The 142,579-nt window shown below is 39.5% G+C and overlaps 3 protein-coding genes and 1 long non-coding RNA gene across 14 annotated transcripts; 2 read left to right on the top strand and 2 right to left on the bottom strand.

Moving 5' to 3' along the window:
- Positions 1–53,859: 53,859 nt before the first annotated feature.
- On the bottom strand, positions 53,860–56,715 carry LOC135412799 (uncharacterized). Of its 2 annotated transcripts, none has more exons than XR_010429955.1 (2): positions 56,310–56,715; positions 53,860–54,048 (listed from the first exon to the last, which is right to left on the bottom strand). It is a non-coding gene; the product is annotated as an uncharacterized LOC135412799 (long non-coding RNA). The 2 variants fall into 2 exon arrangements; XR_010429954.1 differs by having other exon boundaries at positions 56,421–56,715.
- Positions 56,716–56,874: 159 nt separating this feature from the next.
- On the top strand, positions 56,875–88,373 carry OTUD4 (OTU deubiquitinase 4). 5 transcript variants are annotated; one of them, XM_064651688.1, is made up of 23 exons: positions 56,876–57,010; positions 60,139–60,664; positions 62,231–62,314; positions 65,088–65,138; positions 66,066–66,112; positions 67,867–67,939; positions 68,420–68,501; positions 69,077–69,221; positions 71,147–71,204; positions 71,590–71,707; positions 71,941–72,005; positions 73,748–73,848; positions 75,203–75,327; positions 75,443–75,623; positions 76,752–76,917; positions 78,161–78,281; positions 80,302–80,357; positions 80,907–81,065; positions 81,596–81,734; positions 82,739–82,818; positions 82,894–83,008; positions 83,715–83,755; positions 85,717–88,373. In XM_064651688.1, exons 2-23 carry the CDS (start codon positions 60,512–60,514, stop codon positions 86,965–86,967), a joined length of 3,411 nt encoding a protein of 1,136 aa, XP_064507758.1. In that variant the 5' UTR covers positions 56,876–57,010; positions 60,139–60,511; the 3' UTR covers positions 86,968–88,373. The 5 variants fall into 5 exon arrangements, with proteins under 5 accessions (XP_064507757.1, XP_064507759.1, XP_064507755.1 ...); XM_064651687.1 differs by having other exon boundaries at positions 56,875–57,010; positions 80,910–81,065; positions 82,739–83,008; XM_064651689.1 differs by having other exon boundaries at positions 56,875–57,010; positions 80,907–80,990; positions 82,739–83,008.
- Positions 88,374–89,602: 1,229 nt separating this feature from the next.
- Positions 89,603–105,996, bottom strand: ABCE1 (ATP binding cassette subfamily E member 1). 2 transcript variants are annotated; one of them, XM_064651691.1, is made up of 18 exons: positions 105,871–105,996; positions 98,995–99,163; positions 98,595–98,680; positions 97,981–98,078; positions 97,468–97,585; positions 96,701–96,838; positions 96,493–96,562; positions 95,302–95,398; positions 94,247–94,336; positions 93,865–93,986; positions 92,982–93,203; positions 92,440–92,499; positions 92,295–92,353; positions 92,023–92,133; positions 91,789–91,931; positions 91,565–91,687; positions 90,372–90,483; positions 89,603–90,129 (listed from the first exon to the last, which is right to left on the bottom strand). In XM_064651691.1, exons 2-18 carry the CDS (start codon positions 99,095–99,097, stop codon positions 90,082–90,084), a joined length of 1,800 nt encoding a protein of 599 aa, XP_064507761.1. In that variant the 5' UTR covers positions 99,098–99,163; positions 105,871–105,996; the 3' UTR covers positions 89,603–90,081. The 2 variants fall into 2 exon arrangements, with proteins under 2 accessions (XP_064507761.1, XP_064507760.1); XM_064651690.1 differs by lacking the exon at positions 105,871–105,996 and adding an exon at positions 105,282–105,445.
- Positions 105,997–106,005: 9 nt separating this feature from the next.
- ANAPC10 (anaphase promoting complex subunit 10) lies at positions 106,006–141,913 on the top strand. Of its 5 annotated transcripts, none has more exons than XM_064651692.1 (5): positions 106,006–106,187; positions 112,124–112,240; positions 113,401–113,491; positions 114,277–114,397; positions 141,553–141,913. In XM_064651692.1, exons 2-5 carry the CDS (start codon positions 112,126–112,128, stop codon positions 141,781–141,783), a joined length of 558 nt encoding a protein of 185 aa, XP_064507762.1. In that variant the 5' UTR covers positions 106,006–106,187; positions 112,124–112,125; the 3' UTR covers positions 141,784–141,913. The 5 variants fall into 5 exon arrangements, with proteins under 5 accessions (XP_064507762.1, XP_064507763.1, XP_064507764.1 ...); XM_064651693.1 differs by having other exon boundaries at positions 106,006–106,196; XM_064651694.1 differs by lacking the exon at positions 106,006–106,187 and adding an exon at positions 106,247–106,403.
- Positions 141,914–142,579: the final 666 nt, after the last annotated feature.

Genomic DNA, 142,579 nt, shown 5'->3' with positions numbered 1-142,579 from the left:
GTTTTAGGAGAACTGCACTAACCACAGGAGCAGGGCTCACTGGTGAATAACAGGAGAGAAGGAGAAACTGTAAAAGGACTGGGAAATTCAGAGAGCTGATGTCTTCACTGCATATTAGAAAAGGCAGCTGTGGGACACTGCATTATGTGGTAGAAAGAAAAAAAACCCATTGCCCTTCTGCTGTTCATGAACCAACAGAGGCCAAAGAATTGCAAGGATCCCACCAAAAATTATTAATCGACTCTTCAAAAGGCAGAATTATGCTCAGCTGGCTTAAAAGAAGCCTATACCTGGGCACTGGGTATGCCTGCATTCCCTCTTTTTTTTCTTACCTGTATTCTCCAGAGCTTTCCTTTGCTCTTTGCTTAAGGTGTGGAAGCAACTGAACTTTGGAGAGTAAGTAAATCAGTATTTAATTAGTCATCACAAGGCAATGGGCTCTTGTGAGTTCTCGACAACAAACAGGCCTGACAATAAATGTACATGTGTTAGATTAGTTTTCATTTGCACTTTCAGGAGGAAATTACCTTGTAGCTTTCAGACAACCTGGCAGTCACTCGAAGTGTTGCAAAATCTTGCCCGCATGACAAAAGCATTTACACCAATTTTAAATGCCACTATTTTCTTGCTTGACCTAAAGTAGCCAAATTTTTGATGAACAGCTTCGAGCAGCTTTTAAAGACACCCCTTCTGCACTTCACACACTGTTACAAAAATCACATCTGTAAATTCTCTCTATAAGGAAAAATTGAAAAAAAAATTAAACTCTTTAAAGTTGCAACCAATCGAAATTAGTGTTGCTAGTATAATCTTAGTTAAGCACTCCTTTTAAGTGTTTCCTGGTACCTGTCTTAGTTGTGTGATCATATATGTTCCTTCCCAAAGACCCCTGTCTTATTCAGTGAACTGAACAAACAGTGGCCAAATAATGGAGAGTTATCGTGTTTTCTCCACAGGTTCATGCTGCAGCCATTATGAACGCTGGTTTTGCAATATTTAGTTACAAAACTAAGACTGACTTACAATTCATAGCTCATCTCTTGACACAAAATTCATCTTTCTTATCCCCGCCAACTTTAATCTCTCTTCCTGAGTGGACAGGAGCACTAGAGCTTCTCAAAAAAAAAAAGTTGTCTAGTATTTTCAGCCCTGACAAATAAATTCATTGGGTTTTATCCTGTTTTCAAAAATACTTAAATTGTTTTGCTGACATTTTCTACATATACTCTGCCTGAAGCACACACCAAGGACAACTAACACTTGATGGTGTTCTGAACACATAAAATCAATATAGTCTCAATGTGGGAAGTATTGGGCAACCTGAATTAAAAGGGATGATCTCAGTCCACTAATAACATACTTTAAAGGACCAAAGCATGCTACACACATCCAGAGATTCTGCTGCTGTTGGAGCTGCCAGAGAGAAGGGAAAGGAACCCTACATCTTGGGGAACCCTACAGCTACCCACCCTGCTACTGTGCCTAATGCCTTCAGCACCCAGAAGACAGCCCTGATAGACCATATACACTGGCCAGAGAGCGGCCAGATGGAGGATTACAATTTATGGCCTGCAGTTAGAAAGGCTTGCACTGTGATCTAATCAAATCTTGAATAAAATAGGTCAAGGTTGGTCAGTGTTCAGATGAGAAATGCTCTAGGGAAAACACGGATACTGTAAGAAACAGTTTAGGATTCAGATTTAGGACTCATCTGACAAAAATCCTAAGGCATGGTCCCGGTTTTCGGCTAGATTCCCAGACGTCTGAGGTACCCAAACAGGTCCCTGGTCTGTTATGTAGAAGGGGCACTGTACTGCTGGAACCACATTTCTCATTTTTCAGACGAGAAATAAAATTACAGTCATGCCTCGTGATTAATTAAATAAATCATTCTTGTCTTTGCTTGTGGACACGACATTTTCAGAGGCAACGTAAATGGAGAAAAGGAGCTTGTTTGGTTTCTGTGATCCTAGTACAACCTGCTAGCCTTCTCTCTGCAAAATCCCATTTTCAAGCTTTTCAATATTAGGGCACCGAAAGCAAGAAATTTAAATTCCTTTAAGACTGCAAACATCATGAGAACTTTCTAGCAAGACACATGCAAAATAAAGCAAATTATATAACCTGTCGCTTTACAGACACATTCCTTTTCCTTTACACTGATATTTCCCATCCATTCACACTCCCATCTAACAATCTTTACCTCAACTAATTTCCCCAGACGCTGTTCTAATGCAGTTTCATCTTTATGATAATTTTAAGCTCCTTGGTTCAAATTCTGAATCTTTTTCTTTGCCTGAAAAAAACCAGCACGATAGTAGAATTTTATGGGTAACTATTATGCTCAAAAAACATGCAAATTTTTGTCTCCAAATAATCAAAGATGATGACAACTATGCTGCTTGGGAAATTAATCAAACTGAAATTTAGCCAGGACACTGATATGACATGACTGGCTCAACAGAAACATGGTTGTGAGTATTCTGGTACTTTCAAGCAGTCAGGACTCACTTTGCTCTCCAGTCACCCTCTCAGCAGAACACCTCCTGCCTGCTGCTTGGTGCAGGATGCTGCAGAATGAATGCAAAGGCCAAAATGTATTTATAAACCTTGCATTCTCTCTATGAGTGTACTGCTGGGATGCATCAGTTTATCAGTCTACAAAAGAATTAATCTTTTTTTTAGGCTGAAAAGCATCCACGTATTATGTGCTTTTGTTTTGATTTTTGTTCTTCTCTGCTTTATGGTCAGTCATCTTTGATGAAAGTGAATCAGAGGAGCAATGCCTGCCTTATCGTTGATTTGTGGTGTATAATCATGTTAGAGACAGATCACTGGTCTTCTCCTTACTACAGTGCCATTTGTAACAGACAATTATCCCTGCGTGGTGCAGTTGTCAGGATCTAGGGATTGTAAATGCTCGTTATCAGCACGGAGACAGCTAAATGTGGTGTGTTTCTCTTTAAATCTGATTTGATTTTCCAGAGCTGTCTGTCATCCTGGAAGCTCTTCCTAGTGCAGCTCACTTTTCAATCTACTCCAAGGTCCTTTTGATGTGAAACACATGGGGCAGAGTCTGGGTACTGCTCCCACCTGCTCCAGGGAAAGACTATGGTCTGGGGAAAGGAACAGCAGCCTGCCTACACTGGGAAATCTCCAGCCATTGCACTGTGTTGAAAAAAGCCCCACCAGTGGCAGCAACCATGTACAAATGCCAAAATAAAGGGCAAGGGGGAGTTGAATACAGTGCCACTGCCTACAGAAAGGAAACGTACCAAAACACTCTAGTTGGTTTTAAAATCAGGTGGAGAAGATGCAAAGAGTTCTAAGTCTTGATGACCTCAGTTCTACAATTTGCCACTAATTAGTTCTACAATGAATAACTGAGAACAAAACGAGGAGTGACAGACTAGGTCAGCCAGTGGTTTTCCAATCCTTTCTCTTGTCTTTCCTACTGGGGCCTTTATGCGATAATTTTTGATCATGTATACGCTATCTTTTAATAGCAATCAGGAATGAAATTGCATGTGTTATACACCATAGTGTACAACATACAAACATACACTGAGACACTGCACTTGCTCTTTGATCCTGTAAACCATGGGAAGAGCAGCTGATATTTGTGCAGCTCCTTCTGGTGGGCATACACCTGGCTTAATCTTTTCTCTGCCAACCGTCTCCCTGACTCCTGCTGTCTTAACCCAGTAAGCCCCACATTTGTTTCTCCTTTGTCTTTTTCTGCAGCTTACCTTGTGTTTAAGCTCCATGACTCTTTTTCTCCTCTGTGTATTTACCTCCCTGGTCTCACCCCTAACATGTTGTTCGTTCTCTTCCTGCTTCCCACACAATGAAGATCTCATTAATTGCTTCAAAGGAGTATCTTATTTGCTCCATTTATATTTTAAGTGTGTAAAAACCTGAAAATGCAATGGCTTTGAGTTCCCCAGTCCTCCACTAAGCAAGGAAAATGTGACCTTAATCTACCAATACACTTCTGTGAGGAGAACCCAAAATACCTGTTGGGGAATACCTGCTTTACTCTGGTGGATCTTAACCAGGAGCAGATAACCATCAGAGTGCAGCAGTAATGCTCACTCACACCCCTCATACTAGGGCTCATGAGACACAGAAAGGGCTGGAAGTTGCCTTAAGCCTGTTAGCAAACCCACTGCTCCTGAAAGCAGCAGTCTGGGCCTTTGTAGAACTCCAACAGCATCTATGTCCAGAAGCAAAGAACAGTATCCTCTGAGGTTTTTTTTCTGAAGTTAACTATTTCTTTTCAGAGCGATGCACATATATACAGCTTGTTAAAGAAAGATTTCTGGAAGCCTTGAATATCCTATCACTCCCAAATGCCTCATTCCTCCTTAAAATCCATCAGGCTTCCTCAGAGCACATAGGATGGGTACTTTGTGGATTCCTGGATATGTTACACATTTCTGTATCCAGAGCAATTGCACATACCCTGATTCAGCTTAACATGTGTCATAAGCAGTCAGTCAACACTGAGACATTGCTCTGAAACACTATCAGTTTGCTGAGAAAACTGTGGTGTACAGCTCCCACATCAGCAAGCTGTCTGGAATTGGTTTGCATTCTGCTTGCTAGGATTTGCCATTTGAGTTTATCTTGGGGGGGTGTGTGTGTCTTTTTTCCTTTTGAAACTCATCAGCTCAGTGGCTACCAAGAGCTCATACACTGCAAAAAGGCCATTTAGAAGCACTGTATGTTATTACATCACTGGGGATCTGGAAAATGCTACATCAGTGTCCTCACATTAATAAACTGGATAGTGAAACATCACAAATCCAGACCACTCGCTCCACCAACATGCATTATTAAGGTATACAAGCTATCAAGAAGACAGTACCCTGCAGGTATGCAGGTGTTGCTTATGCAGGGGTGGGGCACAGCTCGGCAACAGGGTTGAGGAAAGGAGGCCAAGGCTTTTAAAGGGACCTCACTCCTCTTACTGGGAAAAGAGCAAAACCCATTAGTTAGTAAATCGGTTTTTTTGTCCATTAGAGGGATTTCCAAAGGTAGGAATGCTGAAGTTCTCCTCACGCCATTAGTCTTTATTTCACTTGTGATAAGTGCTTTAATCAGCAGGTACATATTTACCAAGCAGCGGGTAGCTGGGAGGACTTCAGCCCTTTCATCTGGCTGGGCCAGAGGAGTGTGCATTCCATAGCTTTCCTCCCATCCCTGCGTGGATCAGCACTGTGTTCAACCCCCAACACCCACTCCCCCCCAAATTGTATGAAGGTTAGAAAAAAAAATGCCAGCCTAATTCTCACTTATTGGCCATGCATACAGAGGCACACATGCAGCACACACCTTGCTGACAGAACTTTCTTCCACTTATTGTAAAGGAAAGTGATGTTAACCTTCTGGCACCAACCTGTAGGAAAGCAGACTCTGTTGCACACTCTTACCAGCAGATCTTGTGAGCCCAGAGCCTTGCTTTCAGCAAGACAGACGTGATAAAATCTTCCCTCTTTCTTCAATAACATGACTAATAAATGTAGAAATTCCTTTCTCCTCTCTCCCTTTGCCAGTATCTGTTCTTATCTCTGGTTCTTCCTTAGACATAATTTCAAACATGAAAGACATGTCTATACTATGAACAGGCAACCTTAATTCTGGCATGAGATCCATGGCACGTTGCATCTTAGTGCGAGAGAGTTGAAGCTTAATACCTGGCATCTCCAAAACACGGTAACTGGAATTTCTGCTGCTGCCTCTCTGCTTGCCTGGTGAGATCCTGTGCCTGGGGTTAGGTCAGAGATGCTCTGCCTTGTGAAGGCAGCATCAGGCTCCACTACAAATTTCTTTCCAAAGCAGGTGCACAGCTGAAAAAACACGGCAAGCATTTATGAAATGAGTTCGCCATTAGACACTATATCCAGCAAGTATCCATCATGAAGCCTTCCTGGAATTTTGGCAGCATTTCCAAGAGATCATCTGCAAATTGCTAGAGATGAGTATTACATGCGTGCTGCAGGCAATAAATAAGAATGATTTTAAGGGGCAGTGTATACTGACAAAGTAACACCTCTCAGAATAGAATCCAACCAGTGCCATAAGCAGTAGAGACACACTACTAAAACAGAGGAGGACCTAGGGAATGTCTTAAATGTATGTCTAGTAGCACAAATACTAGATAAACAACAAAAGTCAATGAATGCAAAAGGCTACAACCCTATCAAACCCACTCAGTTAACATGCAAGTTTATTGTTACTAAAGGTCATGGTAACCATACCTTAAGCACCCAGAATACTCCCAGACTCCTGGATGTGCAACCCAGCTACATTACAGCTTTGTATTTGAGTGAGACATACACATCCATCAGGCTCCCACTTTGTCTTTTACTACAGGGAGAGAAACACAGGCACACCAGCTGAGAGGGAACCATGGCATGCTCTGGCCAGGCCCCTGGTCTAGACTGCTGGGAAGCCAATAACACAATTGTAATTCAGGGCATTTTTACTTTAGCAACTTTTATTTACTATTTGCTCAACACCACATGGCAGCTTTCTATCAGGGGACGGTTTAAGAGTTAAGCTAACTAAAGTTTCTTAAGACCTGAATCTAAATCAGTGGAAATCGATGGGAATTGTTCCAGTGACTTTTGTAGAGATCAGATCCTTTAGGATTGATGGATATCTCAATTTTAGAATTATGCTCTCTTTTTTCAAGGTATCTTAGGGCTTTCTGGGGGGTTAAATTTTTCATTGCAAAAAAAGTAAATACTTTGGTATTGTGTAGTATGTACTGATGACCCAAACCAAGATGACCAGACTCGCTGAATTATAAAAAATAACAGTCTCCTCATATTTTTTCCTCAGATCTGAATTTTGCAAAAACAAGCTTTTTCTTTTTTTCCTGAGACCATATGACTTTTTCTTTTAATTTCCAATACAAGTGGCTACAAGGAAGAAAAAAATCCTCTTGCTCTCTCTTAAGTGCAAACACTAAGCCTTTGTGCATATGGAGGAAAACCTGCAGGCAAAATTGACAAGTAGCAGAAATAAAGTGGCTATTTCCAAAAACCAGGCGTGAACACCACAATACTGTGTGTTGTGGCACAAATAGAATCATAGAAAGGTTTGTGTTGAAAGGGATCTTTAAAGGTCATCTACTCCAATCCCTCCCCTCAGTGATCAGGGACATCTTCAGCTAGAATAAGTTGCTCAGAGCCTTCCCCAACCCGACTTTGAACGTTTCCAGGGATGGGACATTTTCCACCTCTCCAAAGGGCAATCCATTCCAGTGTTTTACCATTCTCATCATAAAAAAATGTCTTCCTCATATCTAATCTGGACCTACCCTCTTTTAGTTTAAAACCATTGTATGGTATTTCTGTGCCATGTGAGGGAAGCATTAGGACATATGTTACAGAGACATGTATTTTTCTCAAGGCATAATTCATTTCTATGTAATAATACCAAGGAGAACTGTAGTGCTGGTACCATTCTTAGCCTGCTTCAATATTTTATGACATTTCTTTTGCAACTCTTTTCCAAACCTAAATCAGTTCTTTTCCAAGTGAATTCCTTTTGCTCTGCTCCTAAATTCAATAAGATCATTTGGTGGGATACTGTCCTAATCTGACAGATTGATTTGACATTGGACAATTGTGTATGTGGGGCAATCTTTTGTAGGTACAACTAAACAACATATTTAGTGCAGGTGAAGGCAGGCTGCCTGTTCTTTTTCAACACCCAATGATGTTTGACAAAAGTGGAAAGGCTCCTGCTAAACTCAGAACTATGCCAGAGAGACTTTAAGACTTTTGAATGACCTTTACTAACCTAGAATCTTTTAAAATATACTTAAAAAGTTAAAACTAGCATTCTTTATGGGAAGGGCAATTGTCCAAGGTAAATGAGGTCAGTTTGTAGTTTTAAAATAGCTTTTAAAACTGCATGGTTATCCAGCCCACCTCGAATTTTAAAGCATTAGGCAACCATGTTACCCTATTGTGAATGACCACTAGCTAATGCCAACTGACTATGAAGCAGCTCTTTTATTTTGTACTATCTGTTTATATTATACAGAGTTCAGCTTGTGGTTCTGCCAAACCTGGGGTCATAGCAGAATGGGAATTTGGTAAGAGGTTTAGACAGATCAAAGGGAAGAGGAGACATGAACATTCAGAATTTGGCCATTGGCAAAAGAAAAACAGAACTTTTTTCTGTTGAGTGTTCTGCTCAGAAGAGCATGAACAGATGAAGGTAGAAAAGAAACAGTCTTTGCAGACTCTCATAGATATAAGATATCATAAAGCCTTGAAATTCTGCTGTCTTGAAACTTTTTTAACCTACTCTTTCTTTTGTCTGTGAATCAAGACTACTCGCCTTGCCCAGGAAAAGCAACTGTATGCTAGAAGAGGCCACAGATGGGGAAACAGTTTGATCAATGTGGGAGAGATCAGTGCAAAATAACAGTGAGATATATTATACCATCACAAAATGGTGTGTCTGGAAGGAAAGTTTTGAGCATAAATTAGTATTGACCTTAGCCAGAACAACTTGCTCTCTTCAACATCTGCAGCTGTGTGGTTACTAGGGATTTATCTGGCATCATATGCTTTTTCACATCTGTCTACTAAATCAGAGATAGAAATACAAAAATCTAGCACAAAGGGACATTATATGGATTTGTGACACTCCCAGAGGGACTTGGAGTCTTTAAACTAACAAAGATATTACAATGGGATGCAGGTATAACATTGGACTAACATTGTGTCTGCTCCATTGTGCAGTGGGAAAACTATATCTATTTTCCTCTGATGAGCTCTCTGAAACTTCCAAACATGGATAAAGAGAACTACAGTATATGAGACAATAAGTTTGGCATACATACATGAAACCTCATACTTCTGGGATGAGCAAAATGAATAATCTCAATTTATATTAATTGCCTTACAACGCCACGTGTGAGGGAAAGCAACAGTGGGAACAGATTGAGAGAGGACAGAGAGATTCACAGTTTAGCTCACACAGTATTTTCATCATTCTTCATTTTCAACATCACCAGAGACTTCCAAAGACTAAACTGTGTGAAGCCTTAGTAGAAGTAGGTATGACAGGGTTATTCACAAGGAGTAACAACATTTTTCAGCATGTTGCATGTGAGTTAGTGAAATGACTGGTATGTTGTATTTTCCCTGCCTGCATCATCTCAGGTTATGTTATGGGGCAGTCTAAATGACAAGGTGATGAAATTGCATAGGTGTAACATGCCTTTATTTCAGCAGCAGGCATGACACAAAGTACTAAAATCCCTAAAGTATAACAGTCTTGAATAATATGTTTCTAAATTTTCAGGTGTCAGTGAGGTATTTGTATGTTATTGCCCCATGCTTGTAAAATATGGGAGTCGTTATTAAATTATGTTCTGAGCTTTAATAAAAAAAGCTCAACCAAATAAAAATGCAATAACTTTTGCCCTCATTTTGAACAGTGGAACTTTTAATTCATTAAAAAATTGTGTTCTTTTTTAACTTTGTAGTAGTACCAAACTACATTTTAGGTTAAAAAGAAAAAAAAAAGTGCAATTTCAAATGGGCAGTGCAAATTGATGCAATTTGAATGTACTAAGAGATTTAAGAACACAAAGCCATAAATATGTAACCAATACCGAACAAACATGTATGCATGCACAGACATAAAAAAAATAGTCTAATTTATAGTCATTAGGCAAGATGAAGAAATTCTCTGTGATTTCCTTTGGAGAGCCACCAACATAACTTGTACCTCACAGTAATGGAATAATAGAATCACAAAAATCACAGAGTCATAGAAAGGCTTGGGTTGGAAGGGACCTTAAGGATGATCCAGTTCCAACTCTCCTGCCATGGGGAGGGATGCCACCCACTAGATCAGGTTACTTAAAGCCACATCCAACATGGGGACCTTGAACGCTTCCAGGGATGGGGCATCCACAGCTGCTCTGGGCAACCTGTGCAAGAGCCTCACTACTTTCTGAGTAAAGAAGTTCTTCCTAACATCTAATCTAAATATCTTTTCTTTTAGTTTAAAGCCGTTTCCCCTTGTCCAAATAATGTTTTCATACAGGAAAGAGAACAGAGAAGGGGATTGTAGACACAAGCTAAGCAAAAGTAGTGGTAACAGATGTTAAGAGTAATACAGATACTCCTTATGTGGCAGAAAATGATTGAATTTACTTTCTGCTGGAATAGCATAACAGAGCAGCTCAGACAAACATCAGCACTAGTGCAAAAGAAGGGCTGCAGCAGCAAGCCCTTAGATGACTGAAAAAAAGAGCTGCTGCTCTAAAGGATATACTTTTTAAATAGCTCTAATACCATGCAGGATATTATGTTCATCATTATCATTAGCAATGTGCTAATATGGGCTTATCTCTTGGTATTTCTTTCTTCAGTGAAAAAGTTCTTCTCTTCTTGCTTTTCCCAAAGATGGACTTGTCCCAAAGATGTTCTGTTCCTAAAAGCATTTTATAGTGTGCTAAAAGTCTGTGTACATGGCCAACCTGGCTCAAGCTGACACTAAATGAAATGCTCATGGAATGAATCTTTTGGATTTGGGCTTACTTGCCCCAAGTTTTAACTGACTTATAATAAGTTCTTCCATGTTATTTCATATATCTATATCTCTGACTGTCATAAAATACATCTTTAAATTACCCTGTGATTCCAAGGGTTAATTTGAAAAAAAGCACATTCAGTTCATGGAGCACATTACTCAGAGCAAGGGAACACAGAACTGTAATTACAGCACACATGAAAAAAAATTACAAGCTTAAAGTGAATTCAAATTTTAAAGTTCATTTTCTTCATCCTTTTTCTTGACCCTTCTTCTTTCCCCGTGAACACTGAAGCTGCTTTTGTATAAATGTATACAGAAAGCAAATTTCAGTGTCCTGGAGGGATTGCGGCAGAATCTCCATTTATTTTCACATGCAAAGATAGGTAGGATAGAAAAACATAACTGCACATCAAAATAGTATACCTAGCCAATAGCAGTCAGCTAAAGACTGGCATAAAATAAATAATAAAGGGCTTTATAAATGTACCTAAATGTGCATGAAATGCAGGAAAGGTGTTGTAATGTGGCAAAGTGATGGGTTTCTTCTGTAACAGAACAGAAGTTATCCTAAATATGTATCAACAAGGCCACGGCTGGTGTGGGGTTTCCCTGAACATGGTGTTTGGTGGCAGGCTTAGTGTAACTCTGCTTTTGCTCACACCCTCTGCATCACCACTTTTTCTTTCTCACTGCAGCCCACCAGGACATCCCTGCAGGTTACAGCCATACAGATATTTCTTTCAGGGGCCCAGCTGTCATCCCATTCCTCTTCCAAGCCCACCACCTCATTCTTACCCTCTGCTGCCTCTTCAGTCACGCAACTTTGGGGGGCAGTTTATTGGGGCTATTTTTAAGCCAAAGTGTGACTGTGTGTTCAGCTCTGCAGCTGATGTGTGGGCTACATTCACATCATCAGTCCAGCTTTTCCATTTTTGGCTCTATGCTCCTCAGTCTTGTGTAATCTAAAATTCAAGCTTTTAAACTTCATCCATTACAGCCAACGCTAAAACACATCCAGAAACCTCTTAATATCTACAGAGTCCTTTCAAGTAAATCCAGCATTTCTTGAGAAGTTAAATCTGGTTGTTTTGTGATGATTTGGAACTGAAAACAGACAGCCTGGGTAACTGGAACTTAAAAATGCAAAATCGGCAGTGAATCCAGTTTAGCTTTTGGCATTGTATTGTGTTTGTCTCAGCAGTAATAACAGTTATTATGTTCTAAAACAAATATCTAGCAAACAAACAGGTCAGATGTTTTTCAAAAAGCGAAAGCCAGTGTATTTTTTTCCACTTGTTTGACAAGGTGATTCATTTGCACAGTCCTAACTAAATCACAGGGTGATTTTAATAAAAGGAGAAATCTAGGATTGCCTGAGATGGGTAACTGGGTCAAGTTACCCTTTGGAAAAAGTTAGTGAACAAAATGTGAAACAGAGGAATCCACAGCCTTTACCCTCTGAGCTTCATGCAAATATGCTCTGGAAAGCTGGTATGTCTCATTTTCTAGGGCTTAACCACAGTAGCAGGCCTCCAGGGATGTACTTTCACTAACACCTTAAGCAGCCTCTGCTGCTGGAATAAAACCCCATGGTCTTTTCCCTCCGCTCCCATACCCTGCCCCTTTGCCACTCATCTGTAAAGCTGATCTTGGTTGAAGCTGAGCAATGGTTTTGTTGGTTTGGCTTTGACGCCTGGCACAGCTCATCAGCTGGCTGTGCAAATGCTGGTGCTGGCACAAGGAGGGAGGTGGTGGGGAAGCAAAAAACAAGAGCTACGTGGGACTGCAGCAGGGTTAGCTCTGCTTGCAGCTAGAAGGTGCAGCCAAACCAATTTAATAGCTTGCTGCTGCCAAAACCATCTGTCCCACACCCTCCTTCCCCTCTCCTCTACACCTGTCTGCAGCTGTGGAGCCAGGTCCTTCTTGCTTCTACATCCCTAAAGTCTCTCCTTGCAGAGAGCCAGCTCAGTTCATTAAACCATGGGACCACTGTTGTCATGTTTTAACTGCACGGAGCTGGAATGGCTCCCTGAAGGATGAGAGGAATACAGAGCCAGGGCAAGAGAAGTGTATGGAGTGCATGGCCAGCAGCAGGCAGGCAGGCTGAGGAGGAGGACAGAACAACCACCCCCTTTCAGCAGCAATGACCTGTTAGTTTGGCCCAACTGGATCTTCTAACTTCACTCTTGCACTGATTTGGGCAGCAGTGCTGGCTTAAGTCAGCTAAAAGTGTTGTGAAACAACATCCTATGTCCCATTTCAGCCATGCAGGTAAACAAGACTTCACATACCTACAGTTAAGAATATGCTGATATACATTTTGCATTAAAGCCTTATCTCAGGAGCCACATATAATTTCACAGGAAGCCCAACAAATGGCCTTCAGAGAAATTTACTGATCTGCATTTCAAAACTGTGGACCATTATGCCAGTAGTAGTTCTCTCCTGAATTATAGCTTTAAGCACTTGCTATTGATTTAAATTTTGAACTAGTTTGTTTTGATTCAAAACATCATTACACCTACAACTTCATTTGTGTTGAGTTACTGTCCAAGCCTTCACATAAATTACTTCATCAGCTTGCCAGAGGTCCCAAGGCTGTGGTTCCCCGTGCAGACACTGAGGCTGCAGGAACTCCCAGCATCCCTCTTCTGTTTGCCCTGACCTCAAGCTGCTGCATCCTGTTCCTTCAGCTTTGCCACTTTGTGAGGCTATGCTGCAAAGAGGATAACCAAACTCAGGCACAATAAAAATATTCCAGCTGCCCCCTTTTATTTTTGGGGGGAGGGAATGCCTCAGGCTGTAGTTTCAGCAGAAATACTGGCTTATTGTGCAGCTGAACACCATAATTTCCCCCTGCATACACATAGTTTATACCTGTCCACATTTTACTTACAGCACCCACTGTGCTGGGAATGGGAATAAAGGACCTAAGCAAGCTGTAATGTGGTCTGGGAAAGAAGCAGAACTAAAGGCACTTAATTCCCTTCCCTGGTTCACAGCAAAGGTACATAGGTAGTATGACATGCTGATATGATTAAGGCCATAGTTAAACACTTATTTGTAGACATTTTGCTTACAGAGATCCCCACTGTTCCTTTCTCTTCCTCCATGGCACATTCCCATCCTTGAGCTTCTTCCTGCATTGTGCCAGAAAACAGGCAATTTGATTTCTGTGTTAAAGTCTATAATGTCAGGTGGGTCTAAGAAACAGAAAATCTCTATCCACTTTGTTATTTATGCAAGCATTTTGTATTTTTAAACAAGTCAAGGTTGAAAACAGTCCCAAAGCTCACCCAAACAGTCACAAAACAATCAGTGGCATCCAAATCTGTAGTGACATTCTAAAAAAAAATCATCCAGCATAGAATAGAAAAGCTACTGAGCAAGAGTGAAGCACTCTCTTCGCTAACAACAGGCACAACAGGCTGTCCTGGGTGCCCCAGGCATTATTGGCTTTGGCAGAGCAGACCATGCCAGATCCAAACCAGTTAAACTGGCACCAGAGCACTAGAGGAGCCCAAAGGCAGGTAGTTGTTCACCTGAGTGGGATGGATACAGAAGCTGCAAATAGTGTCAGAGGTTTTTTTCCCAGTGCTGTTGTTATTTTTGATTACCAGGGTCGCTGAGCTGACAGGTATGACTGGGAAGTGTGTGAGCTGTGGAGAAGACGCTTCTGCCACATCCATATATTCCAGCCCTGGTGAAATGTGCACAGTGGTAGGTGGCACTGGTCTGTCCACAGCCACTGTGATAGCCACTGCACTATGCCAGTGAGTTGGTCAACAATGTTTTGACAGTGCATGTTAGGTGAAGGGATTGCAGTTATCTTAGGAACGCTGCTGGCTATGTCGTGTCTGTGATAGTTTTGCTGATGATGAAATAGGGTTCCTGGTCTGATAAGGAAGAGGTGGGGCATGTAATTAACCAACCAAGTAGCTGGGAGCAAGTCCTGGGGTATTTGTGTAATGGTTCCTTGGGTGGACGGTACTTGTTTGGGAGAGACAATTTCTGCTCTGTATTGAACAAACAGTAAAGATAATTTACATGTCAACACCGTTAACTATTTCAGCAGTAGGGAGGAGATAAAGTCACAGATCTGCTCAATTAACTGTGAGCAATGTCTCATTTTGGTGCCACAGTTAAATGATATTTGGAGTTACCTTGATTTCTGTGTTTCCCAAGAAAGAAGTTCAGGGCAACTCAAAACACATTCAAGCCAAATCTAGATGCCTGGGGAAGCAAAGCAGCAACACAACCTACTGCCTTTTCATGACCCATGTGAAGAGGGTTCATTTTGGGAGTGGGTCTTAAAATAGAACCATCAACTCGTCTGTCAACTCCACTGCCGTCTGAACAGCTTTGCTTTGTTAAACCTTCCTAAAACATTCAGCACCTATGAGGAAATGAAGTTCACAGCTCCCCGCTGCTGCTCACCTAGACTGCCCGCTCTTCTCCCAGCAGCATGACTACTCTGTTTACCTGCTGCTCTCCTCAGATCTTGTCAGACCCGTTTCCTGAGCCAGTTCAAATCACTAATCTAGTAGAAAAGGGCTCCGGGTAAAAAAAGGAGGTGTCTAGTCTTTTACTGGGAAAGTGGTCTCTACAAAGAATGTAACAGCATGCCACATATATCAGAAACAATTCAAAGGTGGGGGCAGAACACGCATTTGAGAGTGATGGAAGTGTGGAGTTAGTTTGTAATAATTATCTTTCTACTGTGCAGAGCCCATTAAGATTTAAGGTTCTCCCTTTTGTTTATATCACCTGCTCAAAACTAGTTCTGCCTTTAGTTCAATATTAGGGTGGTTATTTTATTATTTGTTGGCGAATGAACTCTAATATGGTTTAAATTTCTGATACAGACAAGGCAGAGTCCACACGAAAGATGCTATTAGAGAGTGATCGGTGATGGTGGGAAAAGCAATCTGAATGTTCAAAAGAAACTGATGTCAGTAAGAAGGAAAGATTCTGAGAAACTTGGAAATATTCTAATCTAGCCACTGTGGAAGAGTAATTTAGGATCATAAATTATACTGATTCACAGAACTATGTGGATTTTGTAGCAACATTGGCATAAAGTATTCTGCTCCTGCCACTGACTGTTATACCCACACCACAGTAGCCCACTGAGGCAGGTGGGACATATGGTGTGTTTTAAAGACCACAAATGCAGGTCTTGTCAGGTATTCCAAAAAGCTGCATTTGTTCACTGAGCTGCTTCACAGGAATGGGGGTGTATTTCCTAACCACTTTGTATCACAAAAAGACAACCTTGCAATCAAGACGAAGTCATCACTAGTGTTAGACAGCAGGTCACAGTGGTGCATTGCTTACATGAAAGGTTTTATGTCAAAGTACTTTAAGATGACCAAACATAATTTCTGGGGAAACAAACCCACAGAATATTGGCTCTTCTGTCCCTACCTAGCCAGAGAGATGTTCCACTTGTCAGTTAAGGTAGCTACAGACCAGTGGTTTCTTTACCTCCAGCCTTGCTTTCCAAAACAGTCTTTGCCTGCTGCTGATGCAAGAGGAAAAAAGAAGTTCAAGGCTGATACAAACTTTAAGTAACACCCAGTTCAGCTGTGGGAAACTTTCCAACTCCTATTTGCTTTTAAAAAGTATTGTTCACATTTTCAGTGCTTTTGTCATCCTTCTTTGTTCCAATCCTGTTTATTTGTACCTCCACTTTCTTGCCTGCCCCAACCCAGGTGTTCCAGTTCCTCAAGTGAAACAGTGCACGCTTTCTGTTCTCCCTGCACCAAGTCTTTGCACGAAAAAATATATAACAAAGTGTGTGCAGGCTTCATCCAGGCAAAGCTCTTCAAATCCTGTTGCCCATGTTACAGCAGGGGCCCCTAGCACCTCTAGCTGGTTCTCTGCACTCCTCAGAGCCTCATCAAAGCACTGCCTCCGGGGGTCTTCCCCTCATTTCCCTAATACCTGCATCTTCTGCTTGCTAAGGCACCTCCTGAGACAACTGGCTCTTGCCCTACAGCCTTGCCCTTCGTAGCTCCCATCCAGAGCTGCCGTGTCCAAACTGCTGAGCCTGCGCTCTGGCACAAAAGGAAGCACCACCAGGCCTCCAGCACCACGGCAGCAGCTTGGCTCACCCTGGGCCAGGAGAGGGAAGAGCACAGAGGAGGAGGTTGCAGGTTTTTGTGTGCACTAAAGGCAGCCCAGCTCCAGCTGCAACCCTTCTTCCCATTCATCTCTTTTCCAACCACCCTGAGGGTGGGGGTTAGAAATGCGAAACCCTTCGCAAAACTGCCAGAAAAAGAAATTTTTGAGTAGGAGGTAGGAAGTAGGGAGTTGGAGAACGAGAGAGTGAAAATGAGGAGGGAAAAGACCAAGGCTGGACAGAATATTCGCAGCCTTCCTGAATCCTTGTCTGGGGAGCCACTCTTTCCCACCCTGTCCAACGTGACCATCTGCCGGCATCACAGGCAGAGTAACAACAGAGCTTTGTGTGTACCATTTTAACATGATACTTAATGTTTCTCACCATTTTCTCTGACTGCAGCCACTTGAAAGCAAAGGCTTTTCCTGTAAGCCATGTTATATCCCAATTTCAACTTACTATGCTATCTACTGTGATATGCTCTCCAGTCAGCTGCCTTTCCCCCTTCTCATTTCCCACTTCTCTTTCCCCCGCACCCAGGACATGCATATTATTTTCTCTCCCTCTTTAAAGCTTCCTTAAATATTAGTTAGGCCTCCCTGGGGAGGTGATACCCTCACCCAACACAAGTGCAAGACTAAAATACACATAAGAGCAATGTCCTGCTGGGAATATGCATTGTTGCCCTTAGGGAGACAGTGGCCTGGCACTTAAAAGATGTCTATGAGATTTGTTATCACTTTGTCATAATCATTTCCCTTTTCTTCGTAGAAGAATGTCCTTTTAAAACAGCCCCAAGTCAGAATTAAAAAAATGAAATGGGAATATTACGGAGTTTTCACTAAGCTAGCAAAACAATAATTCTGTGCTGGGTAAGTCAAATGGAAATCACCCACCTGGAAAAGACAATTGTTTCTGAAAAGTCAAGAGAAATACTCCTTTTAAAAATAAATGCTATCTACTGAACACATCTTTGATACAAACTCAATAAATTTAAGGGAATCAGACCCCTGTATTTCTTCACAGTTTAGGGGAGAGATGCTACCACAAGATTTGAGACTATAAAGGTGAATGGCAGGAAAGGTATCAGTAATTAATCTTCCTTCCTTTTCTCCCACATTACAATATACCCTAGTTCTTCTGTGTCAGCTATCTTTGTGATGCTGACAACAAACTTCTCCCTTGGTTATATTTACCAGCTCCTGTAGAACATTAACAAAATGTCACGCTTTTTCTGAGAACACCGCTAACAGTTAATTACTCACGATAACTACTAAACGATTGAAGTGTTTGCTTTACTAGGCTCTACAAGATACATTTTAAATGCCTCAGGATAAGCTAGTTGCAATGAGAAGTTTGTTGTTTGTTTTGGGGTTTTTTTTTTCCAAACAATTCTACAGTTTGGATGCTGTGGTATGCAATTAGGCAGATAGGTTTAGCCTGGTGAACATGAAAAATCTGAACAGACTATTCCCATTTCCCCTACAAATCTACTTTTAAAACAAAGAACTATGGATATATTTCTTGTTAGAAATAGTGGATATTAACTTAAAAAACCCCTTTGTAAGTCAAAATGAATAGTATATGCCCCTATTTTTCCAGCCCCATGTGCAATATTTTTCACCCCATGACTGCCATTAGCATTGCTAGAGATCACAAAATTCTTCTGTGTCCTGCAGAAAGTTACCCTCGTGGGGCAACACTTCACAACCCTTATTCTGTGAGTCACTAGTCCCACCCTACAAGACATCTGTCCCACTGAGATCAGAGGTGTGAGTAAGACAAGCTTGGCTCTCCTTTATGTTAAAGACAAAACCTACATCAAAATTGCCAACTCCTTACTGTTTTAGTTCAAAATGTATTTCCAAGTCTGTCTATTGATGTTATAAAATGTTCACAGTATATAATAATATTTCCTGTAATATCTATCAGACAAACTTTAATCATTTCTTAACCTGAGGAGCCTTGTGCCTGCCTTCCTAAATTTATCAAAACTCACACACATCCTCATCAGACACTATTCCTGTTTTTAAATGCAGAAACTGAAGTAGAAAGACCAAATGATTTGCCCACAATTAGTCATTAAATCAATTGCAGAGCTGGTGTTGGAAAATCAGACCTTCCTGGGTCCCAAAAACATGTTCTAATTGCAAATCGTGATGACCTGCCCATGTATGAATGAGAAAAACATGCAGATGTAGGAAGTGACTTTAATCTGTGAAAGAAATCGAAGCCAGCCTTTCTCCTGGGAGTTTTTAAATCACAGAAGTTTCCTGGTAAAACCAATAATCCCTTATATTTCAAAGAAAATGCTGTGTGCTGCTGTACTAAATCAAGGTAAAATTAACACAAACAGAATTTTCAATGCAGTAGAAATACAGTTAACACAAACCTTAGTCTGGTCACCAGGCTATAAACTGGTGCAATGAAAACAGATCAGAGCAAAGAACTTGTCAGGTATCAGTACAGTTCCCAGTAGTTCACCCTGAAGTATTTATGTAGAATTATATTTGCAATGCCCTTGCTAGATGTATCTCCAGGGTAATTAGATGCAAAAGGCTTTTATTTTTTTGGCTACTTCAGAGTTTTCTGAAAGGGCAAAACCAATTGCTTCTTTCCTTCTTCTGCCACTCATTACCTGGTGTAAAACCCGTAAACTACACACAGAAATAACAGAGCACTATGCAAGAAGTACGTATATGACAGTATGAATAGGACTTCTAGCAGCCAAGGGGAGTGCAGGATGTCGTGTCTTGTCACACCGTGGTGTGCAGTCTGATATGCCACTCCCAGAGGGGCAGCTGCCCCTTAGAACCAAATATTTGTATTAAATCCCACTGCAAACCTCCTCTCAGGAGATGGGGTTGGTGGTGGCCTCTCAACCAGCTTCTGAAGTGATCACTGTTGAACAGTGTGAGCTGCTCCCTTTCGTAGGCCTTGTGCAAATGTTAGGGAGTAGCTGGAAGAAAATTCGAGTGCTTAGTTAGAAGGCTATATTGATTGGTAAAATTAAACCTGATGTCTCTGAAAATTCCTTGCAAAAAGATTAATATTAAAATTAATCTGATCTTTCAATAGACACCAGAAGCTAGTAGGCAATAAGGACAGAGGACATAGAAGTAAAGACATAGAACGGGGGAAATTAAAAATATTAAAATATTTTTCCCCAGTGAAAAGCAAACATTTATATTTTTGCTCTTCAGTTTAGGTGTAAAACCTTTGTTCTTATATTCTGAGAGTGTCAAGGAAGTAATCAGGTGAGTTTAATTTACATTCTTTCTACTTTTTCTTTCTTTTTTTTAAATGTTTTATATCTCCGTTAGGTATTTGGCTGCCTCTCTAAAAAAGTTCTGATCTTTTTGGTTTATCATTCAGAAATCCCTCCATAATAACCACTTGAACTTCATCTATTTCTACTACACTTTGCAATACAATAAAGTGAGGTTTGCAGGAGGAGGTAATGTCTCTTATTAGAACAAGCATCAGGGATGGGAAAAACACCCAAGCTTTCACATATAAAAGACAGGAATCCTTTTTGATGTAGACATTATTTAAACTGAGCAAAGGCTCCCAGGTGAGTATCAATCAGTTAAAGAAGGAATTAAAATATGTTTCTTTATTGAGAAGCCTCGAATTACATTTTATTTCAGAGAGTTTGTATTTAAGCAAGACTTCATAAAAGCATTAAGTAGTGTGAACTTTACCAACACTTTTTGTTAAACGCTTAATCCACGCCCACATCAAAACAAAGACAGACGGCTGAGCTCTTTACATATGAGAAGGTGACTTTTCACACATAGCCTTAACAGTAAACCTTTTGGTGTTGTTTTTTTTCACGGAAATACAAAGCTCCGAGATAATAAAGTTTCCTTAATTTACATTTCTCCCAAGAAGTGGAAATTACAAAACTACAGACAACAAACATTGGCTAATCAGTCTAGGGAAAAAGGTCCAAAGGGAAAACTCAGAAATGGGTTTGTTTAAAAGCTACAACAGGCAGAAAGGACCCTGAGCTATGAATGCTTTTGTATTGCTAATCTACCTAATGTTCTATTGAAAAAAAAAAAAAGAAATCCTTGAATGAACGATTCTGACTTTGTTCTAGTGTGAATTGAGTAGCTGTTTCTTGAAAAAAATCCAATACTCGGTCTGTATTTAAACAAGTCTTCCTGAAGACCTTTTCTCAAACAAGTCTTTATACGGGAAAAACAACTGTTGATTTTGTAGTCATCGTGTGAGTAACTTTTATTAAAGTCAGCAGGGCCTGTGAGATTTTTTTTGAACCTGTAACTCTTAATCAGGATAGCTGTCAGCTGTGGAGCCTGAGGAAGCTGTCATACAGACAATATTCAAATGGAGTTGTGTTTTTCCCACAGTGTTGTTGAAAGGAAACCCTTTTGTTAAGCAAAGCCTGAGAGACATTAGTATCCTGAAATGGAAACAAATAGAGTGAAGGAGGGTCTCCCAACCTGATAAACACTTTCCAAGTGCAATGTGTCTCCAGAGCTGAAACTACACACTACCAAGGATTCTTAAATCTCTTTCCCAAATATGGGTTAGAAGTGTTAAGAATTTGTGGGAAAGTTTTCCTTTAGTGTAGACCACGGCTTGATGTTTATTCATATGCTGTAGTAAGCAAATGAGAAACTAAGCACTTCGTAAATGGTGCATCATTTTGACTACTTGATCCACTCTACTGACAGAACGGTTTGGCATAATTGCTGGCATACATAATATTTTCAAATGACAATTCTCCAAACAAGTTAGGGCCTGAGCTAGCAGCAGTGAAAGGTGAAGAGAAGCTGCCTACATGTTGGGCTGAATTCTGGATTATTAAATGCCACAGACAATTAAGATTTGTAGTTGATATTGTCCACAACATAAATGCATTCCCCTACCTTCAGTACTTCCAGTTCCACAGCATGTACCAGTATCTATCTTCAGCTGTTGCTTTAGATGTGAAAGCTAATTTCTCTGCTATACCCTTTCCCTGCCATTTGACCATAACTGTTTTGAAACAGGCCCAAAAGCCCTTCAGTGCTGCCTCTACATGTAGTTTTGATTTAACATTGGTAGTACCACTCATGCTGTTGCTTCTGAGTCATGCCAGGAGTGGAACAGCTTCAGCTCCACGTTGCTGTGTATCTTTTCTAGTAAGTCAGGCAGGATTGCCTTGTGAATGAGAAAAACCCTTCATCAAGAGTGACTGGCATGAAACCGTGAACAGGACTTTAAAGAAATTCAAGAGACAACAGAGTATTGCCAGTAACAAAGGTTTAGGGCTTTCAGCAACCTTTCAGTATTACACTGACACTGATGTGCCAATACTGATGTATTACACTGTATTACATTGATGTAACCTTTCAGTATGACACTATCGTGGGATTAGGGTGGAGATATTAAATTTGCAAACATGCCTATTTTGTTTCGGTATCTCAGTGTTTGGCTATCAAACAAATTCCCAACAACTATCTGCCACTACAATTAAAGAGCATCTTTTGTAGAAGCAGTCAGACAAGCAGAGATACAGTGACAGCAAGAAGACTGATGGCAAGAGGGACCCACAGAGCAAGATAGTGGCCAATATATGTGTAGTGCCTGCAGATATGCCAGCTCAGAAAAAAACTACAGCTGAGTTTCAGCTGTGAGCAGCCTGTAAGGGCTTGAGCAGCGATGTGGAACTGGTCAGAGTGCCTGCAGAGACGAGTTGTACAGACAGAGAAAAAAGATATCTGTCTGTAAAAAGGAGTCTGCACAGCACAAACTATGAACTGTTCCTAATGTATCTGTTTATACCTGTTTATTATTTCAGAATAAGAGCTCAGCATTGAAAGTATTTTCCCTGTTGCCAGAAGGAAGCACTTTTCTTTTTCATCCTAAATCTTCCAAAGGTGTAATGCCAACAAAATTTGTCAACACTGCTGCATAAAACAGGTTCTGAAACCTTAATTATTTTTCCATAGTAGGAGAAGATCCAGCTTTTCTATCCTGTAATGCTGTTTGGAACAAGAAAACCTTGTAATTGGTAATATTATAATACCACATATAATACAATTTTAGGTCCTTTGAATGTTTGGCCTGTATTACGTAGGTCAATCAGGTAGTTACTATCAGTGCTGTCTGCTCTACCTCATCAAACTGCATCTTGTGTTCCTGAGATGATCCCAGGGAGCTTGCCTCATCCTCTGGTTGATGGCATCATAGATTGCCTTCCCAGCAAATCCTGTGGCACACAGCTATGTTTTTCTTTCCAGAACTAAGTTTGTGACAGAGAACCACAAACTCTTAAAAAAATCTCTGCCCAGTCTTCCACCTCAGTGATTTACTTCTTGTAATCACGTCTTATTTTCAAGGCACTCTTCATAAGGAGAAAAACCAGAAATATTTTAAAATATCTTTCATCTTCCATGGAGAGGATAGGTAGTGACAGGCTTTGGGAATCTACAAAATGCTAGTCTTTACTTCCAGCTGATACTTTATCTCCCACTCTGATGACTAGCAAAGATAATAGCTGTGATGCTAGTTATAATGATTTTTGCTGTCAGACCAAAAAAGCTTCCACAGCAGCACATCCAGTTTGCAGACCAATATAATCTAATCAATAATACATGAAAAAGATACCTATATGGCTAAAAAAAGACTAGGACTGACAACTTTCTAGAGATATGTTCAGGACTGTATTTTTCCTTCCCCAAATTACATTTTAAGATCATGCTAAGCAGCCCTTTCTCTCAAATACAGTTAACATGCCACTGATGGTGATGCCTTGCCTTCTGGAAAGGCACTACCAGCACTCCCATATACAAATCACAGCATGTCCACACCCTCTTTGTTAACTGAAGATCCACTGTGACTCTTGTGATTTAAGCACAACAGAGGAATCAATGGGATGCACACGGAGTGAGGATGCTCCAGATGAGCAGCTACTTGCTAGAATGTTGGAACCTCCCACTTAAGCAATAATACATCTCTCTCCTCCTTGTGGTTAATAAGCTAAAGGCACAGTCTGAGATTGAGAGCCTTATGTTTTACCACAGTGATGGAATTCTGGTTTTAGGCTGAACCGCTCTCCTCATGTCAGCTGCGATTATTTTGTGACGAGGCCCATTGCGGGGAAGGTAAAGGGTAGGAATGTTGCATTAATATATAAGAGATTTTTCCTTTACCATTAAGCGTTTTGGAAAGCTGAAGAGTTATTGAACTTCTTAAGAATAACTAATAAAATGTCTCTGTATCCTTTGTCCTAATAGAAACAAAATCATTATGGATCACAGTGTCTCTGTGCATATCTTTGTCCCAGCCTGAATACCTATTGAATCCATGGGGCAACTGCAGCTAGATTTGATAAAGCACAGAGGTCTCAAGGCAATTAGATTCCTGCTAAGTTTTATGCAAAAAGGGAATGCAAAAAGGATAAAAAACCATCTCTGTATGTATGCCTGTCAGGTATGTATCAGGGAAAAGCAGAAGCATAAAATTGTTAAACATCTTGGAATCCTCCTTTGTGGATATTGTCCTGAGACTTTGCCTCCACTGTGAGGAAAACAAAACTCAGTCAGATTTCGCACATTCTTGGACACGACGTCAAACAACAAGATGCAAACCGACAGGAAAACTAATCCCAGCATTCAGCTGAATACATCCCCAGACCAGACCATCTCATTCCAGCACTTGGCCTAAATAACACAGTCATTGTTTTCGTGGGGTTTGACCTTGAATAGTCAAGTTTATCTTACTGGGTTCCCTTTGGCCTTGGTATACCAGCTTTCTGAATTAATTTCCAAATCCAGTATGTGATGACTCTGTTTGTACTGGCCCATCATACCCTGACTTAACATCTGAATGTGGCAACACTGGTGAACCATTTAGAATGCTATAGTACACTGCTGCAAGGGGCAGCTGAATTTAACCCCCACTTTTAATGTGATGGCACATTAGCTCAGAGAATGCACAAGCAGATATTACTGTGTTGGCTCATTCTTATTGCCTTTATCCTAAGCATTTGGGATTGGCTACTGTTGCTCCAAAATGGAAGTTAGGCTACATGGATTCATCTGTCTTCATGTGAGTAGTTCTCATGTTTAGGTATTCTAACTATGTTCTAAATTACTTCCTGGGTCTTCATCATCCTCTAGTTGTAGCATCACTGTCCAGAGTTTGTGTCATAAGCTCTGTCCAGCTCTGGGGCCTCCAACATAAGAAGGACATGGACCTGTTGGAGTGAGTCCAGAGAAAGGTGATGAAGATGATCAGAGGGCTGCAGCACCTCTCCTATGGAGACAGACTGAGAGAGCCAGGGTTCTGCAGCAAGGAGAAGGCTCTGGGGAGACCTCATTGTGGCCCTCCAGCACCTAAAAGGGGCCTATAAAAAAGATGGAGAGCAACTTTCTACACTGGCAGCTAGTCACAGGACAAAGGTTTTAAACTAAAGAGCAGAGATTTAGGTAGGATGTAGGAAGAAATTTTTACTGAGAGGGTGGTGAAACACTGGAACAGGTTGCCCAGAGAAGTTGTGGATGCCCCATCCCTGAAAGCCTTCAAGGCCAGGTTGGATGGTGCCTGGGCAACTTGGTCTAGTGGGTGGCATCCCTGTCCAAAGACGAAGGGTTGGAACTAGATAATCTTTAAGGTCCCCATTCTATACATCATTGATACATGGTAAGAAAAAAATAGCATCACTGTATGTAATGGTGGAGATTAAGAGAGAAGCACCTTTCCAGAATGTCACTGTTCTTAAATGTCCTAGCCTTTGAGCTAATATTTGTTGCTAGCATAAAGTGATTAGAAGTTTCCATTAATACCTCTCTTCCTTTTAAAATCTAGCTCATACAAGCAAGTAGAAGCTTTTAATAAGGCAAGGCAACAAAACGTGGACAAAGCATGGACACCACTGTAGGACTGCAGGGCAAAAGCAAATAGTGCAGCTATTCTGGAGTGGTGGTGTCAGCCTGGAATGACTCCCTACTGTGACATTTTTATTCCACAAAATCATTGATTTATTTTGGATGACAGTGCACATATGCACAATTACCCTGAAGAGCTATTCTGGCCAACAGCACTAAGCAGGCAAGTATGGAGTGTGATTTTCAGAGCCATAGGCAGTTTTATTGCTGTCTGGGTCACTTCAAAATCTGTGGGAAGATGATGGTTTAAATGTCTCAAATCCCAACACACAAGCTCAAGACTGTAGCTAGAGCAGTATGAAGTATTTCCATTTATATTAGCAGAATTTTATTTCAGCTTATTTAAAAACATAAAACTCCTTCTTAAAACCAAGAGAAAATAAACTGGAAAATATTCACAGATTTTCCTCTTCATATTTTAACTAGCTAAAGAATTAACTGAACTTTGATGAACTTCAGTTAACATTTTATACTGAAAACAAAAGTGATTGTATCTATGCATGTATGATATAAAGTTTCAAGATAACTTAATCTGACAATTTTTTAAAGCAGTTCTGTGAGCCTAGAACAATTTTCAGCCACTGAGCCGCAGAACTGCAGGAACTTGTGGAATTCAAGATGTCTCTGGGTGGCTTCCAGGAGGTCACAGGCAGATAAGGAATTAAAACCAGCAAATGAAAGTTTGTTAGCCAGATAGCTGCACAGCCATAAGGAATGTTTTGTGAATCTGCAAACAGAGAGGCTCATCTCAACTGTTATCAACAATTAAAGAGGAGCCATCTGTGCCTGTACAAAGTCCATGGACAGAAATATCTAGAGGTTTGCAAAGTCACTGTAGTGTGTTAGCCTTGAATCCTACCAGTATCAATTAAAATATCAGTATTTTAAAGACCTTGTCATTACTACAGTTATCAGTTTTAGTTGGGACATAACAAAATTTTTTGTTGCTTACTCAGGAAAAAGACCATGCTGGACTTTAACCTAAGGGGTTTATTCTTTATAACTTCTAACACCATGCAGACAAGGAATTTTAAAGGCTACATGATTAAGTTGAGAGTGAAGGGATAAGACAGACAGAAAAATACCTGTCATAAAGAACATACATGCTCATGTTGTTCTACGTTCATATTCTTCTCAGAGGCCACAAGTGTATTTATACCAGAATTTCTGTGATTAACAAACAAGTTTCATCTCTTTCATAAATATGTCTTAATTGGTTTTGAAAAAATTAGATAAACAGAAAAAGTAGTAGTAGATGTGAATACATCAGCTTGGTATATACTCCTCTGTACTTGGGTACATCTTCAGAGGTACTAAGCTTTAACTTCAAAACACTGTAGAATAGTTACATTTTTTCCATTAGCTGCGGCACACAACCAAACCTCAGCAGTAAGGTTAAACCTGTGATAGCCAAGCAGATATCCAATATTTTCAGATGCACAAATGGATTAAAAATAACCTCAAGAAGTTCTTATAAACAAGCAAACAAACAAACAAGCAAAAGCTATCAGAATAGTGAAAGTGGATTTTGCACAGGATTAACCACTTAGAAAGGCTAAGAGTGAAAAGCATATTAATTCTAATGTAGCTGAGAAGTCTGTCTCCTATTCAGCAAATCATTTAAAAAGCCTGTCTGGGATTTACTGAAGCTAATGAGATTTAAAATGCTTAACTTTACAGTCAGATTCGTATTGTTTTCTGAATTGGCATCCTTGATAGAGATGGAATTTGTTTAAAAAGGAGAGAAACAAACCATACAATGTTCATGGGTGTAAATCCTGTTTGCAGCTTACCTTTCACTGAACTGAATAAATTGCAGAATAATCCAAACCTTATTTGTGCATTTATTGAAAGTGAGCAGTGGTATCAAAACACATACCTAGAGACAGAAAAAGTTGTCAGGTCAATTAGCTGTGTCATGCAGAACTCATATATACATACCTACACAGCTATTTTCATTCTGATAAACATTCTTTGAAACTGCATGTTTGTGGGATAAGAAGAGACCTTGGGACTTCTGATTCCAAACACATAAAAAAGCCACTCGACTTTGTTTCCAGTTTCATGCAACCACAGAAATAGCAATTGCTAATAATATATTATCCTAAAATCTCTCTTGCAGCCACTTTGTGGTATTTCTGTCTCCACAGGACTTAGATACTGTTTTAAGAAAAGTCTTAGCTATTCTGGTTATAAAAAAAGTCACCACAATATAAAACAGTCCTCTGTATTTTTGGTTGTTTCCAGACTTGTTAATGTAGCTAAATCGTCAGTGTAGTTCTTTTTGTAATAAACACTTCAGATCTTTATTTCATGGCAAGCATATCGTTATTATTAAGCAATTATGTAAAAATTGACATTAATAAAGGATACTGAAAATTGGGAAGAGTAACTAAGGAACTATGTGTACTACTGCCTCAAGCCACCCTAGGCTGAGTAGTGTCTCTGAATCTCAAAAATTCACTACCAGAGTTAGTTTTTTTACAAGATTTGTTAGCCATAGATTATCTGCATAGAGTTAGAAGCCACTAAAAGAAGAGCTAGAAAGAAATGCTGTTGCATCTTGTGTAACTCATCAAGCTCCACTTATCCCTATATCTCTCGACATGCAGGGCACTGGAAAAGGTAGTCCCTTTGAGGAAAACTGAGAACTTATGTACATGGCATATGTACAGCAGATAAGCTGAAGAATTATATGCTACTCTATTCAGAAGGGAAAAAAATCCCAAAACATTGTAGTATCTAGGCAGACAAAGTAAATTTTACAACCATACATAACATATACGAATATATGATGCATCTAAAAATTAGTTGCAGGTGCTGACACTATGTTTGCAAGATAGAAAATCTCAGTGGAAGATTCAGTTTCTAAGAGATGCAGACTAAGTAAAAAAAAAAAAAGAGATAAAGTGTAATTAAAAAAAGAGTGCATTTCAGTTCTGATACAAGGACAATACAAGCCTTTAGGATGTTAAACAAGATGTTTAACAAACACAGCCTTTATTGGGAGTTTAGAAAGAATTTATAGGAGGAGATGTTTATGGCCTGTAATGGCCATGGCAACTGCCCCACGTAGATGGAGAAGTCCACATGGAAAAGATGGTATTGCTAACCAAAATGTGTGAGGTTTGTGGTCTTTCTAAGACTTGATACAGCAACAGCTGTTTTAGGCAAGGGGCTGAGCAAATGCTCCCCCATCACAGAACCAAAGCACAGGTTATGCTCATACTGTCACCAAAGCAACCTGATCAGGTCCAGAAATACCTCTGGTTCTCCAGTGACACCACCCAGGGTCTGGGTACCTAACACAGCTATTCTGATGGGCCAACTACCTGCTCTCTAGGTGTTGTACATGCTAAGCTAGGCCTCCATGGCTAGATAGGCATTCCTTAGAATATAACAGACTGTTTGATATGACTTAAAAGAAAGGAAGTGGATGTATGCATCTTTTTTGAGTGACTCACATATACAGCAAACTCTGGCTTAATGGAAGTGCTCCTTCTCATTCACCAAAGTAAGATTTTGGTTTCTTCATGTTAGTCAAGACTGACTTGCAATATAGTTATTTTTATGCCAGAATCCCTTAAAGATGTATTTTTACAGTCTTTTATCAGAGCAGATGCATACAATAAGGAATCACAGAATCAATTAGGTTGGAAAAGACCTCTGAGATCTTTGAGTCCAACCTTTGAACACCACCATGTCAACTAGACCAGGGCACTAAGTGTCATGTCCAGTCTTTTCTTAAACACCTCCAGGAACAGTGAGTCCACCACTTCTCTGGGCAGTCAATTCTAATGCTTAATCTCCCTTTCTTTGGAGAAATTCCTCCTAATGTCTGACTTGAACCTCCCCTAGAACAGCTTGAAACTGTGTCCTGTCGTTCTGAATGTAGTAGCCCACACTGGTATAGTTTGGTTTGCAAGATGTGTTACAAGCAACAATAATATACTTGCTAGTTAGCTCGAATATTGTCATTTTGTCAAAGGACAATCTGCTCCAAGTACATGAATAAGCTTCATCTCTAGCCATGTTTAAATCTCAGTAATTATCACACATGAAGGGAAAGCAAGGAAATTGTCCATTTTGTTAAGGACACCTGTCATAAATACAGTAGGAAAAAGCAAATTTTCAGGAAAAATATTTGACTGATATCCTTGAGGATGGCATATTTAGTGTGTAGCACTACCACTATCTCCTTTCACCTAACCAATAGGCCTCAATTATAAAGATGAAAGCACTTAGCGTTCTCCTAGACCCCAGTTACATCTCTATTCTAACACAGTCTGTCCTCTGATGCTAGAAAAAAACCTCCTTAAATTACCTTGTACTTGTGTGTAAAAGTTTCAACTTCCTTAAAACTTAAGCTTTAAGAGACACTTTGTGTCTCTTAAACGCAAAGATATAGACAAAATAAGAGATTGTTTCAGAGATACTTACTAGACTTTCCTCACAGCAGCAGCTCTGCCGTTCCACCCACAACTATAAAAAGTGCTGAGACTGGTGTCCTGATCACTCCTCTGAAAGTAAAGTAAATAAATAGCCACTAGTATTTGGTTTCTGACGAGGTAAACTGCTTACACATAGCAGTAGGCCTCTTCTCCTACTTCTGGGACTGACACAGATGGGGAGTTGAAGTGCTTTCAAACAGTAGCTTTATGCTCACGGACTCCCTGTTTTTCAGACTCTATTTTCCCTCAGGAACAGGTATTTTTAAAATAACTTGCATATCTTCTGCTTTAAAGAGAGCATTGAGAAAGCCTGTCATCAGTTTACTGTGAGGACAGAGGGGAAGGGAATCTGATGGATCGTACCAGGTTATCCCCAGCTATCACACAATTCATGTGCTGGAAGGTATAAGGCTGGAAAGAAATTTGTGTTATTTTATCTCAGAGCTCGAATTTGATTGCTCAAGGATATGGCCACACTGATGTAGCTGCTGAATAGAAGACCATGATTTGGACTGTGCTTATTAGACTTGTAGATATGAGCAATTCAGGGTAATGGGAGCAAACCCCTGCTTTCTGTACACCTACTTGTGCACCACTTACAGAAGAGAAAGTTGACAGAGCAGCAAAAGCATATCTGTGTACATTATTCATGTACATTTATCTGTCAGCAGATAAGAGTCAAAATCCTCTGAATAACTACTTTCAATATTGATTAAAAAGGAGTGCATGTTTTACAATAACTGGAGACAGGATTTTATGCATTCGATAAGCAACGTTTGATAAGTCACTAATGAATTATCAGGTAAATTAGTCAAGTTTATTTAACAAAGAGCAAAATTTTGGCTTCCTTAAAGTTCCTTTGTGAGCATCACAGGAATTTTACTTCTAAACTGTAACTGCCATGGTGCTGCAACTCTATATTGACAAGTTTCCTTATTTAGATTCAGTAGACTGTATTTATTTGGTGTGCTAAAAGAGACTAATGGTTAAAGTACTCACGTCTCTTTGTGGCTGAGGGAAAGCATCAGAGCTCTATACTTCACAGATTTCTGGGAAGCTAATAAGATGTGTGGCTGAGGCTGTAAGCCAAGAAGTGAGCAAATGGCAGCAGAAAATCATTTCAAGTCACTTCAGGATCTTTGCTGAGTCATATCAGTTTCAGTGTCTGTGTGAGCAAGTCTGTGTGGACTCCACATCACACCCAAAACTACCAGAAGGGATTTTTGCCTGTCTTTAATATTTCTGTAGCTAATTTACAACATCTGCCCGAAAAAACACCACAACAAATCGAAAAATGCAGACTCAGATGGTGTGCCTGAACACCTCATATAGCCATAATCCAACAGATCCAAATCCAATTGACCTGCACCATCACTGAAAAACAGTGTTCTCCTTATAGTCCATCTGGTAGATGGTGAAATTATCATCACTACAGCCAGAATCACTGTAGTATAAAATTTCTACTAATTCCTTTTCATTTTCTGATGGAGCAGCTGATGCATCTGTTATTCTCATCCATGCCTCACCTGCTTTAGGCCCAGTAGGTGGCTCAAGGCACTGCTCTTAAACAAGGTGGGTGGGCAGTGTGGCAGCTGATTTATTTATCAGATGAAGCACTGAGAGGCACTTTCACTGAGAGATAAAAGTTCTGGCCCCCAGTTTTCCTCCCTGTTCTCTTAATTGCTCCACAAAAGAAAAGAGACCATGCCTACCAAGCAGCAAATTGTAATAACCACGCTCAGCTCAATTTGGTCAAAAGGCAGACCTAGCATTCATTTTGTTTGCCCTCTCTGCTTGTCTACTTGCTGAGAGCCAGAGGAGAAATAGCACTTAATGATTGTCAGAGCTTTAATCTGGACCTGAGCTAAAGGCTTAGGCAGCCCAACCAAACACAGTGCAAGCAAATCCTGCACCAATTCTGCATTGCTTTGTGGATATATGGAATAAACTCCTATACTGCATATTCCAGTCATCTATGCATGGGTAGATAAAGTTAAAGATATATAGGCCCACTCTTATTCCTATTTTCTGACTGGATACAGACAGAATGTGTCTTTGTGGAAATTGGTGTCGCTGCTTTGCTGCCATAGAGGATCTCAAAGAATTCACGTGGAGAACAAAAGTGGCAGCTCTATGTCATCTGTAAAAGAAACAAGATGCATGTCTCACCTTAGCTCTGCTTGCTTCCATCGGGCCAGCATTCCCTCAGACTTATCTTTAGCCAGCTCTCAACTGTACTCACCTTAACCAGACAAACCTTTCAGTGGTGGGAGAGGGAGAGGGATCAGCCTTGGTTTCACTAGCACATCAAAGCGGACCTGAAACCCACCTTTTTGCTGTTACCCTTTCAACAAATTCCAGTTTATAGAGTTAATGGATGGACAGAACTAGCTCTGTCATTATGACAGACCTGTGTTAAATGGGCATTTACGAATTCAGTTCTGTAGGACTTTTTATTTCACTGAGTCTGTCTTTTTAAAACCAATATATCAAAAATTTATAATTGGAATATAAACCACTTTATGTGACCATAATTTCAACAAACCCTCAAAATAAGGCTTTGCCGATGGACAAGAGAAAGTTTGTCAGGGAGAAATAAACATATTCTCTAGCTCACTGCTACCATTTGTATTGTCAGGGAGCATCCTCTATCCATATATCATAAAGACTTAGAACAATGTAGCCTAGGAGTTAGTGGTAAAATGATTTACAAAGTCATCCTACTTGCTACAACAGTGTGCTTTGTTCAGTCTAGAGGCTTCTTCCATTTCCTTTAGAAGATCATTTGAACTAAAATAACTCCGAGTTAAAAAAATACTAGACTGTATGCTGCAGTTTATCCCATCTGTTTCTAATTTAATCATACTAATTAGCTGAGCTATCATAAATATATTCCCCTTCTGTCATCACTGCTCACATTCTCCGTATTTATCTGCAGATGCCACGAGCACTTATTTGTTCTTGCTACATGGTAAACATTGTTATGTCAGGAACCCTGCTGTGATAAAACTTCCCTAACAAACAGTCACCCTAAGGGAAAAAACCAGTGCCCACAGCTCAGTAACAAGTAGTAACAGGCTATCAGGTGGTGACAAACCCTCCAAGATTTGACTTCTAACAGTTTGGCACACTTCAGTAGTTCAAAGCAAAGATTTTCAGGAGCCTAGGACTAATCCTAACAGTTTTTGAAATCTTCATCAGCATATTAACCATGCAGTTTAACTCTGTGTTATCTATTATATGTATGGAAATTGTATGCCTTTTTTTCCCAAGCAAATATAAGAGGTAATGTGATTACATATTTTGCAACCAGGTAGAGATGAACAGTGCCTCTCAGCTCTCAGGATCACAGACAGGAGTTGCAGTCAATCAGAAAGAAGGAAGAACAAGAGGACTCTCAAAATTTTGCCAGTTTTTTAAATATGTGGGAGAGCACAATTCAGTTCCATTCCATCTACACAACCATATCTTATCCATATGATTTGTTTGGATGCAGCAGTCACAAAATTTAGCTTGAAAAACTTCGCAGGAAAACAGTTAATTTCCATTTTCTGTTTCTCTATTGATATTCCATAAACTCTAATCAGGTTGTGTTTTTTAAGGATGACCATTATTATAGGCAGATAAATAAATAATTGAAATCAAATGTTCAATGTCAGATTTTGAGGTTATATGCAATCCAACTGTAATCCAGGTCATGGATTTAGAAGATACATTTTTCTTATGAAGAAAGAGATTCTGCATAATTCAGACGAGTTTTACACAGAACTGTATTCTCAGATGGATAAAGATGTGTAAATTCCTCAAAATCAAAGGGAACTGATACCCAGGAGGGCAAAGCAGACAAAACAGCCCATCAGCAACTCAACCACATGAAAGACCACAAAGAAACTCCAAAGCCACCCACGCAGCTGCCTGAGGAATCTGTCAAGGAATGAGAGGCTCTTGTTCAGCTCATGTTGCTGCTGGAAATGTGTTTGAAGAGCTTGGCAATACATGTGGATTTTACAAGTGGCACACAAAGATGAGAAAAATGAAATCAGATCGAATCATGTGCTGCTGTACACCAGCGGTGTCACATCTCAGCTAACTAGTATGTAATTTAATTTGCAAGATAATGGAATGATCTGCATTTGTTGCTGACAGAGAGGCAGCTGAAAAACATCCACAGGGTAAGTACAAACTTAACTAGATAGTCACCTAAAAGGCAAAGAAGATAGTATCTTAAAGTGTACTTATTTTTTAATAATATCTGTTCTAGATACCTAGAAAGCCTCTGTTTCCAAAAAATGACTATCAGGCCTTGAACATCAGACATCTATAAAACCAGAATAGGAATGGTGAAGAATCAATCCCTTTGTTTCTACATCCATCAGAAACCACCAGTACTTAACTGGTAGAGTAACAGATTATCACAGCTGTTGTATCACTTGTTATTGCTTTCTACCTGTTTGGTTTATATAAAGCTGACAGAAATGCCCCACCTTACTGTCTTTCCACCTACAAACCTGAAGATATCCCTTCTCAAAATTCTGCTTTCCTCAGTATGGAAGAAAGAAAGACTACAAGAGACTTAAATTTTCAAAACATTTGCCAATAAGCATTCAAAACAACCTATGTGAAATTGTGTTCTCTACTACACCAGTATAGCTAGCTGCACTGAAATACGAAGAGAGATTTTGATGAGAAAATACTTATTTAAGACAAATTATTTTAGATTACTTCAATTTGCTGCAGGGAGTAGAAGGGAGAATGAGGCAAAACCTGGAACACTGAAGGCATTTGTCTTCAACCCTTGTTGAATGCTCCCTTGTTTTGTTCATGTTGTCAATCTGTAGCAAAATGAACAGGATCTTAAACACACACGGTGAAGACTGCGAGCTCCTTATTCAGTCTCTGTTTAATCTTCCACAACACTTTTTGTTTAAATTTGTGAGTGACTCACAGCAGTGGCTTCAGCCAAGCTTAGCACAGACAGACTTTGTGCGCGCCCACACAAATACTGATGAGTCTATTCCCACTGTTGGCTTGTGAGATTCCCACTATCACTGTCTTGAGCTTTTTTGAGGAGAGATTATTCTTTGCATAGGCCTCTGCCAAAGTGTCTCATATTCCGGTGTTGGGAGTAGTTGAGACAAAAGACTATATATATTTTCATTTATGACCTAGATATGGCAGATTACTTTTTGCATTAGTTCAATTGAAATATTTGTTCTGTGAATTATGCTTTTATAGGTTCCTGCATAATGTTCTCTTATTTACAGTTATAAAGCTCTCTAGGAAATACCTTTTAAAACAAATTTATGTTGCAACAACATTCTCAATAAGAATCTACTCACACGCCATTGCTCATAGTTCCACACAGTTAGGAGATTTCAGTGACTTCCCACCTCATCAGACTTGTGCTGCAGACCCTTCACCAGCTCCACTGCCCTTCTCTGGACATGCTCCAGCACCTCAATGTCTTTCTAGAACTGAGGGACCCAGAACTGGTCACAGGACTCAAGCTTTGGCCTCACCAGCGCTGAGTACAGAGGGACAAGCACTGCCCTGGTCCTGCTGGTCACACTTTTTCTGATACCAACCAGGATGCCATTGGCCTTCTTGGCCACCTGGGCACACACTCGCTCATGTTTAGCTACTCTCAAGCACTCCTAGGTCCTTTTGTGCTGGGCAGCTTTTCAGCCTGTAGCTTAAAAAGCCTAGGGGATCATTATCCTGCTAAAATGATTCAAAATTTCAAAGACATGGTTCTACTCCACCTCAGTTCTCTGAGATGGATTATTTTCTTCTGGTGACATAGTTTTAAGCCAAACAGTGTTGTCATCTGGCATATTGTGAAGCCTGAGTGAGGCTGTGGAAATGCACACCTTGGGGCAGAGTAGGATCTTTCCTTTTGGCACCACCAGTTTAGGTTACTGTGAATGATCCTGGCCCCACCACACTTGAAGATTCTGCTGGCCTATTATTAAGTGCACCAGCAGTAGTGAAGTGTAACAGGGTTTAGTGTACTCAAAGTTTTACAGCAGTTCAACAGCATACTCTGAAACATTCTTGTATATTTAAAGGTTTAAGAGCCAAACAGTTTTAATTCCTGACTTTTAAGCCTTTAAATATGCAAGACTGTGTCATATATGATACATACTGAGACACCATGGGAAAGCATATAGAGTTTAGGATGAGGATAGGGTTCAATTAATGAAATTTGACAACAACATTGGCTATATTGGAATAGCATCCTAAGAGCTTTTACATTGGTTTTGATGCAAACCCTGTACATCCTTTTGTGGCTTTCTATTACATTGAAGGATACCTGAAGTGTATCTAGTAACAGGCTACTTCTAGCTCAAGATCTGCCTCACAGTGAAAAGCATAGTTGTCAAGCTCGTACTCAGGGAATGAATTGAAGTCAGGTGTTTTCCTAAGAAACTTGGTGGTGACAGCTCTGATTTCAAGCTACACATTTCAGGACTTTTTCTTGGCATTTATGCAGGTAGACTAAGGCTTTCTTTGTCTGTAAGAAGACTGCTATTACCTATGGATCCCATAATGGACTGAGAGATGTGAAGATTTTCCTATGTTTAGATTCAAACCCTATTTTCTGGTCCTCACTTCACTATTTTTTAAAGAAGGCATTTGTTTCTCAAGCTTCATATAGGACTACTGTAATTTTCTCTGTGTTTACAAAGCCTCATTTTTTAAATCCAAGTCATTCTAGTTAAACTTTAGTTACAATTTTTACTTGAAAATCTTACCCTTTGATTTCACAACCAACTTAGGCTGATCTAATACTTCTGTGCAAACAGTCAGAAGGCTCCATATGTTCCAAGAGATGCATTTTACAATTGGCCAGCAAATTAAGATATTTGAGTGCACCATATCACTAGGTCAGCCTAGACCCTAGGGCAGCAAATATGACTCATTTCTCTTCTGATTATATCATACTTTTTCCCGTTTTCAGATCTATTTCTACAGTGATCTCACTGAAAAATTGATTAAAATTTGGGGAAACTTGGTGTTACATGAGTAAGCTTAAATACTACATAATGTACCATAACTTACAGGAAGTGACAGTAAGAGAAATCTAGAAGATCTGCTGAGTTCCTCCTATGTATGCTAATCTATAATACAGTAAAATGAAAGCTTAAAGATACTACTGCCTAGGGATAGAAATATTTCTTCTGTTCACATTCTGGTATAATCTATCAAACACTAGGATAGATTTACAATTTAGATGCTTTCACTGCCAGCTACATTTGATGATGGTAACCAAAGTGGTTAATAATTGCCCAGTTTCTTTCCTAGATGTTTTTGAAATAAATCATCTTACAGATACTTAAATCTATCCACCTATGCAATTACCTAAACTTTTGATGAAATTTGACAGCTTCCACATTCAAGCTTCTGAGAAGGCTGGAAGAAGTTCATAAAACTGTTTGCTGCTAATGATACAACATAAAATAAGTTTTGGGCTTCACATCAGTCACGATGTCTCATCACAACAGCGGGACATAGTGAAAGAAGAAAGAAGTCATCTCAAATAATCTTTGGGTTCACATCATCCCAATGGCTACCAGATGGGGCTCTGAGCTGCCTGGAGGTTCCACCTGGGGGGGGTTGGAGTTGCCCATGCAACTGCAGCGGGATGAATGGGCCCTCTGTGTCACCACTGCCCTGAGTGTGAGATCCAGCTGATCACATCTGGTGAGGGTCTTGAGGCAGGCCTCTGGAGCATCAGCTGGGAACCCATGGGCAGAGGGGTTGACAGCACTTCCTAAATTGTCAAGTTGTTCCTTAACTGTCCATTTTACATGATTTATTAATTCTCTGGGATTAGGCAGTAAGCTTCTGCAGCTAGAGAGAAAAGAACATTTTCAGTAGCTGCATGGGTTTTAGTGCTATCGGCTTCAAAAATCCTTTCTCAGTCAGAAGTCAAGAGTTACAACAAAGGGAACAGGAAATGAAAAAAAAAGTACTGATTTATATATATATAAGTTTCCAGTTGTCAGAATATGTTATAGAAATACAAAAGCACATCAGATTACCACTTATCTGCAATACAGGAAATTTTAACAGTAGTTACACCATTTTTATTTGGTGTATCATACAGCTAATTTTCTGATGCTTGAAACATTTGTTCTCAAAGTTGGCAAATGGATGTTTACATGTAGTGAACTTCAGAATCGAACACAAATTTATACATTAGGCTAAACAAAATCTATAAAACTTCCTCCCTACAATTTGTACATTAGTTATCTATCAGGGACAATGTATCTCAAAGCACTTGGAAAAAGATAAAATTCACTCACAGCTTTTGTGTGTGAAACCACGTGTTCTAATAAGCTACTTCATTTGGAAATTAAATCTACTTCTGTATTACTGCACAATTTAAAAACTATATTGAAGTTAAAAATGTGATAATTTTTAGCTTGTAGAATGGTATGCAGTGGGTTGTTTTCTTTTTGTTAAATAACTCACTAGCCATTTGCTATTTTGCTTCTAGTATGCATCTTATTGTATATTCATATAAGTGGCATCAGGTCAAGAAGTGTATCTTGTACATAGAAAACAAGATAGTATGATTTGAGATTGCTGAGAAAACGGTGTTTCTCTCACTGATGAGTTTTAATTTTCTTATGGTGAATATCATTGTTTGATTGATCTGGACACGATGTCCCTTGTGTTCTAGCCCACTGGATTTCATGCATGTAAGCAGGATACAACCGGTTCCACACAAGGAAAGGAGACATCTTGCAGCACTATCTAACTGAAATGGAAGATGAAAAGAGGAAATCTGATCTGGATAACTGTATTCCACTGAGCTAAACCTCTCTTCTCTTGTAGTTGTCCCATGGTTTTGCTCTGCACTGATAACCAGTAACCATGATTAAACCCAGAAGTAGCTGCCTTTTAACATTAGCTGTAAGGACAATTCATATATAAGTACTGATTTATCTGCACAGAAACATGAACACAAAAGTGTCTGACTCTTGTGGTATGTTGAACCCAAATTAAACAAGAAAGCACTTCAATCATGCAAGAGGTTGAAGTTTTCAATCTGATTTTCAAACTAAACCTTTTAGATTTACTTCAGAAACTAATTTAATCCTCTGGATCCTGACTGGGAAAAAAAAAAAGCTGAACCTCTAATCTTTATGCTTGAAAGAACTTCTCTTCTTTTTCAGCAAAAGCAGATTTCCAATGATTTATCTTCTTATTTGGACTGTCCTTTATTATAAACCATAAGAGGAAGATTGGCAGTAAGCAATCTTCTAAACAGACAAATTCTCCAGGTTGCCTGTCAGACAGTTCAATATCAGATATTCCTATCTAGGAGGCACATTCTCATCACGTGGTTCTTGCAGGGCGTTCACCAGCTTATTAAGCATTGCCTCAAAAATGTTCAAATAAGGAGAAAAAACCATCCCTTTTAAGGATTGCTGCAGACTACAACTCAGCTTTGAGATAGGAAATGAGGCATGGTGGTAAATGCTTAAGCAGGAGTGAAGGGTACAAAGTCAGCCTGACCAGTGTCTCTGAACACTCTACTTCTACTCCTTCACTGTGTTCTGCACAGAAAATAGTTTTATTTTTATTTTACATTCTATTCACTCTTCTCGTGCCTGATTTTTTAAAGTGAAGTGAAATAAGAAAATCTACAAAACAAGTGCTTTTTGTAAAAGTAAAATATGTGAAAACATCATCTCTTTTCAACAAAGAGGTTTTATGTGTTTTCCTTACCTGCTGCACTACGGGAAAACAAACTTCCATTCACTTTGTGCAAACTGTAATCATCTGTACTCTTGCCTTACTGTGCCCATTGCTGCAATTATAGAAATCTCACGTTCCATGAAGGAATATGTTGTAGTTAAAAAATACACATATATGCATATATACTTCTGAATATTTTACAGTCTGAGAGAGAGGGAAATTACTCACTGGCTTCTCAGTTTAGGGGCTGATACTTTTTTGATGTTGCACTGTGCAGAATAAAACTGATCTGTTCTAAAATTTATAGAAATATGTCTACACAGGCAAAGACTAGACACAAACACAGAAAAACTCTGAAATTAATATGAGGAACCAAATATATTTTCCTACACTCTATCTCATAGTATGGAATGGAAATGTTTATTTTGCTGGCTGATGTTTATCTGCTAAAAATAGCAACAGACAGAAATTTTATAAGATGTGATATATTTGTATGAAGGTTGAGAGTGAGCTGAATAAATCAATGATTAATATAGTGATGAGTGACATAATGGCTTATTTCTACCCATACTTGACATCATGCATTAATTTTGTAGAATTATTCAGGTCTTGAAACAGGGCAGAGGAACAATCTTGATGCCTCTCAAAGGAAATGGTGAGGAGACAGCTAGGAGAAAGAGAGCTGATAGAAATAGAACATAAAGAATGTTCACGAAATGTGTCAAGGCAAGCATTGTAAGCTCCATTTAGTAAATCCAGAAGAAACATTCATATCCCAAAAATTAAAGTTTAAGGTGTTTTCTTACAGTGATGGAAGGAAGATGTCCTGTTAAACATAAGACAGGAAGACATAATGTCACTGCACTGCAATGAGTCCAGTTCAAATTCTAGTAAGCAAATGAGAATGTCTACATGTACAATCACAGACTCATGGAACAAATAATGTTGGAAAAGACTTCCAAGATCACTGAGTCTCGTCATGAACCCAGCACTGCCAAGTCCACTACTAAACCATGTCCCCATGTGCCACATCCACAGGTTTTTTTGAATGCTTCCAGGGACAGTGATTCCACTGCTTGCCTGGGTAGCCTGTTCCGTACCTGATCACCCTTTCAGTGAAGAATGTTTTCCTAATATCCAACCTAAACCTCCTCTGGCACAACCGGAGGCCATTTCCTCTTGTCCTGTTGCTTGTTACTTGGGAGAAGAGATTGACTCCCATCTGGCTACAGCTCCCTCCCAGGTAGTTGTTAGAGATGGATAAGATTCCCCCTGAGCCTCCCTTTCTCCAGGCTTAACAACCCCAGCTCCCTCAGCCACTCCTCATAAGGCTTGTGCTCCAGACCCTTCACCAGCTCCATTGCCCTTCTCTGGACATGCTCCAGCACCTCAATGTCCTTCTTGTAGTGAGGAGCCCAGCTTCCACTAATGCCAGTTGTTGGTGGTTCATTTCTACAGCTAACCACAGGGGTAGATGACATGCAATCTCCAAGGAGGTATGGTACCTCCTAAGCTGTATCCAAACTGGGAACTTTTCTGTTGGGACAGTCCAGTCGGGCAACTCCTGAGGCTGGTGCAGAGCTCAGCACAAATCTGACAAGCTGCTCCAGCTTACAGTTGGAGCCACCTGAAAAGAACTTCCCACAGAGCACCATATCTGGCCCACGGATCACGCCAACAACTCACTCGCTTCATACACAGAGCCAGCATTGACTCGCTCTGTGATGGGACACGGAGAGCCGGAATGCCAGGAAGGAGTCAAGGAGGACTAGGAGCCACCTCAACTATTGTGAGAAAGGGGAGGTCAGAGTATCAGCGTGGGGGAGCCTGAGGGGGTAAACTGGAGGTAAACTTGAACCTGAAAGGGTATAACTACTGCTTATACAAGGGTATGTCTGTGTACCTGGGGGTACACACATGCATGCCTAGTTTGGGATTTGTGATGACAGGTTGTTTAGCTAAGGGGGAAGATTGCAGTGTTAGCACCATATTTGGAAGAGGAAGGGTTTTTTAAGTTTCTTTTTGCAATCCTCGATATATTCTTAGTTCAAAAATTCTTCATGAAACTTGATTTCTCAGAGCAGTTTTATAAATACAGGGATGAAACACTGGTATGAGAAAACTTTATTCCTACTTAAATAAGAAACTTACAGTTTGCCATGGAAACACTGTTCCCACAGATTCACACGGCCACCACAAAAAGGGAATCTGGTCTGTTATGTTCAGCTCCTAGTATTGCACTCCACAAAACACACAGAAACACGTCATTTTAAGCACATGCTTAACCCTTTCCTGAGTCAGAGCCTAAAATGGTCCCAGTATTCCTTCCAGCCCAGTACAGTTATTGGATTAGATGCATGGAAAGAGAATGGCATAAGGGAATGTGCCTATTCTATGGGAGAGATTATTTATTATAGACTTTCTATACACACTATGTTCTTTTTTCTCCATTCCTTTTTCATTAATATTAATAAAAGCTTGTGTATTCAGGACATTTGCAATACTGCATCACATTACTCAGAGGCTCTAATGATGTTATTTCTTGAATTCCAAATTGACTCCCAGCCTTCATCATTTTATCAGGTATAAATAAGAATATGATTCATCACTTACAGAAAGCACATTACATAAGTTAGTTACAGTTTCACAACTGAGCACCTAGACTGTCTGCATTGAAGATACAAATAGGAATAGAAATAGAGGAGATTTTCTATCCTTAGTTTGAAATCAAACTTAGACTACTGTACCAATCATGTCAGCTCTGGCTGAAATAAGAACAGAAAACATTCATCACATGTTTTAGACTTTTCAAACTAATAATAGTCTGGGTCTGGTTTTCAAAGAAAGATAAAGCTGTGCTTAGGAAGGGTGTGAATCCCAAGTACAACTGCTGCAAATAAAAGCTTTGTTTCTTTGATTCTCTTGGATTCCTCATGAGGAAAATTTACTCCATATGTAGTACATATAATGGTTTTGCAATTCTAATGAAAAGTGTTAGCTACAGGCAGATTATACAGCATCAAAACTCTAGGACATTAAGCAGTGTGCTGTGGCCTACAGATGTGACTCCAATAATAGTAAGTGAGCTCATCCTTAGTGTGGAAGATTATTCATTAGGGAGAGAATAATGTAAGTGATATGATCATTACATCACCTTTTCCTGTACATTATTCTCACTACAGCTGACATGGAAAACATTTCTCAGTTAAAAGTTACATTATTTTCAAATTTTGCACAGTCTAGATAAAAGTGGTGTTTGAAAGTATATATAAAGAATTATTTCATAACAAAGCAGGGCTAATGCTGCAGTGTTGAATTGCTTGTTCATTGTCTGCTTTCTTCATATAAAATAGTTATTCCATATTATTACATTCCACGTCTATTAACACTAGCTATTTTAATTTTGGGGTAAAGATTTTCAAGAAATTATATTTTAGATCTATGTAATCACAGAATCACAGAATGAGGGCTTTTAGTTGAAATATAGGATCAATCTCATTAGTGTAAAAGAGGTCTTAGTATTAAACTCAAAAGAAAATTGCCAGAAGTTACAAGCTCAGGAAGATTTATGTTCAGATTACAGCAATATCATGTTTTGATGAGTATGTAATGTAGTCAATTAAGAAATATGAAAATATTTCTTGGCTTTTTCTGTGCTTTTGATAATACTGGTTTATATCCCTATGGTCAAGGATGAGGAGAAAACCACATTCGTTATGATTAGGCTGGAATTTATCATGATAGTGTGTTTACTGATACTGCTGAACAAAGGAGGGAATAATGTCAAACAAGAGCAGACACCTTCCTAATTTTGAGACTACGGCATTCATAATTTTGGTACTATGCATATTTTAGTCTTATTTTTCCAAATCAGATTTTTCCACAATGTTCTCAGCACCTGCCATCAGAATGAGAATTACTATCAACAGTTTGCAAAAGCCTAGGCTATATTAGTACAGACATACACATTTGTATGTCATGGCCTAGTTCTTCAAGTTGCCACTAAATAAGGTTGCTGTGAGGATTTAGAATGCTCATGTGCAAATCTTACCTAGCATTTCTAGAACTGAACTGATGTAGCAAATCAATACCCATTTCAAAATGCAAACTGCAGCCCTATTCGTGTTGCAGACAATTAATACACAAAGTTTTTAAAATAAACCCTATTGCTCCATTTAGGGTATTTGATTGAATATCGAGGTGAGAAACAGGACCAGACTTTTCATTCAGTTCTGCTGCTTTCACTGATGTACACCTCTTTGCAAGACCGCTTGCCACGGTCAGGATTAATGGAAAAGAGACACGTTGTTGGCTTAATCACAGGAGAGTGCAACCGATCCAAGTAATTTGTGTAAGGAAATCATCACAAAATATTTACCCTGGGTTTGGCTTCTTTGCTATGGTATCTACTTCTTGCACTTGCTGCATGCACGGGGATTTCCTGCTGTTGTGTGCACCAAGCTGGCTTACAACACGTGTTTCTACTTTTGTACTACATTGTTTTTCCTGTCCAAACAGTTACCAAGCAATGCAGTATCGGTCACCATGCAGTGTAAATGCTACAACATCAATTGACAAGTGTCCCTAATACAACTAAATTAAATTCTAGGAATCTGCTCATAGGTAAAGTCTGCTTTCCTCTCATTCCCAGGCGTGAATGGAATAGAAAAAGTTTTCTCTTTGTAAAATTTGAGTATCTCTATAGAACGATATGTGATAACTATGATTTATAAGTTATCTTTAAATGGAAGATTTTCCTGATCTAAAGCATGGTGATGGTCTGAGAGTCTACATTTCATGAATGTAGATACACTTGCAGACAGGTGGTCTCAGAAAATGGGTTGCAAGGACCAAGACAACAGTGTAGTAAAGACAGTCTGGTTTACTACAACATGACAATTTAAGCAACACTTCTTGTCTCCTTTTTTTTTGTTAGTTTGGAGGTTTTTGTGCTCCTTTCTTCCCCTCTCCCTATATTCCAGTCCTCTTTTAGGTATCCTGTCTATTTTGGATTAGCAATTGGCAATATGTGCCATGGCTGCTGTGGAGTTACTATGAGCAGTTTGCCCCCCCGGCACCCACACTGATTAGGAACTGACTACAGCTTCTTTTTGGTAAAGGATGATGGGTTGGAACAGCTTTCTCCCACCACACACCCAGTGTATTTCCAGATGCCACTGCTGTCGTGTCATTAGAGGTGTGGTTGGTGGCTGAGGGCTGGTGTGGCCTGGGAAGACCATTTTGTCCAGAGTAAGGGTTGTGTTTTGCCAGTTTGCAAACCTGTGTGGGAACACGAGGCAACTTTTGTCAGAAAACTTTGTAGTGTAGATGAGGCCCGAGGAATGAGGCTCTCTGGTCCCAAGGCTGCTTCTCACACTGACAAAGCTCACTAAGTGCTTCCAGCCCCCCTCCCTCATCCCTGAGCACTTCCACGCCTGTGCTCACGCCCTGTTTGTTCAAATGTGATTGTCTGTGGAGCTGAATAATAAACCAGATCAGAGAGCTGATCTAACTTTAAAAGCACTTCTCCTCCCCTCCCCTTTTTTTCTATTTTTGAGGACATGCTACGGAGAGAAACAGCCACAAAACCAAGATCTGCAAAGCTAGGGACCAGATCCTTAATAATATCACCAAGAAGCCCAAAGGAAATCAGATACCTAATTAAATCTGTGAATCTGACCTTATCTGACCTGTTTAGAATTGCGAGAATCCAGACTTTTGGATTCTGGCAGATTCCTCAGATTCTGACAGATTCTTCTCTGGCACCCTGAAACAGTTAATGTTCCTTTTCATTAGTACATAAATGGTACTTTGTTGTCTTGTAGATGCTGAAGTTATTTTTCACAAACTTAATTTCAATGAAGGTACTAAAAATGTTGACTTAAGTCCTAGCTGAGAGATATGCAAATGCAACCTTATGCCAAAGATATTTGCATTAAAGATCTAATTGAATTAACTGTTCACAACAGCTTCTACACAGTCAGCTTGTCATGGTTTCCTTTCCAGCTTGACTACATCCATTTTTGACAGTGAGATTTAAAAGGTTTTCTCCCTTCCCCTGGGATTAAAGAGAGGGATGAGCACTAATTAGCCACCTGCACCCACAGCACAGTGCTACAGCTTGTTTACCTTCCAGAGTCTGCTGCACCCCTGAGGAAAAGTCACAGTGTGGTGGGTCTTGTCTTTTAAACATTTCAAGTTCAGTTCTATTAAGAAAAGTTTAACAGTTTGAGCAATTTTTAGCATTACTAGGAGGAGCAAGAGTCCCTAGTTTATCATAATGCTACCTGGATTCTGCAGAAGAGAAAATAAATACTGTTTTTCTTATATTTTTAATTTTTCTTGTTCATCCAGTGATTCACACATTTGGTGTAAGCTGCAGCACTTTGATCCCTGTAACATATAAGAATGAGGCTTTGAAAATAAAAGTAACATTTAGCGATCACAAGAGCTTCACTCATGTTAGCATGACGTAGAATCCACTAAATAGAGAATTAAAATATAAGAAAAAAAATCAAGAACAAGTAAGAGAAACTTCTTCTGAAATCCTTTAATGAAGTGATGTTTAAGTAGTTTCTTCACTGTGAAACTGTGACTTGAATGAAGCACGATTTAGGATTAGCAGCTGAAATAGTTGAAATTTAAGCTGTACTCCGATTCTTTTTTGCTATTTTCCCTTACCATGACTGGCTAAGAATGGTAAAAAATGTTCCACTTTGTTTGTCTTTTATAAGTTCTGACTCAGTGGCAGGCAAGTACTACTTATGGGCCTGATGTAAAGCCTAGTGAAGTCAACTGGAATGTTTCCAATGACTTAATTAGACTTTGGATTGGGTCTGAAGTGCAGCAATTTACTCAACTCTGGAGCATAAATTACAGACATAAAAAACAAATTATTTGTGTGTTGCTGGATTACTGACAGCAAAATGTATGATGTCAGAAAAATAATAGGCAGAGATAGCCTGCACAAGTTGGAAAATACAGTCAAAGATAAGGAAATATTCTTTGGCAGGAGTAGAGACAGTCTCAGTTCCAGTGCCAATGGAGGAAAGTTGAGTAATTTGACAGACAATTATGTGATTAATCTGTAGGAAAAGACATTATGTGTCTCACTCCATCACCACTCTGCTGCCTGATCACTGGACTAATATCTGGGTGAGAAGATGGTCTGCTATCACAGCAGGAAGAGCTCTGAATCTGGAAGAGCCAATGGAAACCCCTTTGGAAATGCTAAGAATTCCAGTGGCCTAAACTAAGAGCAGAAGTGAATAATGTCAGCCAAACACCTCAGCTGAGTTTGTTGCCAGAGTAAGTACCATAATGTTGAAGAGAACAGAATGTGAATGTCACTTTACAAGAAGTCAAGCAAAATATAACATTTTGTTATAGAGAAATATAACATTTTGTTATAGAGAAACATCTCCCAAACGTTGTTCTTCCAAAATTTCATACTGTTTGTCTTTATGGGTTAGGAGTGATACAATACTTGTTTCAGTCAAAACTTACTTAATTTCCCCTAATTTGAAAACCTCAGGATGCCAACATCTTACCTGAGCTACCCCAGAGAAACTAACTAAAACATTTGATTATTTGGTTGAACCAGCTATTCCCAGGTGAGTATTTTATTTCAGCATACAATAATCCAATCATTGAAGAGTTATTCTACTTTGTAAAATGACTTGTTACTTTGGAATAAACCATTTTTTTTTTGGTCTGGAAGAGCCTATCCAATCAACAGCTGTTTTCCTGGAATAGCTGATTATGCAACAGTTATGTCAATCAACTAGCTTAGTATATATATCTCTGGCTTCACCTTATTAGCAAATCAGGAAATTTTTTTAGTTAGAGAAGTATTTACATAAAATAGTTTGTATTTTAAGAAAGTTAAATGTCAAATGGGGATTTAATATGGGTAAAATACCTTTACATCAGTAGGTAATATTACACTGTAAGCCACAAAACTGAAAGACACACATATTTTGTTTATAAAGTTGATATGTAAAATCAAATAATATTTTTTAAGAGATACAAAGATGCAAGTTCAACTTTAAAATTGGGTATGTATTTTCAGTTAACAGATTTTGTCTTACATAAATTTATATGCACAATTTATTTATGCAGTATAATTTCCTTATTTAAGTAATGTTTTGCTATTAGAAGCCCTCTCCCTCTCCCAAAGGCAAATAAACACCCCTGAGAATAAGTAAAAAAAAAAGTTTTAGCATTCTCTTTCTATTTAACTTTCTCTGCATTTTGACTCCCTTTGTTTCCACCAATGTTTTCACAATTGAAACAGGGATGGGCAGATAAAGTGAACAGACAAATGGAAAATAAAACTCACAGGGTTTTTTTTCTATTATTATTCCAGATGACAGTAACAAACACAGATAAGGTACTGGACAAACAAACCTCACCTCAAATCACACCTGTGCCTTAAAGTGTGGCCATTTTTTACCACTCTGTATCAGTCTAATTACAGATTCTCCTCACAAACCTTTCCTCACTGCCTAAAATTGTCGTGATCCTCACAAGACTACCCATAATGGAACAAAAAGAATGGAAAAGGGAAAATCATGGAGGGAAGAAACCCCTAGAACAATATTGGAAAGAAAAATTTTGAGTAACTGGAAATGCTTGTCTTTTAAAAATCTTTATACAAGAAAAGATGCTTTGAGAGAATTCTTTCTCTTTCTTTTTATATTTTTTTATAGCAGAAACTGTTGTCTTCTTCTTAAAAGGCATCTGTTTTCTGCTGGGCAGAGCAACACAACCTCACCTCACACACTCTTGCTTTGGTCCAGTGAAAGGTGTGCTCACCTTTTTGCATGTATCCTCTGTGTGAGTTAATGTCAACAGATAAAAAAACTATTTGATGCAAAAAACTTTGCTTAGCATTATAAAAGCAATTTCAGTAGGATTCCCAGGCAGGATTCTTACAGCCATTTTCCCACAGAAGATGGGCAATTAGGCAGTATGAAAAGTGACTTCCAGTTCTCAAAGTTTCATCTCATTTGGGAGCTAATATGATTTAGCAGCTAGACTGGTGTAAAAGACAAAGAGCCAGAAGAGTTTACAATTTTTGGGAAGGCCGAGTCACTTTGGGCTACTCACTTAACTGTCATGTTCTTTACTGAAACCACCTGTAATACTGGGTGAAAAAATCCCCCACCCCAAACCCCCCCCCTCGGTCTCATTGAGAAACAGATCCTTAAGTCTGGTTCTCTTCTCCAAAGTAAATAAATTACAAAAAAGAGCAAGACAAATACGGCATGAAAACAAGACATTCCTTTAGGAGCCTTGCAAGTCAAACTCAGATAGAGCTGCAATGAAGGCCCACTCAGCAGCAATAATGCATATCCTTGAGCTAAAAGCCAGCACGAAATACACTCTGATGGCTACTTGATTATTAAATGCTTACTTTGAAAACTTCACTTACATAGCTACAACGTCACTGACTTCAGACAATAACAGTGGAAATCCATGGAGTAGCATCCTGTGAAGTCTGAACTTCATGCAAATGAAAAAAGACATTTTCAGTCAAGGAATAGGCACTGAATTCTTTGTTGACACATGTGCTTATTTGAAAGCACTGTGCACTTTTATGGTACTCAATCAAAGAGAAAACAGTTGTCATAGCCATTGTTCTAATCTGGACACTAGCTCAGAGTACCTCATGGAAAAAAGCACTCTTTTATTATCATATAAAGAGTGCAGCAAATGGAAAATTAATCTGCCAGTTAAGGCACAAGAATAGAGATCAGGAACCCACCCAGGTTCCATTTCCAGATAAATCGGACACTTCCTGGATGATCACGTACATATCATCAAATTTTGATGTTCCAGTTTCCTCAGCTACAAAATGGATAGAGTAGCACTTGTTAAAGAAGCTCTGTGCTTTGAGACCGAGAGGAAAAAAAGGCTTAAAAGGTCTGCACTTAAGGAGGAACTGCACATTGTTAACTGTGGCAGCCTCACTCGGTTCTTTTCCTTTTCAATTAACGCATCGTTCAGTTAATTGGGCATATCATTGAAAACGTTCTAGGAACACAATGGTATTTTCAGCAAAGCAGTGTGATATCAAGTTATAATTCTTTTCATAAGCTTAATCACAACTAGATCCTGCAATTCTGTCACTTCACGCATCAGCAATAGAACTCGACCTTGCCACAGCACAGGGAGCCACTAATGTATCACCTCAGCATACAAAGAGCCTCTCATGGCATCGAGCCAACAAAACAGTGCATTTCTGTGCCTGTACAAAGCTGGCAGGAGCAGAATAGATGGGGGAACAACCTGACAATCCCCCGCTGCTTTATTTGCACCTCAGAGTTGTTGTAGTACAATGGCTGGGGTCGGATCAAGCTCAGAAAATTTGACATTACTCAGTCCCGTGCTCTTGGAGCGCTTTATTTTTTTTTTCAGTCGAAAATCTCTTTTTCTGTTGCGTTTTTTGTTTGGTTGTTTGGTTGATTTGTTTTGGTTTTGGGTTTTTTTTGGAGGGGGACAGAATGCATGGAGTTACTGCCTGTGCTCCCCTAACGAGACACGGGTTCCAAGCCCCTGCTGTTCTCTCATCTCACGCTCGAACACGTCAGAAAAGCCAAACCCCAAAATGCCCGGGGAGCTACTGGCATCTAACGACCAACAAGCTGAACTACAACACAGGGCCACCGGCCTTACCAGCGTGAGGAAGATCACTGCCCCCAAATGTCACAGATTTTCATTTGTTCTGGGGCTGAGAACAGCACAGGCCAGAGCTGGAATGGCAAAAAAAGGACAAAAATTCTTATCACTCAGCAAGATTGTCTCATACAAAATCCATCTCTTTGTATTTTTTTTTTCCTTTACCACTAGGGGTTTTTTATCAATATGATTTATCCTGATTTTATTTATTAATATAATTTCATTTCACTTGCACTTACTTTAAACAAAGCTAATGGTACTACAAACTGCTGCTCATTCCAAAACACATCAGAAGTCAGAGAACAAATATTCTGCAGCAATATTTGAGATTTATATATTTGAATGATTTTTTTTACAACTTTGATAAAAGACAGGCTCCTCCAACCATAGACAGCCTTCTTACACATGAGGGAAAAGTACCTGGTTTCTAGAAGATCCTGACTTTGTGCTTGATTTTAAATGCAAGGCAAAAAAACGTTCTTCCCTGGTAACTTCTCTGGGTCTCTAAAATAAAATAATAATGATATCAATCAGATTGGTTGATTTAAAATTTAATTTTAACGTTTGCTTTGCAAAACAAAATAATATTAATACTGCAAAAGTAGCAATATTAAGCAGTATGGACCTTCTGTTCAAGCTGCTGAAGGATTAATCTTGGTTTGCTGAAGTGTTGAATCATTTTTTGACAAGTATCTTTTTCTGCAAGCAGGGTGGCAGTATTTCCTTCACTTCTGTTTATTCAGCCAGCTCACTTAAATGAATTATCCCAGCTGATTTTTTTTTCATTATTTCCATCCATAAATAAAAAAGAGCTGGAGATGACAGGATGATCTCTACCTGTTTGAAAGACTGAGTGTTCAAATCAATTAAATTATATTCCTAGAAGTATACTTCCATTTTTAATAAAACCTTTCTCAGTGCAAAGTATACTTAGACAATCTTCCTAAGTATAAGGTACACATACACTTATAGTAATTTTATTTAACTAAAAGCAACTATAAAGAGATTTTTTCCCCTCATTGTTTTCTTTCAATTCCTGTATTTATCCACTAGGAGTCTCATATGAATCACAAGTAGAAGTGCAATAATTACTTAGCAAAAAAAAAGAAATGAAACAGACATCATCTTTCAATATAGTGAAATGTATGTAAAAATTAAGAATTCATATAAATGTTATGTTTAAATCTGAAATGTCTTAGACATATGTAGCTATAGCATGCCCCCTTTTGTGAGCAAAAAGAAATGCTAAATTATGCATAAAGATTATAATCAGCACATTTTAATGGTTAACAAGCAGTGAAAAATCAGTCTTTAAGAAACAATACAACTGCAATTTCAGATTATAAGCAATCATTTAAATCAAAGTTTTCTGTTCACTGGTTTGATTAATTTTCATGATGACTGATTTAAACCACTGCTCTAATATATGCTACTGTTTACTCATTCCAAGCTACAGGAAATATTTTTTTTCTGCAGATCCTGCTGCCAGACTCCTTGCTTTTTCTAGCTGCAGTCACACATTTACTTCTGTAAACATGATTATGGCATTGCTCCTTTGGACATGTGGGAACCTCCTGGCAGCCCATCACAGGAGCCATCCCTACAGCCCCCCTCTGCCAAAACCTTGCCACACAAACCCAGTACAAGGCTATGGCAGCACAAAGAAACTGTGAAAAGAGTAGTTTTTGGGTACAATGTAACTAACTGTTTACATCACCTGCAGTGATATCCTCCAACTGAAACCCAATTACTCACGTTTTATCTTTAAATGGACATGGCTCTGCCATCTTCCTTCCTATCTTTTTTTTTTGCCTCAGGGCCTACTTTATATCACAGAGCACTCCAGACCCCTCATCTAACTCCACAGCTGTACTAGAATCCTGTGTTAAAGCATGTAATGTTTCTCTGCATGTGTACCAGCTACCTCATAAACTTCTCCCTGTGGTCTGCCGTTCTCTTCTAATCATCAGTGCCTCACAGAACAAATCTGGCTTTGAATTAATTGAAGGTCAGATAGACTTACATCTTCCCACTTTGCAGACAAAACTTAAGAGTGAATGGCATTATAAATATAAACTCATAAAGACAAACTCCTAGTTTATCTTTAATGTTAAGACTACCACTTTTAGCCTAGTTTGCACCAAAAAAAAAAAAAAAACAAAACAAAAAGGACTGTGTATGATGTCTGCTTATCTGTTGGTTTCTACTCTTCTCTCTCATACACATTTGGAATCAATCTGCTGATTGTGAACAAATATGAAAGAGGAACAGAAGTCTCTGAGATCATAAAATTCTCTAAGTATCATGAAGATCAACATCTGATTCAAGGAGAAAGACCCAAGTTACTGTCTCTGTTGAGCACTGAAGTTATCTGTCCTGTTATCTGTAGCAAGACAGAAGTATAGGTGATGTAAACACAGAGGACACAAAATTGTGGGAAACTAGGATTGAGTATTTCTGATGCTCCAAGGTCAGATATGCTCAGAATACAACAATTCATGAGTTCTGAAACCTTTTAAATGCCTCAATTAACCACAAATGCCTTCTTGCCTCAACTTCCAATATTTCTTGACTACACAAACCCATGACCTCAGACCACCATCTTCAAGACATTTTATGAAGAAGTCTTACTCAAGGGTAGAAGGAACAGCTTTTACCACAACATGATTTTTATCCTTCCTGTTGTACTTAATGGTAACCATTTGTCTAAAAAACTCCAACCAAGGAAAATTTTCTTTCCCAAATTAGGGACTGCAATGGGATATTCTGGCCAGAATCTGAGAATACACCTCCTACAGCAGCATCAAAAATACTTCTGGTAGAAAACTAAGAAATGTGACCACCATGTCCCTTTTATCCCACCTTTTTCATTCTATGTAGGACAGTGCTAATTAGTTGCTCCCAGAGGAATTTGTCCCACAAACTCAAACCAGCCCTTCTCTTTCTTGCTCTAGTGTGCTGAGATATTAAGCTGCTGACTATGCCATCAGCCCATCTTTTTATAGGTGATGCCCTGAATGTTAAGCACCTCGAATCTGATGTGGTATAAAATCTGTGTGGAAGGAAAGCAATTAAAATATCAGGCTGGGGTTCTAGCCTTGACCAAAACTGTCCAGAAGGCAAAATGCTACATGATTACTACATTTTTGAAGACTGGTAATTTCAAACTCAAGCAGACTGCATTTCTGTAGTTCCCTGAGATGTATTGAAGGAATGCAGATCCTGGGAGTGTATGACCTTTGACTCATGCACAGAGCACAGAGATGTAGTCAGCTATAAATAGCATGCAGGAATAATGCAACCATTACTATGCTCTGCTATAACTGCACTGTTATTCTGCACAATGGACATGTAAAATCCAGGTCTATCCTTCAGCAGCAGAATTAAAACCAAGTTTATCTACACAGAGAGGTCCATAAATAGAATGGTTGATGTTGAAGAAGTATAAAGATGCACCAAGGAAGTTCAGATTCCACATTAGGAAAAGGATCTTCACTGAGAGGGTGCTCAGTCACTGGAAGTGGTCACAGCACCAAACCTGTCAGAGTTCAAGGAATTCCTGGACAATTCTCTCAGTCACATAGTTTAGCTTCAGGTAGTCCTGCAAGAAGCACAGAGTTGAACTTGATTATCCTCATAGATCCCTTCCAACTCGAGATATTCTAGGATTCTATGCTCTTATCCCTCTATATTTAAGCCTGATCCATCACCCACTAATGAAAACAGAAATCTTCCTGCCAACTTCATTAATTAAGTGTTGGACTGAAGCATTTATGCTACCCCTAATGTCAGGGAAAGTTCATTTTTTACTTTCAGCTGGTAACAGAATCTCTTACTTACTGTTCAACTATACTGTATATGTATTTTAAAAATATGCATGAGGGGCATAACTGTTTTGTAGATGTCAGTATGAAGACAACCTGGATAAGAAATTGTAAACATTCACAGAAGACTCCAAAGCCAAGTAACTGTGACATGCACACATCTGATGGGGAACCAATTTTACCATGGAAAGATTAAACTAAAACTTTGAGCAGGCTGTTCAGATTCGGTACAACAGGTTTGGGAGTTGTACTCTCAGGCTGGAGTTTGACAAAGATTTGGCCTGGCAATACACTAGAACCAAAATCTGTCATCTCCTCTTCATCTATTTTCCCTTTCCCACCTTCTTCCTCTCTTTTGCCAGTGTCCACACAGCAAATGCACAACAAAAAGGTTTGAAGACCTGATCTCTCTGAAAAATACCGTAGGGGAATTCTTGGCTGTCAGCTGTGTCTGTTCTCTCAGGGTGCTTCACTGCCCAGCAGGAAGGCAGGCACACAGAAGCCCTATAATCTCAAATGTGTACTATACTGTAACTTTGGAAACCTACAACCAGATAGGGATAAATAACTTACACTGGATTGTTTTCTAACCCATGTCTTCAAAAGGACTGTTCACATGCTAACTTCTACTTAACATGCACAGATAAGGTAGGTTAAAATGCACCTTACCAGATAAGCGTATAACCTCATATTCTATTTGAACAAAAAAAAGACAATTTCAGACAAAAATCTCACCATGGACTACTAAGCAAATAGGCAACTTAAAAGTATTTTTTTCTAACCAGATCACCCCTTTATTTTATTTTTTAACTATGTACCCTTAAGGATCAGGCTTTATCAACACTATTAATACTCATGCTAGCTAGCTTGAAGTATTTATTTATTAATTCCCCCTAAAAGATTTGGCTTGACCATGTGTTTGAGCAATGATCAGAGAATCACAGAATCATAGAATAGTTAGGGTTGGAAGTGACCTTGAAGCTCATCTAGTTCCCAGCCCCGTGCCATGGTGTCCTGGTTTTGGCTGGCACAGAGTTCATTTTTTCTAAGTAGCTGGTACAGTGCTCTGTTTTGGATACAGTATGAGAAAAATGTTGAGACATATACTGATGTTTTGGTTGTTGCTAAGTAGTGCTTACCCTTAGTCAAGGACTTTTCAGTGTCTCATGCTCTGCCAGTGAGGAAGTGCACGAAAAGCTGGGAGGAGCATGGCCAGGACAGCTGACTCATAGAACCATAGAACAGTTTGGGTTGGAAGAGACCTTAAAGATCATCTAGCCCCAACCCCGTTGCCATGGGCGGGGACACCTTCCACTAGATCAGGTTCCTCAAAGCCCCATCAACCTGGCCTTGAACACTTCCAGGGATGGGGCATTCAAAAATTCTCTGGAAAACCTGTGCCAGTGCCTCACGACTCTCACAGTAAAGAACTTCTTCCTAATATCTAATATAGACCTACTCTTTTTCCGTTTAAAGCCATGTCCCCTTGTCCTGTCACTACAGGTCCTTGTAAAAAGTTTCCATCTTTCTTGTAGCACCTTTAGGTACTGGAAGGTGCTCTAAGGCCTCTCCAGACCCTTCTCTGCTCCATGTTGAACGATCCCAGCTCTCTCAGCCTGTCCCATGGGAGAAGTGCTCCAGCCCACTGGTTATCTTTGTGGTCTCCTCTGGACTCGCTCCAACAGGTTCATATCCTTCCTATTCTGGGGGCCCTGGAGCTGGATGCAGTGCTCCAGGTGGGGTCTCACCAGAGCAAAGGGGCAGAATCACCTCCCCTCGACCTACTGGCCACGCTGCTTTTGAGTTCCTAGCCTGAAGTAAGCATTTTAGTTGGGGGGGAAAAAAAATAAAATTGAAATTGGTACACATTGCTTACTCTTCTGACAAGCTCCCCGAACTGATTTACAAGCCTTTTACATATTTCTTCATGTCTGCTGGAGCATTTCCGAGGAGGAGCGATAGGGTATGAGGATAAACTCTTTTTGTATCATTGTATTTCAGAATATACACCATTGCTGTGTACTCAGCACGCTCGTACCCAGGGCACAGTTCAACAATTTCTCCTTGTGGCAGCGCAGCCGGCTGGTGCGACCGTGGAATGTCCACTCTCTCGCCCCACGGCTGTTACCTCTTAAAAAAAAAAAATTACCTGACAGAAAAACAAACAAACAAACAAAAATCTTAAAAACGTTTCCCGCTGGATCGCACCGCGGGGATGGGGTGTTAGATCCGGGCCGAACCGCTGAGGGCAGCGGCGGCACACGCAGCTCCCGCCCCTCGCTGGGACCTGCTGGGTGCGGGGAAGGAGAGGTTCCCCGGCTGTACCACTGCGGGGCTGGCGGGTGAGGAGGACATGAGACGACCGCCGCTTGCCTCTGCACAACACGGCTGCTCTGAGCCGAGCAGAGCACGATCCCGGCGCCACACCCCGCCCGCTGCCCCAGCGCCCCGGAGCGCTTCCCGCCCGCCCCTTCTCCCCACACCCCACACCCCCACACACCCCCACCCCCCCGCGCGGCGAATGGTGCGAGCCGCAGGTGTGGCCGGCGGGACAAACCAACAGCGGCCCGGGGGGGGAGCGGCGCGGCGGGAGGGCGGGACGGCACTGGCACCGGGCGCATCACCGGGAGCGACGCGGGAGGAGCGGCCGCCGCGGGAGATTGAAGTGCCGGGGCCGAGGAGCGGGAGGCGCTGCTGCCAGTGTCGCCCGCGGGGGAGGAGACCAGGAGGAGGGGGCCGGTAAGTGCCATGGGCGGGCGGGGGCGGGAGCGCGGCCCCGGCGGCGGCTCCGCGGGTGCCCGTGCCGGGGGGGCCGCGGGGCGGGCAGGGCATCGCGGGGCTGCGGCTGCTGCTGCTCGGGGAGGCCGAGGGGCCGCCCCTGCTCGGGTGCCCCTGTCCCCGGCCTGCCCCGCCGGGCTGCCCGTGCCGGAGCTGCGGGATGGGAGGGAGGCGCGTGGCGAACCGGGAAAGGGCGCGCGCTGGGCTGGGGAAAACCGGTCTCCTCTCCCTCCACTCCCCAGGGTTGCTGGCCCAGGTGTTGGCACTAAAGCAGGCTGTGAACTGGGTCACGAAGCCGACCTTGGTTTAAAGATAAAATTAGATTATTATTTTTTTTTTATCGTCAAAATTTTTTAGGTTGAGTCAGCTTCCTGGGCTGATTCAGTGTATGGGCAGCGAGGGGAGAAACTCGTGGCTGGAGCTGCTGCACGTGGTGGAAGTGGTGGCTGGAAGCGTTAATAAAGCTGCTTGCTAATTAGAACATCTGTAAAAGCTCTAATTAGAACATCTGTAAAAGCTCTAATTAGAACATCTGTAATAACTCGCGAGTTATAATTTGGTCATTCTTATCTTGATGGAGCATTTATTTTAATGCTGAGGTGTTTCAGGTGCCTTTGGGTGGATGCATTTCTCCTTGAGCCTTAGAAACTGTGTTGTGTGCGGGGTAGATTTCTTCAGCAAGAAGTAAACCTTTTTGGAAACGGATTCATTCTTGTACAGCAGCACTTGGAAAAAAAGCTCTGTGGGTCACCATCGCTCGATCAGCTTCAGGAGCTGGTTGCAAAAAGAGCAGGCTTTTAGGACACTGATAGCTAGATGACTTTAATACTGTAATTTTCTGTGCACTTATCAGAACCACGTTTACATCCTGTCACATACTGGATGTCCTTGTGTATATAGGGTGTTCTTGAGTCTAACAGACATGATAAAAGGCATTTGCCCTCCTCCTCACCAGCCTTTAGAATCAGATTGACAAAAGGCTGAAATATGTGGGAAGACAGATAGTTCTGTCTATCTGAACATGTTAGAGGATAGTTCTGTCCCTAACACTGGCAAGTAGGCTGAGGAAAAATAGAATATTCCTAAGAAGCTCTGTAACTGGACACTAGTTTGATAGGTCTCAAAAGCATCTTGCCAAATTACTTTTCTCTACAGAAGAAGCATGTCTCACATGCAGGACTCTGCTAGCCTGAGTTCCTTAAGTGAATATGGTAGCTGAGTCAGTGGCAGCAACTGTTTATAGTTCAGTCTTGTTAGATGACCTTTCCCATCCTCTGGTGAGAAGTTTGAGCTTCCCCTCCAGCCCCTTGCTGGTATTTTTATCTCGCCTTCCTTGTCTCAAACATCCCCATGCTGCCTTACTAGCTGTCTGTGTCTTCTCTCAGATGCTCTTAGGGCTTTACTTTCACTTCTTTCAGTTTCTATTCCTCTTGTCTACAGAGGTCCTGGAATTTGCATTCATTTTCAATTCCTTTCTGGCAAACCTGAGCTTCTTTTAGAAAGAGCTGGTAGATCACTAGACTCAGCCTGGCTTGTAACTTCTGTATGTAACAGTAACTGATTGAATAAGCAGATCTTGGCTCAAATCACTGCCCTCCCTGGTCTTATTATTGTCAGCTGAAAGTAAAAATCAGGGGGTTTGTTCTTCCTGTCTTTGCCACTCTTTTCTGCATCTAACTTTGCTCATTTAAGCTAAGAAGTAATTCATAGCATCTTATTTATTGCTAGTGCTTCTGAGAGCTCTGTAGCTCTCCCTCCCAGGTATGTTGCACATCCACAGTAAAAAAAAGCCTTACAAGTTTGGAGAGCATCCTTTCATGTCACATTTTGTGCATCAAAACCTTCTAAAGCCTGTTTACAATGCCAAGCAAAATTTGATCATGCAATTGCAATAAAAATGTTTGTGGCTTCTTACAACTAAGAGTGGCATACAAGAAAAGTAGTACATTAGAAGTATTAAATGACTGTGGCTTCTTTAAATCCATTTTTAATTAAGCCTTCTTTTACCATCTCTGTTTTATTTCCATCTTCTTTCCTGCAAGTGGGTGGAGTTAAAAAATATTCTTACAATGCCATCTGTTGAGGGGGGGGGAAACAACCCCAAGCCAAACCAAACCCAGCTAAACCCACAAACCCCCCATACTGTGGATTATGTTTCAGACATGGAATCATAGAATGTTGAGTGGTTGGAATGGACCTGAAAGATCATCTAGTCCCAACACCTCTGCCATGGGCAGAGACACCTCCCACTAGACCAGGTTGCTCAAGGCCTTATCTAACCTGGCTTTGAACACTGCCAGGGTTGGGGCATTCACAAGTTCTTTGGGCAACCTGTTCCAGTGTCTCACCATCCTCAAAATAAAGCATTTCTTCTTCATATCTAACCTAAATTTCCCCTCTTTGAGCTTGAACCCATTCCCCTTGTCCTATTACTACAGTTCCTGATGAAGAGTCCCTCTCTGGCTTCCCTATAGGCCCCCTTCAGATACTGGAAGTTTGTTATAAGGTCTGCACTCAACCTTCCCTTCTCTAGCCTGAACAGTCCCAGCTTTCTCAGCCTGTTTTCAGAGGGGAGGTGCCCCAGTCCTCTTATCAACTTCGTGGCCTCCTCTGGACTTGCTCCAACAGTGCCATGTCCTTCTTATGCTTGGGGCCCCAGAGCTGGATGCAGCACTCCAGGTGGGGTCTCGCCAGAGTGGAATAGATGGGGAGAATTAACCTCCCTCTCCCTGCTGCCCAGACTGCTTTGGATGCAGCCCAGGATTCTTTTGGCTTTCTGGGCTGCGCGTTCACATTGCCAGCTCAGCGTCGGGTGTTCCAACCATCAGCCCGGTGTTGGCTATAAAACTAAACAGCAATGGGACGGGCCTGGCCGGGAGCAGGGCTGACAGCTCGGCCCCGGCGCTGTGTCCCTGTCCCGCTCCCGCCGCTCCCTCCTCCTCCTCCGGGACTACCGCTCCCAGAAGCGCCCGGGCTGAAAGTGAAAATAAGCGCCAGGTTACGCTCCTGTTTGTGCCCTCCCCTCTCCTCCCCTCCCCTCCCGGCGGGCCGCACGTGTCCTTCCTTTCCCTTTTGTTTTCCGCCCGCAGGCCGGCAGCGCGCTCGGGGCTCGGGACGCGCCCGCCCCCAGGACCGGGACCCTTCGGAGCCGCTCCCGGGAGCCGCCGCCCGCTTCTCCAGGGCCGCCGGGAAGCCGCGGGAGTGACGGAGCCGGGAGTCCAGGCTGCGCAGCGAAAGTTTGCCGCTTCTGCCCGCGGTTCCCACATGCGAGTGGACAGCGTGAGACCGGCTGCCGCTCTTCCTGCTGCTCCCGCCCCTGCTCCCGCTGCTCCCTCGGGTGCCGGGGGGCCGGCGCTGCCCCCCACGCCCGCCGCCGCACCTGTGCCCGGCCCTGGAGCTGCCCCGCGGGCCCGCCCGGCCATGTGGGACTAGGAGAGGAGCGGCCATTCTCCGGGGCGAAACATGGATGCGGGCGGGGAGCAGAGCCATCCCGGCAGCGGCGGGGGGGACGCCCCCGGGGACGCCTCCATGGACCGCTACCTGCGATCTCAGGGCTTGTACAGGAAGAAGGTGGCCAAGGACGGATCCTGCCTCTTCAGGGCTGTGGCCGAGCAGGTAACTCCTTACGTAAACAAAGCTCCTTCTTGGCGTGAAAGCATGGGAAGTGGATCTCATTAGTGGGTGTTGATTAGTGTTAAAACGCAGACAGGTGTAGGTTAAGGTTACACGGTCATGTGCCAGTGAAAAACAGGACTATTAAAGTAATTTCCGTCCTGCGAGGTGAGAAAAGTTCTGCATGTACAGCCGCCTCCTCTCACTGAGGAGAAATCCTTACCTGTTTTGACCTTCCACCGCCTCCTCGGAGCTTTTTTCAGTGTAAGAATTCAACATTGGAGTACAGCTGCTTCGGATGAGACTGTCTAGGAAACGGAATTCAGTGGGAAAGAGCTGAAAAGCCCCGTTCATAGTTCTGTTAATTAGTTTACTATAAAATTAGAGAAAGCGAGTAATTTGTTTTCTGTTCTTCCTGTTGAATTCCCCTCCCCCATTTCAGTGTTGGTGTTAAAGGAAAAAAGTGACAGCGTCATCTTGTCTTAAGTACAAGCAGACAGCAGTGGGAGCTCTGGTGCTTCTGATTGTGGGAGCCCCGATTCCTGTGCTAATTATACACAGTTCACTTTTTTTTTTAAATTCCTTTCCCCACTAAATTGGTCAGTTTAGGGAAGCAAGCACTTGGAATTGAGTGTTTTTTTTTTATTTCAAGGGAATAATCGGTGAATATATATTGATATTCTGATGTTTTTAATACACAGAAGGTTTCTCTCACACTCCAGTGTTGATAGAACTTTTTTTCCAACTATTAAATTTTTAAGATCCCATTCTTATTTTATTATAGAATCACTTAGGTTGGAAATGACCTGTAAGAAGGGAAGGTCTTTAATTCAGAGTTAATAAGTGTTTATGCATGAATTTGGTCTAATCTCATTACTCTTCATTCAGAAAGCCTGAACTGAATTTGGAAGTGTTTTATATTGAGGGTGTAAAGATTGCAAGAGATACTGCAACCTAAATTGTCTGGAAGTTCCCTACATTTGTAGTGAAGTGCAGACAAAGTCATATTAGAGAGAACTTGGAACCTGGGACGAAAGTAGTAGTCTTTCAGTACAGATTTGAACAGGAGGTAAAATGCAGGTGTGATATAGGGATCTGAATTTCTGGCTTTCAAAAGAGTGTTTGGGCAACAGGCCTCTTAAAGGAAAGGAAACCTGCACTCTGTGAGATTTGGTTGGATTTCATTTGAATGAGTGCATGTTGGTGGTTGGTTTCCTCATCCACTCCTGCTGTAATTTACTTCTTTGATTAACTGAAGTCCTTTGCCAAGCAGTCAGTTAAAGATTAACAATAAATGCTAGTCACTTTGCTTAGTAAATCCTCATAAAATTGAATGTCTGAATTTAGAAAATCTGTGAATTCTGCAGTTACTTAATTTTTGATTAATTAATTGAGGTTTCACTCACATCAGGTTGATGTTACTGATGAGTATGCATGTTAAATATTCTTAAAAATAAAACTAGAGTATTTCCAGGCCTGTTATTTAGACAACAGTCATTAATTATTTGTGACCTGTCATCAAAACTCCTAAGATCCAGTGTCACTTTCTTCTCTTTTCTCCCTCTGTAGGTGTTACACTCTCAGTCTCGGCATATTGATGTTAGGATGGCTTGTGTAGACTATCTTCGGAAAAATAGGGAGAAATTTGAAGCGGTGAGTGTTCTTGTTTTCTTTGTGAGCATTCTAAAAAAAAAAAGTTACTTTATTCCTTGCACTTTTTTGTTCTGCTGTTTGTGATGGTATTCATCACAGCTAAATACCAGTTGGTGCTTTTTAAAGTGAGTGCTCTTTAAATTAATTGGCACATGTGTGGTAGTAACTCCTTTTCATAAGCCTGGAGAAAGACCCGTGTGCTCCTTGGACTGGACTGATGTGGGGTGGGAGATGTTTTTAATGCTCATTAAAAAAGAAGAGCAAATTTACTTAAATAAAATCCAGATTTTGGTAGCTTCACTATAGATTATTGAAGTATAATGCTTATTTTAATAAATGTCATAAAATGTTCTTATTGTGGTAATTAATTGCTTTTACAATATAAAAGGGATTTAACTGATGAGATTAGTGTAATTTGTTTCAGGGTCTGCAGTTTGTTATGCATTGGTACTATAGGGTTTTTTTTCCCTAAACATCTGTAAAGAAGTTTTGCATCAATCATGGATGTAAAATATTTTGATATTGATCTATATTTGGTGACTGTCATCAGTGTTAACATTAAAATATTCTTTTTTTCCTTTTAAAAGAGCAATAATAAATAACGGTGCTCCTTTTTGTGTTTGTGTGGGTTCTGGTATATTTGCCATTTATCTAATTTCCAGGATAGCCAAAACAAGAGTATGTGTAAGGATTTGTTACAAGAGGATTATTACTCAGCTCTCTGTTTCTGTTCCAAATTTACCCAGACCCAAAATAAAAAGATTGTTTTAGATGCACGTTGGCATAGGGAAGAGATGGAAAGCTGGAATAAGAGTGTGTGTCTGTGCTATGATTTCTGACAAAGTGCTCTATAGTCAAATATGACTGATCACATAAAAGTGGAAATTTTCAGGAATTAGTGACATTAAATAGAGTGAATCTCTCTGGGACAGTGCAGCTCTGACTTGACTCTTTCCATTTGCCAGGGCTGTTGGCTTGTTTCCGGTCCATCTCAGGACTTAACCAACTTTCTTGCTATTTTATTTATTTTATTTTTTTTCACTGCTGACTTTTTAATCCCTTTCTTTCCAGAATTACCCTGCTCACTCCAATATCTGCTTCTCTGCTACTTTTCTCTTGTTGCATTGTGTAGTGTTTTGAAATACCATGCCCTTCTTGACGCTTAAGTGTACCTTGTTTCCCATCCCCGGTTCTGGCATCCTCTCATCCAAATGACTGCTTTGTCAGCCTTAGCTGGTTTTACTATCTTGGCCTCTCTCCTCAAACTCCTGCTCTCACTGTTCTTTCTTTCCTCAGACTTGATCCAAGTGGTACGACCTCTCCTCTGTCCACCTCTGCAGTCCTTCTGAAAAGTCTCCTTTTTCAGTGTTTCATGTAATTTTTTAGAATAGATGTTTCATGTGGAAGGTTGAGGTGTTCCATATCTGTTCTCCTTTCCCAGTGTTCTTCCTCCCTCGGGTACCTCGCTTCAGCTCTGCTGACCTCTTTTGCTGCCAGTGTTTCTTACTATACTTTGTGTTTTCCATCTGGAATACAGCATTGTTATCTTATCTCTCTTAAAAAAAAACCCAAGCGCCCAAACAGCCTAAAACCAACAAACGCCTCTTTTCCTAATCTCTTAGTTCGATTATTTGCTCTTCTCTCTGTCTGTTGTAACCATTTCAGCTTGAATTTGTGTCTCTTTTCTTCCACTGATACTGCTATAACCACAGTTTCAGGTGTGTAACTACCCTCTTCATTTCCTTTCTCATCCTTTCTTGAAGTGTTTCCTTTAATTGCTGCTGACTTACATTTATTATTTAACTCTTAAGTTTCTCGTGAGAACTTTCTGGTGCCCTTCCTTTCTTCCTCGATACTTCATCTTTACGTCATTTAATTTTGACACAAAAAGCAAGTGCTGACTATGATCATGTTTTACTGATCCACCTTTTTAGCTTCACACCTGATTGCTTCCATCTAAATTAAAAGTTTGGGCCAGACTTTTTGATTCCTCTCATGAGCAACACAGTCCAAAATGAGATTCAAAATGGCTAAAGCAGAACTTTTAATCTCACTACTCCACTCAGTTCTCGTTATTATCTTGTAGCTTAAGTTTGTGAAGAGATTTGTGTCTTTCTTCAGACCTCTGTGGATCTTTGTTTTAACTAAATCAAGCAGATTGTGACTAAATAGAAGATTTTAAATCCAGCCTCTCTGTGGCCAGGATGGCTGAAACAGTTTGAAGTTGACATGTCTTAATTACTGCAGCATCTTTCTCTGTTCTTGAAAAAACTTTGAGTTTGCTATACTGTGTTTTATCACTGCTTTCATACTACAGGAATGTGACTCTCATTCCTGATTGTCCATTGCTGCCTGTTTCTTTTAACAAGACACTTGAATAAACCCACACATGTTCTCTCTAGTGATGCTCTGCATGCCTGGGATGAATTGCCCCTAAACATCTACTTGACAGCATCTTTGCTTTCTTTCAGATTTCCCATTTGGCTGCTGAATTTCTTTTTGGGGCTTTTTGTTTGGGTTTTTTTTTTTTGGCTTGCGTGATGCCTTCAAAAGCTGCTTATATGGTTATTTTCTGCAATGCAGACCTACATGTTTGACCTTTTATTCCTTCATCTCTACATCATTTGATACGTAGATTGTAAGCTTTTTGAGGGCAGGGTAGCCTTTCATTTCCAATGGTACATTCCCATTGGAAAAGTGGGCATAGACTGGGGATTCCATATGCTGTGCTAATCAAAATAACTAATTACTGCTGCTTTTCTTTTTAATACAGTTCATAGAGGGGCCATTTGAAGAGTATTTAAAAAATTTGGAAAATCCACAGGTACGTTAAACTCGATTTGTAATAGAAAGCAGTACTTTTATTGATGTTGACAGGTAATTGGAATTTTTTTTTCCCTCAGAAGTATTTTTGATTGAGCTTTAGAGGTCTTCGAATTACATGAATTTATACTTTTATGTGTGCACTCTACTGTAAAATGATTTGTGGAATATTTTTTTCATGTCTTGTTTTAAATCTCTCGCTCAAAATCATATCCAAATGTTTTTAGCCTCTGCAAATGCCAAGAAACAGCATGACTAACTTTTTTTTTCAAGATCCCTGGAATAAAGGTCCGAGAGTTTAGGTGATACAAAGACAGTTACTCACAGAAACAGTGGCTTCTGAAGAAGATACTGATTTGAAGATAAATTATTATAATAATTTTTATTCTTATTTCCCCCCAATTTGATTTCAGTATTTTTATTAGAGAGTTGACAATTTGAGTAAGGCCTGAGAATTTAGCTTCAAAGTTCATTTTTCCAGTTCATCTGTAGCTAAAGACCAGCAAAACCTGACAGTTTTGGAGGTAGAGAATAACATTTTTTTTAAAAGCACTTGACAAATCATTTTTTTAAAAGCTAGACTGCTAGTTGTTTAACAAAAGAAAAAAAACCCTAATACTATTATCACCTTTCAGAACTGCACCGTTTAATGGTAAATCTGCATTTGTGTGATTGTTTTTAGTTCTTTGTGGTATCCAGTTCCATTGCTAGTTTGGGGAAAAGTCCCTCTAGCTTGTGCCCCTTAACCACCTTACTGGAATAGTTATTGTTATTGCAAAAAACCACTTACAATCGAAGTATCTTGGCTGAACTAAGTGTTCATATATTTATTTTGAACAATGATTTCTTGCATCTCTTGATCTACACATGAGGAGGTATAATAATTGTGTGCTCGTTTGAACTTTGTTTTCTTTTGTTTTCAATACAGGAATGGGTTGGACAAGTAGAAATAAGTGCCCTTTCTCTTATGTACAAGTAAGGAAACCTTTAAATATGTTTTACTGGGATCAGTTGTTTTGTTAGTGAATCAGTTGGAATAGCAAAGATAGAATTGTGTTATACTGTGGTTCTCCAGAAAATAACAAATATGCTTTGAAAATTGAAGCTGTCAAGGAAAAATAGAAAAGTGAGCTTTGAAAATGACATTTGATCAGGGATGTGAGTACAGGCTTGTGGCAATGTCATGCATCTCACCTGCACAACCAGTTGTGGGTAGAGTCGTGCAGTTTGTATTTTTTTAATTAAGTAAGGATTGGTCAGGGGCCATAGTTTGACCAGTGGTTAAGAAAAGTTTTGCTATTTTTGCGTAGATAAACACTCCTCTTGGTGCTAAAGAGTTTTATTGTTTTGTTTTTATTGAATGTAATCTTTTATCTTTCAAGATTTATCTTTCTTCACAAAGTAGTGAGAAACAATATGCTGAATATTTATAACTGGTCTCTAATTTCTGTGCAAGGGACTGCCTTCTGCTGTTTGTAGATCTGTTAAAAATTCAGTATTTCAAAATGTTTACTGTAAATTAATGGCTTTGTCTTTTGATGAGACAGCTGATAAGAGGAAAGAGTCAATCAAATTAGTTAAGTATTGCTTTTGGGTACTTGTGTGACTGCTAAGTGTGGGAAGTTGCATGCAATTCATTGCATTTTATGAGGCCAATGGGACAGAGCTGCATGTGCTGCAGGGGTGGGGGAGGACTGGACTGAAAATCAGAACAAAGTTTGGCTCAAGAGGCTTAGTGAGGAGGTCTGATGGTTAGATTGAGCCACGGTGTAGAGGGATGTATCTCAATTTAAGTCAACAAAATTGCATGCTTAATTATATCAGAGTCGATGGTCGTGTTCTGTTGAATTTCTGGCCATGAGAAATATGTTCTCATAAATAGAAGCAGTTTATTTTGAAGTCATGCACATTGGTATCCAGGCCACAGCTGATAAATGAATACAGAGGCAAAGCCTGGTTGATAATAGTGTTTTGTTTTTTTTTTTTTTAATTTCCATTGGAAGCGTCCAGGAGGGTTTTGTGGTGTAGATGGAAGTATATGTTCACTGCAGAGGTGAACACACAAGAATAGTTACTGCCATGATTGTTTTGGGAAAACAGGCTTCTATTAAAAAGGCAATTTGGAGTCTCAGTGAAAGTAGGAATGGTGGTGGAGGTAGGGGAAAGAGTTGCTTCCCTTCCTCCATACTGGCAGACTGAAGGGAAGTGGAAGGAAGAATTTCCTGTTCTGTTCCAAGTGGATAAGTAAGAGAATTTCAGACTTCTCAGGCATAGGATAGAAATTCAGTATGAATAGGTTTGATTTCACTTTCACTCTTCAAACCTGTCACAAGTATGATTTGGTTATCCAGTAAATTTTTCTTACCTCCCTGAGCTATGAAATTCTTTTCTCTCAGAATTGCCTTTTCTGAGTTGTTGTAAGAAGTCTCTTTTTTTTAATCCAACAACTGTGAATATACTCAGTCATTTTGCAGGACTGATGACACTTTTGGCTGTGTGAGTAAGAAGAAGTTGAAGGAAGTGATAGGTTGCTAAGCAAAGAATTCAGAGGGACGATTATGGAAAAAAGAGAGAGAAAATAATTAAGTGTAAGAGCATGACAGAGATTGATTATAGCAGAGAAATCAGTAGGTGTTTTCTGTGATTATTGAATCTGACTTGAATACTCAAATTTTTATTGATACTATTTTTAAAATGAATTCTTAACTGCTACTTTTTTTTTTCCCCAGAAAAGATTTCATAATATACCAGGAACCAAATGCTTCTCCGTCACGTGTAACAGAAAATGGCTTTTCTGATAAGGTAAAAAAAAGAAAAAAAGGCAATTGTGAAAAGCTGAATTAAGAGTACTTTATAAACAAAAAGGAGTTGCACATGAGATTTATTATTCAACACAATGAAATGTTCTGAGAATTGAATTTCAGCAACTTATTTTGTACATATTTAAGGCAGCTATTCTGTTAATACATGTAGTACTTCTTTTTAAATAGATGGTATATATTTTGGGCATATCTTCCTACTAATCTAAAATTCTGTAAAAATCAGTTTTCAGATGCTAACTCACAACCCCTACCTACCACTGTCTTAAATTCTTTTTGACTTCTGTTGAAATTCTGTTTGGTTTAAAGGACATCCATGAAACATTTTGATTGTTTTATCAATACATGGAGATCCTGAGAGATAACAAAGCACATGGTACCTTAAATTGAATTTAAAAGGTAGTGCTTATGAAAAATCAAGTGAGATGCAAAGCCTAAAATGTCTCTGTGGGTTTTTTAATAGGTATTGCTGTGCTTCTCAAATGGAAACCACTATGATATTGTTTATCCCATAGAGTATTCAGAAAAAGCTGCACTGTGCCAGTGTAAGTATTATGTTGGTTAGTTAAAAGCATATTTTTACCAAAAATCTTAAGTTATCGCTGTTAGATTTGGGGAAAAGTATGGAAGTTTATTATAGTCATTCCTTAGAAGCTTAGTTTTCAATTTGAATTGTCAATGACTGTATGATTCTGTGAGATCTTGAATTCTTGCTGTGTCCTGATTCTTGACAAGGCAGATTATATACCAAGAGGAGAAGATTTATCTGCCTCTTTGAATCTGGGTGGTCTAATGTCAACAGAAAATGTTGGTGTGCTGATTAATAGTGCGTTGAATTGGCTTTGGTCAGCGTTCTGGTTGTAATTGTGATTTCATTCATGTTAACAAACCAGTTGTTTGTGTTAAAATTATCCTGGGACATGTAACTTGTCACAGGAATTATGGGGTTTGCATGTGCAAAAAATAACTGTCTTTGTGGATTATTGTTTGCTTTACTAGACTGCAGAAATGCTTGATTTTTTTGATTGAAGGAATTTGAAATTCATCTGTAATGGTGGTATAAAGTGTGATTTCCCTGGTAACTGATTTTGCTCTCCCACTTTTTCCTCCTCTTCCCCAGCTCTGCTGTATGAGTTGCTTTATGAGAAAGTATTTGATGTGGATATAAAGAAAAACATAGCAGAACTTAGTGCTGTTGGAGGGACAGGGGAAAGTAATGGTAGCAGTGAAGTATCTACTTCGGATTCAGAAGATGACACCTACAGGTAAATGGGATTTAAAAGTTAACACAAGATGCCTGTGAACAAGACATGTTAAATGAGTTTTCTGAATTTCTGGTGGGTAGTAGAATCTAGTCATTTACAAATGACCAAAAAAAGAAGCACAAAGAGGTAGAGTTAGAAGTGTGAAAGAATGCAGTGTGTAATCTTCACCGTACCAAAGGACAGGCTTCTGGCACCTCTGTTTTTCCTGCAGTCTATATTTGAGTCCTTTTACATAATGGAATATAGTCATTGCAACATGTCCCTCTTCCTGTTTAAAGTAGCAGAATCCCCTGGGAGAACTGTCAGTGTGCCAGTCTGGCATGGTAAACTCCATGAAAATTACTTGGCTCGCTCTTGCAACTGAGTAGAGTCACAGGAATCTAATCCAGCTTGAGTTGCTTCCACATCTGGGGGCTGAAATGCCTGCTTGAGAGGAAGCTAAGGGAGAAATACAGATGTAGCTTGCTCCATTCTGTCCTTGATCTTTATGAAGTGGGTTTGTAATTCTTTTTGCTGGACCTGGGTGTTCTGCCTAGCTTTGGGATTTTGACCTGATTCTTCTTGCACAGGAAGTCTTTCACAGTGCCATTTTTGCACTTACATATTGGCAGTTTTTCTTTTGTTTAATATGATTCTTAACCCTGGCTTGTATGAAATGTGGAGATTAGGCTGTTATTAGTGGATCATGTCCCCTCTTCCTGCTCAATGTCATTACAGTCCTTTTTGGGGGCTCTGCTGTGTTGGCATGTGGCAGAAGTAGTTCTTTGAGCTGTTGAGAGCTGTTGGTTTCTTCCTCAGGTTGAAAACAACAGAAAGGAAGATGATGGAAATCATCACAGAAAGAAAACCAAGTTGTGGGAAAGGGATTAGCTTCTCTTCATGTTTGGGAAAAAAAAAAACCAACTAGGGAACGTTGCCAATTAAAATACAAAGTATTTCTGCCTCAGGGAACAATTATTATAGTTAAATGTCAGAGAGCGGAAACCTTTATTCCTTTCTGTTCTTGAAGCTTTTCTGGGCTTCAAATGCAGTGGCCTTACCCTGTATCTTTGGGATTCCTAAGAAAATACACTGCTAACCTCCCTAGCACCTTTGGAAATAAGGTCATATAGTCACTTGAGGCTATGGAACTCAATATTCTTGATTTAAACCATATGTCTTACAATGCAAGAGGTGTGTGTGTGTGTGTGTGTGACTCTTGACCTGGTTAACACAAATTGCAAACACTTCACTGTGTTTATGAAGTCCTAAATTTTTTGCTTGTCCCAAAGTTGACTTCAACTTGTTTCATTAACTAGTTTTCCAGAAGATTTTTTTTTTAATTATTTTATTAATATAAACTTTTCAGTTATGTTGTTATTAAATGTAATAGTTTTGGGAGAAGTTAATGTTGAGAGTTGCCTACAGCTGTTGTAGGGAAAAATACTTGGACTTTCTCTTTGTGGAAAGTATTTTTCAGTGATGTCAGGTGTAGAAAATAAGAGTAAATTAGAGTGCCTGATGCAAATTAACTAACAGAGTGGTTTGAGGGGTTTTTTTGGTGTCTGCTTTTGCTATGTTTTCCAAAGATTTTAAGAGGATTTTTTTGTCTCCCTTCGCTTCTTCCACTCCTTTTTTTTTTCAAGGTGACAAAGAAGTCACTGCATGTAAGACAGACTTCCCAAAACTTGTACTTAAAACCAAAAACCTTATTTCTATATCATAGAAAGTTTAAAAATGTGGTTCTTACTGTAGACAGCTTTTTCACTTTTAGAGATGAAGGTGTTCTGTGGTATGCTTATTGTGGGGCAAATATGTAGAGGATGGCAGTTTCAGTATTTTTATCCACTTCCTTAGATGTGTCTTACTGATTTCCAGGCCTTATTAGTACTATAACTCATTATAAAAACATTATAAAAACATAACTTGCTACTGTCCTATTGCAGAAGTAAAGCTACAACAGTTACTGATATGAATGGAATGAAATCTCTTTCTGGCAACAAGGTATTTATCTGTTGAGATTTATTTTCTTTCTAATAAACTGTACTCTGCTATATTTCTTAGTATTCAACTTAGTTCATGAGAGAATCTTGGGTTTCTAATTCTCCTAACATGTAATATCTTAAAAACTACATATTTCTTGGAAAAGTAATGTTTACTTTTGATGTGCTCAAAGGTGGATAGTGTCCTTTTTAAAGCTGCTTAGTTCTTAGTTTTATTCTGGTACAGTTAAAAAACCACCATTTAATTTTTTTCAAAGCTCTTTATGCTTTATGTATTCTCAACTTCTTAATATTTCAGTTTAAAGCTTGAGCACTGGGATTGAAAAATGGAAAACTGGACATCTTTATGCATTTGACCATTTAGCACTTTGTTCTGTTTCATACAGCACCTGGAGAGCAATGGGAATCCTGCCTTGTTGGTCGTACCTAAAAAGGTTCTTAAATCACTCGATCCATTGGTTTACAGAAACATTGAATATGATGTTTGGCTCCAATCCAAATTGGGTAAGTAACTGAATACTTAAAATATGCAGCTTTGGCAGGCTGATGTGTGAAATGAAGCCCTCTTGAAGAGCAGCGATGCAAATGGCAGTTTGGGTTTGGGCAGTGGTCTTCCTCATGCTGGTCAGTGGGCAGATTTAGGGCCTGAACAACTGATTTGCATTTTAACTGCATCAAGAAAGTAACTCTTTTGGTGTATTTAAACTAACAGTATATTACTGCTTATGTCTTTACAGATCAGCAAAAACAAGATTTCTCTATTGCTGCTGGCATGCAATACTCCGTGGGAGATAAATGTAAAGTGAGTAATACTGAATTATAGTTTACAGACACATTGCCATTTTGCTCAAGATGCCCACTTACCCTCTTTGTTAACTATTTTGATATATATAATTGCTACTTTCTGAGTATTCTTTGCTTATGTCTTCAAGCAAGGATGTACTTGTCATTTAATTGTTGGTGGTGTTCATGACTTCCAGCACACATACAGAAAAGGCATTAAACAGAACAACTGATCAGTGCCATTTTACTCCATTAAAAAGTCACAAGGGGAACTTGAAGAGTTTATTTATTGAGATGACTGTGGACCCCAACATTAAGCATGGAATCGTAGTTCCATGTGTTGATGTTTGAACCGGAGATAATGATTACTGTTTGTAAATTGGCTTTGATAAAATCTCAGTACTTTCAAGCAGTGGAGTAAAGCACATTTTAGTTCCTGCAGATCCTGAAGTTTTGAGCGAGCCTTCCTCTTAAAGTGTTCCCAGTGTGTGACACAATTGTTCTTTTAAATTCTGTTAAAGTTTGTGGTATGTGTTCCTGCTTAAGAAAAGGTAAGGTTTGCCATTAAATTCTATAGTACTCACATTTTAGATTAATCTCCTTAGGTGGGTTAATTAAACTGGTACTTTGCTAAGCCATGGTTCTTTCTAGGACATTTGACCATCTATTAAAATTTTTAATATTAATGAGAAAATGTTCAGTTTGGCTAATCATGCAGTATGGGGGCTCTTCCAGTTTGTACTTTGCGTAACGGAATTAACCATCGTGACTAAATTGCAGGGAAAAGACATCTCTAAACTTGAAAAAACCCTCAACTACAACATAACCCACAAAACCACAAGCTCCCAACTTCCCCCTTTCCCCCCCCAAAGAAAAAAAACCAATCTAATGCTGAGTTGATTATTTATTGCTTAATAGTACAGGCTTAAAATTTAGATTTAACTCCCTAAGGCAGTTGTCTTGTGTAGTATTTACTGAAGGGTACAGATAGAAAAAAACCTCTGGTAATTAACATACTCTCTCTGTCAAATCTTAAATCTGTGTGACAAGACAGAAAATATATGGGATAAACCTATGGGAAAAAAATATGAATTAAATAGTGAAAAGTAGAGTTGACCAAGTTAATACAACTGGAAAGCCAAATACTGTAGCAGAGTATTAAGAAATTTATTTTATATTTAACAGAAGATTTTTAAGAACACAATGACAGTCAAGTAACACTATGATCATATCTAATAAACTTTTTTTGGTTGTTTTTAAAAAACCTTCTGAAGAATAACTTCTGAAGTAATTGATGTTCATTATGTCCATAATTAAACTAAATTTCACTGAAGTGGATTTCAACAGGGGAAAGCTTTGAGTTTTATTCTAAGAGAAAGTCTTTTCAGTAAAGCTGAAAAGCCTTGATGCACTGATTACTTTTAACTTTCTCATATGGTTTTGGAAAGCATATTTCATTAAGTAGTGTTCCCCAGCAAGCTTTCTGTTTGTTTGTGGGTTGTTTGCTTATTTGTGTGTGTGTGTGTGTGTGTGTGTGTGTGCGTGTTAGTTTTAATAGTATTTTTATTTCTTTTTGAAGAAGTGATAGGGATTGAAGATTTGCTTTTGATACATTTACTGAATTCTGGTTTTTCTCAGGTCTACTGTTGCCAGGAGGAAAAGTTCTATTTCTAACATTGCTGACATTTTAAAGAGTTGCCTCCTCTCATTGTCATCTTTGGAGCTAAAGCACCTTTGTTTTTTTACTCTTTGTCCTTATAGGTGCGCTTAGAGCATAATGGGAAATTTTATAATGCCCACATTCAAGAAGTTCATTCAGAGAGTGGGCCAGTTGTTGTATTTGTAGAAGAGCTTGGAGCAAAGTAAGTGCTTAGTCTCTTTTGAGAAAGACCACCAAACTAAACAAAGCATTACTTCAGTTCAGAGTTAACTTCAGCCTTTGTATCTACTTCTTTTCTTAAAGCAGTACTATCACAAAGTGGTTAAGAAAACAGCATATTAAATGAAGAAGGGGAAAAATTGATTATCACTTTAAAATTCTTTCAGTAGCGCTAAGTAGTCTGAGTATTACTTGCAGAGTAGAACAGTAACTATGTTAGTAGTATTTTAATTTTAGGTTTTTTGCACAAGATTCCATCCTAAGCAGATTGACACTAGACTAATAAGATGTTTTTTGTTGTACTTTAACTTGTCACAAATCTAGCATCTGATAATTTTCATGTTAGAAGGCTCATCAAAGCACTGAGCTTCTCTGTTGGTTGAGTAGCTCTACCTGATTTCATACAGAGTGCCAAGTTGCTGTTTAGATCAGTATGATCTTTACCTTGCCTTGGAACAAATTAACTGTTTAAAGTTGCTATTAGAGGTTGCAGATTTGATGGTTTTGGTTGTGTGGGGTGGGGGGTTTTTGTTTGTTGGGGTATTTTTTGGGTTGGGTGGAGGACAGTTTGAGGTACCTGGAGCTCTGCTGCAAGTTCTATGACTTCTAGGGGGGAAAAAACCACAGTGGAGTGTAGTTTGGGAAGAGGAAGGTTTTTCAGTCGAGGGAAAGAGAAAGGTGCTAATTAATCTCATCTGAACTTCATAAATAAAAAGAAAATAAGTGTAGTGAGATCTGAAGATTGTCTTACAGTTTGAACCCTTTTTAAATTGAAATTTAACCTGATTTGAATATATAAATAATATATAAATAATGTGTAAAAATATATAAATAATGTAAATAAATAATATATATTTTAATTATATATATAGATAAAAAATAGAAATAATGTAAAGAGTTTCTTGGACATCCTACAGCATCCTCAGTTGAAAATGCAGTATTTGCTCTGGGATATCCACCACCCATACAACGTTTTTCAATCTTGGCATCTATTGCAGTGTTTGTAATAAATTTATCTGGTATATTGCTTTTTCTGATCATTCTCCTTTTCTGGCTGCCCTGAAGACATTATAATATGCACATTACAAATGGCTGATAATTCTTTACTAGATAAGCTTGTGCCAACTTACTAGTTTCATGTAAAAAAAAAAAAGAAAAAGAAGACAGTTTGCTCTTCTATACATTGCTTGAATGTAATCATAAAGGCAAAGGACTTTGAATGCAATGTTCTCAAAAATGGAATGATCTATGAGTCTTAAGAAACATGTGGTATTACTTATGCAAGCCCAGGTCTTTTCTTGAACATATTTTTCTCTCCATAATTCCCTGTTTTGTAGGCATGCTGTCTCACTGAAGAGCCTTAAACCTCTTCCACAGACCTCTCCTATGGAGGGCTGGAACACTGTGCCAGGGAAGAAGATAAAGAAGTTTTTCCCAACGTGGGGGCAGAACGCTCAGCCCGGTAGGACTGTACCTGGCTTTGTGTGGCAAGATCTTCTTTGGCTGATGTTTTGTCTCAAAGAGCTTAAAAAAAATGATTAAAAGAAGTCTTATGTGTTTTGATGCCATTATCACAGATGCAGAGTGCAGAGGGCCAAAGAATCAGAGCAAGTCAATAAAACCCCAGTCAGCACTACCTCCTCGACTTCAGCATACTGTGGGAACTAGGCAGCATCAGTTCTTGTGTTCTGGACCCCAACCTCATCAGACCTCAACTGAGCAAAAAGCTCCAGGCAGGAATCCTTCCCAGTCTGTAAGGTAAAACTGCAGATAACATCTTCCTTAGCTTGAACTCTAACTGAGCTCCTGGAAGCCCAGGTGCCTGCTTCAAGTGGTTCCAGCATGCTCTTTTGAAGTATGTTGGCATTGAATTCTTAAGAACTTTTCCAAGTCCTTAAGAATACACACAAGTGTAAGAAAAATAATTTTTTTTTCTTGCATGGTAGCATTCCCCCTGGAAGCACTGTCTACAAAGTTGCTTTTTTTTTTTTCTTGGAAAGTGGATGTTTTTGGTTTTTTTTCTTTTTGGTTGGGGCTGAGGTAATGTTGCATGTGGTGCTTTTTGGCCATGGCAAAGGTCTTCCCTCAGCTTGTGCTGAACCTGTCGTAGGGGAGCGCTTCATGTTATGACTGATCCCTTGAAGGAGTATGAGAACAGCATTTTGCCTGCATTTGTTGGGACTGATTTTTTAATTCAGTGGGCTGCTGTAGCAGAGTTTCTGATGGCTATTTTTCTATCCAAAAGGTTCTTCTATACTTGTCTACAAACCTAAACACTTCATGGTCTAATCTGTCACTCTTCTGTATCATTAACTCCTTGTAGAAAAAATGGAGTAAGGGGTCTTTGGAGTCTGCCACGTGCAGCATTTTAAGGGCATTTTTCTTTTCACCCGTAATCTGAGTATCCAAAAAAGTTTAGTTAAGTAATTCAGAAAGCTGAAACAGTGGTGTTAATTTTGTGTAGTGATGCTTCAGAAACTGAAAATTCATAATGCATTTTACTTTTTGTTGTTGTATTTACAGCAACCTTCTTCCCCAGCTTTTTCTTGTATGTTCATGGGTAGCAGATGGGGGATGGTCAGTTCTCAGCTGGCACAGAAATGGGTTAGATGGCTTGATGTAGGCATTTGGTTTTTAACTATGGTCTAATAATTACCATTTGTTATAAAGCCTTTCAGAATTGTATTAAAATGAATTGTGGACAAAATAATTTCTTTCCCTTCCTTAAATTTTATGCATATGGGTAACCTGCAGTTGGCAGAAGGAGATCTGCTGTATGTGGAATCACATAAGCAATGCTTATATAATTACCCTGAGCTTGAATTGTGTTTGATATTGGGGAATTTCTTTGTCCAAGTGATGCTGCTTCATGTTTTTCCTGTACAGGAAGGCGGAGCGGGAGAGAGCTGAGGATCTGAGCCATGGCAGCAGAGATTGTAACTACTTTGGCCTGTCTCCAGAGGAGCGCAGGGAGAAGCAGGCTATAGAGGAATCTCGTTCCCTTTATGAGATCCAGCAGCGGGATGAACAAGCTTTTCCTGCTCTTTGCAATGTATGCTTCTTTTCATTGTAATTAATGGTGCATTTCCCATACTTGTCCATGAACCTTTAATTAGCAGTTGGTTTGCTGTGCTTGAATTACGCCGCGATTCAAAAATTAAGGTTATTTTCTTTGCACTCACTTTCTACGTAGGGATATGGGTATCTACAATGCTTTGTATACTAAAGATAAGAAATATACTTAGTAGTTTACACTGGGAATAATTAACATCCCCCACAGGCAGTTCTTTTTTAAGCATGTAAATATGGTAGACACGTGAGCTGCTGCAGCTGTAGGCTTCTTTCTTCGTGTTCCTCCTGTGTTTGGGAGGCTCTGCACTCCCTTATAGTTACTTGGATGTTGTCTCTTTCATGTATGGTGGGATCAAAGTTCAAGGTGAGGACAGAACTTGCTCTGGAATACAGTTTAATTTAGCTGAGAAATAGCTGAGTAAGATGGCACCAAGTACCACAGTATCAGTGACTAGGGGATTGTTTCCTATTTGTTTCACATAAAACCTGTTTTAATTATGACTTTTTTTTCTAGCCTGAGAACTTATTGGTGTGAGAACTTACCTGGTGTCTTGTGTAATGCAAATACTTTGTCAGACCTGCTCTCTTTCTGTCATGGAGCTGAGCAGGCTTCAGTGGACTTCCCTGAGTCTGAGGGAAGGATGTAGCCTTTAGATTTTTGAGAGATTATTGTATTGATGCAGTTTTTAATGAGAGCGGATTGGAGTCTCAGTACATCCAGGGAAGTGAGCACGTCCTGTGGGTGAAGAACTGCTCTCTACATGGACTTGTTCTAGAGATGTGTGGGGCTTTGGGGATTTAAATCCTAGGACAAACAGGAACAAAAACGAGGCTGGGAAGAATGAGCAGGTGAAAGACATGAAACTAAGGGACAGAGGTTGTTCTCTCCCTCTGAGCTGTAACAGTTTGCTGTATTTGCTCACCTGCAGGAGGAGAATGTGATTTTTTTTTTTTAAGTGAATTATTGTCTGAGAGAAACAGTTTTTGTCATGTAAGGTAATGACATGAATGCTTTTAAAGGACACTTTGCAAAATTTAGCAGCTAATGAGAGAGTGGATGAATCTGAATGATACTGATCAAGACTGCTGCCCCCTCCCCTTTCTGCCTGTCACAGACATAAATATGTGTCACGAAGACATAATAGTAATGTATCAGATGATGGCAAAGTCTCGTTGGACTGATTTACATAAATCCGTATTTCTGCTTTTGTAAACCTCCTTAGAATCAGTCTGTCTGTCAGGCTGCTACACAGACTATGGATAATTTAAGCCAGAAAAAGTTCTCAAATAATGAAAGAAGAAACAGCAAGTGGACAGCAGAGGTGGAAGAGCAGAAGGAAAAAGGTAAAAATAAATGGTTTTAGATTAAGGCGCCTTTTTTTTTTTTTATTTGCTTGGTTTTGTTACCAGCCTCAGAGCTTATTCAGGATAAGGCATCTCTTTAGTCAGTGAGGAGAAAATTATCATAAATAACAGTGCCAAACTAAGCTAGGCTCAAGGTAGTAAAGGTGTGCTTTGTGAAGAAAGTACGTGTTTTCCTGCTTTGTCAATGAGGCTGAGAGAGCAGGCCCCTCACTGGGATTTTTGCAGTAAATGGGAAGAGGAATAAGAGAAACTAAAAGACTCATCAGAGTTACCCTAAATTAGATCCTTTTGAAATTCTCGAGTGTGTGGCAGAAAGTGCCAGTGGGAGGAGCATTAGGAGTGCTTACTGGAGTCAGATAAGAGAGAAGCAGGTAAAAGTATTCAATGTGGCCTGGTTAAGAATTAGCATACAATGGCACAGAAAGGGGAAAGTGGTGTACAGAAGAGTTGGAAAAAAAGCCCTCTTTACAGTAGAAAGATCTGTGACACGCTTAAAATTTTGTTTGGGTTTTCTCCCTCCCCCAGTCAGTTACGACACTTTTTAGCTTTTCTCTTCATGGACTCAAAGCTCTTCCTCTTCTGTGAGGAAGCAGAACGTGGCAGTACTAGATGAAAGCTGTAGCTGTCAGGAGGTAGTTAGTAAATCTTTGCTAATTGTAACTGATAGTGTTCGATGGGATTTTTAAATTTTATTTAGGTTTTAATTTTTTGTCCTGTCAGCTTTGCCATGACTAAAAACCAAATTTGAGCTTGGCTTCTTCCACTTTTTTTTTTTTTTCCCCTGACTAAATACAATTCAGGCTCCTTAGCCTTCTTACAGAAGTTGCTCCTTCCCTCCGTTTTTTTAAATTTTTTATTGTGTTTCTTTATCTCTGGCAATAGCATGTGCTAGTCCCTCTAACAACATGTAATGCTTTATTGAATGGTCTCACAAGGACCAATCTTGCTTATTTTTCGTTCTCCAAATGTCTGAAAACTCGTTTCCTTTGAAAAGTTTCATCAGCAATGCCAAAAAGAACGTTCATGGTAGAGAAAGCTCTTTACTACAGTGTCATGATGGATTTGGCTGAAGTGCATGGCATGTCCAGCTTTTTCTGTTTTTGTGACACTCAGGATTGCATTGCCTCTTGTGAAATTTGGTTAACAGTGCTATGGGAATAAACTGTACATCCTTCTGAGTATTTAGAGATTCCTGTTGGTGCTTGGGGAATTGGCAGTAATTCTCATGATCAATATTGTTTTAATTTACAGTGTTGTCTAGTTGTGATGGTGCAAGTACTAAGCTTTAAAAAAATACATATCTGTTTAGTGGCTACTGTAAAACTTATGGGCATGAGTTTGACTGACAAGCAGTGGTAACCAGATTTAAACATAAACCAGAATGTGAAGAACTTGTACAAATCTTGTGTGAAGATTATGTTGCAATTATTTTTTAACACCGTTTCCCCCACCAAGGTGTTTGCTGGTGCTTGAGAAATTAAACTTTCTGCAGCAGTCTGAAAACTTTTTAGATATTTTGAACCACTGAAACCTTCTAAACTGCTCTTTTCCTCAGTCAAAAGTAGACAAGAGTTTGAGCTTCTGTTATCTTTACACTTGAATATGAAAATGCAGATCAGAACATTTTCACTTTAAGCAAAGTACAAACATGCTTCTGTTTCATTAGGAGCAATTCAGGATGAATATGTTTGAAGGGACAGCTGTGTTTCATTCCTGCTTCCCTCAAGCATCACTGAAATGGTTAACAAATATTAGTAAAGAACTGTATAGCTTGGAAAACCCAGGTTGAAATAGCTGCTCTGTCACTGTCCTAAGAACTGTTTGTTTTAGGATGCTTTGATCTTTGATAAAAATAGAAGTTTTCTGAAGTAATATGTACTCAGGTGCAGGTTTGGTTTTGAAAGTTTAATTTTGGAAAGACAAACTTTAACTGGCTTAAGTTGTGATAGCCATAAGTGGTGTAATGGTTCATTTACTAGGTTATGTCTTGGTGTTGCAGAGTCAAATTCCAGGCAGATCCACTTAAGTCAGAAGCTTGAGCCAAATTCATCTGAGGTAATCTTAAAGAAAAGACCAAATTTTTTTTTAATGTTATTGCTTCTCTGATACATGATTAGCAGAGCAATAGCTGCCTTTAGAGCCGTGATTGCTGCTGCTGCTTTACAGCTTTTAAAGAAATACTCCTAAGTTTGGAGGCTTGTATTTCTGTCAGCTTTCCTCAGCCCCTGTAACCCATAATTATAGTCTTTCTCTGCAATCTGAGTTCTCGAATCTGGGCTATCGAGAGAACTTAAGAATCTGAATTTGTAATTGCTTAGTACAGTCTGTACTTTCACTATAATGGGACCATAGAAGATTTGATGTTTGCTAATAGCTACTGTGCTAACAGACCATGAGCTCTGAAGTTCAGTGAAGATTTATGGCCCCTTGTTGGCTTTTAACCTTTGCTGTCCTTTCAATGAGCAAAATGTTACACTAGTATTATAGTGATTGGGTGCTTAGCCCACTTTGTATGGAGTGTGGTTTACTATTTTTGCATAACTCTTTGTAAAGTTAATCTTACTGTTAGACTAGCTGTGTCTGTTGTTTCTAACTTTGCTTTAGAAGAATAGTCAAGATGAGAGCTATCCAAAAGCTTCGTCTCCTTTGGAACAAGTAAAAACAGATTCTTCGATGCTTGCTGAGCAAGTAAGAAATGTTTGTTTGATTTCAAAGTTTTCCAGTCAGGAGACTTCAGACAAAGGGGAGCTTCATCACAGCCACGTATGTATTGCAATACTGGCTTTTAATTAATTACCTAGTCATTTCTATGGTGATAATGCTAAAATTTCCTATTTGCAGTTAGGAATCTGTTATGTCCAACATAAAGAATGTAAAAGGACAACCTGTGCTAGAAAAGTAAAAGTATATCTATTCTCCTTCCGAGAGAAATTTTTCTGCCAAGTAAACTGTGCTTTTCGCTTTAAATTCTTTGCTTTTGCCTTTTCAGGTTTCTCCAAGGTTATTGGTAATGGTTTGTGAGGGTGGCTTTCCTTTTGGGTGGGAGATACTTGAATGTAATTCTTGTGGGGGTGGTTACAGCACCCATGGCTGTCTGTGGGACGGGCATGTTCCGGATAGAGCTCAGGATCTCAGGTCTCTTTTGACACATCCCAAGTTAATACTTTGCTGGGGTGATGGTGGTAGTCTGGATAATACTGAGTCATCAGTTTTGGTAGAATTCAGGCCCACCGGGGGTCACCAACAATGGTGTGCTTTTAGAATAATTTCATGTGATTTCTTTGTTTTTCTAGAACCTGCCGGAATGCGTACCGAGCGTAACTCCAACCCCCTCCCCAGTCTTCTCTGAGGTGCATTTACCCCCAGCAGTGCCTTCTGTACCAGCCATCGTGCCAGCTTGGCCAAGTGAGCCAACGACCTATGGACCAGCAGGTTTGAAGGAATATTAGCATAAATCAGAAACTACTAACCCTGAAAAATACTCTAACTGCCTTACTAAATTGAAGCTATCTCCAGGAGACACTGCCTCATAAATTCACATTCCAAAGGCAGTCATTCATAGGAATATAGCTTCTCACTGCTAACAGCTAGTGAGAGTTCTGTTAAGTCTTTGATAGCCTGCATGTACAGTTTGCTTCACTGCCAGCCTGAAGGTGGAGGAGGCATGTGTACTCAACTCTCTGTTTTTCCTCTAAGTGGGATAGCATTGAGTTTTGAGGATCTGCTTAAGGTAGAGCACATTGTCAGCATGTTGAAACTTGATACATGTTTTTGTGCTCTGTGTCATATGTAATAAGACTAAGGACTCAGCTTGGGGCTTGTATGTCTGGAACTAATGAGATCCAGTTGGACCTGAGCTGCAAAGCCAGTATAATGGTTTTTTTTTTTTTGTGCTGTGCATATCTTTTAGTGTGTGGAATTGGCTTAGATTCAGTATTGCCCATTAGATTAGCTGTATTAGATTAGCTGTATTTTCTCTCACACTGCTGTGTTTCTGTACCAGGACTGCCTTTCAGATCAGCATACTTTGTTCACATGATACAGTAGTAATCCTGTCATACATAACTGTGTCTGTGACAGAAGATGCACACCCAGTAAACTGAGCTCAGATTTAGAGTTAACTGAATTTCAGACTGTAAATGACTAGTCAGAGTGAGAACTTCAGGAATTCACATAAGAGTTTCAGTTCCCCCATTTTTCCCCTTCCTATTCCCTTCTGGCATTTGTAATTTTAAAAATAAATATGGGAACAGTTCAGCTATTTCTGGAAAGCTTGGCTTACGTGTTTCTTTCAGAGAACTATTCTCTGCATTTGGAAGCTTGCTTTTCTGCTGTCATTTTGGCTTGTGATTATATATGTATTGATGCATTATATATATTTCTTATATCTAAGTGTATCTATATGTATATATGTTGGTTTTTTTTCCTCTCTGTAGGTATTCCATCCCAAATACCTGCTTCTTCGCTGATGCCAGGACCAGCAGCGGGACCTGACTCTATTGTATCCCAGGCTCAGGTAACATCTGCTTCAGTTGCTGGAGTTCCTGTGTGGCTACAAGCAGTTAACCAGCCTTTAATGCCTTTGCCTCAGACTCTGAATCCTTACCAGGATCCGCTCTATCCCGGATTCCCTTTAAGTGAAAAGGGAGAAAGAGCCGTTGCACCCTCTTACTCCCTGTGCAATACTGGGGAAGACTTACCTAAAGGTGAGAAGGTCTGGGGTTTATACCATTTTTCCTAATAGGTTTTCTTTTCTTGAAGTGTAGATAGAGACAGCTTGTTTTGGTCCCGTTGTCAGTCCTTGTCAAAAGATCTAACTGTTGTCACTCTGTGGTTTGAGATGTGGGAGGGGATATTGAATAGAGCTGTAGCTCTTCAGTTCACACTGCCAGCACCCTGACTGTTTGAAGTGGTCACACATGGAAATCTGATAGGATCATTTTGTGGTTCTTAGCTTGACCCACTGTAACTTGAGGTTTTCTGAGTGTAAAGAATTAGCTTTGGAGAACTGCTTGCTGATACAGGGACAGGTTTGCTCATGTAATTTAAAAGCTTGGAAGCTGTTGAGTGTTTCTAAAACACAGGTTTTGGCATACTACAAATGCAAGGTATGCCCATAAAGAACATCTCATGTCTGACTGCATGGTGGTTTGTTTACTGAACTCTTTCTTTGTAAAATAGAGGTTCAGTTCCACAGACTCTTAAAACTGAAATTTTAATTGCTGTTTTGTTCTAAATATCTGAACTGTGGCAAAAAAAACCCCAATGAATTAATGAAAGACATACAAGCAGCAGCTTAATACCAGTGTTTGCTACTGAAATGGAACTTTATGGGGGGACTAATTTTTGTATCAGATGAAATATTTTAGGTCTTAATAAATCTTTTTTTCTGGCTTTTTTTTTTCTTTCTAGATAAGAATATTCTTAGATTTTTCTTCAATCTTGGCGTGAAGGTAACTCTTCAAACTTCATTATGTTTTTTTGTTTGTAATACCATAAAAATTGTTTGTAAATGCTTGGTAGGACTTTGAGTGCAGAGATTTGGTTGCTGCAGGCTCTACATTTCAAGTCCATCTTTAAATTTGAAATACTTTATTTTCTCTTCTGTTAACTGGGATTCCAGCAGTGGTCCACAGTGCAGTTCAAGTCAATAGAAATCAACTTTATCTGAACAATAGTGAGAGCTATTGGCTCCCAGCTGTGCCTGTACAGTCAGCAGAATGTGCTTTACAATATCACAGATAATTTGAGTGTGAAGAATCCACTCTTTCGGATGCAGGGTATAGGGAAAGAGAAAATGCCCTTGAACTTCAACCATGGCTGTGTACTGGCAAAGCCACTGCAGTACAGATCCCAAGATCTTTCCCTGGGGACACGCCCTTAAATAACCTGCATGTCTGTCCTTTCTGCTCAGGTTGATGACAACAGTATTCTACTTTAACCCTTTCAGTAATTATAACAGCAGTTGATGTGTAAATGTGATGCAAATCTGTGTGGCTGGGGAAGAGGCTCATCCAAACAATCAGCATTTTCCATTACTTGGCAAGGACTAGTTCTTTGTTTAGTTTCTCCTTTCTGCACATAAAAATGTTCCTTTTTTGCCTTCTTACTTCTTCTGTCAGGCAAACCATTTTGAACAAGGTGCTGAGAGCTCTTGAGCTTATTCCACATGACTTTACCCATAGCAATGATTCCTTGGTGTTGTGAGCATGGAAAGAGGAAAGGTTCAGCACAGTTTACAATGTAAATTTGGTAACTGTGCCTAATACAAGTCTCTTTGCTAAACGGGAAATCCATAAGTCATTAATTAGCAAGTGTCACTGCAAAGTATTTAAACAGCATGTGTTTCATAAGCTGACATATGTTTGGGACTCTCCTTACTGGTACTTTGGATTATCTGGGATCTAGTCCATCGTCATTCTGGTGCTCCAGCACCATCTGCTGGCCCCAGGACCACGATCTAGTGGCTGAGCTCCTCTGCTGGTGTCACAGGGTACAGCACACCCAGGAGCTGGGTTTCTGCATTTCTCTTTCTGCTGGTGTGGTCCCAGTTCCTGCCCTGCTGTTATCCACGGCCTGCCAGCTGCATATTCAGAGGGAATGGACTACTCTCATGGAGGGCAGGTCTGGGGAGGCTTTTCAGGATAGTTTGCTCCAGGGATTGTTTCTACAGATGCTGGTTCATTAACATGGAAGTAGAGAAAAGGGAAGGGGACAGACACATCAGTATTGTCAACATGGCTTGTGTTCACTACCAGCACAGGAGGGGTTGCTGCTGAAAGGGCTTTGTGTCCACTGGTGACTCCCACCACTAGCTGGAAAAGTGCACTGGATAATCTAATGAAACCTATACCCCAGCTTTTTGGGAGGGCTTCAAAGAAAGCTGATCTGTGGATATATATATGGATTTCAATCTACAAATAGTCCTCAGGGAAATAATCTAACTTTGGGTCTCAGTGTAGTCTTTTTTTTTTTTTTCAGTGAAAAGATGTGTATGGTATGGCTTCTTCTTGTTTTGATTATTATCCCTTTAAAATTTCCAAAGCAGACTGGTAGAATGAGTTGCCAATTAATAGAGGTGATTCTGGAAAATGAATTTAAAATGTTTGTCTTCAAACACATAGCTAAAGCTTGACTTAATAGCACTGTGTTTAGTTATATAAGAATTGTTACTTAAGTTTTCTTACTGGTCATAACCGTTGTCCATTTCAACTGCATTTGGAAGGAATCAAAAAATAAGAACACCATCCTAGAGCCCTAGGATTTAGAACTGAGGGCACTGTAAATAAAATTATCTTTTATTTCCTATAATTAACTAGTTCAGAATGGTAAATGTGCTTTTATGTCTGTCTGAACATTTAAAAGACCAAATAATTGGTTTTTTTAAAATTTTTTTCCCCCTGCTGTCTTGCAGGCATACAGTTGTCCCATGTGGGCACCCCATTCTTACTTGTACCCCCTGCACCAGGCCTATTTAGCTGCTGTTAGAATGTACCCCAACGTGTCCCTCCCCGTGTACCCGCACAACCCCTGGTTCCAGGAGGCTCCGCCGGCTCAGAACGACAGCGAAGCTGCGCGACCCACCAGGCACTTTGGTGTTCAGAGCGAGGGCAGATCCAACGGCCAGATTCCACAGGTTGACAGCAGATCTCCATCACTGCCTCTGATCATACCCACAGCTCAGGTGTCGGAAAGCCAAGGACAGGTCTGCGTAGAAGCGGAGAATCCAGCGCAAGCTCTTCATGCAAACTACGAGGAGTCCCTGAGAGGGAAAAATATGTTCCCGCAGCCGCCCTTTGGACACAATCACTTTCTGGGAGCTGTTCCAATAGCACCTCCTTTCTTTCCTCACTTCTGGTATGGGTACCCAGTTCAGGGTTTCATTGAAAATTCGGTAGGGAGACCCAATGTTGTCATGTCACCTGAGGACAAAGAGGCAGCAGCTGGCACCTCTGCCAACATGTACGTGGGCAAAGAAAGCAGCGCTCCGGTGCCCGGGGTGAACTGTGCAGAGCAGCTCCTGAAGAACAACAGGAGCAGCGGCTCCAACACCGTCCCGTTCCCTGTGGCTGGTGCAGGCAGCCAGTGCAGTGCCCCGAAAGACACTTCAGCCAGGGCACCTCAGCTGGAGCAGACTTGTCCTGCAGCTGCTCCCAAGCAGAAACCAGCTGGGCAGCAGCACCGTGCTCCGCAGGCTCCGCAGGCACAGGGCACGGAGAGGCAGCCGGCAGCGCCCAGCTCTCAGTCACCGCTGGCAGAGCCTCCGAAAAACGAACTGAAAACCAGCATTCCCAGCCGCAAGGAGAAGACTGGTAAAGGTAGGGATTCCAAGGGTGCTGGTAATCTACAGATGGAAAGCAGGGCACAGAGAACGAGGGAAGAGAGCTCCGAGGATGAGAGTGAAGTTTCCGACATGCTGAGGAGTGGTAGATCCAAGCAGTTCTATAACCAGACTTACGGAGGAGGCAGAAGGCCTAGACTGGACAGGGGTTATTCCAGCAGGGGAGGATACCAGTTCCAAAGAAATGAGGAGGCCTGGAAAGGACCACCTGGCAGAAGCAGAGACGACGGCTACCAATATCAGCGAAACTTCAGAGGGCAGCCGTACCGGAACGACAGGAGAAGGGCAGCACTGGGAGATAATCAGAGGGGGCAGCAAGCATAGAGTGAGTGGATAACTGAAAAATCTGAAATGCAAAATGTAATTTGAAGTAGCAGTTTAAAATCTTAATTTCTTCTTAGTGAAGTTCAAGGATACGTTTAACTTTTGGCAAATAAAGACTAGGAGGACGTGAAGTCCTAGCATAGGGTTTTTGGGGGGATTTTAGAGTTTGTTTGGCTTAGCAGTTTTTCCTCAATGTCAAATTAGAAAAAAACCAATATAGGTTTAGTGTTTTGGTAATTTTTTTCCCCACAAAGGTTTGCGTTTGTGATAGAAGATGGATATGTACGTTTACTAGAGTGACAAATTATAGCATTTGACATGATCTAGATTCTAAAATTGACAATAACATTGCACCAAATATAAATGTATATTTTATCATACAATGCCTTAGTTCTGAACTGAGCTAAAGGAATTCTCAGCCTACTGCACTGTTGTCTCTGATATGCTTCCAACCCAAAGGCCTTTCATCTCAAAAAGAAAAAAATATCTGTCAAACTTGAATGTTTCTCTTGTGTGTTACACGTATGGCAGCCAGCTAACCCTGTGTCTTAGGTATGTTGTATATAGTTCTTTTCATAATCATAGGGTATATTTTTGAATTTTAAAAAGCATTTATTTGGTGAAATCAAAATCAAGACGAGCAGTCAAGAAATACCTGTGTATGAACTGATAAGAATGGCTGTTTCCACCATGAATTCTTCTTAATGCTGGTGTGACTAGAATGGTGCCTATGCCAACTGAATAATTACAAAGACAATAAAAATGTAGATGCTATGCATTTCCAAAATAATTCTGCATCTGTTATAATAGCAGAAGTTTTTTTAATGCCACTTTAACACTAATGCACTGACAAATCCTAGATATTTTGTGAGGAGATGCATAAAGTACGTGTTACGTTTTTTTAAGTTTGTACGATTGAGCTACTGTTCAGTATTCCTTTGTTGTTGCACTGTTGATGTTTTGCATGTACAGCTCCTTGCTGGAACTACTTTTAAAAGCAAGATGGGGAGTCTCTGTGTGCTCTGCTCTTCCCTACAATTCAGAAGAAAGTGGCTTCTGCCTTATATTTTTACACTGTGTCAGAGTTCTGATGCTGTTTCTTCTGACCCCGATTACGATCTCCGCAGTGTTCCTGTTGCCTTTGCCGTTTGGATGTTCAGCTGTCCAAACCTGGAGAGTGCAGTGTGCACGGTATTCACTCAGCTCCGTTGCTCTGTAAAATTTAACTGTTGTGTATATTTTTATATCTCTGTATACAGTAGTGTAAGTGATGGTACCCCTTCATTCGTGTCTGAGATTGTGCACCCTTGGTGAGGAAACCAGAGTGATAGTTACATGGTGAAGAGTTTGTTTTCAGATGCATGCTGTGTATAAACCCCTAATAAAAATAAATGTTTGTCTTTTCACTTTCTTTCTAAATTATATTTACATTCTTTAACCTGTTGCAATGATGTTAAATGAAGTGTTGTTTTGATAGAGCCACCTGTAGACAGCAGCACCTCCCAAGCTGCAAACAAAAAGAGGGTGTACGCTAGATTTCTACTTTTTATTTGTGGTGGTAGAGGTCCTGCTGAAGGCATTTGGTTTTTCTTTTTTTAATCTAAATACCTTTTCGTTCAGAAATGTATTCAGGATTTCAAAAGAGGCAATCTTCAGTTTTTCAGGTTGAGAACTCAGCAAGCACTGAGGGATTTAACAGTTGTGGTTCTCTGTTTACCTCAACTACTTTCAGAAACTTAAAGGGGGCTGCTTGTCGTGTTTATTGGTAAATTTTTAACTCCAGAGTACCCCAGATTTGTCCAGCAGTCACTGAAATCATCATGCTGTACTACAACAGCCTTGTTGCAAGACTGAAGGCAGTAACACTTCCTACAGAAACTCGTTCAGGAGGAAACAATGGTGAAGAGAGGAATGGCAGTAACTGGTAGGGATGTGCTTTTAGAATTCACTTTTGAAAAGTGACAAAGTATTTCAGCTGGGCCTGTGTCCTGCCTTGCTACTCTAAATAAAAATAAAGGACAAACCACTCCTTTCTGTAACTTGTGAGGCAAAAATGTAAATAAGGAACAAAGCCATGTTTTCTCCCATAATGTTTTTCACATCCTAATCAATGAAGGCAGACCAGAGAACTGCTGAATGGAAAGCATCCTTCAAGATGTACAGCTGAAAGTTATTTTTACAAGTCTGCAAAACTTAAGTAGGAACCTTTAAATTTCCCTTCTGGCTCCCTGAAGGACCTTGATTTATATGGAAAAAAGTTTTTGACAAGCTCTTTTTTATTTACCTTCACTTTTGTCTAGAGTAAGGATCAAAGCTTGTACTTCAGGAAAAAGTAATTCCTGCATCTTAGCCTTATAAAAACTTCATCTCTCCATGGAAAGGATGAGTTGGAAAGATTGAAAGCATGTTAATGTTTCTTTAAGATTATTTAACTAATTATTTTCCTGTAACTAGGTCTGAGAGTAGATGCACAGGGACAGAGGATTAAAAAAAGATGTAGCTACCTGCTGTTACATTCTTTTTACTGCATCTTCTGTGTGTGCTACAGTATGAGAAAAGGGGGGGGTGTGACATCATATAAATATACACACGTCTGAAATAGTAATTCAAGAAATGCTGCAGTGTCACAGAAGAGTAAGTTAGGTGGATATTTATTTATGAAACCCTCATCCAGAGAGATTCAATCTTTTTAAAAGAGGAGTTGCTCTTGTAGCTTGACATTCTTGGTAAGCTTCCCTCTTATACATAAAACAGATTTTTTTAAAATGAGGAAGTTCAGTCAGTACTTGGTACATGAGTAGGATATATTGAATTGAAAACCTCCCTTAAATTCTGAAAAATCAGGAGACCCATTTGCACAATTTCAAGGTGGTCTATTTTGAAATTATTACACTGAAAATATAGGGCTGTGTCACCAAAGTATAGAAAGTGGCAGTTTTACTTGGACTAGGCTGTATATACTGCTACTGGTCTCGGATGTTAAACGCAGCAAGAGATTTTAAGCTCCAAAAGATTAAGTGTTCTAAAACCTGATTTGAGCCATCTCATCCACAACTGTTTAGAATCCAATATGCATGTCTATATGCCAGTTACAAAGATGTTCAGATTCAATATTTAGTCATCCAGAAAGAAGTAGTTTCCACTCTTCTTTTGTTCCACATCCTTAGGAAGAGAAAAAAAGATCACTGTTACTAGAAGTAGTCTTTGGCAGACTTGAGCATAGCTAAAATAAAAGACACTTACTAAGCTCCTTTCTACTTTCCTTATTACTCTGAGTAGTTTCATGTGTTGTTTTCCAGCACAGCAAAACTACCAGGTCAGTCTTCGTTTTGCTCCTTATTTTAAAATCTGGCTTCATATTAAACAGTCATGGCTCCTTTACTGTAAAGGTGCTTCTCTCTTACCTTGATGGAATTGAGTTTGTTTATTCTTGGTCTGTAATTGTTGGGGTCTCTTCTAAAAGTGATTTCAAGCTGAGATAAAAATTTATTCATTCCAGCCAAAAGAGTCTGTGGACTGTTAAGAAAAAAGAACATTTCAGCTACATTTTCAGAGTTTTATACTATAAAGTTACAGGCAGCTTTATCTCCACTCTGAGCTCACTGAGGACTGGAAATGTGAATGTGACCTGTATCTGACATACCAGGAGGTGCTACAGTTTTAGTCAAATGCTGTCTCAGATACTACTCTCATCTTTCAGCAGTATCTCACAGTGGCACTACAGGTCTTTGGCTGGCGACCTTTGCACCCTTTTTATTTTGTATCCACGTGTGTGTGCTTGCACACTAATTAACATTCAAAGGAAAAAAACCCAAGTTGCACCAGAAGCAAAATATGACAAAGATCACAACATACCCTGATGCTGAGGAACAGTTACATGCTTGTGATTTTTAAATTCAAACACGCTTTCTTCCAAGGAACACCATCAAAGCCAGGGTAGCAGTGGGTTGTAGATACATTGCAGACTAACATGTTTACTTCACCTGTCTTGTGCTAAGTACTTGGAAATTACACTGTTCTAAAAGCCTGGTTTCTAATAAGGATGCTCTTCAAAAAGCCTCTAATTTTTTAAGCCTCTAATTTTTTACAAGAACAAAAGCAGACATATCAAAAGTACTCTTTTATTCTGATAAAAAGTAAAACTCAGGTAAGTGTACCTGGCATGTTGCTGTCGAGACCTGCACAAGATTTGCATACAATTAACCTTAGCACACTGCTTTCTTTTAATCCATCTCAAAGCTATTTTCCTAAGCAAAGTTTACAACTGCTACTTTTTTTCATTCCTTGCAATCAATGCCACTTATTTGTTCTCCTCTAGTCATAATTTAGCTGTTGTGCAGTTGCTTAAGGCTAGTTCAAGCCAGGGGCTGGTCTAGGTCTCAAGGCCTAGTTTGAGAACCCAACCAAACCCTCAACTCTGGGTCCAGGCAGCCTCTAAGTGAGGGTCAATCCGATTTTCTTTTCCATGATTCAAAACAAAAGCTACAACCCTCAGGATGCTCTTGGATCACTTTAAATACAGCTTAAGTTTCCATAGGCAAGGATGTTTCTCCTTATTTTTGATGATGATCTTGCTTACTAATGCAAACAATCTTACCTGTTTGCCAGTGTGTTCTTGGAAGGAATGCCATCAAAAACAATCACACGATCAGCGAGATATGTAGCCATGATAAAATCATGTTCTACCACAAAAGCTGTTTTTTTAGCATGGAGAATGAAACTGAAATAGGAAAAAAAAATAAAAAAAGAAGAGAGGTTAATATAAGCTTATTGCAAAACTCCTGCCAATGTCAGTTCCCTTCCCCACCACGTGTACTTTACCGTTTAATGACTCTGGCAGCCATCAGACGTTGTTCAGAGTCCAGATATGCCGAGGGCTCATCAATTAGGTACACATCTGCAGGTTTACCCAGGCAAAGAGCTAATGCCACACGCTGCAACTCACCACCAGACAGTGTTTGAACCTATTGGTGCGAGGGGAACAAGGCCATATTTACTTCAGGTACAGGCCAAGAGTTAAAGACAAGTTAGGATGTTGTTTCAGGCAATTGCTACCTCCTGGTCAATGATGTTTTCTATCTGGAGAGGTTTCATTACATCAGTTACAAACTGGGGGTGTGTGTAGGCATCTCTGATCTTCTCATGCAGCAGCTGACGGACACTTCCCTATCAAAAGAAAAATGCTGCCACTCAGTTTAATGCACCACAAGAAAACAAGAAGAAACAGAATTAATATTTTGTTCCAGGTATAAAAAAATTCTACATATGTACTACAAACATGCTTTTTGTAGCAAACACAATAGTTAATAAATAAGGCTTAAACGTACTGTAGATTTAGGGCTGATTTTCTGTGGTTTGTAGCTGACATTTAGAACTGGGACCTCACCTGTAAAAACACAAAATTTAAAGTGTAAACAAGAGCCTTTCCAGTATCTTCAAATAGTTTTCAGCTAAGGTATGACACATTATTACCTCCTTCATCGGGTGTAAGTCTTCCTGCAAGCATTCGGATAAAGGTTGTTTTGCCAGTTCCTAAAATGAAATGCAAGTTACAGATTAATCACTTTTTAGTAATTTAGACCTCCAACAATTAAGTCACTGATAAAAAAAAAAAGAAAGGCTTAATGAGTTTATTTTAAAATTAGGCTGCTTTGAGAATTCCTATATTCCTACATGCAGCAAGCAGCACTTGCTACTACTTGCTTTTTCAAATGGAAGAGACATCTTAAAACTACCACAGTCTAGACTTGTAGCTGAGCTCACCAGGTCAGGCATTGTCCTGCAATCTCAGTTCTTACAATGGGGTAACAGACAAACACAGTGGCATTGTTACTGCTCAGTAACTTCACCTTCTTGCTATTAGAGAGCAAACTCACCTGAAATCTTCACTAGGAAACAAGCAGTTCAACCTGACTCAAACCCAATCATTTTGAAGCCTGGCTCCAAAAGTGAAAAAGGAACTTTAGGAGCATATTTAGGGCTGGAAAAGTAGCTTCCAGCATAATTGCACTTACCGTTTTCCCCTAACATCACCATAATTTCAGAATCTGTGAATTCTCCAGCTACTATGGATAGTTCAAATTCTCCCATCTTTTTTTTCATTCCTGGGTATTTGTACATGCACATCTTTTTAACCTCTTCTTCATTAGCTGTCTCAGCCACTTTAAATACCAGAGATGCATCTCGAAACCTTAGGTTTTCTGTTGGAACATAGCCATCTAGGAAAATGTTTATGCCTATGACAGGAGGGAAAAAGATCATTAACAAGGGCCTACAAAAAGTAAGACAAGATGAATTGCAATTCCTGCCTGTAAATTCTTATCAGGTAATGAGAATGCTGGATTTTAAATGGCATGCTAAAAGAGGCAACAAGACTTCCTCTTTTAAAGTGTGTCCGTTATGCAAATTGAATGAAGAAAAATCTTACTGAACTACAGAATGGCTGGAGAAGCTCTTCCTGAAAACCCACTATTAGTGATGTGTGTAGGGTTTAAACAAACTAGTGCTGTTGGACCCATTCTCATAAAACCAGTTACTACTGAGTCTCAGTGCTACAAGTGTGGACAATTCAGCTGAACACCACGTACCTCTGTACTGTGCAAACTCTCTCCTGCCTTTCTCTACTATTTAAAAGGTCTTTTGTGTAACTCCACTGTTTACAAAACACCTGCAAGTATTAAAATTATGTCCATAGCAAGAGAAAAAGGGCATTTCATAATTCAGATTTCTGGGTTGAGTTATAAATTTAGGATCATGTAACAAAAATTCTGCAGAAAATAAAAGGGTAGTTTTTTTGTTGCTGAACTGTAACAGGAAAAAGTTATGTTTGCATAAGAGACAACTGGCATTTTGGTATCGTTTTGGGGTATGTTTAAAGAGAAATATGGCAAAAATTACCTTCTCTTACGCTGAAAGGCATAGTAACAACACCATAAGCACTTGGCACACCATACAGGCAGCAGATAAAGTCAGAGAGATAATCTAACACACTCAGATCATGCTCCACGACAATAATGTACCTGAAAAACAGAGCCAGAGAGATGCTTTTTTACTTCAGTGCAAAACATTTTTTCTTTCTTTCTTACTCTAGCCTTGCATAAACAAAAGCTATCACCGTGATTTTTATTTAATAGGTTTCTTTGCTTTAAACTAAATACATCTGTTAGTGTACCATTCTGAGAAGTCAGCACTTCTGGGGTGATGAGGCTGGCTATTTCTTCCCTCTGTAAGCAGCCACATATTATTACAGTCTAGCAAAACATTTAAAGCTTGTATTTACCTGTCAGGGTTTATTAGAGATCGAATAGTGATGGCAGCCTTCAAGCGCTGCTTGACATCCAGGTAGCTGGAAGGTTCATCAAACATGAAGCTAGGCCCAAAAGAAAGAATCAAGTCTTAGTGAATTCAAGTTTTCTGCATATTCAAACATAACATTTCAGCCATTAAGTAAATGGAAATTAAAAATTATCATTATTTGTACTGAGAAAAGGAGACAAAACATGAGAATTATGTACACCTGCCTTGAATCTCTGTAGACTGTCACATGGAAGTGTTAAAACAGTTTAAGTATTACTTTGCCAACAGCTCTGCCAAAGTTATCAAAAGTTACAAAAAATCAGCAGTCAGGAATCCCATGCACTCATTCTGAGTCATCTTAAATTTAACATGAACTGAAAAGTGGAAAAATACTTTGGAAGAAGGACATCTTCCAGAAGAGTAAACCAAACCAAACAATAAAACCCACTTGAAACCCACACCAACCAAAAAAACCCCAGCCAAACAAAAAAAGAGCAGCCCAAACAAAACAAAACCAAAAAATTCATGAAAGGAAACAACCCCAAAACCCTGTAACTCTTCTGATCTTGCTTTCTTGGTCCCAAGGAGTCAGGAAACAGCACAGACTAGACAGTAATTTCCTGGTTGCAAGACAGGAGAAGAGGGACACAAGTTCCCAGAGGTGGAGAAGCATCTGTACCTTCCTTATTCAGAGAGGCTAAGTGAGGTATGCCATCAAACAGCAAACATTTATGGGGGATGAGGGAGAGGTTATGAAGTTGTGATGCTGAAATTTAACACTGACTTCTGGAATCAGCTATTTCCAGTCAGATGAATTAAAGTACACAAAACCCAGAGAATATATATCTGGAGTAAATATGGATCTTGGTTGATGAGTTGGCAAAAGCATTTTAAAAAAACCAACTTAAAAATATTAATAATTAAGTATTTTTCAATATTTCAAACAAATGTATTATTTTTAACAATAAAAGTAAGTTAGAGGACCAGACTGAGATAGATTATTAGAAGCAATGTGTAACAGAAGTAAATTAAACATACATATCAGCCTTCTGAATGCAAACAACTGCACAAGCAAATCTCTGAAGCTCTCCTCCTGAAAGGTCCTCAACATTTCTTTCTTTCAGATGGGTTAAGTCTGTAAATAAGTGGTTTAGATGTTATAACCAACACAACAAACCATATTTTTATTACCTACAAAAACGTGTATAAACACAGCAGACATCCTACACAGAGGAAAAAAACCAAGAGGCAGAATAAGCATTCAGTTTATACAGTATCAGTATCATAATGCTCATAGTGAGTTCAAGCAAGTTGTGGCTTCTGTGCAGAATTATCTGTATGGCTCCTTCTTATCCTGCAGAAGGATTCCATTTGTATTGCTTTTTTCACCATGTATTTGGTAAAGATTTCTGGCCCTAAAAAGAAACTATACCAGTTTTAAAAGGTTTTTTTTGCCAGACCTGGCTGAAGAGTTCTGATTTTCAGGAAAATCAAGTCCCTCAAACATTACAGCAAATGGGTGAAGCCAGTATTTTCTAGTCAGCTTAATGATCAAAAAATTTCAAGAATATATTGTAAATATATATATAACATATTATGTATATATAATAAAGTGGGACTCAAAGCCCACCTCTTGGTGGCACAATGCAGCCCCACCTCTACTACCCAGATCCACCAAAGAGAATCCTGTTGTTAATTTAGCAACACCTAATTTAGTAACAACTAAATGCAAAACACCTACAAAAGCTTACCAGGGCAGGACTACACAGATGTTCTTATTAATTGTATTAAGCTCAGAAGTCAGTGTTACTCCCACTGAAATCAGATATATATGGGCTTTAGGGGCAAGGGGGTGTATTAGAGTAACATTTTCTATATGCTGTAGATCTCCCCAGAGGGGATGCTAACATTTTGCCACAGTTGTAAGCAAATAAGAGCAGCAGATGGTAAGGGGTATTTTTCCAGGTTTAAAACCAAGCACAAAACAGAAACTGCATTAGATCCTGTTAACTAGCATATATCAGTTAGATTGCCTTTCCACTAGAAAGTATTATTTGTGTGGGTTCAGATATGCTTACAGCATGCCCTAGGCTTTAAAGTACCTTTACTTTTTTCTCTTTTTTGAAATTGGTATAATTTACATCTTCCATGACATTATAGTAACTTTATTTTGCCAGCACATATGAATTTCTCCAATGCTTTGAAATGTGAGTTTACAAAATTACTTACCAAGCTGCTGACATACAACAGTTTGTGTCTTAGTTTCATCCTTCCTATCCAGAATTGATCCCACTGTTCCCTGCATAATAAAAAAATAAAATTTCTGAGAATACTGGATTTTTATACTGAATTATGCTGCTTAAATAAAACCTTTAAGCACCAGAGAAGTACTACAGAAGAGGCTCCCAGCCTTCTATTACCTCATGAAACTTCTCACCTTTGCAGCTTTAGGAATCTGGTCCACATATTGAGGTTTAATGATAGCTTTCAGGTCATCTTCCAGGATCTTGGTAAAATAATTTTGTAATTCAGATCCTCGGAAATAAGTCAAAATTTCTTGCCAGTCAGGTGGATCCTGTGACAAAATTAAAGCCTGTGTTTACTTATACCATTAAAAAACCTTAATTTAAAAACTCTAATTTTAAAATTTCCATCAATACAGCAAATAGAATATGCTTGTTAAGAAAAAAAAAACCAACAACAACCAACCAAAAAGAAACCAAAAAACCCCAAAAAAACCAACAACCACAAAACCCAAAAACCAAACCTGGATAAAAGCTAGTTACCAAGCTGTTAAGTTGCTTCTGCAAAGTTTCCATTAAGAGGAAAAAAAAAATTATAAAATTGCAAAACCAAAGTTTAGATATTATTTTCCAGGTGTGATCAGCCTTTTCAAAAAAACGTTTTCAATTTGCACAGTTAAGAAGCTGCTGAACTGAACCTACTGCATGGGGGAAATGACAACATGGATTAGTGTAACTACACTGATTAGCTATCTTGATATAGCTAATCCAAAGGAAAAGGATTAGACTGATAAATGCAATAAAATTTGGCAATTTTCTCTGGAGTAGGTCACTGGCTGATAATAAGGAAAGTGCCAACGTCCTCACAAATTCTGTTGTGTCCACAGATACAAAAATTCAGTCAAAAAAATATAAACACAGCTATCTAGATTGCCAACTCTATTTTACTGCTGATACATACATCATATTTTCCAAGATTTGGCTTCTGTTTTCCAGCTAAAATTTTCAAGGCAGTTGATTTTCCAATACCATTGGTTCCAACCAATCCCAGTACTTCACCTGGACGAGGGATAGGCAACCTGCACACAACACAGATAACTCTGGATTATATTAATGCCATCACACACCAACAGCTGCTGGTCAAGTAAATGTTATAACACATTTATCTGATTATTTCAGCCTACTTAGTTTACTTGCCAATGTATAATTCAAACTAAATCAACATTCTTTAATAACAGAAGTTGGTAAGAAATATTTAAGGACAGTCTACTTTTTAAACAAGGGCCCTGTCAAATGAACACTAACATTTATTTCAGTATAATATTTTTTAATAAGGAAAACATAAAATTAACATTCCTACCTAAAAGGAAGCTACCAAGGTAAGAACCAAGAACACTTTGATATGCACTATGTTTAGACTGTCAAAAACTTGAAGTTTTTTTTCTCTTTTATAATGATTTGAAAAACAAAATACCTGTGAAGTTTGAAGGCATTGGCACAATATCTATGTGTTGTTTCTTTCTCCAGGTTGCTAGGTAAGTTAACAATTGACAAGGCTCCAAAAGGACATTTCTGTAATTGAAATAAATTATAGATTACTAGTCCACAAACAATTTATTAACAAAAGACCGTGTTCTCTACTGCACCCAGCTGTGCACTTACATTTTTAAATGAACTATCAGATTTCATTTACAGGGTCAAATTGCCAAAAAAATTCTATATCACATTTTTCCAATTAAGTAGTCAGCAATTTAGACTGTCAGTCTACAAGTAAGGCACGCTGCATATATTTTCCATCTCTTTCACAAAACCCATCTGTCTCCTGCTAGGTGTCTACAGACACACACAAACCAACCCAAGCAAAGTCAATCAAAAACAAAGCCACAAAAAACAATGTTACAACCCACACCCTGCCACCAGTTCAGCAAACTGACACAGTTCTCTGCTTTCTACAAACAGTAACAGTTAACTAAGTCTGCTTAGTCCAGAAAAGAAAACTGCTTTTTTTCAAGTTACAGTATGCATTACTAAATATAACAGCAAAATAAAGAAAATGCAGCCCTTTAAATAAAGCAGAGGAACTTTTACCTTGATGCAAATACCACAACCAATACAAAGTGTTTCTGAGATCCATGCTATTTTGCTCTGTGATGTGACTTCTATGCAAAGTTTTCCTGGTGAAAAAGAAATAAGATAAGGTCATTCAAGTTTCTGGTGAACCAGAATTCTTGACAGTACTATTACATTTCACAGAGGAGCACATAACTGAGGAACATTCACTGAAGCTTCAGATCTTTCAAAGGCTTGAAAAGTGCCATTATTACTAGAATTGTTCCTGCTTTCAGGGACGTTTCTAAAGGCTTTATGAAACAAAAGCTTGAACAATACACAAAAAACTGGCAATTATAAAAAAAATCATTCATTTTATTAGAACTGGATTTAAAACTTCTCCAATTGCTTAAATACTTTGTTGAATTGTCTCTCTTACCCATTCGAACCACGGGACAACTCTTCTTGCATTCCTGACGACATTTCTTTGGCTTACACTTGTCATGGTTGACTATAGCAATTCTTGTTAATTTGTCTGCCATAATGCACAATTTAGGGTTAAACACATACACCAATTATGAGAAGGAGTAGAGGGAGTCTTCCAGAACCTAAGGGAAAAAAAAAGAAAAAACTCAGAAGAGGCCATGTTACTGACAGCACAGAGAACATACACATCTGAAGTTATTACTAGCAGAATTCAGAGATGAAAAATGCAAAATCACTTGATTTCTCTTTTAAGCAACATGGCTAACAGGGCAAAGTCTCAGATACAAGTAGTAAGAGTACTGATGTGCAAATAATTGCAATAAGCCTTTAACATCAGCTGTCCATCACACTACTATTTCTCCAGTGTAAAAATAAAAATGTGATTATATCTGAAAATGGATTTGTTTTCAAGGAAAGCATGTAAGAACAGAACCTATAGTACTGCAAACTTCAGCTTCACAACCTGCCTCATGTAAACCACCCTTGTTCACACTACAGTATCTATTAAAGTCAAATTGTGACATATTACTCCAAGCATATGGTTATATATACATTTACAAACTGTATCTCAATATTCTGTATTAAAGGATTAAAATAATCTAAAATTTAAACCAGTTTTCAAAAGGGAAAATTTGTAGTTCCATATAAAAAAGTAAACCAGGCAATGCGAACAGACACACATGATGATGTTTGACTGATCTTGAGCTTCATTACTATTTGAATAACTACAGTTACTTTATGCATTTCCTAATATGGCATCAATGCCTAACAATATATTTCAATAAAAATAAGCCAGATTCTTTATGAAGAAGGCAGGAAGGCTCCACAGGCTGGATCAATGGGCCAAGGCCAATGGTAGGATGTGCAGTAAGGCAAAGTGCCGGGTCCTCCCTTGGGCCACAACAACCCCCTGCAGCTCTACAGGCTGGGGAAGAGTAGCTGGGAAGTGGCCCAGCAGAAAAAGACCTGGGGGTGCTGGTTGATAGTGGCTGAACACGAGCCAGTGTGTGCCCAGGTGGCCAAGAAGGCCAATGGCATCCTGGCCTGGAGCAGCAATAGTGTGGCCAGCAGGACCAAGGCAGGGATTGTACTGGTGAGGCCACACCTGGAGTGCTGTGTCCAGTTCTGGGCCCCTCAGTTCAAGAAAGACATTGAGGTGCTGGAGCAAGTCCAGAGAAGGGCAACAGAGCTGGGGAAGGGTCTGGAGCACAAGTCCTATGAGAAAAAGCTGAGGGAGCTGAGGGTGTTCTTTAGCCTGGAGTAAAGGAGGCTCAGGGGAGACCTTATTGTTCTTCACAGCTCCCTGAAATGAGGTTGTGGCAAGATGGGGGTCGGCCTCTTCTTCCAGGTAACAAATGACAGGACCAGAGGAAATGGCCTCAGGTCGCACCAGGAGAGGTTCAGATTGCATATTAGGAGAAATTCCTTCAAGAAAGGGGTTATCAAGCATTGGAAGGGGCTGCTGAGGGAAGTGATGGAGTCACCATCCTTGGAGGTATTTAGAAGTATAGATGTGGCACTCGAGGACACAGGTTAAGGGGCACTGCTGGGTTAAAAGTCAGACTTTTCTAACCTAAAGAATTCTATAATTCTGTGGAGTACTAGACAACTAAATGTTCCTGAAATCACAAATAAATGCATGCAGAGAAGTGACTTGTATTCCTCTCTATGACAGTCTCTTTCCTTGCTTAGCTGTTTGTAATGTACACTGACAAGCACTGGATTGTACTGGGAGTGTAGAGCACTTTGTACTAAACAGCTGCAGCACAGGAAGGGGAGGACAGAGAATTTTAAATCTTGAAAAAAAAAAAAAGGTGGAATATGTTTTAAAGTAGATATCTATTTCCTTGACCATATTCACTCATAATACTGAGAATAACAACAGTAATTTTACTTTCCTTTGAGCAACACCTAAGGACAACTCTCTCCATTCACCCCTGCTCTGAAATAAAAGACAACTGAATTATGAGGCTCTTGGAAGATTACAAGATATTACAGATGGCAAAACCACATTTTTTTAGGTCAAAAGAAAGGCCACAAATAAAGTACAAAGCACTTCCATTTCACCACCACTAAATAAAGGGATGGCAGCCCTACAGATGATGCCAATTCAAAATCATCTCAGTGCAATATGTGTCAGTAGTTCAATGACATAACTGGAAAGGAGTCTTGAAATACTTCAGGTTTCCACACAGTCCAAAGGTGCAGTTTCATCCAAGAAAAGGATTCCAATATTTTTTATTAAAGGAAGTATTTTCTGTTGGACGTCCAGTTGTTTGCTTCACCAAACTAAAGCATCCTGCAGTAGTTTATATTTACTACATACAATTATATGAAGAAAGGTTCTGACTTTCAAAGTCCTGAAGGAAGCAAGAAAAAAACAGGTGGATGGCACATTTACCATGGTAAACTCCATCCTTCCCTAAACTTCAGTTGTGGAACTATAGATACTAATGCAATATGAAAGAAAGGAAGAGACTGACATCTAACAAGGAGCAAAGGTCAGAAAAGCAGATGTTACTGTCTCTTTAAATCCACTACTACCATAGCTACAAATATTTTAATCAGTTCCTTTTAAAAGGACTAGTCTTATTCCTCTTTTCAATTTCCAAATTATTTTTAAACTAATGTCATGAGATAATTCTTCATCAGATATAAATGAACATAACTATTAGTTATGCTGCCAACCTCATTGTGGCAGCTTCTACTTTCAATATTTCAATTTTTTTCTTTAACACTTTAAATTTCCTAAGCCAGAAAGTCCTATCAACATAGCTGATGATTTAAAATGACTATTAATAAAAATTAAAAAGTGACTCAACAGTTCTGCACTGTCAGGTCAGACTGCCAAAGTAGGGCTGAACATTGAAATGACATCCCTAGACCAGGCCAACAGGCTTGGACTAACGGGTTTGCAGTTCTCACTTTAACAGACAAGAAAACAAAAACCTGAAAGCCTTATTTTTAAAGGCTACAAAGATGTTGGAGTCAGGGTAATTTTCCTGGGGAGAGATAGTGGATTTTGTCAGTACTTCAAATAAAGATACATTCTTTGGGAAGAGATCCCAGTGCTTGTCATTGAAATCCTGTAGTTTACAGTGCACAGAGTATTTGGGGGTGAATCACTCTCTGGTTTCCCAAAGGAAGTGCCTGATCTGGATCAGCCTTTTCTCCAACAAGGCCTGAGCAGACAGACTCCACTGTACCTTCCAGGCAGGGCTCCCCTGGGCTCTAAGGAGCAGGAAACTAGTTCTGTGAGTTACAAAAGCAACTTCCACAAGACAAACCTGCCCCAGCCCCCCAGACTCTGCTGGAGGCTCCTGCCTGAGCAGTGCCGATAGCAGCCCAGAGAACCCCTCCCCTCATCACCCACCGCTCCAGACAGTGTTGAACCTAAAGCTCCAAAGCAGAGGAGTGGGATGGGGGCTGCTCTAAAACACCAAGGTAAAGACGGTGTGAAGCAATCAGTTCTTGCCACCTTTCTCAGCAAGCTTTCCCACCCAGTCTAGGTGGGATAATCCCACTGAAGTTTACACTCAGCAATGAATCAACCCCTGGTTGGTAAGTAACAAAACAGCTTAAGTTTGGGGGGTTTTTAATTCTAACTCACTTACATGGGAAAACGCCCATCTGTGGTGAATAGTTTTGAAGGGGCCACAGAAGGAGGTATGTACACCTTTATTTATACACAGTTATTAAGTACTCAGTGGAGGTGAAAAGAACTAATGAACCAGCGTGGAGACACACACTCCTGCCTCCCTGCCCCCATCTAAACAACGGAAGTGTCAGTTTATCCAAAACTCTACAGTGCTCTTAAATTTTTTTCAGAAAAGTAATATTTGTGACTTCTGTCACTCCTGCAATATTTCCAGGACTGTGCTGATGTCTACAATGACAACTGTCCACAAGAGAAAACCAGTAATTTTTACTTAGATGCAAAATAAACCAACTGTCCAAACCCAGACTGAACTCAAGTTACATACTTATGTGCAGTCAGTTGGGTGGCATTTAAGTTGACATACTGAATAGAATGGGCTGATTCCAAGGTGCAGACAGCAGAGCTCTCAAGACACTACACAGGTCAGCAGTGCTACAGCTCAGCACACCAGGAACTGTTCAGGGCAGTCAGCACTTATGGGGCAGGAGAAACTGGTACTCAGAAGCATTTAAGTTCATGACTGCATTTCTCCTTTTCAAATCAAGAACAGGATAAAAACCAGTGTGACAATATTAATTTTTACTAACTACAAGAGTAAAGCACTGTTTTGAATTAGTGAATGGTGATGGAGTGACAGCAGAAAAGCTTCCCAGAATGATGGACTGACAACACAGGTGAAAGAGTGAGGGAATTAATAAAAACTGCTGGCAAAAGAAAACATTCTAAAAACCCTGACAGTATCATTTATTGAAGCCAAAAGCTGCCCATTAAGTAATTTAATACAAAAGGTAAAACGTGTTTAAAAATAAGACATAAAACATGCTATCACAAGCATCCTAAGTCAGCATTCTTAGACTGTCTGGCACAGCTGCTGCACACTCTGACACACTAGATTAGAAAAAAAAAAGCAGCACATATGCAGGCCTTGCTATCTGTCACAAAAGGCAACAGAAATGTACAGTCTGTAGAACAAGTGTAATGCACTTGTATTAATAATATTCATTTCTTTCACAGGCATTGGAGCTAAATTAAAATTTACTAAGGCAAGGCAATTATGACCAAGAAGGATTTGTAACTGCATTGAATTATTAAACTTAAACAAATAAACATTAAAAAAAAAAGTAAATTAAGACTGAAACGGGAGCAAAGACTGTTCAATGAAAAGATGCGAAGGCAAGGTCTGAGTTCAGAATTGTGCCACACTTTAGTTACTCTGCACAAGAACAGTGAACATTTTAAAAAATTACATTCCATCAGGACCTCAAAGATAAATGCTGTGAAAACAAGTGAGGATGAGCAGCATTTCCAGTTTCCTTTGGAAACAATTAACCTCAAGAATTACCTCTCGAGTCCACTGCTGATGGATTACATAGAGTCACTCCGTAACAAGAACAGGAAAGTTAAGAACTAGAATGCCCAAAGAATATTTAAATGAAAGACACACCAGATTTTCCAATTGCATATGGGAGATCGCTTCTCTGCTAAGTGTCAAAGCAGAAACAACAGTAAATGGTACAAGAGCAAATAAAGTTTATTAAGAATTAAGAACTAGTCTACGCTTAAGGTTTTGACACTTGTTTTTGAAACTGAGACGATGTAAAAAAAGTTTAGACACGTCCCAAATCTACCTACTCTGTTAAATCATTGTTACTCATAGGACACGACAGGAATATGAAAATTCAACACTAACATGAAAGCATATGGTCAAATACACTGACGCTGCACAACGAGTGGGTGTGTTTAGCTGGTGCTGAACACTATTAATTATCACTCGATCTTTAACATTCCCTTTTAACATGAAGTGAAATGCATGAGAATAAACCCATAAATTAGCAATCTACCACAAGGAGTATTTCTCGACCACTTGCTTAGCGCTGGAGTTTAGGAAACCACAGCAGGGAAACTTAAATTAGGATGTGAAAACTGCCACAGGAACTTGCAGGTGAAATGGCCAAGAGCATTCCACAGAGGAAACACTACATGGTCCTTGAGAAAAGCCCTGCCATGCTTTTCTTTAGTTTTTACACATACCTTGTAAAAACCAGCCCTACCCTTTCCACCTTGTCGCACCCACGAGAGGCCTCGATCTCCTCACCGCCCCACGTGGGTACCGGCCTCTCCCAAAATCTGGAAAAACACGGCTTTCCACTCCCCACCCCCCGCCAGAGAAGGAAGTCCCCCGCTTTCCCAGGAGGAAAATGCCGGCGTTCCCTTTTCCGGAGCCCTCGCGGCATCCCCAGGGAAGCCATTCCCGCGGCTGGGAGCAGCAGCGGGGACGGCGCTCCCTGCCCCCGGCTGGCACAAAACCCGAGAGGCAGCGGGGATGACGCGCCGCGTGTGCGATCGGTGCCGGCCCGGGCCGTGCCCACGCCGCCAGCGAGCCGCGATTCCCGGGAGCCTCCGGCGCCGGCGCCCGGGCGGGGCGCGGGCGAGCCGACCCCTCTCTCCCGCGGTGGATGGGGGCGAGGCCGCCGCCCAGGCCGAGCCGGGCGGCGGCGGCCGGGCCGGCGGCACGGCAGGGGGGAGGGGGACCCGTTCCCCGGCGTGCGGGAAGGTGGGAATTCCCTGCCGGAGTTACTCACCGGGAGCCGCGCGGGGGGAGCGGAAGCGGTGCCGGGGGTGGGAGCGCGCGCGGCGCCCTCGCGCCGCGGCGGGAGGGGTGGGCGGGGGGGGAGGGAGCGGCGCCCGGTGATCCCGCGCGCGGGCCCGCGCGCGCAACGTGCTCGCGCCGCCGCCACCCGGCCAAAGATGGCCGTCGGGCCCGAGGGGCGGGGAGAGCAGGGGAGGGAGGGAGGGATGGGAGAGCGGCATCACCATGGAGAGGAGGGGAGGAGAGAGGGAAGGGCAGCTCGGCTCTCGCCGTAGAGACGCTGGGCCGTGCGGAGGGAGCGGCGCCTCCCAGTGCGGGCTCCCCGAGCGGAGCCGTGCTGACCCGTGTCCACGCCGGGTTCCAGAACAGAAAGGGTTTGCTGGCCTTTTATCCCGCGCTGCGTAACGATCACAGGCAGCAATAACAGTCAGAGCGGGTGCTTCCTCCCTCAAGGAAAGGTCCTGCCGTTCCCTTTCACGGACGCAGTTTCGGCATTAGGAGCCGAGCTCCACTATCGGACACGCCAGGGGACTGCTACAACACGGGAGGCACCGGGACGGAACGGTCCCGCCGGCCTTTACCTGCCCCGGGCAGCCCGTCACCTGCACCTGGCACACCGCTGGCTCCCCCGCGGGGGAGCACTTCCAAGCACTAGCAAGAGCCAGCCACCGAAATTCGCACTCGGAATCCAACACTGAGCACGCCCAGGGGTTGCTCCCACACACCAGGAGCCAGCACAGGAAGCTCCGGCGGGTCTCTTTCCCCGCCCCTGGACGCGGGTCCCGTGAGGGGCGGCCCCGGCGCCTGAGGGAGGGAGGGCGGAGCGGCGCGCGCGCCCTGCGGCCCTTTGGCCGCCGCCTCCGCCCATCGCTGCGGCGGCGGCTCCCGGCAGGATCAGGTGGGAAAGGTGGGAGCTGCGGCTCCGGAGGAAGGCTGAGGGGAGGAGGAGGAGGAGGAAGAGGGACACTCAGCTCGGGAGGGAGCTCGGCGGGCTGAGGCGGTGCGCTCGCCCGGGTCGGGGGCTGCCCGAGCGCGTCCCTCCCGCGGTGCGTGCGGGTGTCTCGGGAGCGGGAGAGCGGGGCTGGGATTCCAGCGCGGCCGGGGTGTTCCGCGAGTAGGTGTTGCTGCTTTATTATCGATATTTAAGCGTTTTGCAGGCCTGCGGGCTACGGTGTTGTAAAATTGGTTAATTAATCAGGAAGTGGTGGGGGGAGGGCTACCAAGGAACCTGAGCGAAAGCAGCTCTTCGTTTGTCAAAGCCACTTCATCCCCTGGGTGCTGTGGTTTTTAAAGGCGGCTTCCACCTAATGTTTACACTTCACACGACTTGTAAAGAGGTGCTCGAATCCCTTAATGAACAGTTTACATCCTTACCAGGTAAGTTTGGAAGTCTTGGCTTTCACAAAAATATATTAAAAACCCCGCAACATTTATTTAAATTGATTAAGGATACACGTATAAAATCGCTAATGTAATTCAATTGTACAGTTGCTCTAATTACCCTTATTTTTAGCGAAATATATTTGTGACAATGAAGGACTGTAGTAATTTTCACTAGTAGGCTTAAAGTGATGCTCTGAAGGCAGAGTAAAAATAATAAGTGTTTAGAATTGTATCGAATCATCTGAGAGGTTGAACATTCAGGCTGTTGCAATAGGGTGCTACTGAATGCTTACTATCATTGTTAAATATTAAGTAAACGCTAGTAATTTGAATGCCTAATGTTGTCGTTTAGTCCTCCATTTGATTAACAAATAGTAAGCATAGTGAGAGTCTGGTTTTTGGGTATATCTGGAGACCTTTGAAGGCCTTAAACCAGCAAGGGTCTAGCCAAAGAAAATGAGAGCAGGGAAAAGAGCTTATGAGGTAAAATGAGTAGTGCCGTTAAGAAAACCAGGGAATCTAAGGTATGAAATTTCCTTCTGATAAGAAGAACAGGAGAAACAGTCTTATGGATGTTGGAAAAGTGGTGGTGTAGTCAGTGCAGCCTTTGTTCAATTCCGTTGGAAAACCTGTAGTCAGATATTTGCTAAAACTGAATAAAATTATATGATGGGAATGCAATCAGAGTAATTTTTTTTTTTAAATAGAAAGGCTGAACTTTGATTCCCTGAAAGATTCTGAGGTTTAAGAGCAGTCTGGATCAAACCTTTTTACAGTAGCCAGTGCATTTAATGAGACAGACATATAAGGAGTTTGTCTTGAGTTTTCTACATTTTCTGCCGTTGTTCAAGCTACTGCAACGTAGTCTAAAAATAATTTTTTTTAAAGATCTTGTACAGCTGGTTGAAAAATTGCGTTTGAAGCTGACATGTAAAATCTCACTTTTAAACAAGGGTGTCACAAAGTGTGCTCCTGATGAGTTCAGCTTTGAATGTATTTTCATTATATTCTGTAGTGATGAACACAAAATAAATATGTTGCCAAGTTAGAAGCACTGTACAGCTCCGGGTCAGAATTCAAAATGATCTTTAGAAGATTGGTAGCAGATTGGAAACCAGTGTAACTAAGCTCAGTTAACAAGAACTGAGGGAGGAAGAGAACACAGGAAGAAAAAAATCAAAGGCCTGATTAGTGGAAAGGCTAAAGTGAACAGTAAACAGTATCCCAAAAAAACATTTGAGCACTGTAGTGCATAGTAAATTAAATATAAGTTTGATAATACGTTCTTTCAACTAGACAGGTTAACAAGTGTGATTAAAGACAAGGAAAGTGATTGCTCTGTTGAATAAGGGCCTTAGCTAAAATGGTATGGTTATTTTCTTGCATGATAGTATGTAGATACCTAGACTCTGCTAGAGTGTTAGGTTTATAAAACTTGATTTGTAGGGAAGCTTGAGAGACATAGGCACACCAGAAAAGAAGAAACTAAGAGCAGATTTGATGAGGGCCCTCACATCCCTAAAGGGCTGGAATGTAAAGGCCAGTGATTAACTAGTCTTGGAGTTCTCTGGAGAGCAGGAGCAGAAATCCTGCTTTTTTCCTAGAAAGTGATACTGTTAAGGGCAGTCTGGTCTCTCAAGGGCCCTTACAGGTGTGAGTTTAAACAGTTCTGTTTGTAATAACCTGGTAGAATTAGAAACTTTAACTGGGGAAAACTGCTTTGCAATCTGCAAGTTCCCTGGAGCCTCGATCTTTATGGAGCTTTAGTAGGAAAGGCCCATGGTGTATCCTTCTGTGTCTCCTGTTTAGTGTGTTGTGGAGGAGTATGTGTGTCCTTTGCTTTCAGATAAGCACCTTTTAAAGGTGTCTTGTGCTGGTACACTGAGGGTGCCCCATTTGATTTGGCTGTGAAAGGCAGACTGTCCAACCATTTAAATCCCTTTCACTCTGTTTATAAACTGTGTGCCTGCTAAAACATCTTTAGTGGCTGTTACTCCCCAGGGATGGGGTGTTCTCTGGAAAAGAGCGAACTTCTCTGAGGAAGATGGTGAGGGATAAAATGTTAAAGGAGGGGGGGGAAAAAAAGCTGATCCACTGCTTTGTCTTGATCAAAGGATGTGCATACCCTATGGTGGAAAGGGACAAAATGGAAGCGTGGCCTTGATCATGTCATTAAAACATTCATATATTAATGCTGCTAATAAGGAAACAGTGGCCTATTAATGATCTTTTGGAATAACTGAATTGGAAAACTGGAGATGTTTCCAGCCAGTGCTTCTATAGATATGGTGTGTCTTTCCATTTTTCAGCACGTGTCAAGGAGAAGGGCCTCTAGAAAGATTAGTTGTTTTTACACAGCCTGAAAAAGCCGAGAAGAGTTTTATTAGGTGACTTAAATTACTTTTAAAGCTAAGTATTTGTGTCTTGCTCAATATGAGGTACTTTTACTTCTGCTAGGAAAACGTCCAGAAGTGTTGCTTGAATGAGCTGCTGCTGCATTATTTTTCCTTAGCTATCCAGAATGTCTTGTTCCTGAGCTAGTTAAACAGGAGTTCTGTCATGAAAATCTGACTCAGTTAGTTCAACCATTAAAGATTTTCAATCTTTTGCATCACCAGTCCACAGTATGTGGTTGATTTATTTGCCAGCAGTGGTTTGGAGTTGGGATTTGGATTTTGAGTAGCTTTGCCTGTTCGATAGAAGGAAACAAACTCAGTTTAAAACATTGGGAAACTTGGATGGTGTTTCTTGTTTTATGGTTCAGACCCCCAGAAGGATTGGCTCGAACTTTTGAGTACATTACAATACAAATTTTGGCAGTGTTAAATTATTTAGAACTTTTCTCTGTGGGCTGAAGCTTATAAGAAATCTCAACATTGTCATCTTAAGGGATTCTGCAGACTTAAAAGTTCTAGTAAGTTTTTTCTGAAAGCAAGTGTAATCAACTTTCTGATATAATCTGAGTGAACAGTGATTTCTGTGACTTACCTTATTTTGGTGAGTTTTGATAGAATGTTTGCATGCTTCTTTTGTCTCGAGGGTGGGTATCTAACAATAGCTATGTCTAGGAATGAACCTGTGAGTATCAGATTTGGAGTTTTTCCTTAATTTTCTCTTGAAGTCAAAAGAGATTGAAGGCTTGCTGGTGATGATTTTCAAAAGATGTTTTGTATGATGTTTTTGAGATGTGATTACTTGAACTAAAATGAATAACAACTTTGTGAGGTTGAATTCTCTTCACTTCTCTATTTTCAAAGGTGGGAAGAACAGCATTATTGGTTTCTATATAAATCTGAGAATTAAAATGAATGCAACTCAACCTCTCTTAGTTTATTGTCACAAAAGTGAAAAATAGCAGAGTTTGGACTAGTAGGTCATTTGAGCTTTAAAATTCATAAGTCCAGAAAAATACTCTCCCCAATGGTTAATAAACGTAATTTGAATTTTGGTGTAGGATGAGGGTTGGACTAGGTGATTTTTGAAGGTCCCTTCCACCAATCTAAACCATCCTGTGATTCTGTGAAAAATGTTTGGTTTTGAAGTAGCTGTGAACTAAGTGTTTTGTAATTCTTTTCCAAGGCTGTTTTGAAGTCTTAGAAAATTACACTACTTGTGACATGTTGGTCAATTGAAATTGCCATTAATAAATTTAAAGTTGTACTAAGTAGCAACCAGAGGAAGTTATTTATTTTCTATTGTACTCTATTCTTGATATATACAGGTTTATAATGTAGCTGATTCAGTAAAGAATTATTATTAAAGCTGTGTTCTAAGGAACCTATTGTTAATACCTGATGGAAGCTTTAAATCAGACAATGCACAATTTAAATACAGTGACTAGGGAAAATGTATGTGCTAGTGTATTCTTAGAGAAATGGCTAAATGGATTGTCAATTTATTTTTTCTAATAGTTTTGATTTTTTTTTTTTTGAACAAAACTTTTCTGCATTGGCAAGGACTTTAAAGCATCTTGTTGCATGAGTTTTTTTTTATTTGGATGGCATTAGGGTTATTATATCTGTGAATATATATGTGATATCTGTAGGATTAGCTGTGTAGTGTTCAACTTCTTTTCTGAGAGAATGGTGTTTGAATAAGGTTTTTGTTTGCAGCCTTTTGGGACACTTGCTGTTGTCAGTATTTAGATTTTACTACACATGCGGTTGTTTATTCAGATGTTTTTATGGTAGTTAGAGCTGCAGTTTTGTATATGAGAAAGTAGCATAAATCCCTGGAATACTGTCTCGGGTCATATGTATGAAAATTAAAAAAAAAATAAAATAGCCAAGGGCAAATAGACAGTGTTTGGTGCAGTGAGTGATGTGCACTACAGAATTCAGATTTCCTGTGTCCCACAAAGAGTTTTTAGCTGCAGAGTTATTAGTACATAGAAAATCTTGTCTCTCCCTTATGTCACTTCTGTAGTGGGTAAGGTCTGGATCCAGTGGATACCAGCCTGGTTCTGTACTTATTTGCTCTCTGGGTGAGGCACTGGAAGACTTTTTCTGAGAATAGCAGAGCACAGCATGATGTGATGCATGTGAGCAAAGGATGAGAAGTCACCTCTAATTCCCTGACTCTTGAGCACTGTATGTCTAATTTTAAGCTTTAACGTAGTTCCTTTCATGGAACTTATGCTTCTCTGGAATGCTTTTGTTTTATTTTTTTCCAATTATTTTTAAGCTACTTTCTAGTAAGTAATCAGGTGGAACCCAGCATGATTATGTTGTAGTGTATGTGGTGGTGGTCTGGGTATTGAGACTGTACGTGGTTACTCGAGCAGTGCAAGTCACAGGTGATGATTCCAGATGAAGTTGTGAAGTTAAGGATATGAACCATGGATAAATGTGGCTATAACAAGTTGTTACAAATTAGAGACTACACAATTTGTTTAAACTCTCATTTTCTATTTTTAAGGAGCAGTATCTCCAGGACAGGCTTGCTGTAGTTTCTGAATAGGTTTCTGAACTTGCAGATTAAGTAAAACTTAAGTGTATGTGGGCGGAGTGTGAAGTTGTACTGCTAGACTTTAAATCAACAAGGTCTGTTTTAATGTCTTAAAAACAAACAGAACCATAAAAACCAAATCCTGAACCCCTGACTAACTCTGTATGTGTAAGTCAGAATGATACAAATAAAGTAGGTCTTCTGAATGTTCCAAATATGTATCGAAATTTTAAGGACACAAAACTTATGTATATGTGGAACCTCTTAGACTACTTAGTGTATTATATGTACTTATACATATTACCTTATATATGTATAAATAAAAGGTTCTACAGATGTGCAAAAATGTATGAATATATGTGTATATGTATAAACCACATATTCTGTAGGCTATTACCTAAGTGTGAGGCCAAAGAATTAAAGCGTCTGTGAACAAACACAAGCCTTTAATTTTCCCATTAAGCCAAAAATGTGTCAACTAACTCACTTGTTTTCTCTTACTAGAAATGACTACCCCAAACAAGACCCCACCTGGTGCTGATCCAAAGCAGTTAGAGAGGACTGGTACTGTTAGAGAAATAGGCTCACAAGCAGTTTGGTCCCTTTCATCCTGTAAGCCAGGTAAAATCCTACTGTCTCATGTGAACAGAAGTTTTACCTATTTTATACTAAATTGAGTTTTTTGTTTTACTTGCACAGTGAACAAACTAAAGCATGTGAGCAAGAACCCACCCAGAACTGTGTAGTTGCTTCTGTGCTTTGGCATCTTGCCTGGGTGTCTTTGATTTTTGCCAAAGAGCAGCCATGCAGTTGGGTGACCTAAATGTTCTGTCTAAACTTTGTGTGGACTTGACCATTATAGTGTGGCTCCCTAAAACCCTGCAAATAAAATAAAACTATTGTAAATGGTCCTGAAAGGCAGTTAATGATACCTGCTCAAAATATCTTAAGATCTGTGTTCTTTTCCTCTGGGGTGTTTGATTTGCTATTTCAGAAATAGCTATTGGGAATTTGTCTTGTATCTTGCTGCAGCCTAAAGGAATGATCTGTTTATGTCACAATATTGTGCTCAGGCTGAATGTGTTTGGTCTGATATCCTGGAAGCTTACTTGAAGAAAAATGTCATATGGTTTTGTTGCTTAAACATGGGGAAGGTAATTTTTTATTGCAGATTAAACTTCAACTGCTACATTAGAACTGCAATTAGTGTGGACAATCAATAAAAGGATGTGATTAGTAAAAGGAGAGATAATGAAGGGATAGAAAAATATAGATTTGGAATTGCTTCTTTAAATGTGATGGCATTAACTTTCAGGAATACTGTTTTTGCCATCTGTTGCTTTTTCTAGCTAGTAACTTGAAAAAGCAAAAATATTTCAGAAGACTACTTGAAAATGTTACATTTGGCTAAAATTTTATAATAAATGAATGGTCTCTGCTAACGATTTTCCCTTAGTTCAGCAAGTTAAATTACAGAACAAGTGGGAAAATCTAACTGTTAATTGGTGTTCTGACAATCAATATGAGTTACTACTTAACCATTTGAAATTCCAGGACATGTTGATGTGGTTTCACACCCCACAGACTTCAACAGCATTGAGTTTTCACAAATTCCTCTGGTTTAGTTTTGTGTCAGAAAAGCATAGGCACAAGTTGGGGATCTAGAAATATTTCCTTATATGTTATACCTTGGGCTACATTAGTTTGTAACAGCTGAAGAGAAGCTACATTTGCATCACAGAAATGGGAAATTCAAGACTATAACATTTTCTTTTTCTTAGGGTTTGGAGTGGATCAGTTACGAGATGATAATCTAGAAACTTACTGGCAGTCAGATGGATCACAGCCTCATTTGGTGAACATCCAATTTAGGTATTAAAAAATACTCCCTATGAGTTAGGGTGTTTTATATAACTTTGTGTTGATAAGTGTTCACCAAGATAGGAATTTTGGAAGTGAAAGGACTCCTGCATTAATCCTGTTACCCAGCTGGTAAGAAGCCAGTTAGATGGCATTTATAAAAGTGAGATTTTCAAATGTAATGATTTACTAAGTGCCTAAATAAGCAAGCAGAAGAAAGGTTTAATAGTATGTCATTTGTGACAGCGTCACATTTACCTACCTAAGGTGACTTTTATCCAGACTTTCTGTCTTTGAGAGTAATTTGAAGGATAGATGGTTGTTGTTAAAGTAGTCCTGTGTAACCTGACAGCCGAGTTTGAGAAACCTTTTTTGTTCTATTCTGTGTAGGATGCTTTCAGTACTTTTTCTTTAACCAAACTTAAGATGATGTTGGATGTTTGTCACCTTTTTTTATTTGTTTTTTTGAGAACCCCTTGGTATAACAAGAGAGCTGATATTTGATAAGCTAAACATAAGCTTCATTACATACATGTGCTTATTTGGCATCTTGGCCCATTTCTTGGTGTTCTGACATTTCTGAAGGCAGACAAAGGAGAACACTGAAAATCAACTGTGTGTACATAACCTAAGGTGAAAAAACCACCTTGTTCTTTAAAAGCAAGTTTCTTATAAATCAGTAGACACACATATTCATTTTTAGAACATTTAAATCCTTAGTTGTTGCAAGCTAGCAATAACCTGATCCTGAATATTTTTCTTTATGATGCTTACATAGCTTGTGTTGCTTCTTGCAGAAGAAAAACAACAGTGAAGACATTATGCATTTATGCAGACTACAAATCTGATGAAAGTTACACTCCAAGCAAAATCTCTGTCAGAGTAGGAAATAATTTTCATAATCTCCAGGAAATCCGGGTAGGTCTCTGATGCTTTGCTTTGTGTCTTAAGATTGTTCTCTCTCATTAGGACATCTGATGTAGAAAAATCAGTTTGGGAGGTAAAATATGGCATTGTGCTTGAAGTGGGAAAATGACTGGGTTTATTTTGATGTTTGCTTTTAGTTTTTGCCTTGTAAATTTACTCGTCTGGTTTCTGTTTTTTTATTAGGCTCCATTGCCAACATCGTTATCATGGACTTGATATATGGATCCTGTAATGGGATAGAGAGCAGGGGTGTCCAGAACTAGGCTGATTAGAGTTGGTTAAACTTTGATTTAACTCATGTAAAATACCTGCAGATGTATGCATTGCATGCATCAAAAGGGAAACTTAGCTTTTAAATGCTTGCTTTTTTATTTTTTTTTAAAAAAAGCATGAATTTGAGTTATTTTTTCATTAATGACTTGCTCAGCTGTTGAGTCTCATCACTAGGACTCGGAATTTAAAACTACAGATTTTAATTATAGGCATGTATGGTGCATAAATATTTTAGAGTCTGGATTTCATTGTTGGGAGGCTGCATATTCTCTTACTAACTGGCAGCATCTGATTCAAAGCTAACTTTGAGACTCTGGAAAGAGAAATTAGGACACAAAGGCAGATAACCAGTTCTACAAAAGTTTCTTTGTATTCTGCTGGTTAGAGAATCTTTATGTAAGGGCGAATCTGCTCCATATCTTCTAATAGCTGACTCCAGCAGCTGCTGGTGGTAAGAGCCAGTAGAATTGCAGCTAACTTTTCTGTAATCATACACAGAGCAAACAAGATACCAACTTAAGTTGAAAGTAATGTAAATTACAGTCATATATGTTCATTAATGATATTTAACTTTTGAGTACAGTTTCTAATTTTTTGTAAAGCTTTTTTTTTATATATTGGACAGTCACTGAGATGTAAAAATTGTGAAAGGGATGCAGTTTTTTAACAATATGATGCAAAATCCAATTTCCAGTTCTGAAGATATGCTTAAGACTTTGCATGACACATAGAGTTGTAGTGTTTTATTAATGTTTTTATTTACAAAAGTGTAATAGTCAAACCCAGTATTTTTTCATAGTGATGCTTCTAGCCAGACCAAATGAGATCAGATTTGAGTTGCTTTAACTGCTTAGTTTTGCTTACCTTCTGGTAAATAGTAAAAGCAGATTTAAATTAGTCTGTGATCTTATTAGATGTCCGCCTTCTAAACTAATCAGGTTTACAGGTATAAGCAGGGCCTCATGTTTCAAATTCCTCTTCTCTAGAGCTCAGCAGCTACTGGCAGATACTTTGGGAAGGTCTAACTTACCAGCTTTGTATGGCAGGTTTTACAATAACAGAAGGATTGGAGGGAGATGCTAAATAGTGGTTTGAATTTTTATTTCTGGGATTTTTATTATTTTCATTTTGCTTTTCAATCCCAACAGTTTGAAGTCCCAAGAGTGATGCATAAGTAGAAGGTTGTGGATGCAGTGGGAGTAAAAAAGGGTAGCAAAGATGTATGCCTCTTATGTTAGCACTGTGTCCTTTCAATGATTTGTGATGTTCTCTCAAGCTTTGACCTTTACTTTTATCCTAAATCTTAAATGGAGAGGTCTTGATGTGTTTTATTTTTTTTAAAAAAGTATTTAATTAAATATTCTTTCAAAAGAAATGAATCATCACATTACTTTGACTTTCAGCAGCAGCAAATTCTGTCTTTTAATCTTCCTAATTGTACTGTAGCAATCTGGGAGCCGATCACTGTATGTAGAACAGGGTTGGATCTTTTCCCCGTTATCTGCGGGTCAGTTTTCCGAGTGTCCACTAGATGTCATTGTTGTCCTTAATTATCAGTTTGGTTCTGCGCTTTTATCTACTCTTTCAATAACTAAATGATTATCCTTTTTGTAATAATGCCTATAGAGTATTATGCATATAACTCCCTAGCTTAAGTTTCTTATACAGTGGTAAGCTTCCACTCGTGAGGGTATATTTGTTATTAACATATTAAATATCTACAGAAACAATAAAATGCATAACAGGTGTATTAGTCTTCTGCAGTTTCACAGGCAATATTTCTTTTTTCTTGCTAAGAATGGGATTCTGTATATAATGTATTTAGTTAAAAATGGCACTTCTAAATGAAACAAATTACTAGGATTTTTTATAGTATATGAGTGTGACCATAATATGTTGCACAAGAGAGTAATTCTTATGTGTACCACATCCTCAGGTACTTTTTTTACTTCAAAACTGAGAAGAAAATATGGTCATGCTTCTTTGTCACCACCCTGATGTTACCTGTTCCTATGAATTTTCATATTTCCTAAACTCCTTGATATTCAGAATGTGTTTTTTAAATTTTCCTTCAGTCCTGAAAATTTCTCTTTTCTTCAGCTTCTCTGACACGTAGGCAGGTTATTAAAGCAGTGTGAACTATTATGAGCTCTTTAGAGAAATCTGCTTAATTATACAATGATTCCATTGGCTTCAGGACTGATTAACTGGATGGAAAATCAGGCTAAATTATTTTCTATTTTTCCGTGGATGTTTGCCCAGTTCATAGTGTCTAATGAATGTGTTTTCTTTCCTAATGGTCTGATTTTCAACACAGTGCAATATGCTGTTAGGCTAAATTTTGTCATGAATGTAAGATTAGCTTTAGTTTGTGTTCTGGTATGTAGACATGCCTTTTTTTGGAACCTAAGATGAAATTATTTTCTGAATAAAATTTTTTTTTCCCCTCTGAGATACAAGTTGTTTGTATCCCATTGTATGGGTGAGAACAGCCATCATAACCTGGCAGTGTTATTCCCTTACTCAACTGGAACTGAAGTTAAGATGTGTGCAGTCAGCCTTCTCCTCTGACTTAAGTGCCTTTTTATCACAGCTGTCAGGCTTGGAGAGCAAGGATTTTCTTATTTCCAGTCGTGGAGTTTTCCCACATAATGGTTCAAACAAGTCTGGATGGACAAGACAGTCTATAGACACATTTTTAGAACAGAATCCAGACTCTTCACTATGCAATTTAAGTTATTACACTTTCTCATGATACGAAAGTAACCCACTGCAAAGGATGTGAGTGAAATACTGGCTGCAAGAGATCTCTGGTCTCTTCAAGTGATGCTCACCTGCCTGTTGCTTTTGTACCCTCTCCAGGACATTTAGGTCTTCAGCAGTTCACTTTGCCATAAAAAGATTAAGTGCTGTGATGCTCAGTGTTGCAGGTAGGGTTTCAGGTTGTAGTCTGTATTCATATATACATTCACCTTGTAGTTTCAGTGGCTTCTGCTGTCATCATCCTACAATGTAGGGTCTTCACACTGCAAAGCAAGACACCTGTAAACTCTTGCATTGGTCACTTCTACAGCTTTGGATAAAAAGCTGGGAAGGTGTGGATCAGACTTTCTGAAATTAGCTTCTTCTCATATTGGTTCACATCTGAGAAGCACTGGGGTTTAATCCCAAAATTAAAGTTGCCTCAAGAGGTAGGACCCCTCCTGAAAGAGCCAGTCTTCTATTCTGCTGTGCCCTGTAGAGGACTCAGCAGCAGAATGTGCCATAGTAACTAGGTAAGGTGCAGCTAGACAGGGATAATTTCTTTCCCATTCCAGGGGGAGTTAGTTCTTGCAGCTTTTTGGGCTTTCACCTGGGTTTTGATTTTGAAGTGGGACGTGTTTTTTGTTTAGTTGCTCATAGTTGAGAGAAACTGGCAAGCTTTGTGATAGGAACAAACCACTGCTGGTGCCTGACACTGCTGTGCTTACTTTGCATTTCAAACTGTTTCAAGGTAGTAATCATCCACTTGTAGATGAGATGTATTAGTGCTCAGGCCTAGTGGGAAATGATCAGAAATACCCCACTGAAGAGGAGGGAGCCAGGAAGCGTCTGGCCGTGGATCTGCTGTGTTTATGCAGTAGGGCAAATTTGCAACCAGATAATGTGGCTTTGTGTTACCAAGGTAAGCAAGGTCTCTGCTCTTTCGTTTTTCAGAAGCCATTCAGTCTGAAACAATGCTGCTGGAACAGGGTAACTCCCCTGGCTGACAACCTTTATAGGTGTGCAGTACTCCATCACCGGGCAGGGATGGACAGCCCTTATGCAGGGAAAAGACACATTATCACGTGAGGTCCCATGGAGCAGACTCTGCATCGAAGAATGATGCCAAGTATTAAACACTGCTTTGCAAGAGGCCTGCTGGAATTCGGTCTCTGTATGCTTTCCTCCTGGAACAAAAGCCTACTTAACCTTTTCAACAAGAGTCTGTTCTGAAGATGGCTTTGAAGACTCAGGTGAAAGCCCTGTTATCATAGTACACTTTTGCTGGCAACGGTGCGAGGCCTTTGTTTCAGCTTTTTTTGGTTGGTTTTTTCTTTGGTTTTTTTCCTGGTTTGATTTGTTTTGGGGTTTTTTGGTTTGTTGGAATTTTTTTGTTGGATTGCTGTCTGGTTTGTTTTCAGTTTGTTTTCTATCCTTTTGGTCTTGCTTGGTGTTTTGTGACCAGGTGCAGGCCCAGCAGCCTCCCTGGTGGCCCAGTGTTGTAGCTGAGCACCACGGACAGGGCTCCTTCTTCACTGTTATAAGAGATTCTGCACTACAGTGGGGAATTATCTACTGGAGGAATGCCCAAACTGGGGGGCTTTTCCAAGGGGTAATTAAGGAAGTGTGACCCTACTATAATCTCTTTACCCTACAGCGTCCAGTGATTGTAGTGAGGAGGCTGGGCTTGTCTAGACATTTTCTGAAATTCAGCACTAGCAATCTCAACCTGTTTTCTGTATGCAAATTGTCATAGGACTGTTGTAAGGTAAAGCATCACGAAAATGTATTCTTTTGAGTCTCTAATCAAACATCTCTAAGGTGCATTTTAAATTGCTTTCCATTGAAGATGGAGTACTGAGTTGTTAATCCTTTAGATTCTTGACTAGGCTTCAAGTACTTCGGTTAGAGACCATTCCTCTATGTTCTTTCTTCCATGTAAGAAAAGAGGCATTTCTGACCCCTCATTATTCCTTGAGTTCAGAATGTCAATTAAAAGTAGTCAGTCTGCTTTCTGCAAGCTATACTTGATGCTAAGAAAAGCCCAAGTAAACTTTTAGTTTTATAGAATTTCAAGCTGTAGTCTTTCTTGTCTGTCTCTAGGATGCTCTCTAGGTGAGGTCATACATCCTCTTGTTCATTTTGGTTGTTACCTTGCTATTATGGTGGTTGAGTATAGATTTAGTTCATCAGGATGCAGCCAGTACTTGTTCTTGCATCTAAAATTTACTGGTACTGGAAATCTGCACAGCAGGGCAGTAGAATGACCCACTGGTATTGGTTAGTTATTGATGTTAAAGATAGGAATCAAGTTTAGGAAGCAGGGTTATTTCCATATGAAGTTGGCACTTCATACATGTTTCCACCTTCCAGCAGAGGATGTTTTGTGAGTCACCAACTGGGATGTTCACATGAAATCATCTTTACAAAAGGAAGACAAATTTAATGACATAACATCACTGTTCCCTGCCAATATCATCACATTCTACATAATTATGACCTTTTCATCATTCCTATGCTTATGAAAATCAGCTAATATATGCTTCAAACTGTGGAAAGTATGAACAAGATTACAATTTTCCTGCCCTTTTATGCTTTTGAATGGTAATACATTAGAACAGAGCTGTGCAATCATGAGAAATGCACTTACTGAAATAGCCTTTTATGCATATGGAAGTGTTTGTGTGTGTACAAACAGGGAGATCCACATTAGATCTAGAAGAATTCTGAAGTATGGAAGATTATTTTGGTCCACACATCATAAAATTGTTAAAGCATTTTTATCTTGTTCTGAAATGGTATTTTAAGAGAAATAAATATCTCTCCTGTTGGATCTTAGAGGAAAACTAAAAATTGGTTTTATACTGTGGTATGTGTTGCATGGAGAAAGATACTTTTTCTCATGTTTTGTATCCCAGCATTCAAACCCAAATCTATGAAGGAGCCTTTTCTTGCCACAGAAGGGCTCAATTAGGCAAGGGTACCTTAAAGAGGCCCAGTATTTTTAATACTGTCAGTCTGACTTTACTTTCTGAAGCAGAGGAAAAGCAATGTGAAACAAAGTGGCAGCTGCTCTATGGAAGGCAGGAACTTGATGAAGTACAGAGCTTTCCTCCAGGGAACTCAAGTATATAGAGACTAGGAACTGATCGAAGCAGTAAATGTTACATATGTGTGAAAGCCTTGCCTTGAATTATAACCTTTTTCATGAGTATTTGATCTAAGTTTTACCATGGGAAAGAAATTGGAAAAAGTGTGTGATTTTTTCGTGTAAAAGTGAAAGAGCTTCTCTTTCCACTGCCAATGACTAAAGGCAATATAACTTATTAATCAATTATTTATGTTAGGCTCTGGAATCATGGAACCATAGAATGGTTTGGGTTGGAAGGGACCTCTAGTTCCAACCCTCCTGCCATGGGCAGGGACACCTTCCACGGATCAGATTGCTCGGAGCTCCATCCAACTTGTCCTTGAACACTTCAGGGATGTGGCATTCACAGCTTCCCTGGGCAACCTGTGCCAGAGCATCACCACCCTCACAGTAAAGAATTTATTCCTCATATCTAATCTAAACCTTAGTTTAGAGCCATTTCCCCTTGCCCTGTCACTACAGGCCCTTGTAAAATGTTTCTCTCCCTCTTCCTTGTAGGCTCCCCTCAGGTACTGGAAGGCCACAATTAGGTCACACCTAAGCCTTCTCTTCCTGTAGCATGTGCTTGATTACATGGTTTCATCTCTTTTCTGTGAGGAGTATCTGAAGAGATTTCCTAAAAAGCTTGTTTGTTAAATATTTTACTTCTGTAAAAATCTTTCTGGTACCAGTGGCTTAAAAATTCAGGTTTTTAAAAACGTATGTTATCAATGCAGGTAAACTGCATTATCCCTCCAAAATGATGGGGGACTTTCTCACTGGCTTTAATGCAGGCTTTCACTAGTGTATTCTAATTACAGTGCTCTAAACAAGTTCCAGTCCTTTGGACATGAGCAGGTTGCAAATAGTTCTCTATGTACGTTTCTCTGTGAGAGGGAAAGAGCCAGACACTGGAACTTTTTATATTAGTATTTTTTTAAAAAAGCAGGGAGAGATTGGTGGCCTTACAGCAGATATAGGATAGTATAGGAAACCAGCTGCAGATTTAGGTGAGCATATTCTCCAGCACTCTTTTGAAGTATGTAGGATAATACTACTGTTGTAGAATGGTAATCTTATTAGTCATCTGTTAGGAAGGTGATTTGTTTGTAGTCTGTGCAGATTATCTCTGCTATTGAACCAGTATCCCGAGTCAAAGTCCACACTGGGTTGTGTCCGGTTTATACCTGACTGAAACTTGTAATTGTGTTCTTCATTTTGGTACCAATTTGTAATCACTTGGCATTTTTGTTCAAATGAACTAGTTCTGTCTAGAATTGCCTAGTTTCCCCTGGTATAATTTACCTAAAAGCTCCCCAGAAAAAGCACCATATACAATTAAGTTCCTTCCAGTTAAGAACAGTCCTTAAAACCTGTTGTTCCCATTTGTTCATCAGTTTGCTATACTGACTCAGCTTTTCTTGGTAACATTTTTCAGAAAAGCTATTGGTTTTCAGTAGTGCTTGTTTATTGATTAAACAGCTGTTAAGGATTTAATATACTGTGTATACTTCTGTGTTGTTCACCAAATTTGTGGCTTTCTGGAATCCGTATTTCCTTATTGATTATCTCTGTGATTGTCCCCCGTGCTACAGACTTCACAGATGGTTGCAGTAGGCTTTTCAATCTTTGTAGCATCTCTATAATACCCAAAGTAGTAGAATAGAGCCATGAAAGATTGCTGGTTTTCCTTGACGGTGTCTTACCTTTTTATTATCCCTGAAGGATTTGTTCAGGAAAGATTTGAATAGTGGAGATCAGTATACTAATAGACTAACCCCTTTACCATTCCTAATTAGTAAAAATGAAGAATCTCTTCTTCACAAGAAGATTTAGTGATGGATGGTCAATGTGTTAATAGTTCTGTAAAGACTAGGGCATGTCATTTTTCCTCTGTGCACATGCTGTCAGTGGCATGGCCATGCTGCTGACCTACAGAAATTCTAGCTAGAGTTTTGGAATAGTCCTCCTTTTTTCCTAATTTTATTTTTAAGTCTGCCATCTTCTGCAGCTGATTTACACACATGGTGCTTTTGGCTTTTGTGAAAGCATTTTATGTAGCCTTTAACCCCTAGTGCTACATATAGCATCTCTTTGTTTCTTTTAAACCATGGCCTTTTCTGTTTAATGCCTACATAGAGCAGAGATGCCGATCTGTCTCTCTTTGATAGCATTACCAAATTTTTGGAGCTCCTAGAGAGATCAGTCAAATGTCTGTGTTCTTCAGCTCCTAGGAATTGATCCAAATCTGTGTATTTATGTACACTAGATCATATATATTTAAAACAGTAGCCCCCACACCCTTCGCTCCTTGAAATTCAAGTTGTAATCAAACTTGTGTGCTATCAGGCTGAGGGAGGAAAAGCATGTTTTTCTTTTACATGCTCAAATGTAGTGAAAATCCCTGTGGACAGTTGTGTTTACAAGGGTAACTGTCTGCATTCAATTGTAGGTTATAAAAGTGCTTGCTTGAATAAATACACGGAGCTATCAGACAGAACAACCAATAGTTCGTTGGACTAATTGACCTTGTCAGTAGAATAGAAACACTTGCAAATAAAATTCCCATTGCCAGCAAAGTTGCAACTGAAAACCCCTGAAGAAACTGTGTATATCCTCTAACTATCTTGGAATGCAATGATTCAAGCAGCAGACATGTGTGGTGGGAGGGGGCAGGAGGGGGGAATCATTAACTAAGAAAGTTGTACGTACCAGCAGTTTTCAGTGGTCTCTTTTTGCAGCGTGAGGCTGTGAGCATTCCTAAAATCCTTAAGTAGTCCACTTTCCATTTTCAGAGCTATGTTTTCTACCAATTGTTATTACTTCTCCCATACCTCGGTTCCCCTTGTATTATTTGTTTTGCTGGTCTGCTTTTATTATAATGTAGCCTTTTCAGAAAAGGCAAAAATGTTTGGCGAGGAACCACAGCATGTTGTAATGAGGGTGGAGTATGTTTGTCATTCTACAGCAATGGTTGACTTACATGAATGCCAGTGTCTATAACCACACATGCTGTGGCAGTTTATCTTTTTGAATATATTTGAATTGCATAACAGTGGAAAAGAATTACAGTAAATATCAGAATATTTGGTCTTCCAATCACAAGCACGATGGAACCATTTTTTACTTTACCAGCGATGAGTCATGTATCTTCTCATTAAAAAAAGGAAAATATTTCACTCCAGAAATAAGTCTTCACAAATGAATTAGTCATATATCAGACATTTCCTTTTAAAAGTTTGGGTAATGTCACACAGGTGGAAGTAGTATTAAAAAAAAAAGCAACAGTGAAAGACACAACAGGCTTCACTGTGTACTATAAAAACATGATTTTATTTTGGTTAGAAAACAAAACAGGAAAAATGGCATTTGGAAAATAAAGTCTGAAAAACAGTCTCGTTAGCTGCTAAATAAACTTCAGAGATGAAGGTTTAAAAAAACCCACCAAGATTTGTAAAAGGGAGGGGGGGGAATAGTGTATTTCACCTTAAGTAAGGGACAATGTGTAATAAGGGATTTTGTGGTTTTACAGCTCGGTGCATGTGTTTGAAAGCTGTTCTCTCAGCAACGTGGGTGGCAGGTTATGCTACCATATAATGTATTGTAGTTGGCTCTCCACACTTGTCAGGGTTAGTGTTCAACCATTCGGAAAATTTTCCCATTGTTCTATCATGTGAACCAAGGCTAGTGTTGAATTCCCAATAACCTTCTGCAGGAAAAAGAGGTTTAATTAGAAGGTTTGAAATTTGATTACTTCTGTTATTGTCTTAATGTACTTCTCTCTAATTTAGGTGCTTATCTGCAAATGCAATCAATTTTTGCTCAGAAAGATGAAAAACAAACTTAACTCTGCACTGCAGTTGCTTCAACACTTTAAAAAGAAAACTTGTATGCTCAATTCTGTCTTTCTTCAGCATTAACACTCTATTTCCATCTTAAACATGTTTGCTTTAGATGGATCATAGCTTTTGGCAGCTACTGCATTTTTAGCAAATAATACTGTTTCTAGTAAGAGTTGCAAAAAAAAAAACTTTGTGTGAGGTCCTTGTAAACTGAACCTTGGGAACGTTATGTTATTTCTGTATTTTCCCTTCTTTTGTGCTTCTTCTCTATTTGTGTCATGGTTATAAATTACATCGTTTGAACTAGAGAATTAAAAACATTTTATTTTGTGATTCCTGTAATTTAAAAAAGAGAATGTTTGGTTTATGTGTATTTTTTTTTTTTCTTTTTACCTGTTATTTTAGAGGCTGGCACGCAGAGAAATAAGCAATTATGGTATTGAAATTCCATTGTGCCAGCACCTCTGGGGCATAATCCAAAAAAACCCAGAAAAATCGCCTGCTGGGTTGTATGCAGTATGCTTGTGTGAACATCAGTGTCTGCTGTTCACACATCATTTTTTACTGGAAGTTCCTGTTGGAATAAAGGTTCTGTGTTTGGAGAGTGCAGTGGGATACTTGTTGGTCAATGGTTTTTCATAGTTCGTAGGGATTTCTAATTACAGTTTACCAGTGTGGGCTCACTAGATACTTCTTGCAGATAATCATTAATGCTTCGGAAGTAACAGAAGCAAGCAGGGCTTTGGCAACATAAAAACTGTATCAAGAAAGAGCTTCATGCTCTTCATTTAATCATTCTCTTGAAGACTGAACATGGGAGTGAGGAATAAGGTGGATGGGTGGAGGAGGAGATGGCAGCATGACAGAACACTCATATACTCCTACACTTCCCTACTTCAGTATTTAACCCCTTCCTTTCCCCTTGTCCCCTCCCTTTTTAATGCACATGAGGTGTCTAGTTGGCATTTCAAAACAGTACAAGTGCATCCAGAGTTCCAGCTTCTGCTGGCTTTCCATGTTCACGCTCATCTGGAATGTCTTCCTGGTGCTCAGTCAGATGACCCCCCTCAGTTCAGCAGAACTCATTTTAACTGTAGTTCACAGAATGTGTCATGCTATTCACTTGCAAACTGTAGCACGTAACAACATCTATTTTATCATTTGTGTTTAATCTCTCAGCATTTGGGCATGTTGTTGGAGACCCTGGTAGACAAAATGTTTAATGCAGGGGCAGGTGACTGCAGTTTCAAGTCTTTTGCTGAATTCATAAAAGTTAAGAGAAAAGGAAATGATTCTAAACCAGATTGTAAAGTTCAAGCTAGGTAAAGTGTCATGGCTTGCCTTGATACACAAGATGATTATCTATTTATCCAACTGAATAAACACTGCTAAAGTCCTTTTACTATTATAATTGACAGTGATAAATGATGTCAGTGTATGCTTGCCAGTATGGAAAGTCTGCTTTTGGTTATCTGTGTAAAAAAATACTACAGACTGACTTTACCTGTGGGGCTTTTTGGTTCCTGCCCCCCTTGACTGTGGTTAAGATCATGTCATATGACCACAGAACTATAAACATGTGTGTCTTTTCCTTCAGAGAAGTAATTGCAAAAGTGCATGTCTTTCCTTTTTAGTGTTACCAATATGGTAATGGTCTGGTTCTTAGGTATAGATTAGCTTAATTTCCTTTGCAGATCAAAGCATAACGCTTTCCCACCCAGGTGTGGTCTCCTATGGTAGACAGCAAATTACTTAAGAGTTTATATTACTTCTTTATAACTCCTTGTGAACAAATGTGCCACAATCCATTGAAGAAATTAAACCAACAGGTTGTTTGGGCACAGAATTAGGTTTTTCTGATGACTGACAAGGGGAAAGCCTGCACTCTGAATTTCCTTACAGTATTAATTACTGTAACAACATCGTGCACCTCTTAATTTTTCTTGCTTGTAAAGAGTTGAAGGAAAGCTTCTGATCACAATGTGAATTGTGTGTGTTCCAAGGAGAAATTGATGTGTGGATTGTCAGTTAGTTAAGTTTTTATCTTGGATGTTTGAAGAGGTTCCTGGTCACATAAAGCTCGAAGGTTGGAGCTAGGGAAAACAGAAAATTTTTGTTGTCTTTGTTTGCCTGCTGTATTATTTATTGGCTTTTGGGGAAGTATGTGGAGAAGGAATGACCAGTATTCCAGGAGGACTCTAGACACCTGACTTTACAGTTACTTAGTGGAGCAAAAAGTTAGGTACCACTGAAGAAACTGGAACAAGGGCCTCTTCTTTAATCTCTAGGGAGCAGCATGTTAGGAAGGAGGTCTTAAAATTATGTTTTTCTGTATTAAAGGGCCCTGCACACTGCATGGAAATTGTTAAATAGAGCACTGTTTACCTATCTCCTCTTCTTCTTCTCCCCTACCACATTCTGCAACCGTTCTCTTTTCCCAGTCTAGAAATTCCCCAGACCTGAGAAATCTGAAACTATCTCCTCTGATTTCTGGATCCCATCTGTGAAAACACCATGGGAGTCCAATACTGAACACCAGCATTTGCACTGAAAGATTTAAACCAGAGTTGTTGTCAAAGCTGACAGTAAGATGTTGCTCACTCAGTCATGCTTTTCTGTTTCTGGAGAGGTTGCTAGCCAGTGGGAGACACTTTGCAGTGGCCTTTGAGCTGTTTTTTTCCACACACTGAAGTAGGATTGGGAGGATAAAGTCAGTGAATTATAAACAGTCATCTTTGATTTACCTGATAGCCTACACAGACTTCATTGTGGAGAGTAATCCCTAGAGGAAGCACTAGATAATTTCAGATATTAAGTGCTAAGGACATGCAGAAAGGTCAAATCAAAGATTGATTCTGATTCCTCTGGGTGCACAGTATTAAAATTCTTCAAAGAGAAAAGACAGCAGGTGATATTTAGTTTGGGTTAAGCATAAAAGATATAAAAGGAATGGGAATTTTATAGGGTATCTAAGAATGAAAAGTTTTGTGCTGTCATCTCAACTGGTGCTGGTCAGCTGGCACACCACACCTTATTTTATTTCACTTAAACTTGTAGGCACCAGCAGCTAGAAACATCCTGTGACTATGTTAACCACTCTTTAACATCTAGCAGTGGGGTGGAGGGAGGAAGTGGTCCCAATTTAAAAGAAATTAGGATGCAATCGGTCCACCACTTATTATTTTATATATATGTGGCTTCCATGTTGTAATATCTTTATTTGCATCAGTACAAACTCAGTCAGATTTGACTATTCATAGTATGTATTCCCTTGTGGCAAAGTTATCAGGTGATGCCACTAATTAAGATTTAAAAAACCCCACGAAACAATTCCCTAAAATGCATTGGATGTGCCATGCTTTGTCAGGTTAGCACCAAAAGAAACAACCGAAAATTTCCATAAATTCATGGAGATAAAATAAAGAAATCAATGTATTTTATGTAGATATACAAGGGGCTTTTATCATTACAGTCAGCCCTTTTTTTTTTTTCCTTGTTCCTGAAGCCCAGCATTGTAGTGGAAAGCTGAGATTATTTATGGTGTCATTAGGGAAGCAGTTACAGAAAGGAATTCTGTTCCTGTGGTGAGTTAAAGCAATTTCTTGATCAGAAGAAAATGCCACCTGGCAAGTGGTAGATATCTAGAAAAACACAGGGTTCTTGAGCATGAGATTCAGTTGCTTCAGAGCTGTCATGACAGTCCTTTCTAGAGCTAGGTCTTGGTCCCTTGATTGCTGCAATGTTATTTTATTCCGGGATCATATGTCTGTGTGTAGCTTTGATGAGAACCCTGCCAGACAGAGCATAAATTCAACTCTTTGCAAAGTTTTTTTTTTGAGGGAGTGGGAAGGCATTGAATGTGATGTTGTGCTGTTCCTTATCTCAAGTAGTATGTGGAAATGTTTCTATAGATATGAAGTATAATTTATTTCTTTCTGAGGGCTGTTCTCTGTCTTAAATCTGTCAGAAGATAACTGAGATCATGTGTTTGAGTCGGAAAAACCTTTCCCAGGATTTTTCCATTTTCTGCACGAACACACAGGAGAGAGTGGAATGAGAATAATAACGTAGCATGTGTGTCTGGCTTGAGGGCCTGTGCTCTCGAGCTGCCTTCATCCAATTCCTAAACTAGGTTTATCTAACAGTCCTATTTTATTTCAGAATGAATTCTGGAGTGTTTTATGTCTCATCTTAAAGGAATGTTAACAAATACAGTTTTTATTGAGGCTTTTTATGAACGCTGTTCTCAGTCACAGTCTTCAAGTGAACCATGAGAGTCTAGCCCCTAATACTTATTACTCCTTTTCTAATTATTATTTTTCCCCCCCCTCTGTATCTGTCAGAGGTCAAATTCAACTGTGAGTATGAGGGATTTTTTTGATTATTTCTACTAGCAAATGCAAATTTGTTTCTCTTACGTTGAGATTAATTTCTTACTTCTTAGGAAGATGATGTTATTGAGTAACATTACTAAGATAGGGTTAATCAAATTGTATGTTTCAAAAACAGTTTCAATTCCATGTCAGAAGTGATTTAGGAAAATTTTGAAGTAGGCTTCCCTCTGAATGGGTCTCTGTTGTCATTATGTTGGTCACCATGTTTGACTGAGAGGTTTTCATGAATCAGCTGTGAGTAAATCCAGCACTGTTGGGGTAAGAACTTCTATTGTGGAATTAGTAGAGTTTCTTCTTTTTCATTATAACTTCATTTATGTGTCATGAGGACATAAAGATTTACTTGCATAGCAGAAATAAATTAAGCAGAGGAGCATATCTATATATATCTACAGAACTTGTAGATATACAAAAAGTCATATATATTTGTAATCCAATTCCATCACCTTGTTACTGACTTCACTTTTCTAAGCAGTGAGATGGTATCCAACAGTAGCTCTAGATTTAGGACTTAGTGGACCTGTTGGTAAGAAAGTTTTCAATTAAGTTGTTCTCGCGCTCTGTTTTTTCCCCTCTGCTCCCTCATGCTTCAGGAGCAAACTTACAGTGTAATTTAATTTTGATTCTCACAGTTTATACTGAAGAGCTCATGTTCTTAGTCTGTAGAATGTGGCAGTAAGGCTATCCCACACTGCTGTTTACAGCAGAATTGCTGTTGCAGTCAGGTAGCACTATCTGAATACCTTTTTGAACTGTACATTCTGTGAGTGAATGGTAATTCAAGGAACCTTTGGCTCCTAGAAAGAAGTCAAGAAATAGAATTCATCTAGATTGAAAGAAGCAGAGTTCAGACTCTGACCTCCACATTAAACAGTGAAACAAAGCCTTGCATGTTTTTGGTCATGCTTACATATCAATTTGTAGGAAAACACAAGCAAAAGGTAAAAACTCTGCTGCATTTTTTCCACTACATTAAAAAAAATTGTGTTTAGATGTAAAATTAAATGCTTCCATTGGGCAACAGTCCTGATTCCAGCTTTGGAAATTTATGGAAGTGTATTCTGGCTCTTATAAAACTACCCAGCTGAATCTCTGACAGATATACTCATATTTCTTCTCTTCTAAAGTTCTTTCATATGGAAATATATCTGCAGTGAGACATGTTTATGAATTTGGGATCTTTCTTAGATGAGACATTGCATTGCATTTTAAATTTGCACAAATAGTTTTCACAACAGTCTTTTACGTTTGTTTCCAGGGAGTAAATATTCCTTGAGTTGAGCATTAGGTCTGCTCTGGATCCTGTGAAATGTTACTCTACATTTGCTTATTGAAGCCTGGCTAGAATGCACTGGAGTAGTTTTACAGTTTATCAGGTTTTGCCCCACTCACCTTTACTGGGTATCCAGAGTCCTTGTCCAGACACAAACGTTTTAATTGTTTGCATACTGTACTTCTGCAGGATTTGAGGATTATTTACATAAGTTTAGTGTCTTTAAATTCCTTGATTTTAGGAGAGGCAACCCCCTGTCATTCTCAGAAACAAGTCACTCCTGTGAAAGCAGGAGAAATGCTTTCACTTAACCCAAGTTATCCACAGCTTGTCCTCTTGCTGGTAAAGAATGAGTAGGATTTTTTTTTTATTTGGTAGCATTCAGGTATGATTTGTTACAGTCTTTTTCTAAAAATTGAAGTCACTCAGGAAATACAATTTAGTGTAACAGATAAAGTGTTAGAGCCATGCAGCTTTGTGGGCCTGTTCTCTGGTAGAAGATCAGAAATCCAGTTCTCTTCAATGTGTAATAACAGCCCCTTTCAGTGAGGGGAATGTTTTTCTTTTGGTTTAGATGTACTTTCTTCCCCTCAACCTATAAAGAGTGCTTGAGAGCTAGCAGCTGGCTGCTACTACAGCTATTGACTATTTTTTAAAATATCATGATATTCCTGTTTTCTTATATGCATTCATTTCCCCTATTAATTTTCTGCATTCTCTGGGATGCAAAGTGCATGGTGTGAAATGTAGCCACTGGGTTATCGCCACTGTGTTATTTGAGATGATGTGATAGTGGATTTACTCGATGTGGCTACTTTTCTGACACTTAAATCTTTAATATTCATTGCATTTTTTTTTTCAAATACTTTCTTTGTATAATTTAACTGTAGCTATGTCTAGACATATTTCCTGGATATGGCTAAACAATTTCGAAGGTAAATTATGATCCTTTTCTTTTTTTCACTTTCACACAAACACAATATAATTTTGTTACATAGATTAGAAGAAATGGGAACTGGAGACACTGGAGTGTCAGTTTTCATCCAATTTGCAAACTTCTTCCCCTTTGTAAGATTAGTTATTTCCCAGAAATGTTTTCAGTCATTTAACTTCCATTTGCAATCAGTTTGTGCAGTGCATAATCCATTTGTATTGTTTCAGTTTGGACACAGCAGTTCTAGTTTGAAAAAAAAAATGATAGCACCTTTTCCTTTATGTTTTGCTCTGTTCTGGTCTCCAATGTCTTCATTCCATTTGCCTTAAGGTCTTCTTGTGTAAGGCCATTGCCTAACAAGTAACTATTGTAGGATTCTCTTTTAAAGCACATGTCTCTCTGCTTACAGGAAGTTCTGTTTATTCTGTCCTCCCTTGGAGAATTCTGTGGTGCTAAGACTCATAGAATCATTTAGATTGGAAAAGACCTCTAAGATCATTGAATCCAATGTGCTCTGTTATCTTCCATAAAAGGCAGCTGCCAATATTGACACCTTGTCCTGTTCTCCAGTCAGCAGTTCCATTTGTAATGCAAATTCACCTGAACTTCAGAATGTTTTGGGTTCTTTGTAAATTTATTTTCACACTTCTTCACTGTAGCATGTTCAATGGTTGAACTGTATCTTGTAGCTGTAGCTACAACAAGCTGTATCTTGTTCAATCTGGTTTCTATTCTCTGTGTGTGTGTCTGCTCTTTCACTACTGGTTTCCCCTACCTCTCTTCAGTAGATGGTTGAAGTGCTGCTCGTCCCTGAGAGCAGCCTGACTCACCTGGAAATTGTAGGAGATTATGTCTTTATTTTGGATGGGTGCTGCTTTGGAAAGGGACTAAGGTTTTAACATCTTAATACAGGGAAATCTTAGGGCTTTTCAGTGCTTGGAGGGGGAGAACTCCAATTTATGACTAAGATGAAAATTTAAATAAAAGGGCCAGTAATGTGTCATCTTAAGTAATTTTAAAAAATTTGTGTCCTCTTTCCTTTTATGAATACCTTAGTCCTCAACCAAGTGAGTTTTTTTGATAGATCTGTCACTATTTTATATTTTTATGTATGTTCAGTTATGACTAAAAGATTTGAATGCAGAAGGTGCCATTTGTTGGAATGAATGTGGGAAGGTGTAGTGCTTTTGTTTTGTCATGTTTGACAGTTGTTTTTTTCCTGTCTTCTGATGAGGCAAAAGTTACTGAGGGTTTTCCAAAGAACAAGTTCCATGAATCACTATTGCCATGTTTATGCCATCATTTGCTCCATTTTAACAGCAGTTGACCCTTTAAACACATAATTGTTTAAACCAGAGTCTTCTGGTTCTATTCTGTATCATCACACAGCATTCCAAAAATGACTTGTATCAGTTGATCATCATCTGCCAGATTCCTACTCCCCTATTAGTAAATCTGTTGGCATTATGCTTACACAGATACCTTATGTACCTGGGGCCCCCTCCTTAGTTACTTGTCCATAAAATGAAAAAACATTGCAGTGAGATAAACTTTTATGATTTGAAGTGCTTCCCAAAAGGTATAAAACATTTGTTTTCACTAAATGAGACATGCACTTCTTTCTAAATGCACAATGTGCAGTATAGGCTACATATTTTATAGTAATTGGGGGGTGTGTGTTTGTTTCTTTGTTAGTTATTTTTTTAAAATGTACTGTTTCTTTTCCACATCTGCATTTATAATACTCCAAGCTACTGATAATTTGAGTTCTATAGTACCCTGGTTTAAAAAAAAATAAATCCCTCATTCTCCTTTCAGAATGCTGCAATTTTGAAAAGTTTAAAAGACTTGCAGCAAACCATAGATTTTCTACCATTCATTTTTAAGGCCAGACTGCCCAGATGCAGTCTGTTCCAGTATGTCTGCAACTTAAACAACTTAGGTACCAGAAATAGGCAAACTGAAGCAGAAAGTTTGTTTTGGGCTGTGTTACCTACTTTTTGATATTGTCAGCCAGGCCACCACTCCAGAGCATGAGCTCAAGAAGTTTTTTTGTAGCTTTTTCATCTTCAGCGTGCTGTCTGCCAAGCCCAAGGGAAGTAACAGAGGTTCACATTGGAGCCAAATCCCTGTAGGTCTGAAGGATTTCCCCTGATACCAGGAGGCTTCTCAAGGTTTGCCAAGCAGTGCACTTGCAAAAGTATGGCATTCCCATGGCTTGTGACAGCTGGGTAAGGAGACCTGGGTCCCCACAAGAGAATGCTAATGCACTTAGGGTAGATTTGCCTTCCTTTCCTCCACTCTTGACTGATCCCTAAATAAATTATGAAACCCATTTTTCATTAAATCAGAGATCCAAAATTTCACAGCTGTTATGACTGATTTCATAAGAGTTGGAGACAGTATTCCTTCTGGAGCAACAGGTTCAGATGTTAAGATGGAATCTGTTTTAGCTGAAATCAGACTGAACTTAGATGACTTCCTGCTGTGGGTAGAAGGTTTGCTTTGGAGTTTTAGGTCTTATTGCCGTACTTGCACATGTGAAACTCCATTCTAGAGTTTCTGCATTGTCATTCTGTATTTGATCACTCTACTTTTCAAAGGGAAGGGTGAAGGTTTTTAAATTTTTTTCTAAAGTTCCAGTGGATAGGATGGTTGCCACTTAAGACATATGCAGGATGGCAATTCTTCTCTAATGAGTTTTAATTTATGGATGTGTTCAGCATAAACTATTATGTGAAAGTTCAAGTGACCTCGCTTAACAATAGAATTTTAAAGATGTGGGACTGGAATGCAAACTGTCCAAGACTGTTTAACATTTTTGTCCATCTCTGAAACAATATCTACATCTTGAGACATATGTTTTTGGAATGAATGTTGAGCTGTCTATGCATTGTCCTTCACAGAACATACTTTAAAAAAAAGTGTATGTGGCACAACAAAAACTGAGAACTGCTGCAAACAGAGTTCCTTTCTTTCCAGAGAGACTTTCCTAGCAAACAATCTGTGACAAATTCACGATGGTTTCTGCAGGTAAATTTTCTAGAATGAAGAGTTGTTTTCAGCCACATTCTAGAGAATGAAGTATTCAGAGACCGTTGTCTATTTTTTTTCCCTTTGCCTGTTTGTTTTTTTCTGCCACCCAGAACTAAGCAGACAATATTTTCTGAAGTTAAAATTGAGCAAGACAGTTGTGGCTGACAAGTTCAGAGTAGCTGAGCATTTGGCAGGCTGTTTCTTTGTCCCTGAGGCCACAGGTACCTGACTGTGCAAGCGCTGTGAGCGGCTGCAGAGGTGGGAGTGTGATGGGCAGGGTGGTGGTGCTTAAGTACCACGGACAGGGGCCCCTCCACACGTGCCCAGCCCAACCCTGTACCAACATGTGGGACTTCCACCAACAGGACTTCATCTCTTGGGAGATTTTTATGTGGGCAGTTCAGCACAGCCTTGACCCTTTTGCAGTCAGAAGTACTTAGGAGTCTTCATCACTTGATAGTTTTGAAACAGCTGTTTTACCTGTGAATCCATGTCCTAAAACTCCTGGTAGTCTCCAGCGTGTGCCATTGTACCTTATTTTCTCTGTTTGACAGTGGGCTTATGTGCATACTTGCTCATCAGGTACTCATGTCTAAGACTCAGTTGTTGTCCTCCTGTGTGTTCCTCGTCTGCAGGAGATTTCAAACACAAACTATGAGAGCAATAATAATGCAACAGCTGACTTTCCCTTGTTATGTCTTGTGGATTAAATATCAATGCTGTGTTCTTCCTAACTTTACTCCTGTTATAATATTGGAATTCTGTCTGAATCAGATATGTATGTCTGGGAAGAGATTGCAATGTTTTGTCAGTGGAATCAAATAAAATTGTTCCTTGCTTTTTTACTGTATGGGGAAATTCTAATCAAGACAGCTAAGGAATATCACATTCTGAAGAATATTAAAACAGACTAGTCAATGAAACCATTTCATGAGCTGGCTGGTGAATCACTTCTGCCAAATGAAGTTTAGGTTGTATCATACATAGCTCAATTGGCATCATCTGCTCACTTCAGAAACATGCCTGTTTCTGTACTCTATGAACCCACTGACATCGTCCAACATGTGGTGTGCTGCTTATGTAATCCAAACATGACATTTGGAAAGGCAGTATAAGAATCTGTATTTGAGCATTGTAGATGCTAATCCTTGACCCACTGAGGATTTGTTTTTCTAGCTTTACTGTTCTTCCTTTTCTAGATTTTCTTTCTAGCTTGGCTTGGGCGTTTAGGTGTCTTTATTTTAATTGGATACAACTTTCTAACACTTGGGCATTGATTAATTTTTACTGGTTTAAACTGGAGCAGAACAGTCTGAAGAAGGAGGTTCTGTAAAACTTTTTGCAAGGATCTTTTTGACCTTTCTGTTTTTCAACCTTTTCTGTCTTACCAAAAGTTATTTCTTTCAGCTTATTTGAACAAAGAGCTTATATATGATAGGAATTTGTAGTGTTTGCAGGTTTCATTCTCTGATAGCGCTTATTTGGCTACAAGTCTCTTGTCTGCCTGAATCCATAGCTGAATCTTCCTGAGGGATGGACTGTGCTCCTCTAGACTCTTCAGGAACTGCTGTTTGAAAGAATGGAAAACTTCTCTCGCCTAATGGACTGAAGTTGGATTTCTTGACCGTTTAAGGAGGTGGCTGATTAAGACCACAGAGCCACCTCCTTAGGTGGTCGTTGCTTCGTTAGAGCAGAGGAGTGTGCTTTTCACAGTGGGTCCTTTGAGCGTGTTTCTGTGTTCCTTGTTAAGCTGCTAATGTGGTGTCCCTCCTTTGGCTCACTTGGAACTCGTGAAGTTGCTTTTGGACGTGCTTCATTTTTATTGCTGGAACTGGTGCATCACTGCTATTAACTGGTTCTCTTCCTTCCTAAGTGAAGTGATGGCTGAAGCCCAAGCTCTGCTACTTCGTGTGTTGACAGTTCCAATACTTGGAATTACGCAGGGCCCTGCTGATTCTGAATCCTGGTAACTGCACGGCAGGGCATGGCAGTTATGGAAAGAGAATTTTGGAAGTCCAGCCAGCCTACTTTCTCCTTGCCAGTTGTTGTGAGAACATATTTGGATAGCTGTAAAAAAACAATGGCTAAACAGGGAAAAGCCTTTCCCGACATGGGAACGTTTGTGTATTGATAAATACTTCATTTCTGAACATAGAATTTATTTTGCCTGGAACTAAGTTTTATAATCTGCTTGGAAGAATACATTATTTATTGGGAACACCTGCCTTGAGAAGCTTAGTTTTTTTTATATAACTGTATAGTAAAAACTAGTTAAGCTCATAGAAAGGCAAAATTATATGTGTGAAAAAGAGTCTAGCCACTACTTTTAATTTCATAGTTTGCTAAATCACTAAAACAAAAAGCAACCTGAACAGTTTTATGAAAAAAATAGGAGGAGTAAAATCAAATGCTGTTTGGTTTCATAGCCATTTGACTCTAGAAGAACAGATGATAAAATGGAAATTTGATAAGGTACCAACATCTCAGAATCATGTTGTATCATGCTGAAGCTGTGATGGCAGCAATAATTCCCAACTTTCTGTCAGTATGTGTGTGGAGTAAAGGATTTTTTTTTCCCCAGAGGAAGCAAGCAGGCAGCTTTCTCCTCATATATATATATATATTCTCCTGAAATCTGGGGGCCCCGTCTAGCATACATTTGGGATGTGTTTGTAATTACTCTGGAAATGAAACTACTTAGAGTGGGCTTTTTTTCCTTTCTGTATCTTCACAAAAGATGTCTTCATAGGGCAGCAAATATCATGCATTATTTCAAGGGTGTTAGCCTACTGTAAATATAGCAAAAAACTTGGGGTTGTGTTTATAAGCCTAGTAGAAGTAGCATTTAGAGTTATGTGCCACTTTGAAGACATAACAGAATTTAAGCACAATATCACTGTGTATCAAGGTCAGTATTCAATTTAAGTAGGATTAAGTACAATAAAAAACCCCTTCTTTGGATAAATAACTTGCTACCCTATAAAGAGGCCAGCAAATGCAGAAGAAACTTCCTCTTAAAATCTCTTGTGTTCAGGCTGGGGAGGAGATTTGCATTAAGAACATCAATTTTTCTTCAGCTTTCAAAATAACAAGGATTGCTGGAGTTGGGAGTTTATGTCCATAGGTAAAACTGTAGCATGCAGAGGACAGGAAAAATAAGAAACCAACGGAGAGAAGGCAGGAGAAGAGCTAGAGTATAACAGCAGCAGAGGACAAGTGAGTGATTTTTCCATTTCAATTTTTATCCCTTTGTTCTTTTATTTTGACTTTCATGCTCTTCTTGTTTACCAATTGTCACAAAATTTATAGTATTAGAAGCAAATTAAAGAAACCCACAAACCCTGGGATTTTAGTACATTGTATGTAAGATTAGTCTAGAGCCTGCAGGAACTTTTCTGAATTGCTAATACTGAACTTACATTGATTCATTCCTTTGTTTCCCTTTTTTAAAGAAAAGCTTTTCTGGTAAAACACGTAACAGAAAGAAACTTCCAAGTTTTAATTTCTCTCAGGTAATTAGTAATATAGCTGATTTTTAGAACTTTCCTAGAAGACAGTTAATTGTGACTGATTCTTAATTACTTAAATGAGCTACCAAGGAGGAAAAAATACTGGAGGAAACTCAATCTGATATTTGCTCATAGTGGACTGATGCTGTAGAGTTGGGATGAAAAGTGTATGTGTGTACATTTTTATATATATATATTATACTTTAAAAGAACAAGCTTGACAGCAAAGTCCACTGAAATGGATTTCAGGTATAGTATTTACTATAGGTAGAGCTGCTAGTGCCACCTGTACTTAAGGTTGTGTGACCCTTTACATTTCCAGGCTTAACTCTTAGTTGCTTTCTAACTTTTGCCAAAGTGTAGTTCAAACTGATTTTTCCATGCCAGATATCTGCTTTGGGCTGAACTTTTTGAAAGTTTCAGCCAAAGCAGTTCTGTTCCAAGAATAAGGCCAGTGAAAAGTATGCTATTTTGCTTGTGTGAGAATATTCTGGTGTCCTTCTTTGATGCTCCAGTGCCCCCAAGCTCTGAAGCAAGGATTTGAAATTTGGCAATAGTTCAGCCTTTGTGTTGAGGATGTGCCTTTTGCCTCCCTGTAAAAATCCACCCAAATTTCCAGACCGGTTTACAAGGCTTTGAAAGATTGCCATTTGCATGGGCTTAATAGGAATTTCTTAAAACTTCACAGTAAGCTTCCTTTAGATTTTGTTCACACTGGGAATGCTCCAGGCAGGGTAGAACTGCGTATTTCATCCCACTTCTGCTAGGAATTGTAACAGCTGGATCTGGGTGCTGACACTGAACTGAGAGTGGGCAGCATTGTGTCTTGTATCACCACTGCCTATTCCCATGTCCTGTTCCTTTTCCCTGTGGTGGACCTGGGCCCTCTGGAAAAGAAACTGTCTCATTCATCTGGAACAGCATGACAGATGTGGAGGAGAGGAATTTAGGACCCTGTGTGTGTGTGTGGTTTATACCATTCTTTTGGTCACTGACAAAATATTACTTCCTTTTCTACTGGATGTTCAGATAACAGTAGTTAGGTTTTGTTGCATTTAAGCTTCAGTTTAAATGTTGAGTGGGTATCAAGGTTTTAACAAACTATATAGGCATCAACTCCCATGTCCCAGGGCAGGAATGTTGTTTAGAGGGCAGAAATCAAGAGCTCATTTTTTCAAACATTTAAGTCTAACTCTGACCTCTTGCATTTACTACATTGTGGTGCAACCTCCAACTTCCTCACAGGTGTCACATGCTTTGTCCAACAGGCAGCTAGCTATTTGACTGGAATGGGTAAAGGGGTTTATTCTGAGGATGAGTCCAGGATTTGTACTGTAAAGTCTGTATATTCATCTGTTATAGAAGTTGAAAAATGTGGAGTAAGTGAAGTCAAGATTTTTTTGGGGAAAAAAAAAGGCTTTGTGGCTAAGACAGTTAAATGCTGCTTGATGAATTGTGTGCCATCTGTGCTTAGTTGTGGTATTTCTACATGATGCACTCAAATAACTGTTCCTAGGTTACTGCTCAGACTGTATGATCTAGTGGCTGGTTTGAGAACTCATGTCAGTTTGTGGAAATGCAGACACTTAGAACTGCAAGTGAACTCAGTGGGAGCTAAACCTCCTGTAAAATCCTGTCTTTTACTGAGGATAGTAAAACCCAGCTCAGTCTGGAGCCAGAGAACCTTTTAATTTAATTAACCTAATGCCTCAGTTGCCAGTTTTGCAGGTGAAGAAATTACTTGACCCATCTCTGTAGACAGGCTCAGAAAGAAATTGGTTGCCTTTGTAGCAAAACTGGAAAATAACACACTATAAACAGACCATATAACCCCCTCCCTTGATTAGGGATGAAATAAAGCATTGATAAATATGTAATAAAAAATGTATGTAATAAGATACAAGTAGATTTTTATGTGAGTGAAATTACCTTTGCAACTTTTAACTTTCCAATGCTTCCCTTTCTGAGCCTAATAATTCTTTTAAAATAAAAGATGTGAATTTTCTCTGTGAATTTATTAAGGATTCAATTTAATTTTGTATAAATAGCCTAATTTTGCCAATCCCTTGGTAGCTGTCTTGGTTCTGGGAATCATTATTTCACTTTTGCAATTTCTTTCCCAATAGACCATGAAAACCCAGATTATATTGGATCTGTCTGAAACCAATGTTGTCAACCTATAGAAAGTTTCGCTTTTTTATACTGTTTTAAAAATCTATTTCATACTGATCCAAGCATAAAAATCCCAAGATTATAGCTCTGGAACTCAACTTTTCCACTTTGAATTAGCAGTCAAAATTTTTAAACTCTGAGAATAATATAAAAATGCAAGTTTAATTAGCAATAACCTTTTCATTCTCTTCTAAATCAGACACCTTACCTTAGTTCTAGTTGAATAAAATATTAGGAGGATCCTCATCCTTCCTGTTTGCTGTGGAGATGGAAAGCATACTTGCTCAGGCTGTTTACTGCTACCTCCCCATGATAAATCTGCCCTTTGTAAAGCTGCTTCAACAGTACATCATTTTTTTATCACTTTAAAGTCAGCCATTACCTGAAGTTTCCTATGCAAAAAAAAAATGGGTTTGTAGCTTTTTTGAAAGGGACAGGTTACAACAAATAAGTGACTGTGTGTTTGTGGAAGTGTCTAGCTCCCAGAGGGAAATGATTTGCTGCTAAGGTTTAGTGAATTTAATACTTTGGAAATTATTTGTTGGAGAGTCTGCAGCAATGGAGAGTTTTGGGTTGCGGTTTTTTGTTTTCTGGTGGGTTTTTTCCTTTCTTTTTTTTAAGGTGGAGGTGTGAGAGATTTTTTTCATTTGTTTCTTTAGCTTAAAGTAGTCATCAGATTTTTTTTTTACTTGTTTCTTGGGTCATTCTCAAGGTGTTTACTGCCTCTGAACCAGTAGCTCTTCTGAAAGCTTCAGCATAAACAAGGCATTTAACAGGATGTGTGTCATGCAGCATTTGCAGGAGAAAGATGGGAATTTTGAGCTGCTCAAAGCACATCCATCTTCCTTAGAGGAACTCTGCTGCTAAGAACAGCAGATCTTATTTGCTTAGCTGTGTGAAATCTACTTGCTTGTGGACAATTGTTTTGTGTCTTGTTTTTCTTCCCCCCAAGACTTCCGCTTCCTTGTGTGCTCTTCCCATATGTGTTTTGGTTGTGCTTTGAAGTTGGACAACTAGTTTTAAACAAAAGCTTTTGCCACACTTCTGCATAGCATCCAGCTTGATTTGGGCAATCTGACGTGTCAGTGATGTGGTTTAGAGTTAACAAAATGCTATTCTTTGCTTGCTTTTTCATTGGTTTGTGTAGGATTAAAATTAAAAAAGAAAAAATAATCATATCAGACTGGGTATGTTGTATAAAAGCCAAGTCAAAATGTGATTAGAATGTGATTTGTCCATTTGGCTGTGCAGCAAGTATTAATTGACCAGGCATCTGTCTTGACACGTGGGTGACATGAAGTTTATGAGGTATCTTGTATTTTTTCCTCTGTCACCTTCCTTTTCCTCCTCCCCAGTCCTCCAAATAATCTAAGGAATTTCTGAAAACCCAGCCTTTGTGTGCATTTAGTTTCCTACATAAGTCATTCCAGCATATTTAGTCCAGAGTGCCTAGATAAAACAAATTAGGATGCATGTTTTCTGTCATCCTTGGGCAATGTGCTTCAGTAACAGGATCCTTGCTTTGACTTTCTTGAATTTATTCTGAAGTCTGTATTTCTTTATATTGATTTTTGTTTTAAGATTAGGGCACAAAATGAAGAGTAGATTCTGAAAGGCCAAAGCAACCACAACTGCAGTCAACCAGATTAATTTGTCTCCAATTACACGAGCAGTAAATTAGCTATGAGTTTTCGACTGTACTATTTCAAATTAACTTGAAAAAGCAACTAAAATCTGATTTGCAAGGCTCTGCTTTATGAAAGGGGTTTAAGATGTGATCATTTATAGTGAGTATGTTAACTGGTTCTGAATGTTTTGCTTTTCTGTCTTGTTTTTGGCAGCAACTTGAACTGGTGGAACCGAGCGGCTGGATTCACGTTCCCCTGACAGACACTCACAAGAAGCCAATCCGCACGTTCATGATCCAGATTGCTGTTCTAGCCAATCACCAGAACGGGAGGGACACTCACATGAGACAAATCAAAGTGTACACCCCGGTGGAAGAGAGCTCCATTGGGAAATTCCCTCGATGTACAACCATTGATTTCATGATGTATCGCTCCATAAGATAAAGTTTGATGACGGTATCGTTGCTAAAATATTCAGATACTTAAAGAGCAGGGTTTACTTCAGCCTAATTATATCTTTTATGTTTATACTTTGTACAATTTTGAAATAAAGATAATACTGTGTTACAATGTATTGTAGTCTGTGATTTTGCAGAACTTGTCCTTGCAGTCTGAGTGCTCTTGTACCAGACACTTTAAAAAGAACATATTTGACTGGGAATCAGTAATTGATTTAATACAGGCATTTTTGGAGGGTAATTTCTTCCCCTAATGATCATGCTTGGAAATAGTTTGTTCTATAGTGTTCCTGTTTGTTCCTTTACCTAAAAGCTGCTCATTTTAAAGAGCATTCTTCTTGAACAGACATGGTTTAAAGACATTGCCAGTGGTGTTTTCCCATCATTGTTTATGCTAATGTGTTGCACCTTTTTCTGTATAGGATTGCTTCTGCTTAATGGCTGTCTGGATGGATTTAGCTTTCTTTGTAAGTGCAAAATAGATCATAGAATCATAGAATATCTCAAGTTGGAAAGGACATATAAGGATCATTGAATCCAACTCCCTGCTTCTTCCCTTCTAAAACTAAACCGTGTGACTAAAAAGCATTGTCCAGATGCTCCTTGAACTGCGACAGGCTCAGTGCCATGACCACTTCCCTGGGGAGCCTGTTCCAGTGACTGATAACACAGTGAAGATGACAATGACATGAAGAAAACCAAACCTTTCCAAATTATTCACCATAGTATATACATTAATATAGATATGAGAATAGGTCATCTAAACATGATACCTGTTCGAA

This window comes from Pseudopipra pipra, chromosome 4 (genome assembly GCF_036250125.1).
Source record: "Pseudopipra pipra isolate bDixPip1 chromosome 4, bDixPip1.hap1, whole genome shotgun sequence".
Classification (NCBI taxonomy): domain Eukaryota; kingdom Metazoa; phylum Chordata; class Aves; order Passeriformes; family Pipridae; genus Pseudopipra; species Pseudopipra pipra.
This window is presented reverse-complemented; position numbering and strand designations above follow the sequence as displayed.

What these genes read in the sequence shown, in the direction of transcription:
- ABCE1 (XM_064651691.1), bottom strand. Translation starts at nt 99,097, where the DNA reads ATGGCAGACAAATTAACAAGAATTGCTATAGTCAACCATGACAAGTGT. An exon ending in TGTTGTATGTCAGCAGCTTG is followed by an intron (nt 95,399 to 96,492) that starts GTAAGTAATTTT and finishes ACTTATTTACAG; the next exon opens with ACTTAACCCATCTGAAAGAA. An exon ending in GGTGATGTTAGGGGAAAACG is followed by an intron (nt 92,500 to 92,981) that starts GTAAGTGCAATT and finishes ATTTCATTTTAG; the next exon opens with GAACTGGCAAAACAACCTTT.
- OTUD4 (XM_064651685.1), top strand. Translation starts at nt 60,512, where the DNA reads ATGGATGCGGGCGGGGAGCAGAGCCATCCCGGCAGCGGCGGGGGGGAC. An exon ending in AAAAGCTGCACTGTGCCAGT is followed by an intron (nt 68,502 to 69,076) that starts GTAAGTATTATG and finishes CCTCTTCCCCAG; the next exon opens with CTCTGCTGTATGAGTTGCTT. An exon ending in CTTTTCCTGCTCTTTGCAAT is followed by an intron (nt 76,918 to 78,160) that starts GTATGCTTCTTT and finishes AAACCTCCTTAG; the next exon opens with AATCAGTCTGTCTGTCAGGC.
- ANAPC10 (XM_064651696.1), top strand. Translation starts at nt 106,597, where the DNA reads ATGTTTACACTTCACACGACTTGTAAAGAGGTGCTCGAATCCCTTAAT. An exon ending in TTGGTGAACATCCAATTTAG is followed by an intron (nt 113,492 to 114,276) that starts GTATTAAAAAAT and finishes TGCTTCTTGCAG; the next exon opens with AAGAAAAACAACAGTGAAGA. An exon ending in ATAATCTCCAGGAAATCCGG is followed by an intron (nt 114,398 to 141,552) that starts GTAGGTCTCTGA and finishes TGTTTTTGGCAG; the next exon opens with CAACTTGAACTGGTGGAACC.